This window comes from Momordica charantia, assembly GCF_013281855.1.
Source record: "Momordica charantia cultivar OHB3-1 chromosome 8 unlocalized genomic scaffold, Mcharantia_2.0 BLBB01000008.1, whole genome shotgun sequence".
In the NCBI taxonomy this organism is placed as follows: domain Eukaryota; kingdom Viridiplantae; phylum Streptophyta; class Magnoliopsida; order Cucurbitales; family Cucurbitaceae; genus Momordica; species Momordica charantia.
The window spans coordinates 31,154,296-31,276,191 of record NW_028275166.1 but is presented as its reverse complement, the minus strand read 5'-3'; the positions used below and the strand labels follow the sequence as shown (position 1 = coordinate 31,276,191).

The following is a 121,896-nucleotide window of genomic DNA, read 5'->3' as shown; positions in this document are numbered from 1 at the left end:
GGTAGTTTCACTCATAACACTTATCACTTTCGTTGAAGTTGAAGATTCGATCTCCCATCCTACATTTCCCCAATTTTGATATTAAAAAAATGTTCAAATCATGTACTCTTAAGTTTATTCTATTTGAGTTTCTAACTAAAGTCTATTTTAATCATTGGATTTTTTTAAAAATAACAATTTTAGTCATTTCTTTTATTTTTCCATGTAACATTTGTCCACCCAATACTCGTCTTAACTAATTTAATTTATGTCGCTCTAGCATATGTCTATGTCGGTATGTTAATACACAATATATCTGAATCTACATTTACTAGTTTATTAGTAACAAAATAATGATTAAAAGTGACATGCTTTGAAGGAAAACAAAGACGCTCAAAAAATATCGATCATCCTACCCATCATTAAAGTCCAAATATGTAGAAGTTTAGTCAAAATATGTAGAAGTGTACTATAAAACCTCGTACTAATATGAATGTTGTCTCTCACTTATATATCCATAATCTTCCCTTAGTCAAAAACACAAATTTTCTTTCTAAAGTTCTTATCTAATTTTTCTTCTCTCTCGAATTTTCACTCCTAACTTATCTCCAAGTCCTATCCCCTTACAACTTTTTCCTCTCTAAAATTTTCGCTCAATACCCTCTAAAACATCGTATCTCTTTCAACTTTTTATCTTCCTCTCTAAAATTTTCGTTCGTAACTCTCTAAAACTTCTCCTCTCGCTGACGGTTCATCTCTCCAACTTTATCTTTTTCTCCCCCCACACAATAAATGAAATTTGCATCTAAAGAGATGAATAAGGAACAAAAACAAAACTCCAAAAAGACAAAGAAAGAAAGATTGGTGGAGAACCAATAATAACTACGTACGATTTTTTATTCAAAACATGTGAATAAAACAAGTAATAAATAATATACCAAAATTTCTGTTCAATTTGATCACTCAATCCCATCTCTTCCTCTTTGGTGAGGGCTCATTATAAATAAGTGGAGGCTCTCTCACACCCAAATCACCACGTTTTCCACTTTTTATTCTTCTTTCAAAACTTAGCCATTTTTTTTTCTAATTATCGTTCTTCATTTTCTTGTGTGTTCTTGTTAATGGCTCATATAGTTCCTCTGGCCACTACTCTTGGCCTCACTCGCCCTGGGCCAAGCAATGCCCCCAAGGTTTGTACCACATTTTACAAATTTCTAATGTCCCTTCATGTGTTTTTGGGCTTTCTTTCGCTACCGCCGTTTTTTTTACAACAACACGTGAAAATGAGAATTCGAAACCCACAACTTTTTAGCCGGAGTGACTTTTTTTTTGAAGGTCTTGTTGGACTTTTTTACGGCTTTTTAATGTTGAAAGTCTTGCTTGTCGGGGATGTGAACATAATTGTATGTTGACCGTGGTGGAGAAGATATTGTTGGGTGTTTAAGTAAAGACGACATCTGTATTGAAAATTTTTAAAAAGTAAAATTATGTGTATTGAGAAGACTTAAAATGAACGACATTATATAATATTGTTAAAAATATGGATAAGTTTCTTGTAGTTTTTTCTTTTTAGTTGATAATATATACATAGTATTATAATTGCGGGGTAGAAATTAGAATATTTGACCTATAGAAAAAGTCACAGATGTCTTTATTTGTTTAGTTACATTTTTTTTTATTCTCATGATTGTTCGTCCAAGTACAATAGAGCAGGTTTTGAAAGTGATTTCGAGTCGGTCTCTTTTTTTAGAATCAACTTTCAAAGTATATTTAGAGAGGTGTTTTTAAGTTAATTTGATTTCTTTTCAATTACTTTTAAGTTAGAAAATATGTTACATAAGAAACTTAATTCTTTTCTTAAAAATTAATTTTAGGCTCTTAGAGAAGCTATGTCAAACAAATTTCAAGAAATGGCTAAAATCACTTCCACTAATATCAACTAATATCAAGATTACTTCAATTTTACTATAGACATGTTCTTTAATAGTTTATAAGTAATTTTGGAAAAATTCAAAATCATTTTAAAAGATTCTCCACCAATCACTTTAAATGTGATTTTCCAAGTGGTTTTTGGTTAAGAAAAAAGGAAATTAGTTTTTAAAAGGGTAATTATTTTAAATTTCAAATTTGTCTTTTTAGAACCTCCAATCCGTATAGAAGGAGCAAGATGTCTTACCTACTAAATTGAGCAAATATCATACTCTTTTCACCATAATTATTTAATAAATGGCGTCGAATAGTTTTTCAAATATATGTAATTAATTTGGTGATTTTAAAATCACTTTTGAGCTCAATCATTCAAAAATTAATGTACTATATATATATATATTTATATATAAATTCAAAAATAAAATTTAACTATATGAAAATAATTTTAAAAGGGTTTGTAATCCAACATTAAAATAATTATATAAAAATTACTTTTACAAAATTACTTGTCATTAAATCTCTTTCGCTAAAAGTACTCATTCTAAAATAATTTTTCAAGAAATTCTTTAAAAATCACTAATTAAGTTATTTTTGCACTTTTAAAACATTTTTTTTAGTACAACATGTATGGAGTGGCAATCCAACTCACCACTTCTTAATTAAAAATATATACTAATTACCACTAAGTTATGCTTGTATTAGTACTTTTAAGCAGTTAAAACTAATTTAAATATGCAAAAGTGAACCTAACTCTAGGTAATTGACATATACCTACAATTAAGTGGTTGTAAGTTCGATCATTCACCCTATCTATTACACTGCAGACAAAAATTAACTTGGAATACTTCAATAATTAACTTAAATACTTTTAAGTATTCCAAGAAATTCAAAACCACTTCTAATTATGTATCCAAACACCACAAAAATTCTGAGAACTACTTTCCATCAACTAAAAACCCACTCAAAATCTGAACCAGTCATGCATTCTATCTTCTCAAATTTAGTTTCTATTCTTTGGGGTCCACGTATCGTTTGCCATGAAGTACTAACGGTGCATGCATGCTACCTGTTTGTAAAAATGTCTCAAAGATAAAATTTGATGCAAAACACCTGGATGAGTTGGAATGGAATGGAGACCTACTAGCTGTGGGCGTGACACAGGAAGATGTGGCCAAGGATGAAAACTCCATCTTCGAGAATCCACTTTTGTACAGGTTGGATGCAAGGTTGAATGGGCTGCTGGCTGAAGCTTGTGCAGAGGAAGATTTCTCTGGAAAATCTGGCCAATCTCTTGTTCTAAGAGTTTCTGGTCTTGCCTCTAAGAGGGTTGGTTTATTTGGCCTTGGACAGTCAGCTTCTACTGTTGCAGCCATTCAAGGTCTAGGTGAGGCCATTGCAGCAGCAGCAAAGGCATCTCGAGCAAGTTCAGTTGCTGTATCTCTTGCCTTTTCCGAGAGCCTTGTGCCCGAGTCGAAGCCTAACGTTGCCTCGGCCATTGCAATTGGTACATGTTCTAATCTTTAAGCTATGTTTAGGAGTGCTTTGGCATGACAAAAAAGTACTTCTCACTCACAATCCTCGTATCTAAAAAGTTAGAAGCAATCTAAAGGAAAGTGCTTGTAGAATGGTTTTGTCCCAAGACTTTTAAGAGTATAGAGCTAAATATAAAAGTTATTAGGGCCCGTTTGGTTCTGTCCGACTTACGTTTCTTCCTTGAATCAAGATTTGTTTTTTAAAACTGTTTTTCCGGATTCTCTAATCCAAACAGTAAAAATTCAAAAAACAACGTTTTTATGCTTTCAGAATTTTCAGGTTTTGAATTTTAAAACTTTAAAATGTAGAATTACGTTTTAGGAAAAAAATAATAAAATTTTGATAAATATATTATTTCATGGTATAAACTCATTTCATTTTTGTAATATTTAGTTGGTAACTACTACTAGTTACAAATATATTGCTGAACACGATGAACAACTTTTTAAATTGATATTCAATTTTCAAATTTACTACCAAACACATATCTGAAAATAAAGAATATAACCTTGTTTTCAGATTTCTATTTTCTGCAATTTAGTCTCTCTTCATGGTGTAATGTGTATCTCCTCCTGTTCCGAACATGGAATAGATGAAATAAAAAAAAATAGATTTTTATTCAAGAATTAAATCTTATTGGAACTGTCCATATACAATGTATTATTCGGAACCATATCACATCCCAGATTTGATGAAATAGGATGAATTGAGACGGTATTCTGTAAATACGTAATTATCTTGAATATTTTAACTATTTCTTTATTTTACGATGCTCGGAAGAGAAAAAGAAACATCTTGTTCTTTCTTCAACAATTTCCTCTTTTCTGATCACCTACCCAACTCACCCAGTTCTAGTTATTAAACATTTTTGCTCCAAACACACCACATGCCACATTGATAAGTGTATACTGCACAGTTTTGTTGGTGTATTGGAGAACTAAAATTTTTCTCTACATCACAGGGATTGTACTTGGAGTATTTGACGACAACAGATACAGATCAGAGCCCAAAAGGACTGTACTTCAATCTGCGGATATTCTTGGTCTTGGATTTGGACCTGTACTGGACAAAAAGCTGAAATATGCACAAAGTGTCAGTTCTGCGATAGTTTTTGGAAGAGAACTTGTAAATTCACCTGCAAATATACTTACCCCAGGTTCGCTCCTAAATTTTATGTTCTAAAGTTTGTCATTTACTTTCTTGCTAGTGGACTATGGAACCATCGGCATTTTTCAATTTTCCACTGCCATGAAAGGGAAGTTCTTACATTTTTGTAACATGTCATAGCATTTATTTCATGATTGTAATAATACATGGTGTACTGATTTTGCTAAATTACATCCACATGTTAGGGGAATTGGCACTAGAGGCTTTAAAGATTACCTCAGTGCACAGCGATGTTCTTTCTGCAAACATTTACAATGAAGGGGAAATCATAGAATTGAAGATGGGGTCCTATCTTGGCATTGCTGCAGCAGCCACCGCAAATCCTCCCCACTTTATTCACTTGATTTACAAACCTCCTGGTAGGCCTGCGGCAATCAAATTGGGTTTAGTTGGTAAAGGAATAACCTTTGACAGGTGATTATACACCTACCAAAATGCTTAACTTTCTTTTGCAAATGCTAAACAAAACAAGAATGGACATATATATATATGTTTGAGAGTGTTTTTGACATGGTTAAAAGTACTTATGTCCTGGCTTAGAGCACTTTTCACTCAACCATTATGTCTAGGAGTAACATAAAAGTGTTTTGATAGGATTAGTATTAGGATATCAAGGGTATATTAGTAATTGGATTGGGGATTTGGTTATAAATACAGTAGTCGGTTAAAGATGAAGGTAGGCAATTAGTGAATATAGTTTAAGCTTGAGTAAGAATACTCAAGAGAGGGAGGGTCCAAGTACCTCGAATAACTTGGTAACTATTGTAGTCCTTATTTTTTGTTATATTTCTATTCAGGTTCTATCATGTTTCTGACCCAAAAAACACCTAAAACTAGACTAAGAACCGCCTGAAAAGTTTTTTAAGAGTGTTGAACCAAACATTAAAGTGATTTGTTATTCAACACTTCTATAAAAGTGTTTATAATTAAAGCACTTTTGCTAAAAATACTCCAAGCACACCCTAAGTCAATAAAAGATTTTATTTATAGTATTCATGCAATAGCATATCTCTCATCTTCTGGCTCTGCTGCCGTGATATTTAGTACTTATCTAGTGTTTGATTTATGTTTCCCTTGCACATGCTAGTGATATTATCTGTCTCGTGAGATATGGTTGGTTCTAATTTCAACACACATGGTTGAATAACTCTCTGTTTTCCCCTTTCCATTAGTGGTGGCTACAACCTTAAAACAGGAGCCAACAGTAACATTGAAAATATGAAAAATGATATGGGAGGTGCAGCAGCACTTCTTGGAGCAGCAAAAGCCATTGGTGAAATTAAGCCTCTTGATGTAGAGGTAAACACTAGATTTTTTCACTCCTTTCCATGTCATTAGGAATCTTAATTGTGCTAATAGGTTTAATGGGGGCTTGTTTTCTTGTTTTCTTGTCCCTAAACAGATTCATTTTGTTGTTGCTGCCTGTGAGAACATGATAAGTGCAACTGGCATGAGACCTGGGGATATTGTCACAGCTTCAAATGGAAAGACAATTGAGGTATATCTTCTTTGGTTCATTAACCATCCTCGGCGACTCATTAGTCCAAAGAGACCAGGGTTAATTGAAAGGGAATAAGTTAAAACTCCATAATGGTCACCTACTTTAGGAAGTAATAATTCCTATGTGTTTTCCGGCACCAAATGTTGTAGGGTCAGACGGTTGCCCTATGAGATTAGTCGAGGTGGGCGCAAGCTGGCCTGAACACTCACGGATATCAAAAAGAAAAAATCTTCTTTAATTCATTGACCCAGAAAAAGGATCTTTGGGTTATTATCAATGATAATTTATCATTGTGAAAATTATGTTTTTGTTGAGTTTGGTCCTAAAATAGTTGTCACTTGGATGACAAGAAGTGTGTGGCTGAGCAGAGTTTCACTGTTATATATCTGATTCCAAGGGGATGGGTATAAAAAGTCTTGCTGCATAAACAAAAATATTCTACTTACAATCTTAATATAAAACTCTTGAATGATATAATAGTAACAGTAACAATGGCAATAACAGTGAGTTTAGATTAAATTGGTAAAATTATTTTTAAAATTTTAGTGGTACTTGATTAGATAATTCAAAGTTTTCAAAAATACTTTAAGAAACACTCTTAAAGTGTTTTAGATGAAGCACTTAATTAGTGCCTTTTTTAAATGTATTTTTTTCAAAAGTCATCATTGATAATGAGATCTCGAGAAGCATAAATTGCTCCTGTCAACTTAGCCAACATTGACAGCAGTTAATCTCTATACCTGCTTTGTGTTGTCAAAGTCTAAGAAGAAAATAGGATTTCATTTTAAACAGAATTTTTCTCTCTTCTTTCCCCTTCCATTACAAATCATAGTAAAGTACATATTCAAATTATTATCTTTCACTGTGGCCAATTTTCAGGTTAACAACACTGATGCTGAAGGCAGACTTTGTCTTGCTGATGCTTTGATATACACTTGTAATCAGGGCGTTGACAAGGTAGATATAGAAATAAGTTAGATGTTTGAAAAGATATGTCATTGCTAATAGTTTTGGGAATTGGGTCTAATGCAACATCATCAAATTGCTCTGCAGATTATTGACCTGGCTACTCTAACTGGTGCTTGTATAACTGCTCTTGGGCCTTCAGTTGCAGGTATGATAATCTCAATTTGAAAAATAAGAACATAAAATTGGGTTTCTTGTGAGTTGTTAATAACATTGGATCAAAGGTCAGGTAGAACATAAGAGTTCTAAATAATGCTACATTGTGTGATCAAAATGTTAATGTTAGAGACACTTTGATTGTGAAACCTTTTCTTTCTTCTCCCTCTCTTGGAATGGTGGGTGGTTTCCTGTCAAAGTTAGAACACAAGAATGAATGAGAAAGAGGACAATTACGTATCGAAACCCAACTGAAAAATTGGAGACTACAGAAGAATGGGATTGTTACAAACTTCATTTTTTGTTTCCAGGTGCCTTTACACCCAATGAAGACCTAGCAAAAGAGGTATTTGCTGCAGCAGAGAGCAGTGGTGAGAAAATATGGAGGCTGCCATTGGAGGAAAGTTATTGGGAATCAATGAAGTCAGGGGTGGCTGATATGATCAACACAGGTCCTGGTCAAGGTGGTGCTATTACAGCTGCTCTGTTTTTGAAACAGGTGGATATCATCTTCTTTGTTCACCTTCTAGAAAAGGAAAAGTTTATGTTCGGTTAAATTACAAGTTCTAGTCCATGAACTTTTTCGGGGTTGAGTTTGTCTGATAGGTCTATGTATTTTCAATTGTGTCTAACAGAATCTGAACTTTAAAAGTGTCTGATAGGTTCCTCAACTTCTAATTTTGTGTCCAATAGGTCCCTAATTAATTAGACATTTTTTAAAACTCATGAACGTATATTAAACAGAAAATTGAAATCTTGTGCCTAATAAATCTGTTAAGTTTTAAAAAATATTGAATAAATCAAGGGTCTATTAGACACAAAATTAAAAGTTTGAAGATCTATGAGACACGAAATTGAAAGTTAAGGAATTTATTAGATACCTTTTAAAGTTCTCGGATTATACTCATAACTTAGTTTAGCCTTTATATTTTTACGAAGGAAATAATGTCTTAAGTAGCTCTAGAAACCTACTATGCCTCTGAATATGAGGTTATCCATTAAAACTCTAAAATTTGGAAATATGTTTCTGTAGTTTGTTGATGAGAAGGTCCAATGGATGCACCTTGACATTGCTGGTCCAGTCTGGAACAGCAAGAAGAGTGTTGCAACAGGATTCGGCATCTCGACACTAGTGGAGTGGGTTCTGAAGAATGCTGCTTAAGCATTCGAAACTCGAAGAGGAGGCAGACCTCGACGTTATTGACAGCTTTAAGGTGGATGCCAAGAGTTTTCAAGGGTTGTCAGCATTGTGAGATCAATCTGAATAAAAATTGTGTCAAGTATATGTAGTTTCAATAAAAGACTCCTGTAAAAGATTCTTGGCAATTATTAAGAGCTCTCAACTTTCTTTCATCTCGTGTCTCCTCAGTGTTTACACCTCTCTTTGTCAATTTATCCTAATCTGTTAGTTTAAGTTTTTTGGTTCATTAGTAATTTAACATGTTTAACACTAAAAAAAACTCATTTGAGCAAAAGAGATCGTAAATCGTAAAGGAAAGAACATCCTTCATCTTTTCAACCAACACTTTAGCCAAGGCTTTAGAGGTAGTTGTAGTGAGGGTAATAGGTCTATAAAACACCACTCTGGTAGTTGAATCTCGAATCTCTTTTAGCAGTCACGGGGATGAAAGATCTTATTAACAATAAAGTCGATCGCACCATTCCGAAAAATGTCTTGGAACATCGTGCAAAGAAGTCTAGTAGGAAAGATAATGAATCAAAAGTTGATCAAAGTCGAACAATACCGTATTGATTGCGATGTTCACAAGGGTCAAGTGGTATATGATGTTTATCTAGCTTATAGGTTATAGCAATTCTAATTGTTTATCAACACTTCTCTGCATCCGTGGATTTGAAAATTTGACAAGTCCCAATAAATGGTTATCAATATCAATTAAGGAGGAAATGACATTACAAGAATTCGAACACAGGATCTGTTGCACTGACTTAACACTATGTTAAATCATTATTGAACCCAAAAACTTAAGTTGACGAGTTACAACAAGTTTAATCATTTATCAACACTCCACTAATTACGTAAGCCACTCCACTAATTACGTAAGCCATTCGTTGAAGAAAAAATTGTTTTTTCTCCTTTGAAAAAAGCTTGCAACTACACCCAATATTGATATTGCAACGGCATTCATACTTGGTTTGAAAAATTGCTGCACCTATGAGCATAATCACTAATCCCCATATTGAAATAAAAAGGAAGCAACTAAATTTGTAGTGCCTAACAACAGACAGAAGAAAATACATAAAAACATTTGAACTAGGTAGGAGAGACAGAATGGGCTGTCATCGATTAAATTTGCTGTAATTCATCTGCTTAAACTTTTGAGTTGATTAACGGTCTAATACTAATTATCACTTATAGGACCTTAAGTAAATTTTCAAACTCATGTAACATTAAATTTACCATAATTCATGTGCTTAACTTGTACAGGTCCAAATTGTGGCCGCTGCAGCATTTGGAATGGTGTCCTATTTAATCATCCATTTGGCAGACTATTCTATTATGATAAAAACCGTATCCTCGAAGAAACTACACATTTTCAAAAGCCCACCAGAAAAATAATAAAAAGTTGGTTATTGGATTGTACTGAATAATTATTAAAAAACATATAAAAGGCAGGAAAACCAAGAAAATAAATCATAGCTCAACGATAGAGGTTGTGAGTACCATTCATCAAAGGTTTTCGGTTCGCTAAAATGACTTTTTTTTTTTTTTACTAAGAGAACTTTGACACGTCGGTAAACGCGAAAGTACAAAACTACTCCTATTTTTATGAAAATTGTGAAGTCTGAAATATAAACGATGAGTTATTACTCGTCCAAACCAACAAATGAAGGAGAGTGTTATTAAAACTATATCCAATATTTTATATATCAAAAGACGTTGTACGAGATTTACAAAACTCCCCCTTGACATGAAAATCTGAACAAATCTCGGGCATGTTTTCTTCGAATCTGTTTGGGGTTTTGCCCAAAATTTTGATCCAAAGTTTTGCTTGAATTTTGTGGCAAGTTGGATTGAACATGAAAATTTGGACAAAAACTCGCCCGTGTGTTTGCCCAAGTTTTTTACATAAATCTAAAAACTCAGAACAAAGTTTGCTCGAGTTTTGTGGCAAATTGGATTGAAGACAAAACCTCGCCCAGGTTGTTGCCCAAGTTTTATTGCAAAAATCCCAAAACATAAGCAAGTTTGTGGTCATTTGCACTCGCGTTCGATTCTTGCCGTGGATGATTATCAACCTTTTTTTTTTAGTCAACGAACTCAAGCTGAATTTTCATGAATGCTGACCAAGACTTATGTTCATTTGATTCCAACCAACCCTACCTCGAAAAAAAAAACGAAACCAGATAAAAAGGAAACTTAGGCGAGTTTGCACGATCCGAGATTCATACTCGAGATTTATGGTCATTTAATTTCAACAAACCCAAATTTAAAAGGATCAAGATTTATGCCATCTCTATCGGGATTCAAGTTTGAGATTTATGCCCATTTTTAATTTCAATGAACCAAAAAAAAAATCCGATATTAAAGTAGTATCTTAATCCTCATTCGTAAATCCATCTGACTTTGTCAAAACAACTTCGACTCTCATTTGTTTCCTTTTCCATCTTTTTGAATTGAAAACTCAAAAAATCGAAAGAAAGCACCGAAAAATAGGAGGGGAGAAAGAAAACTGAAAAATAGGAGAAGAGATGGAGAAAGAAAATGAAAAGGGACATAATAGTCTTTTCATCTAGCACGACATTTCATTAGTATGAGTGGGTCAAAAAAAGATGTTTTAGAACAGTAGGTTATTTGATTCCCCAGTATATTTTCCTTCTGCACTGATTATTATTATTTTATTTACAAAATAAAGCAAGAGAACAGATTTTTATTTTGGTAGTTTAAAAGTATCTAATAAATTTTTAAATTTTCATTTCTTTTTATTTTTCTAATAGATGAGGGTGTGGTCAAACATGTCTTATCAAATTGAGATAGACTGATAGGAATAAAGGTGTACCTTTGTTCAAGGAGAGGAGATAATGTGATCATCGACGTAAGGTGTTCTCACAATTTGGTCCGTATAGCAAATGTTTGAAGGAAAGATACCAGTGACACTTTGTTGAAAGAGATGATTATTGGAGTTGTAAGGTGTGTAAAACATTTTAGTCGAAAATATATGTCTTAATCTATATCTATCGAACTTAAGTTTAACTTGATATAAATTGTAGTTTTGAACTTCACAGTTCTACGCAAACATGAAATTAATTATTTTGTATTCATAGGACACCAATCATTCAATGTTTGGTAAGTTACTTCGGGGATTTTAAAAACATATCAAATACAAAGGAAAAAAAAAAGTGAATATAAATATCAACATTTTGATTTTAAAACGAAAGATCAATAGAAATATAGATTAGTTGAATATGTAAATTGGTCGAATATAAAAATGAAGATCAACCTGAACATAGTTTATACATATTTTTGTCATAAAAAATGTCCTTAGCCCATGCTATATCACATAGATGATATTTTTTTGGAAAACGATATAAACTAAGGAATGTATACAGATATGGAAAGTGAAGGGAAGAGCGAGCCCATCTCATTGGTTCAGACAACAATGGCGATGGTGGCAAGCAATTAGACCCAAACCCATCATAGAAATTGGAATTTTATCCCTTTGGCTTTGAATCCTTTAGCGAATCGATGCTCTGACGGTTCACTATAAATAAGTGGAGGCTGACACACCCAAAAATGGCCGCCATTGTTGCATCTTTGGGCACCAACTTCGCGTCTTCTTCTTCTTCTTCTGTCTCGTATTCCCTTCGTTCTTCTTCCTTTATTCTCACCAAACTAACCCATTTCTATCGCCCTTATTCCTCTGCCTCTCTTCGCGTTTCTTTTGCTTTTGCTCCCTTCTGTTCTCGTAGAGGGAAGTTCATGGCTCACTCTCTGGCCCGGGCCAATCTGGGCCTCACAAATCCTGCTCTGAGTGAGCCCCCCCAGGTCAGTAGGACACCAAAATCTGTTCTTGATGGTCTTTGTTTTTTTGGGTTTTCAAGCCTGAATCAGTTGTGGTTTTATTTATTTATTTTTTTTATGGTTTTTGAAATGTGGGTTGCGAGGATCTAGTCTATTTTGATCGATTTGCTTCGGTTTCTTTGTTTGTTATTTTGCGTTATAGATCGTGTTTTATTACAAGTTAAATTTGATCGGTAGTAATTGTTGAAAATGACATCGAATTTGCAAACCAAGTCTGAATCAATTGTGGGCTTTGTATTTTCTTGAACAATGTTTCTTGGAGGCTTTGAAGTGCCCATGTTTGTCGTGAAGTACTTATTGTGTGTTACCTGTTTGTAAAAATGTCTCAAAGATATCTTTTGGGGCAAAAGACATCGATGTCTTGGAATGGAAAGGAGACTTGCTTGCAGTGGGAGTGACGGAGAAAGATGTGGAGAAGGATGAAAACTCCAAGTTTAAGAATCCGATTTTGAACAAGATGGATTCGCGCTTGGGTGGATTGCTGTCTGAAGCCTCTGCGGAGGAAGATTTCACCGGGAAGGCTGGCCAATCAACGGTTCTGAAACTTCTTGGTCTTGGCACTAAGAGGGTTGGTTTGATTGGCCTTGGGCAATCGGCTTTGACTGTATCAGCCTTTCGAGGTTTAGGTGAGGCTGTTGCATCAGCAGCGAAAGCATCTCAAGCTAAGGAAGTTGCTATATCTCTTGCCTCTGCGGGGGAGCACTCTACTGAATCTAAGCCTAACATTGCCTCAGCCATTGCATCCGGTACTTGTCTCATATTAGTATATGAATACGTGGACAGTTTGATGTTGTATTTGACACTAAACTTTTGCTGTTGTTTGAATACATTGCAGGGACTATACTTGGGATATTTGACGACAATAGATATAAATCAGAGTCCAAAAAGTCTGCACTTAAATCTGTGGAAATTATTGGCCTTGGATCTGGACCTGAAGTGGATAAAAAGCTGAAGTATGCCCAAAATGTCAGTTCTGGGGTACTTCTAGGAAGAGAACTTGTAAACTCACCTGCAAATGTACTTACCCCAGGTTCGCTCCTAAATTTTAAGTTCTAAAGTCTGTCTATAGCATTACCTGCTTTTTTCAGTTTTCCATTGGCATGAAATGTAAGTTCTTACATTTTTGTATCTGTACCCTTCAGCAAATATTTGAGTTTTGAACTGATTTAGCATGTCGTAGCATTTATTTCATGATTGATACCATGCATGGTACTGACGTTGTTAAACTACATCCACATGATAGGGGCACTGGCAGAAGAGGCTACAAAGATTGCATCAAGCTACAGCGATGTTCTTTCTGCAACCATTTTAAATGAAGATCAATGCAAAGAATTGAATATGGGCTCCTATCTTGGTGTTGCTGCAGCCTCCACAAATCCTCCCCATTTTATCCACTTGCGTTACAAACCGCCCAGTGGACCTGTATCAGTCAAATTGGGTTTAGTCGGGAAAGGATTGACCTTCGACAGGTAATTATACATCTGTAAAATTGCCAACTCTTATTAGCAGTTGCTGAATGAAACAAGAAATGGATGTATTTATAACTTCGATAAAACAACCTAATTTCGATATAAGGTTTTATTTATGACCGTAAGTCAGGTTGAATGAAACTATGTTTTTTTCTTTCACCAGTGGTGGCTACAACATTAAAACAGGACCCGGATGTTCGATTGAAATTATGAAAACTGACATGGGAGGTTCAGCGGCAGTTCTTGGTGCAGCAAAGGCCATTGGCCAAATCAAGCCTCTTGGAGTGGAGGTTAAACATTCTAGATGTTCACCCCTTTCCATGCCAATAGGATCTTAATCATGCTAATAGGTTTGATGGCTTGTTTTCTTATATTCTTGTTTCCAAACAGGTTCATTTTGTTATTGCTGCCTGTGAGAACATGATAAGTGGAACTGGAATGAGACCTGGGGATATTATCACAGCTTCAAATGGAAAGACGATTGAGGTATATCTGGTTGATTGACCGCAAAAAAAGGATCTCTGGGCTATGCTATTGTGATAATTTCTGTTTGTGTTCAGTTTCAAATTTGTCATTTAGATGACACGAATTGTGTGGCTGAGCTGAATTTCACTGTTATATATTTATGAGCAGAAAAATAAGTCTGGAAGGTTTGTTGTTGTCCCATCCATGTCGAGATTGGGGAAGGTTTTTGTGGTCGGCTTGTTTCTTGGTGGTTACTTTCTGGGATATTTGGCTGGAGAGAAACAATACAATTTTTTGGGGTTGGAGGTTTAAGATCTTATTACATTTAATACTTCTTTGTAGGAATTGGTTTCTAAGGCCTTTTGTAATTTTCAATTAGGTGTTATTATTTTGAATTGGAGCCATTTTCTTCGTGGAGTTTCCTTTTATATATATATATATTTTTTCCATTTTGAAAGCTTTGTTTCTTATAAAAAAAGGGACCAAAAAACAAAACGTATCATCTTAATATGTAACTCGAACTATTTAATAAAGTAATAATAATGATAATGCTAAATGGTAATAATGGTGACCAGCTCTCAAGAAGCATAAAGTGCTGCTGTCAGTTTTCCTAACTTGTCTGAATTAGCTTTTTACTTTTTTGTGGGTACCTGCTTTCTCACTACAAATCATGGTAAAGTACATCTTCAATTTATTAACCTTCATTTTTGCCAATTTTCAGGTTAATAACACTGATGCTGAAGGCAGACTTACTCTTGCTGATGCTTTGGTATATACTTGTAAGCAGGGTGTTGATAAGGTAGATGTATATAATAATTTAATACTTGATATTTGATAATTGATTAATTTTGATTGAATGTCACTGTTGTGGATTCATTAGATGTCTAATGGGTTAAATTACAAGTTTACAGGTTTGTGTCTAATAAGTCCTAAACTTCAAAATGTGTTTAATAGATCTCTGAACTTTCAATTTTGCATCTAATAGTCCTTGACCTATTTGACATTTTAACAGAATCTATAGCTCTATTTGATATGAGATTAAAAGTTTAGGATTATATTAGATACAAAATTTCATGTTTAATAGATTCGTTAATTTAAAAAAATGTTGAATATGTCAGAGACTTATTAGATGCAAAGCTGAAAGTTTAGGAACTTATTAAACACTTTTAAAGTTTAGGGACCTATTAGACATACACTTAATTCATAGACTAAACTTGTAATTTAACCCATCTAATTAATAGATTAATCTGACATGGGACCTCACTCCTTGTGTTTAGGCAAGGGAGAATGCATTATCATATTGCAGGTTGTCATAGTGAATAATTGTGTATCAGTTGATCAAATATCTGTAGTTCTAAAAATAATAAAGAGTGAATTTGCCTTTTTCCAAGTAGTTTGTATCGTTAGAAAATCATAAATGTGATATCGGGTTTGAGTCGGTTAGAACACGTGCATGATCATTTATCAGTTACCTGATAATGTATAAGTAAGATGAAATTGTGTTTCATTTCTTGGCATCACACAATAACCAGATAATGGCATTACTAATAGTTTTGGAAAGTGGTTATTTATCTTCTAATAACATTAAATTGCTTTGCAGGTAATTGACTTAGCTACTCTAACTGGTGCTTGTATAGTTGCTCTCGGGCCTTCAATTGCAGGTACGATAACCTTCAGAGCATCTTATGCTTTATAATTTGTATTCAATCTGAAGATCAGAACATGACATTGGGTTTCTTGTGAGTTCTGAATACTCCAACATTGTGGGGAAACAAAAAGCTCAATGGTTGGATTGGAGACACTTCCGTTGTCAAACCTTTTCTTTTTCCTCTCGCTCTATCGAGACCCCGGATTTAGAATTGGAGACTACAGAAGAGTCTTCTATTAAATAACAAAAGAATTAGACAGTTACAAAATTCTATGGAAATTAAGGAGTCAAACTGTCACACTGAAAACATTTGATTTAAGATGTAATATTACCACTTCTTTAGAAGGTTGATTATTTAGTCAACGATATATATGGTCGTGTTGTTCACAAAACATAAATGTGTATATCGGTCAAATGGAACGCCCTTTTGTTTTCAGGTGTCTTCACGCCCAGTGATGACCTGGCAAAAGAGGTATTTGCTGCTTCAGAAACCAGTGGTGAGAAATTTTGGAGGATGCCATTGGAGGATAGTTATTGGGAGTCAATGAAGTCGAGTGTGGCTGATATGGTCAACACAGGCGGTCGACCGGGTGGTGCTATTACAGCTGCTCTGTTTCTGAAACAGGTAGATATCATCTTCTTTGTTGAACTTCCTGAAAGGGAAAAATTTGATCATCTGGTTGACCTTTCATTTCTTCTTGTGTTTACCAACCAAATAATGTCTTAACTATAGCTTTAGAAACCTACTATGCAACTGAAGATTAGATTATCCTTTAGATAACTTATATTCGGATATATGTTTCTGTAGTTTGTTGATGAGAAGGTCCAATGGATGCACATTGACGTGGCTGGCCCCGTCTTCAACGACAAGAAGCGCACTGCAACGGGGTTCGGTGTCGCCACACTAGTCGAGTGGGTTTTGAAGAACGCTTCTTAAGCAATCAAAGGGTGGTAGAGTGAGACCTCGACTTATATCAACGGCTCTAAGGTGTGGATGCTAAGAGTTCTCATGGGTTGCCAGCATTGTGAGATCAATCTAAATAAAACTTGTGTGAAGCATCGGTTGTTTTGATGCTTTTAGTGGTGATCTTGATCCTTTAGCTGGATTGGTGGATGTTTCATATGATTTACAAACTAGTATCCAAAGTTTTACTTTCCTTTTTACTCTGTTGTGATTCTTTTTCTCATCTTGAGTTGTGTGCCTTGCTTTCTACATTTCTGGTGGAGGATATAAGAGTGGTTTTGGAGTTCCTTTGGAAAAATTTCGGTCGAGGCAAAACGACCAACTTTTACGAGGCTTTTTGATGGTAACAAGTTATAGGAAGATAGTTATGCAAGTGAAGATAGACTGGAACATAATTTTGGTATTCTAGGACCAGAAAGCAAATACATATCCTAACATGAAAAAATGCATTTGACCTATGTATTACCGTTGCGGTATTTTAACATTAATTTACATCAACATGAATATAATATAGCTTTGCTCCTTTGCTAAAAGTTGGACAGTTAATCCCCACTTCACAGTTGTACTAAAAAAAATTAATTTATTATTTCATGATTCATCCTTGGAATCCATAAAAGGAAATAGAGACAAGTTTTTTTACTGGGGTAAGAGTCAGTTTGCTCACATGAATAAAGTTTGAACTGAAAAAAAAATAATATATAACTTTTTTTTTTGTCTACAGAACTTCATAAATAGAGGAAAATAATCCAAATAAAACAGTCTACATAAATTTTGTTTAACAATCAAGCCCCAAAGTTTTAGACAATGATATCAATATGAATGATCGGTTATATATTTCAAGATCAAGGGCTTAATTGTTAAATTTTTAAAATTCATCCCAACTAATTCATTAAAAGAAACATTTTGATTAAAAATATGATATCATTCAACGTATCTATCCAAGATTTCATAAAAGAAGGAAAAATCAACGTGGCGGATGAATAGGAAGCTCCTAAGAACCCCAACGAGAAAATGGGAGTTTTTAAGAGCTTGCTCCCTAGTCACGCTCCGGTCTCAACATGCTGGGCCGAGGAAGTGTCCGATTTCCAAAGTTGAAATCTTCGAGTCATTTGTAACCTCCTGAAAATAAATAGATAACTATTTTTGTATGTATTTTAACAAAAGAAGAGTCTGGCTTCTTTGCTTAAGAAATTGAACCTTAAATTTAGATATGTCTTACAATTTTTACCCTCTATTGATTTCTACTAATTCACCCGTTACTTTAAACAAAAAACGATATAAAAAACTCTCAAGAAAAAAGTCGTTAATTTAATAAAAATCAAGTTTTTCTTAAATTATGTTCGATTAATGCACAAAATCGACTATTCACCTTCAAAGGAATTTTAACTTCTAATAATTCTTACAAAATTGTACTGGTTCAAAGTCAGAACCCACTTCTAAATTCTCTCTTAATTTAAGATATTTTGTTCTAAAAGGAAGAAAGATGATTAGAAGAGAAGAAACAGCAAAATCTTTTTGAGTTTTGAGTATATATTCTCATTCTTTTTAGAATTTAAAAGGAGAGATTCTTAATTTTTAGATGTGTTGTCGACGGCTCTGGAATTTTAATTTCTAATGGCTCTTATAAATATATTTTAAGAAGTGATGCAATTTAAAATTATCGGATGTTTTGAAAGTACATATACTAAAATGACCAAAATGAATGTGTAATGAATCATAGTCGAAAGATTCGGGGAACAAAATAATATTTTAACTTTTTCTTAAAGGAAGAATAATCAAAAGAGAGAATATCAAATATCTATTTAGAGCTGAGTATTTATTCTAATTCTATTTAGAAATCAAAACATAAGACGGATGAAAAGAAAAAAAAAAACATCAAGACATTTAGAGAAAAAGAGAGACAAGGAGTGAGAAAAAGCTAGATAAGAAAAGAAAAAGTAACTTTTTTAAAGAAGAAAAATGCTTTTATGTCTTGTATAAAAAAATTGGAGAAGAAAGAGACAAATATTGACCATCAATGTGGTAAAGCATCAAAGTTACAAATTTTCTTTTAAGAAATTTGATGCATTTTGGTGATATTCTAAAAGCAGAAATCTTTAGAAAAATTATTAGTAATATATTTGAAAGCAAGTTCATCGACTAAATATTTAGTTCAATTTGAAATAATATTAACAATTTATTAACATACTTATTATAAATTTTATAGAATTATTATTTTACAATATAATATAAGTTTTACATTATATTTGTTTTAACAAAATAGAATGTGGTATAACATGAAATAATATATTTTTAAAAAATTTTATCCTTTTTAATATATTCTAAATTTTGAAATTTCAATTCTTAAAGGCATTGAGAATATAAAAATTTCATTATTCACATCACAAAATCTCAAACAAATTTATCAAGCAGATATTCATTAAATCCATTGACGACACACTTGATAAATTTGAAAACAATGAAATCTAGATTGGATATCCAACACGTCCTTAGTGAGATATTCATATTTAACACAAAACTAGAGTATATATCACATGAACTTAACTCAACTGGTTAAGGCACCTACGTCCAGTCAAAATCCTGAGTTCGAATAAAAAAAAAAAAAGATAAAGCGTATTTTTTTAATTTTTTTTATAATCTATTGAAGTTTTTAAAATAACAAATTTTTTTAATGGTCCTATTTTGACCCCTTGAAAGAATGGGGTCAGAAAATGCGTGACCATTAGATTCCAAAGCTGAGAAAAACAAACACAAATACATATTCAGCATTGATTTCAGGAACGTTTTTTACAAATTACAAACTAAAAACACATTTATAATACATTAGTTTTAGCCCTCTATTCAATTTCAAAATAAACACCATGAGTCATATAATATGCCTTCAATTTTTGTCGCAATACATAATGCATCAATCTGCATCATCAGCGCTAAAATCTGGCTCTGGAGGCTTCTGCAATTTTATCAACTCCTGAGCACTCTTGGCGTTGCGATATCGCTGAACGCCCCGGAGAGCATTTGCAGCAAACTTGGAAGCTAAGAAAGTTGCACGAATGCTATAAGAGCCTCCGCTCGTGGCAGTTTGAGATCCCTCGGATTCTTCCGCTGCAGCTTCTTCCTTTTGACGAAGTTCCATAGACTTTCTCTTGGAATACCGACGCCATGCTGCTTGGATGAAGCAAGCAGCCCAGGTCCTCCACTGCTGCGAGTAGAATCGGAAGGTATGTTGCACCTGCCTACTGTGAAGACGCCTGAACTGACTGGCCACGAATTTCAACTCTTCAGCAACGAGGGCGAAAGCCTCGACCTCTGTAATAGCCTTTACTGTCCGTGTAGAGGAAGGAAGGTTCGAACCAGATTTCGGATCCAGAGCCCAGGTCAAAAGCTCTTCACCACAAAAGTCGCCTTCTTTTAGGAAGGTACGGTTGAAAAATCCACTCCGCCCACCATCTGTAGTCACACTCTCAAGCCGACCACGTATAATGAAAAGCATCTCATCAACTGGATCACCTTCACGGACAATGTAAGTGTACTCCGTAAACAAACACGGTTTCAACCGCTCACAGATAGCATCGAGCAGCCTCTCATCCATGCTTTCAAACAGAGGAACCTAAATCATCAGAGAAAATGAGTTTAGTAAAGTACAAAGGGCAGAACAAATCATAGGATGAAAGTAACTTACAAGCCAAAACCTACAATTTTTGAACAAGTTATCATCAACTCTCATATGGAATTTGTCAAAAGAATTAGTCCCACCCTTTGAATTTGTGCCAAATGTTGGCAGATATTGTGAGAATGTTCATATTTAGTGTAAAAATTTACGAGTGCCTAAATAATGAGGAGAATGAAATAGAAAAGGAGCCAAAGCAATAACCTTACCCTCCTTACTAAAGCCAGACAAAGATGGCGCTTAATATCTCTTCTAAGATCCTTCGGTAGAGTTTGTACCAAACTCTGTTCATCCACCCCACGCGTCTCCAACCACTTGTACTGATCATAACGTCGGACCCTCTCCCGAAGTTCCTGCGGCAGCAAGCGGTGATGCATCCACTGCTCAGAATCTCGCCTTTTCACCCTCATTTCCTCAAGCCTTATAGTTAGAGATTGAAGATAAGTCTGTCATAATACCAAAACATCAGTTCTTGAATGTCTACATGATTTTCTTTTGTCCACTCTAGAATATAATATTGTACTTCATCTTTACAGAATCTCAACAGAACACTTACTCCAATCTTTTTTTTTCTTTATTATTATTATTACAGGAAACAAGAAATTTCATTGATATAGAAAGAGCAATAAAAGGACAAAAGTACAGAATTCTCAGAGGAAATAAAAGAAACAACAAAGCCAGGATTAAGAACGATAAGAGGGAGTTATAAATATCTTCCAATTCATACAAATATCTTGTAATAAAAAATCAGGAGAAGTTGGGAAAGAGCACACCATTGAAAAGCTTTCAATCTTTCAATCTGACCACTTCAACACACTCAAGCCAATGTCAAAAACTCCTTGATTCCTTTCCATCCAAATTTTAGAAAAAAATAGCTTTAACCGCATTGCGCAGTTACAAAAATGGTCACGTTGCCAAGGAAGGTCCAATAATAAGGGAAGAATATTCCTTCTTGAGTCTTGTGAAAAGACCCAAAGCAATTTAAAGATCTGGAACAACCCAAACCAACAAGTAGCATAGGAACATTCAAAGAAAATGTGGTTGTGCTTCTCTAAATCCGCAAAGTATAGGTAGCATACTAAAGGCATAAGAACCTAGGATAATCTGGAATCACGAGGTAGAACAAACCCATAGAAGCCCCGACTCAGATGTGTTTCAGATGTGGTAAGCAGGTGCAGGACCTTATTTGCAAAGAAATTTCTGAAGCACAGGTCGAAGAATATTCAAAGAGAGTGGGCCCAAAGAGGAATCGCCATGCTTGTTCTTTCCATCCTTATCGGAGACAATCATTCATAAGTAGCTCTGAACTTCACAACGTTCACGAAAGGCTTTTTTAATTTCCTACTCTCTTTGTGAACCATCCAAAGTGCTCTTTTCTATAAATTCTTGCCACTACATTATGGCAAACTTGCTTCACTCGGGAATATCCATAACCATTTAATAAATAAAGCTTCATTCTTCCTTTTCATCTTCTCAATCCCCAAACCACCACAAAATTTTTCTAATCCTCCTTTCCATTTCTAACACAATCTTTTCTAATCGTAGGCCTTCTTGATGTCAAAATTGAGAATAACCCCTTTACTTTTTCAAAGGAAAGAAAATTTTTTGTTTATAATTGAAAAGTTACAATAGCAGAGTAACTAAACCCAACCTAAGGAGTCTACCTAAATTCCTCATTATTACACTAATAAGTCAACCCCCCAGCTAGAAAATATCTTGTAGAGAATAATTACTAAACAAAGAAGATAGCAAACACCAAGAAGATGCCTCACATTTAGCTACACCCACTCTCTTACGTCACTGGTAAATACCTTAAAAATTCTTTGGTTCGGAATAGTCAATTATAGTCATATTTGTCCATACAAATTTGGTTGTCGCTAAACTAGACGCAAGAAAGAGGTGAAATAATATTATTCTTCATCTCCGTATCCACCACCCATGAAAGATTGAAGTAAATACCAGCCAAAAACTCTACAGGTGTGGGACAAGCAAACAGCATCTCCGTTAATCCACTGCCTCATTAGCTATCAAGTATAGATATCAAGACGGAGTCAGTCTGTTGCCTACCAAAGATAAAAGTCGATTTGAGTAGAAGAGATTGTAAGAGCTTCTTGGTGGAGCCACGTCAAATTCTTTTGTAACTATCCTATCTCTATCTCACTATCTGTGATCATCAAGGATTTGGATGTTTCATGTAACCTAGCTTTTTTTGGGAGGGGGATCTCTCCTCCTCTGCTCCTAGGTTGTCTTGCTCTTTTGTGTAATGGAATGTTTCAAAGGTTTCTTATTAAATTAAAAAGAAAAAAGAGGGAGAGAACGCCCTTGATCCTTTCAACCAACAGCTTTAGCTAACACCTTATTGATAGTTGTTGTGAGGCTAATAGGCCTATCATCTACCACTCGTTAACGATAGAGTTGACCACACACCATCTCGAAAAATTCTTAAAACATTGCTAAAACATTGACCACACGCCATCAATATAGTTGACCACTATTGATTGACAGTCTTCACAAGTATCAAGCACTATATGATTTTTTTTAGATATGGACGTTTGCCATTTCTTCCTGGGGCATCTATTGCAATATGATATACAGTCAATACAAAAAAAGGACGAGATGATACCTCCAACTACAAGATGGTCTAACTCAAAAGTGACGTGGAACATACAACAAATTATCTAAGGAACATGAAGTAATCTTGGATGTAGTTGTCAAGAATGAATCAAAGAGCCAAAGAACGTCCAATCTGTTACTTAAGCTACCATCCTTTTTCTCTGAATTTAGTGATCATAAAGACGACCCTTCCTCCTTTTAAGGGGTGCGACCTTATTTCCAGTTCATCCAAATCTAACATGCCACATTACTAGAGCTTTTAAACAAAGGTCATACACACCCTAGTTTAAGCCCTTGTGCCATATTATAATAAATTTCTTCAATTATTATACAAAGAAAACAAAAGCCCTCCCAAACCTCCAGGCTCCAATACTCCGAACAGCAATATTAACTAGGGATAGAAAAGAAAAAATTTGAACCACAAACCCAGAAGTCATTTAATTCAAACTGTGTTACCTGCATGTTGCCAATTAGAAGTGCAAAGAGGATGAGACCAAGTACAGCCAATGCTATAGAAAATATCACTTCACCCGGATAGGTGCTTGTTTGCAGCCCCTGCCCAAGCGTACTGCCAAGAAATGAAATAGAGATAAAAGCATTAATGTCAAAAACTTGGTCATTAATGCTTATGAACCTTCAAGTGTACTAATAAATTTCACGCTTGGTAAGATCGTGAACAGAAAAAAATTACACCGTGGTCCAAACAATAGCCAATAGCCTAGTTATCAATCGCATCAACTTTGGTGTTCATTTTCTTGCAGATGAACATTTCAATGAGATTCGTAAAAGGAACTGCTCACCAACCTTGATACATAAAGAACAAATTTTTTGTACATGAACATGGGTGCATAATGCATATATACAAGGGTGAAGCGGAAGTTACATGCATATACAGGACAAATTTCCCTGGGAAGGATTTCTATCTGAACAACAGCCTTGTAATATCCATAGCAGGCACAATACACTGGCTTATTTAAATAAGCAATACATACCTTAAGTTTTGTAGGCCCCACCATAGACAGTAACAATATTTGGCTATAAAATCCTTGGATGAGGCAATACCAGAGGACAAGGCCTGTTGAAAGATTCCAAAATCAAACTGATCATTCTCATCAGCAGGTTTGCAATTTGACTGAAGGACACCCAGTCCTGTCTTGTTCCAAGTTGCGTAACCTTCCATGTCCTGGTTACCACAATATAAGAATTCTTTCGTGCAGACCCCATTACAAAACTTCTGCCAACACGTATCATTGCGTTCCACGGCTAATAAATACCATAATGCTCCAACTATCTGCATGTTTTGGTCAAGTAAAAGAAGAAAAAAAAACTCAGTTTGAGATTACATTTATTAATATAGAAAAAAAATATCAGCACACAGAATTAACTTGACATAATGCAGTTGAGGATAACAAGTAAAGAAAATTTCTATATATCTTGTTATCATCGTAGCTTGAAAAGAAATAAAATTTTACATCTAATACTTACAAGCAAAGTAAATAAATGTTACATCCTTCGTTATAAAAAACTTGCTACTGCATTTCAGCTCAGAGATTGACGTACCAAGGCTATTCATAAACCCATGAACATTATCACTAATCCCAAATTCCCAATAGTGAAATAAAAAGGAAGCAATATAATTTGAAGTATAATACTAATCGCCGACGAAAGAAAATAACTAGGCATTTCAACTAAGTAACTACAGTAACTGAATATAATGTATGATTCTAGGTATATAAGTTCGGTTGCTACTCTCTCAGATCTGCATAGTCTTTTGTTCTTACCCAAAAAAAAAAAAAGAAAAATCTTTAGTTGATAAAAATTATAAAATAAAATACTATTTGATTTCACTCATCTCTTTCTGTGATTAATATTCCCATGCATACTTTACGTGGACAACATAATGGAAGCCATTAACTTAAATTGTAAATTTAATTTAATAACCTCAAACATCTAGAGATATACATCGTGTGGATACGTCTACAACTGACGTAAGATAAGAATTCCCCTTCTGTTTGTGTTCTTTGCAAACAGAACGAGGAATCCATAGATCACACATTCCTTCACTGTCAGTTTGCTCTCCGAGGGTGGTCTTTTCTTCTTCAAATCTTTGGATACTCCAGTTGCATGCCTCAGAATGTTGAAGGGTGGATGAATGAAGCCCCGCAGTTCAAAGGAAAAGCTAAAATTTTGTGGAATTGTGCAGCTAGAGCCCTCTTTTGGAATCTTTGGATGGAAAGAAACAATAGAATTTTTTAGGATAAGTCTTCTTCTTTTGGAAACTTTTGTAATACAGTTCAGTTACACACTTCTTGGTGGTGTTATAGGCATAGAAAACTCTTTTGTAATTACAGCCTCTCATCGATTTTGCAAGATTGGAGAGCTTTTCTTCATTAGTTCGTAGGAGGGGGAGCCCTCTCCCCCCTGCCCTTAGGCTGTTTTTTTGTGGCTCTGTGCCTTCTGTCTATAAAATGTTTCTTATCTAAAAAAAAGATAAGAATTCATAATTTCATATGCCCAAGTATACAACATCGCTAGTAGGTAGAAAGCAAAATCAAATATTTTCCTAGGGTCATCAAATGGAAAAGTTGACAGAATGTCTCTGGATGACAGGCTGCATTTTCTATTGCTGTGACACTTGCACATTTGGGGAAAAGAACCTAGATGCAAAGCACATTAGATCCTAGTCCTACCCCTCTTCATACATATCTATACCACACTCAATATCCCAGTGGAATGAGAGAACCATATTAAGAATAAAGAACATAGTGAAAGGGGATAAATGCAAAATCATCCCAAGCATTTATGGAATACATGCTCATGTAAGGCTTCAGGCCAGATGGAACAAGATGATAGGGATTTCGATCAACTCCCAGTCTTCCAGCACTTTATCTTACTTTTTCATAATATTAAGCCTAAATTGACGAAATTAATCTACTTCTCAAAATCAAGTTAGAAAATTATCAAAGTTGAACCAATAAACAGCCTAAAATCCAGCCAACAAAACACGAAAAATTTAAACACAAAAAGGTTGAAGTTGAACTGTAAAAAATTCAATGACACCAACAAAAGCAATAAGCCAAAATGATGTCCAGCCCAACACCAAAATGCCCAAATCCAACGCATAAAAAACCTACTCAAAGATATAGTGACATCCAGCATAAGGATGACACAAATGTTTACCCACCAAAAAAATAAATAAATAAATAACCTCGCCCAAGAGAGGGTATTAATTTTACTACTTTCAAGTTTAAGATTTAATTTGATGAAACTAAAACTTTAGATTTTTTTTTTTTTTAAATCTCTTGTATTTAAGAGTTCCCTGGCAGGAAAGTCTATATTAAGCTGCTTATATCCAGCTACCAGCAATTAACAAACTCCATAAATAAGAATTTTTCTATATAACCTGCAACAAATTTTCATAAATAAAATAAAAATACAGAAGTGTTAACAAACTATGCACCAACTGTGAAGGGAAAAGGAGGACTTACATGACTAGCAAGCATATATAATAACAAATAACATGCAGCACCCGCCCAAGCAGTTTCTGCAAATACGCCTGTTGTCCTTTTCAATTCTGAAGCCAAAGGTAACATTCTAAAAAATCTCGGGATATATTGAAGGAACACGATTAAAAGAAGGGCCTGTTTTGTCACATATACATCTGAACCTTTTGACCTCTGAAGAAATCTCCAAACCACAATCTGCATATAAATAAATGGTTACAAATCCATTGCAGTAAATTCACACAAACTCCCAACATTCACAATCTTACCTAGTCACGGAAGAATGCACATAATTAATGTCAGCTGAAAATCTAATTAAAATTAAAGTATGTCAAAAATACAGAGGCAACAAGTCCTGACCAACTCTCAGCAAGAAACTTCCTTAGATAATTAAGAAAGGTCTAGCAAATAAGAACACCATGCCTCTCACAACATCAGAAGTTAAAAGGGAGAAACTTAAAGTGAATCTTCCTCTATCTATCACTAGTAACAATTATATCAGCCAAAGAAGGAAAAATATAACTGGGACGAGAAAAAAATTAGTTATACCAGAAGTTGGTAAAAGAAGAAATCCCTTCTCTGACTATCATCACTGATACAATCTAGCTAAACTTTCTTAACAATCTTCTTTTTTTATCATTACTTCCCGCAAATCAATTCTAATCATCCTGTCACAAATGACTGATTTAACCAATAATTACAGTGTGCAAATAACGAACTACTTGTGCTCCTCTCTTATCCTCATGTCTCCTTCTACCCATCCACCTTTCCTCTCCCTATCTCTTTTCATTTCCCTTCAAGTATCCTCCAACTTATAAATATGAGTTGAACTAGTGCCAACCTACTCATTCTCTCAAACCGTGAAGATGAAGAAAATTTTTCTTCCTTCTCTCTTTTCTTTTTTTCTTTTTTTTTTATGTTTTTTTTTTGGATTGATAAGTGACAGAAATTTCAGTCCAAAAAAACAAGGAGATATCTTCTTCCAGTCATCAAAAGAGAGGTTATAAAAGGTCCCTGATCAAAATTCATAACAAAAAAAGAGAAATTTTCAAAATATTTGCATGGCTTAGACCAAAGAGAACATTCTCGATGCGTTCTTCACTTCTTCCAAAGGATCTTAGCCTTTCCTATCAGCACCAGCCCAAAATAACTTCTGGAAGAGAGACAAGGACATCCCTATGGAAACACCAGCTCAAATTGAACATTTTGCATAACTGAACCCAGCAATCTGCCACAAAATAACAGCTGATAAAAGGATATTCTATGGTCTCTACACAGCAAACAATTCAGGAAAGCTTGGGGAATGAGGATGTGGTGTGGTGGGTTCTTCACTTGAAGCTTGTCTGGAACGATACCTAGATTCATGATCAACGTCTTACCCTCAGATTCCCTCGATTTATTGCAGCTGCTTAACAGAAAAATCCTTCAGTTTTGTGATTCGATCCGTCCTCATGGAAAATAGTAGCAAGGAGAAACTTACTAGAAGGTGAAATGGAGGTAAGACTTAAAAAGATCTCTCAGAGACTAGTGGATTTAATAATTTAGTTTCTTATCATGGAATGAATAGTTTTGTTAAGAAGAAGCAGTTCACTGATTTAGTGAGAAGTTACATATATAAAATAACAAATTTCCCTAAGTAGAAATAACAAAAAATGCCCATTAATTTGTAATTACAGGAGTTAGGTAATGAAAACCATGAGGAACAATAGAACTTAATTAAAATGAGCGTAAAAAGGTGATGCCCCAAAATTAAACCATACACATTACAGTATTCAAAAATAGAAGAAATATAGGCACCTTTTTAGAAACAAATATACAGATACTTCGTTGTTTTGAATCCAGGAAATAATCCCGGTGCATATTTACTTGGGGAAGCCTAGTAACAATAAATAACAAAAATTAATAGACACTTTCTAGAAAACAAAGACGATGTGGAACCTAGAAATAGAGTTTGCTGGCTTCTGTTACCACTGGTTTTGGAACTTTTTCCCTCAACTCCCAACAGTTGCAGGCACATTTGATGATGTTTTTTTAGAAGAAACAATTTCATCAATAAGATGAAATTAAGAGTACAAAAGGGAGAAAACTCCAATCCAAGGGAGTTACAAAAAACCTCTCCAGTTGGATATCAATGAAGAGAAATTAGTTTTAGTTTTACATATTTTTTATAGATGTAGTTCATTGCTTAAGGGATACGCATGAGCAATACACGAGACTCCCATAAAGATAACTAATGACCAAAAGAACAACACAGCATTTGACAATGCAACATATGAATGATGATTGACAAGGACGGAAGTTTAAATCATTTAAGTAAAGAGGAAAACCTCACAAATGGAAGAAAATGCATATTTAATAACTAATTCAATGTCTATAAACCTGTGGAAGGGGTAGCACAGAAATCAAATCAATGATGAAATACCGCCGCAAGTATCGCTTCGCTATTTGTGCAGGATCAATCACAAGTTCACCTCTCCCAAACACCCGAGATGATGGAGCAATATAAGCTGTCCGGAATTGGAGAGCCATATGAATAAGATAGAAAACATCAATAATTGTCCGCAACGTGGTCACTATAATCGCCAGCTTTCTATCAATACCAAGACAGTTTGAGGTTTTGTTAATGACAGGAACATAAAAGAACAGTGGATCCACAGATACTGCCAAAATACATGATATGACAAAGAGTTTATTCAAAAATAAGAGCAATTTGTCTTGAGGATCAAATATCTTCTTCTTTGACTCTTTAAGATCCTCGGGAAATACAGCTCGAGAAACCCCAAACTTGAGTGATCGACCAATTGATTTAAGTCCTTCGGACCCTTTTCTCATTCCTCTCTTAAACGATCCAGATGGCTTATCATTTCCATGAACTGCACGGTTAAATCCATCTATATTAAAACCACATCTTCTCATTCCACCATCAGAAGGGGATGACAATCTAGAGTCCAAGTCATCCAACCTATAAATAAATAATCAAAACAGTAAAACACAAGTCAGATTTATGTCATATAATGTGTCATATCCAGAAAAAAGTATTCAATCATCACTATATTAGAAGGAATAAAATTGGAGAAACATTTTTTGACATGTTTGTAAACCTACTTCCATTGATATATATGTGTACGTACACACACACACACACACACACACACACACACACACACACACACACATAAAAAATGAGCTTCCATTGAGCAAAATAAAAGAATAAAAAAGCGCTTAAAAAAAACCACAACCTAAGAAGGGAGCCAAAACAATAACTAAAGATATAGCAAGACAAAAAAATACTTCAATCCAAAAAAATAAAACCAAGAGGATAATTACAGAACTCCTTTGAGACATCCAGTAAGAGGCATTAAACTTGGCAAGTGCCCATACCTCTTCTCATGACCATCCAAACCCTCTAAAACTCCTCTGACCTCTCATTCTTCTCAAGCCAAATACTCCATAAAACAACAAATTGGTTGCCTTTGAAATCAATGTCGTTTTTTTCAACAATATACCTTAGTATATTTAAAGATTTTCTTTACAATTTTGTTGTTACTTTTCAATTGTTAATGAGAAGTAGATTTCTTGTTTCAAAAAACTCACACACACAGCATATAACAATAAGGAAAAACTTAAATAGCATTAGTAGCCACGCATTTTAATTCTAGGAACCAAACTGTTGTAAACATGTAAAAATAGACTTTAGATAACAAAATAATAATTGAAAAGAAAAAAGAGAGAGATAACTGAATACAAACTCATCTTGATTATAACAAGAACTATATAAAGTTCCCGAATGTTAGTTCTACAGAGTCTACAGTTAGTGTGCATTGACAATCATGATCGTGGTTGTTAACTACTCCTCCACATCCGGGTTCTTTAAAGACTTGGATGTGCACATTCCAGCATATAGGTACACGACAAAGTAAGCTAACAATGCCTAATAGTGGAATAACTTATATACCATGTTGCAATTGCAGGCTTATTGACAGTTCATCTACGATCCCAAACTTAACAGCCTTATAGAAGAAACAGATACATATCGACCTTAAGTTACGTAGGTACATAATTCATTAAACAGCTACAATATGGGCTAAACTCCAAACCTTTTTTTTTTTTAACAAGATACCAACTTTTCATTGATGAATGAAAAAGGGACAAAGTTGTTCAAAATAAGGAGTGAGCAAAAATAAAAGTGCGAAAAAATAAAATAAAATCCACAAAAACAAAGAGAACCACTAAAGGGGAGTTATAAATGCCTCCCAATTTGAACAAAGCATACTAGGAAAGTAGGAGGAGAAGAGATCGGAAAGAACACACCAACGCGAAGATTTGAACTTGGCTATTGCAAAGCAGAGTAGGCTAAACTCCAAACTTGTAGATTTTTTAACAATTTAAAAGGCTTGCATGACCACAGGGAATACGCTGTTAACCATCTTCACCAATTAGGGGGAAATAGTATAGTATAATAAAGTAAGAACCACTTTACCTCACAAACTTTTCTCGCTGACCACCCATCAGTTGTGACTTGTAACCACAATCAAACATTTTCTTTAAGCATCTGAATTCATGCAGAAAAACATGTTAAGTTGCATATCATTCACATTAGCAAAAAGAATGCAAAACTACAATTTCAAAAACTTATAAGTAATACATGTAAATACAGGCTATCAAAAAAATGATCAATACACTAGAGTGACGAACAAAGTTGGAACAATAATAACATCTAACAAAGGAATTTCCCATGCCAGATATAATAAATTGTCTGCCGTATCTTATTTGATGATAATCAGCAATTCTCCTAAGCACTCCACACCCCCAACCAGTTCGCTTCCAAATTGTACTTCAATTTTCTATAAAGGTAAAACCCACAACTTACAAGTTACACTACAACCGATTAGATCGATACATTTTGCACGCTAGAATAAGTACTTCCATACCCATCACCTCTTTACTACTTTTTATCACACGTAAAAACAAAAGAACTAAGATCTTGACCATGGGACTCTCAACGAACGCTGAAAGACAAACCATTTCCAAATACCCAATTCTAGGCCTCCTGGTTTCCCAGGCCGTTTTATCAAGATAACAAATGATATTCTACATAAGAAGCAACAAAAAATCAGCCAACCCTCCAGAAACTAAAAGCTCAAAAACACAATTAATTCCTTGCTTCTAGTCCGTTCAGATCCCACACCAGCCCTCCCAATGTCATCTGATATTACTGGAACAGTCAATTCAACAAATTCATGCATTTCAAGCAAGCGAAAACAAAATCCCCCATTCCTAAGCTCCACCATCCAATTCACGCAACAGATAGGCTCTAACCAATCGACATACAATTAATCAACCCAGAAACTGAGATTGGATGGCCAGTGTGCGTGTGCGTGTGCGTGAGCTAGTCAACGAAAGAGACTCACCACAACAGAACTCCTCGCCTCAGTCCATGGCGCCACAGAGAGAGAGAAGAGGAAGAAAAACCAGTGGAAGATTATGAAATTGAAGTGGAATCTCAGGTGAAGAACACGGAAAACTAAATCTTCGGCGGAGGTTCAGACGCGAGACGCGGATGAAACCGGAGGAGAACTGAAGAAAAGTGTAAGGAAGCGCCTCTTTTGAAGCCGTCGACGATCATTGACGTCTTGAAGCGGATAATTACTAGATTGCCCCTCCAGGCTGACTGAGTCTAACAATTTTCTTTTTCTTTTTTCCCTTTTTTTCTTTTTTCTCAATCGGCGATAAATATATTGAAATAATTAAAGTACAGCTGTCCAAGTACTGTACTCGGAAAGAAAAAAAATTCCTGTCCAAGTCCAGTTGTTTGACAAAATAAGAAGAAAAAAATGTATTTATAGTTATGTTATATATATAAAAAGGAAAAAAAAAACTAAAGGGGAACTTTATTCAATCCGGCTATTGATGACACAAGAGAAAATACTAGCAAAATAAAAGAAAATGAGTGAATATGCTTTAAGAAAATCAATTTAATATGTATTTCGCTTGTTTCGTTCAATACTTCTTGATTTTACGCATCTCCAATGTCATGACATGTTTTATTATTATTTTTTTTTATTTCTTTTAGGGAAGAAGCATGTTATATTTATTTGTTAGTTTATTGTTCGATCATTTCGTTGCTAGTGATCATTCTCAACAAGAAATATGCATGTACTACAAAAAAATCGCATAGTTATAGCATCGAAATGTCTTTACCTAATCCAAATGAATGCCTAACGTAGCACCAAGAAGTCAATATTTGTAAGAATAAATTAATAAATAAAGAAATTTTATAAATAGTTATATATATATACATATTAGTTATTCAGCGACTTATTTTAAAAGGTTGCTAACCAAATCGACGTTAATTAACATTAAATAATTTGTCAACTTATATTATTTGGAATAGTCAAACAGAATAGACCTCAATAAGAAGAGAATGTAAAATTTTAGATCTTGTCGTTTTTTTATTTGTCGTAGATAATAAAAATAAACAGTAATGACTATTTTAAAAATTTCACGATTAAGTTATATACACGGACATAAAAGATGATTTAGTATTTATCAAGATTTATCTCTTTGGACCAATAAACCTAAGAATTGAAATATATTGAATAATGTCCGAACAATAAATTATTTATATTAATTAAATAGTAGGGATTTTAAGGGAAGGAAATAAATTAATTTTCTTCCACGGCTATAGCATATAACCTTTGTAGCGAAATTAAGGGGATGGGAGGATGGTGTGAAGAATATTATTCTTTTAATTGGTGGAGAATATTCTAATAACTTTGTTATATAAATAAATAAAAGAGAGAGAGAACTTTATTCAAATAACCAAATAAAATCTTAATATGTTTTGAGATCGAAGTAAAGATAATAAAAGAAAAGACTATGACTATTATGTCTTAATTGTTTGACAAATAAATGACATGGACTCGGGTGACTCGAGTACGTGTATTACCACTAATTTTCCGATGTTGGCACATATTGAGATATATTCTCCGTCCAAGAAATTTTGTTTTTCTAAAATACAGGGAATAGGGGATCGAGCTCATGACCCATTGGTTTAAGATATATACCAATTATTGTTCATCTATGTTCGTTCTGACCTTCCCACTCAAACGATGTCACTTACATAACTACATGTTTACATTACATCAACTTACGGATCTAAGTTTTTTTTCCCTTAATACAAACATAAAATATTGAAAGAAATAAAAGCATATTAATAAAATTCCTCTTTATTGGGAGAAATATCTTTCTCTAAAGTCTAAAGAGTCCAAAGGAGGGATGTCCTTTTATTTTTTAGAAGTGATTTCTCTTTGCATCTACTACTGAAACGTTCTTGACTTCATCACAGCTTCACAAGGTGAATGTGAATCATTCGATTGTTTCCTACTTTAACTTTTCATTTATTTTATCGATTATCAGTTGTGTTTCACATTTGTAAAATCCTCTCTCTGTAAATCAGTTTCCAAATCACTTTAGAGTCGATTTCTACATATAAGGGTCGAAGACACTCTTCTAATGTGATGATGATGCTCTCGATCATAGTAGTGGCATATACTGGCTCTACTGGTCCTATTAACTGCATTAACTTTTTAACGTACATCAGTACTGAAGCAAGAGCGAATCAACACTACACCACATTTACATTAATGTCTCCCCAATTTCGAGTCTCGGTCCACCTATTCATTCCGTCAAACAATAGAGAGCATATAGTTTTTTGTTAATCATGGTTTAGGGATGAATTAAAGCTCATGCTATAAAATTGCTCACTTCATGCATGTTCTAGATTGTGGCTATGACTTTCTCTCATAGTACTTCAACCACTAATGCGAACATCCATCTAGTTCACTTCCATAAAAAACTAATGTTCATCTAGTATGCAAGTGCCTTTTGATGGTTTCCATTTCTCTCTATTTTGTGTTAAAATGAGTTTTAAAATATTTAATGACAGAATCGCTACTTATATCGTCCATTTTTATAAACAGTGTGTTTTTAATTTTTGAAATTAATTATTCTACTTTAACAATGAGTTACACAACTTCCAATTCGTATACTAAATGTAAGCATATGTTGGAGTTACATCTAGTTGATATGATGTATTAAAGTGAGTGAACTTTATGAGGTTGACAAAAATTCTCATATTCCCCACCTAAGTTGCTGATGGAAAATATTCATAGAAATACTACATTTATCAATGTATTTATTTATTTATTATCTACTTTTTAAAATCAAAATAACTTTTGAAAAAAAAAAATACAAAAGCTAGTTTTTGTTTATGAAATTTAGCTATCAATTCAAATCCATTCTTAAAAAAAAAAATTTAAATACATACTAAATAAATTATGAAAAAGCTAACATAATTTTAACACGAAAGATTAATTTTAATCCCAAATCTAACTAGATAATCAATTTCAACCATAAATTTTTTATTTTAATAAATTGTACCTTAAACTTTATAAATGTTACAATATTTCTTCTAAACCTTATAAAGTAGTGTAATTTACACAATATGATAGGTTTTAATTTGAGAATTTGTTGAAAAAAGTAATCTAAAACGTGTCAAATGAATTATAAAACACATTTTTTACATGAAAAACGATAGAATTGATACAAAAACGGCATTATAATGATTTTGTTCGGTTGAAATTTGTAAGCTCGAAAAGAGTTATTTATTTGTCAATTTTATCCAAAACATGATTTTTATGAAATTAGTAAATCTTGGGATAGTCTATGTTTTTTGTTGTTAAAATTAGTGAGTAAATTAATAAAAATTGAATAGACGGTAGAAATGGCAACATTCATCTAAATTTAAAGTTTACAGCTAAACTGAAAATTTAGAGTTAACTAATTAAGCTTAATTTAGATGGTCGGTTATCCAACCAACAAAAAACAAAAAGGAAAAAATACGTTCAAATAATCCGACCGACCGGCCAATCATAAGAAATGTACCATACTTTGATTTTTCACGCAATTAATATAAAGTATAAATTGAAATTATCGTGAAAAATTAAAATAAAATAAAATATTTATTTTTCCAAAAAAAACAGAGAGAAAAAAGGAAATTTTTATGAACCGTTGACGACGCAAGCGAGAGAGACTGAAAAAGAAAGCTTCACTCCGGAGTCGTTGCACCGTCGTCTCAACAACCAAACTTCAGAGGTACTTTTTCTCCTTCTCTCCGCAATTCCTTTTTCCAATTGTTTCTTCTGATTTGCCCTAGAATTTGGTCAATTCAAGAAATCGTATGTGTTTTTGGGGGATTGTTGATCTGATCGCTTGTTTGACTCCGCTCGATTGCGGGTAAAGTTACGGGGGAAGGGTAGGTGAGGCATACGTTGAATTGAATTGAATTGAATTGAATTTTAGTGTTTATTCCATCGGGGTTTTCTGCTTCCGTGATAATATGTGAGAATTTGGCAGTCGGAGTTGGGTGTTGGATTGCCGTATGAGAAAAAGGGCCGTTATGATTTTCTTTCCTCATCTAATGGGAGATTCTTATATGTATATTTGTTGGATGATTATGATTGGACAAGAGCCGTTGAAAATCTGTTTGGATTTTGGGGATTGAAATGGGTTTTTGATGACTTCTTGTGCATACCTTGTTTCCTACCTTTTTGACTTCTTTAGTTTCTATGAGGTGAGGGGAGTTTTATCGTATTTGGGTTTTGAGGCACTCTGCATAGAAACATGCAAATGTGGCTCTTCTGCATAAAATTTTTGGTTTCTTAGAAGTAAGATCAGAAACGTTTGATTTTCAATTTTGGATGGTTGGTTTAGAGATTTTTAATGGTTTTGTAACAATAATTTGAGCTACTTCAATGATCAAAACAGGATGATGTGCTCTCAACTGCTTGATTCTAGGTTTTCTAGATCTGGGTCTCTGAAGTTTTGAGATTACACCTGTATACTTAATTCGGTTTGCCAATAAAATGACTATCATTTGATATTTGTTCCTTGTTGTATGTTCTGATCACCACAATTTCCCTCTGGTTTAAAATGCTGCATTTGTTATTTTGACATTTTTCTTAACAGAACTTTGAAACATCACTTCTTCTGACTTTTCAGGAGTTCGTGTGTTTACAGGGATTCTCTTTAGGATTTGTCTTGATTTTGTTCAGTAGCAAAGATGAGTGACAATTTGATGGATAAAGTAAATGCCTTGGGTGAACGCCTAAAGATTAGTGGGACGGAGATGAGCCGAAAGATGAGTGCCGGTGTCAGCTCTATGAGTTTCAAAATGAAGGAACTCTTTCAAGGTCCGAACCAGGGTGATAAGCTTGCTGAGGATGCCACATCAGAAAACCTGGAAGAGCCGGATTGGGCCCTGAATCTTGAAATCTGTGACATGATTAATTCTGAAAAAATCAACAGCATAGAGTTGATTCGGGGGATTAAAAAACGAATAATGATAAAAAACCCCAGGATTCAGTATTTGGCACTGGTGCTGCTGGAGACGTGTGTTAAAAATTGTGAGAAGTCTTTCTCCGAGGTGGCAGCTGAGAGAGTTCTCGATGAGATGGTGAAGTTAATTGAGGATCCACAAACTGTTGTTAATAATCGGAACAAGGCATTAATTTTAATTGAAGCCTGGGGAGAGTCAACTAGTGAGCTTCGCTATTTGCCTGTTTATGAAGAAACGTACAAGGTATCCATATATTTTAGTACCCTCCTTCTTTGCCAAATATCTGGAATTGCTTATAAAAATATTTAAGAGTTTTAACATAATCTCAGTGGATTTATTAGTTCAGAGAGATTTTTTTTTTCTCCCCCTTTTTTTCTTACAAGGAATCTTTCATCCGCTGGCATCACCATTTTCTAAGTTTACACATAGAATGATGGATACTATGCATATATTACGGATATGATTTAAGAAATTTGTGTCAAATTATAGTAATTTAGCAACAAGCTGTGTTTAACGCTTGGACATATGAAGTATGTGGGACAATAAAAAAAATTGCTTTTTGTTATTATATAGAAAAGCTTGCAGGCTGTTTGCAACGCAACCAAAATTGAACAAATTGGAACGAGAAACTGAGAATTTTATGGAGATAGAAAGAACATCTAAAAAAAAATGAAAAACCAAACTTTGATTAAGAAACATGAAATAACAATATGGGCTTACAAAAAACTAGTCTCACAAAAGGAGTCCTTAAAACTAACTAAGGAAATGACTCTATTCCAAAAAAATAAGGCCTAACTAATAATTACAAAATGACTTAGAGATAGTTGCTCAAAGGGAAGAATGGAACCCAACCACATCCCAAATCTCTTCCCAGGATCTCTCCACCCCTCTAAAGATTCTACCATTCCTCCCAAGCAAAATACCCATACAATAGCAAACAAACACGCATGCCACAGAATAAGCCCCTTATCTCGAAAGGGAGGATTCAAAAGAATCTCTTCCATCATGGCACAATAGTCTCTATTTCACATCCCAGAAACCCCAAAGGTCTCCACAAATCGAATCTATAAAGCCTGAATAAGGACAACTTCTCAAGATATGGTCAAAGCCCTCTAATGCATGCTTGCACAGACACCACCACTGCAGGCCCAGGACAAAAGAGGACTGTCTTCTGAACACCATCTAAGGTGTTAACTCTCCCGAGCAAGACTTGTCATGCAAAGAATTTAACTGCCTTGGGTCTTAGCCTTCCATAAGTGGGAGAAAGAAGGAGCATCAGGAGGGGACGAAGGGACACATAAAATTTGGAATAAAGAGATACACGAGAAACCCCTTTAAGGATTGGGGGTCCATAAACGGATGGCCCTCCTCCTCGAACACAACTGATAGTTACACAAGAGGGTAAGAAAGGCTATCACTTCCGCCTTCTCCTTATCCAACAAAGGACGACGAAAACCGAGAGAAATGGAAGGAGAAGAACCCGAGGAAGGTATGACAAAGGCCACCAAATGCAACCTCTTATCAGACAAAACAAAATTTTCGTAACGATTCTAAATTGCATCTCTAACCTCATGCTCCAATTTATAAATGTGGAGTCCCCAAAACAACATTATCTAAAGAGTGGAGCTCCCAAGACAACATTATTCCGAAGACTGGACTTTTGTTCCAAAAGGAGATTTTGAAATTCTCAGTATATGATGTTATTTTATTTTTTAATCTAGTCATCCCCTCAGAATGTATAGATATGGCAATCACTTATATGACGTGAGAGTAGAGGGTATTTGTGGTATATGTCATATGAATTGACTTTGAGTGGTTTGGCTGACTGCACAAATCAGAAGCTAGTACTTCATACTTAAAGTTGTACATGTGAAGTGATTTGGCTACAAATAGGAAATTGTACATGTGGAGTGGTTTGGTTGAGTGCACAAATAAGAAGTTCAGTCTTCGCACTTAAAGTTGTTCATGTGGAAGGGTGCTGTTATTTACTTCAATAATAAAAAATCTGAAATAATCTGGGAAGGAAATTTTTATCTCAACTGGGGTTTTCAGAGAAACTTCTTTTGGATTGGAAAGTAATAGTTTGCAGGCAGAGGAACCTTATGTTGGGTTGCAACATGAATTCCATTAGTGGTGAGAATTTAGAATTTTATACTTGGAAGACAAATATTCAGTTGGAAGAGTAGTGTTTGATGATGCATTTATTTATGGCCGTAATTCAACAGTTAGCCAACACTGTTCAAAGATCATTACAACTTATGATCCCATCGAGTGAATGGGCCGACTCTAAGAGAAGTACCATATAAATTTTGAGTTAGGCATGTATAATTAAATTAAAGTTTTGAATCTTGATAAACAACCGTAAATGAATTTATATGGAAGTGAATCGAGGTAAATGTTTCTAAGACATGTGGAGTAAAATTTAAAAGTTAACCCAAGTTGTTATTGGTAAACGCTTTTAAAGCAATCATTTGGAATTTATTTTGAAATAAACCAAGGAATTCTTGAAGTAAATTCCATTAAGTAGTGGAATGAGAGGTGTATCTTGCAAAATATATAAAGCTTCTAGAACTTTCTGTAATTATTCTCCAAATGTCACTTTTCTTAGTTGGGAGGCTTTCTTTTAATTCCTCCACTAGGTTTTGAGTTGTTTAATTGGGGCTTATGAGCTTTATCCCTAAAGGGAGTTTTTTGTTATTATCTTTGTAACTTCTCAATTATCAATTGAAAAACTTTGCAACATTTGAAATAAATAGACCACCTCCTTTGAACCAGAAGATAATTGAGTGAAGATGGTTTCTGTTTTGGTCTTGGCTCCTCTGGGTTTGGGCACCTTATTTGTATTTTTCTAAATTGCCCGGTTGTATATCTATTATCTTCATAAGGTTTGTCAAAAAGAGGAAAAAGAAAAAGAGTGAAGGTTGATTCCAATTTATTATTATTACTATTTTTTACAAAAACTTTTGCCTCAAACATTGACCACCTCCTTTGAACCCATTAGAGTATTGAGTAAGGTGGATTTCTCAACATATGACAATATTCAAACATAAAATTCATTTGTTTTGGAAGATCAAATGGTGAAACTAAGTGCCTCTTCTATGGATGATGTTAGAATATTATTTAGGACAACATGGGATCTATGGTCTTCTATAAGATCTTGAACTTGAACTCTAAACCATATTGTGAGTCCTCATTGAATTAGGATTGGGAAAGGGAACTGAAGCAATTGTTGCTAAAATCTTCACAGCACGTTTTCTTACCAACCTTTAGATTGGTCAATTATTTGTGATGTTTTTGATATGGATGTTTGTCTCATTTTGTGAGAAGCATAGAATAAAAGGATAGATGAACAGTTCTCCTAAAAGCCGTAATGGATAGAAAATTATAATCTATTCCCATAGGACTAAACTCTAGAGCGCACTGTCTAAACCTACTATTTTTGGATCAGTATCTTGGAGGAATTCCTTACAAATCCACAGGCTCATTTGCATGTTCAAATGGGGGCATCCACATTTTCGTCTGCTTTAGAAAAATTCCCTCCTGGGTTAAGCAAGGCGACTTGAACATGTTACCTTTAGCTCTGATACCAAATACCAGTTGAAGTGGGATGGATCAACATATAATCTCCCAAAGTCACAGTTGACAGGAGGAAGTCCTATCTATTCTTGTGCATCACCTAGGATAGGAGCACACTTTCCAAGCATACTCTCAATAAATCTTTCACGTTGGCATCAGAGCACCCTCGACAAAGGGCCTGATGGCAGGGAAAAAAATCTGCCCCCCACACCGGTCTTGATGCGGTTCATCCTGGTTTGGATTCCTCGTCCCAATCTGAAGTTCCTTCTCCAAAAACTTCCACTCAATCCTTGCTGTTGGTGGAGCATTCTATCGAAGGAATTCATGAAAATTAAAAACATTGGAGTATTCAGAAACTTCTAGACAACTAGAACAATTCACTCTCAACCAACAAAATCCAAACAATCACCAAGAACAAAGGGAAACTGAAGCGCAAAATAGAAATCTTGAAAAGTTTTTTTTTGTTAAAAAAACAAACAAAAAGAACAACCCATTCCTCAGGCAAGAAGACTGCAAGAACAAAGAAGACAGCAAATGGACATTTGCAGAAATGTTATTACTCCTTATGGACATCAAGAAACGCATTTTCTGAGGACAAATGATTCAAGACTCTGTTTGATGCAAATCAACAAAATAGGTGACATGGAGAACGTTATTACAATTAAGAAAACCAAGATACATGATGAAAATTGATCTACCAAGTTTTAATGGATGCTTGATGTTGAACATATTCTTGATTAGATCAAGAATATAGATAACTTCTTCGATCATATGAATACGCTTGAGGAGAGGAGAAGAAGGTAAAATTTGGTGCACTCGAATTAACTGTAGGAGCCTCGGCATGCTGCCCCCAGTTATAGGGGTGAAAGCTAAAAGGCTATTGATTTCGGGTCATAAAAAAACTGTAGTAGCCTCAGAATGGTGGGAAAAATTGTGAGGAAACCGAGGAACATATTGTAAAAGACCAATCCGAACATGGAATCAAATGTAGAAACTAATGAGGGAAAGGTTCCTACCTCTGGACTACGAACAAATGCTTTACTACCAATACTACCATCATTGTCAACCAGGCTCAAGATCTGTGGCAAATTACTCTGAAGAATTTCATCGCTTAAGTGCTAGAAACAGCCTGGCAGAGAGTGAAAACCATCAAATTGCAAGGTATGTGGTGGGCTTAAGACAAGATATTTTGTTCCAAAGTTGATCTTCAACCAATATTAAACCTTCGGGATGCAATTACTTGGGCAACCAAGATTGAGGGTCAGTGTGATCCACCTTTAAACAATTAACAAGGCGCAATAATTGGGATTCCTAGAATACAACATACAAAAATGCCCTCTTCAATCCTCCTAAGAACTTTCAGGTGGCAGTTCTTCCAAATTAAAACAAAAAGAAAACCAACCAATCTAAAACAATTTGGATCCAAAGACTACTGACATTGGAAATACGCCAATCCTTACAATGGACCAACATTTGGTAAGTGTTTTCAATGTGGTCTTTGGGCCTTTGGGGGTATCTCTCGAATGAATGCCCACAACGTCGAACTATGGCAATTTTGGATGATGAAAACAATGAAATTAAGAGGACAATGAAGATCCAGACGAAGATGTGGCTTATATTGAACCAGATGAAGGAGAGTAAGTTTCTTGCATTATTCAGAGTCCTATCCTCAATGCCACACAAGGTGTACTGTCAATGAAAAAGTATACAACGTTATCATTGACAGTGGCAACAATGAAAATATTGTTTTCAAGAAATTGGTGACAGCATTAAACCTCATAATCGATCCTCACCCAAGTCCTAACACTGTTATTTGGATTAAAAAGGGGATGAGGCACATCTCCTCGATTTGTACAGTTCATCTATCCATTGGCAATCCTTACAAGAATCAAATTGTTTGCGACGTCTTGGGTGTGGATGAATGTCACATCCTTCTTGGACGCCCTTGGCAATATCACCTTCAATATATTCATAGTGGTAGAGAGTACACTTATGAATTCTATTGGCTCGCCACAAAGATTGTTCTTCTTCCATAAATCATGGCCAAGGACACAAAAACAGAAAAGAGCTCCAAACATCGGAAAAACCACCCCTTCACAATCTTCAAGGCAAATCTTTTGTCGAGAAAGATGATGAATGCTTTGGGCTGTGATTATTAAAGGAGATATGGATCTTACACCTATAAAAGAACAAGACCCTGATATTTACGTACTCTTGAATGAATTCAAGGAGCTGATGATGACACCTAGCGATTCACCCCCATTGTGTTACATACAGCACCACATTGATTTGGTGCCAAGTTCTACTCTCCCCCATTACACATTGTCGTATTGGCCCCAAAGAATACCAATGATGAAGGCATAAATGATTTGTTTTCCTAGCTAAACTAGCCGTTGGCTTTAAATATGCTGTTAAGAAATAACAAACAACCAACTACTTATGGTAAATAGCCATTGGCTTTAATGGGTTGTTGGCAATTAACCGTGGGCTTTAGGAATTAGTTAAAGTATTGGTTAGATCTCCTCCCTAAAAATAACCCTGCAGTAAATAAACTACTGTTTATGCAGGACAGATTGAGCTTACAGGATTTTGCATGGGCAATCCTTAGTTCTGTATTAGGAAAATATCTGGTATGTTATCCCTTGGTTATGGCAGCATGCTGGACGCAGGAATATGGGTTCCCCATTTTGGCATGTTGTATTGTTACTATTATTTTTTGTTTTATCTTTCATAAACTTGTGTTCTTTTCATACAAAAACTGTGAAGCTGGTTCTTAGTGACCTGTTACTGATTAGTTTTATTTTGAGAGGAAGAAATGTAATTATTTAGTTTTTATTATTTTTGCTGAATTAAGATTGTTTCCACATGCTAAAATGCAGTTTTATTTACACAAGGAAATTTAAGTGAAAGTTTGAGTTTCTAGATATGTTAATTCTCAGTTCAAAGACTCAGATTAGTTGTTATCTCCTTCTCATCAACTCCCCATTCATGAATCCGATTCATCAGATGTATTCTTTAAAAATAAGAAGTCCTAAACATCCTTTTGTTAACTTTTTTTTTCCCTTTTTTTTTTTGGTACTGTCAGGTTGCGCACACCTTAACTAATCTCATGTGTTAACTGCCTATGCTACTACATTTGGTTGCCAATGGAACTCTTACACTATTAAATCTTAACGGTCTTTTTTCTCACCTCTTTGTTTCTTTCTTTTCTAAACACTTCGAACCACAAATATCCTTTTAAAGTTAATTTTCCAGGATCATTGATGTCCACTCATCAATTAACAATAACTTAGCACTAAAACCTGCCACCCTCGAATCTTTAATGCCCATTTTTAATAATATGGAAGCATGGAATTTTCAAATTTTGGACCTTTTCTGCCATGTAAGAAATCTTGGAGATTAGTAATTTGGGACTTTATTTTGGTAGTTTTCTTTTAGATGCTTGCCCTGTGGATTGAGGGGGCAGCAAATGTATTAAATATTATATTTTCTTTTGTTTGCATCTATCAGAGTTTAAAATCAAGAGGCATTCGGTTCCCTGGTCGGGACAATGAGAGTCTTGCACCCATTTTCACTCCTCCTCGCACAATTGCAGCCTCGGAGGCGGAGGCCAGTTACCCTTATCCCGAACAGATTCATCATGATATTCCTGTGCAAACCTTCACAGCTGAAGAAACAAAGGAGGCATTCGATGTTGCAAGGAACAGCATTGAGCTTCTTTCAACAGTTTTATCTTCATCACCCCCTCAGGATACTTCGGAGGTAATGCATCTCTTTAATAGCGTCCTGAGCATGCATGCTCTCTCTTTCTCTCTATATATATATACCTTGAACTTTTAAGCAATACGATACAAATAGATACTTGGAACTGGTCATGATCTGGCATTCATTTAAAATTAGGCGACTAATGCAAGCTGGTATGAAACATGAATTCTCTACATGGTCGAGTACCTAATGATTGGGACTCGTTAAAGATACATGTATGAAGTACAAACACCTCATCTATTTATTGTAATTGGTTGAAGCTTAAAAAATTATTAATTTGGAACTTGTAACTGCCTTTGATATAACCAATACTGCCAATTTGGTCCTAGTGGCTGTCTAAAACTTTTTTTTTTTTTACTTTTTTCTTTAAAATTTAAAATTTGAATTTTGCCACTCTTTAAATTTTAGGTTACAGGTGTTTGAAAATTGAGGTTGGTCAACTGAACTGAGGACTATAGGCAACTTCAAAATCCGAGTTTGAACTCGAGAATCTCTCATTGAGTATCATTATTGGAACAGGGTGTTAGAGAATATTTATTTTCTAGTTCGCTTTGGCTATTTATTAACGTGGGATTTAGGAAATGCTCTGCTTCTCATGATTATCACAATTGCTAGAAATGTTGTGAAATTGGACTTACGAGTAGAGATCAGATTATATGCTTTATTAGTTCATTAGGACTTGGGACTTCTAATTTTTGCATTGATGCTTCAATTTCCCATTAAAAGAGTACCTATGACCCGTGGGATTCTCCTCCTCGTTGTCGAGGTAAGTAATATTGAAATTCGTGATCTCGAGACATCATTAAACCTGGCAGATGTTGAAGCTGATTATTTTTCTATTTGATCGCGATTATAGAATAATCCTACATTGTTCTCTCCCTTTACAGGATGATTTGACCAGCACACTCTTACTACAATGTCGTCAGTCACAATCAACCATCCAAAGAATTATCGAGACGGTTGGGGACAATGAGGCCCTACTTTTTGAGGCATTGAATGTGAATGATGAGATTCAAAAAGTGCTTTCCAAGTATGAAGATCTGAAGAAGCCCTCAACTGTTCCACCTGAACCAGAACCTGCGATGATACCAGTCGCAGTGGAACCCGATGAATCTCCCTCCCATCATACCAAGGAAGACGCCCTGGTTAGAAAATCCACCACCTCTCGCGGTAGATCTCTCGGTGGAAGCAGCGACGACATGATGGATGATCTTGATGAGATGATATTTGGCAAGAAAGGTGGAAGTACATCTGATCGGGGACGCGAACCGAAGAAGAATGATTCATCAAAAGATAATGATCTCATTTCCTTTTGAGCTTGGTTTGAACAGATGATTGTCATCACAATATGTCAATTTAGAAAGATTTATTTGATGTTAAAAGATCTTTATGTAACAGTTCTCCATACACTACATGTTTAGATGTCTGTTGTAACTTCTACATTAACTTTCTGCACATTTCTAAGCTTTTGATGTTTGGATTTGGTAACATATGATGGTGTGTGGGTGTGTATATATACACATGATGAGATTTATCATTTATGAATAATACAAGTTTGTATTCACTTTAGGGTTCGTTTGGAAGTAGGTATTAATTGTTTGTAACTAAAATCTTCATTTGGTAGGATATTTAAGTCTGTTTTTGTGACAACGAGAAAAGACAGAAACTTAGAAAAGGGTAATAAAAGTGAGAAAAATTACTTTGAATTACTACTAATAATTGATTAGAATTAGCAAGTCCTCGTATAATTTGCATTTACATATATCTTCGATTAAAAGGTTGGATATTCAAATTTTTATCATGTATGTTAAACTCAAAAAATTGAAATAAAAATAATCGGTTATAAATTTGATAATTAATAAAACTTTAAAATTGCATCTATTTTACACAGGACAAGTTAATTTGGTAGGCTTCTAGCATTTAACAGTTTTTTTAAGGGTAAAAGAAAGATAATTGCACTATCAACATGCCAATTTTTAATTATATAGCAGAACCGGACAATTAAGGTTAAAATTAAATCATTGAGTAAAAATGAAACAAATCTACACTAATTCAACAATTTACGAGTATAGTGAAAACTAAATAGGTAATTTAACCCAAGAAAAAGAAAAAGAAAAATAGAAATTGAACAAATATTATCACACCCTACCTTAAAGCCTTCTCTCACATGGGCTCCATCTCCATTTTCTCTCTCCTCACTCTTTCAAATTTGTGGGTATAATTGTGCCAGTTTAGTTCAGGTGGTTTGCACCATTGGTAAGTCGAGCCTAATAGAGAAATTAGGTTAAACTAGTCTCAATTATATATAATTTCATTTATATTCTTTTTCTATTTTTAATAGCACAGAATCAATGTCGTGTGACTTTGTCAATTGGATCTCTATTTTTCAGAGGATGTCCACAACCACTCAACACTGTAACTAACATTGTGAGACTCATATTCGAATGAATAAGACGTTTGGTAAGGTTCAAATATATGACCAACCATTCATTTAAAAAATAATATATATATATATATAATTCCCAACAATTTTAACTTGAAAATAAGTGAAAAAAACTGACATTCATTGTTGAGCATTGGCCAATTGGGGATAAATGAATTGGAGCAATTTCACATCAGCGCTAAGCAAACAGAATTTTGGAAGTTGAAGGGCAGCGCCGCGCCATGCGAGGGAGGAACTTGGGATCTTCTTCATCAATGTCCATTTCCATGTCCGCCCACATCCAAAGATCCAACCGATCTCCACTTCTACTCTTCACTCTCTCTCTTCTCGCCATTTCCGTTCTCTTCATCCTCGTATCTCTCTCCCCTTCGAATCCCAATCCGCCCCCTTTCCGCGATCCAATTTCGTCTCACAAACCCCCCGAGACTTCGTTCGTCACCTCACTCGAAGATTTCCTTGCTTACAAGGCTCCAAAATCTCCTCCGCTTCGCGATGACACGGCTCCTGAGGACGGAGATGTTGAAGACGCGCCGAGGAGGCTCGATGAGGCAATTTCTGAGGCAGAAATGGGGCGGGCGGTTGGAGATCCTTATTATCCTTTGGGATCGCCTGTTCGAGTTTATGTTTATGATATGCCGTGGAAGTTTACATACGATTTGCTATGGTTGTTTAGGAATACCTACAGAGAGACCTCTAATCTCACCTCCAATGGCAGCCCCGTGCACCGCCTTATTGAACAGGTACTCGATTGTGTTAGTTTGTATTTTTTCCAATCACTTCACTTTTGGCTTCGAAAATTAACACTATACTGAGTGATTTTCAGTGTTAATTGAGAGAAAACGACGTTGCTGATTGATTGTCAATATTAATTGAGAGGAAATGACAGTGCAGATCTGAACTCACGATGCTCTAATATCAACTCAAAATTTTACTAACCATAGATTAGATTCAATCTTTTATATAGTATTCTTAGCAAGTGGAGTAGTTTGAATCGGATTTCTAACAAAGACTGAAAACGGCGTTTATATCATTTTTTTAGTTGATGTAAATTATGGACTTCCCATTGTTTTAAAAGTTGAATTATTAAAAAAATTTCCGGAAAACGTAAAACGGGTCATGCGTTCTTCTGTCTTAAAGTGGGGTATTATTTTTATGGCATTTTTCATATTTGAAATGCTAATCTTGTTGCTTGTTGATATTCTGAAGGAACGGGCAAAGTCATATAGAAGTAACCTGGTGGCTTATTTCTTGAGTGTGTATAGAAGTAGTTGGAATTTTTTATATACTTAAGTATTTCATTCTGAATTACATTACATGCTTTTATTTGTCGAAACTAAAATGCCGTAAAATGGGTCTGTTTTGTAGCATTCTATTGATTACTGGTTGTGGGCCGATTTAATTGCTCCAGAGTCAGAGAGGCTCTTAAAAGGTGTAGTGAGGGTTCATCGGCAGGAGGAAGCAGACCTCTTTTATATCCCCTTCTTCACAACTATCAGCTTCTTCTTGTTGGAGAAACAACAGTGTAAAGCACTTTACAGGGTGTGAGTGAGCTTCCACGGTTTTTTAGTTATACAGATATTGACAATTGGCATGATGAGGCTCAAAGCAAAGTTTTGAGGCTCAAAGCAAAGTTTTGAGGCTCAATTGTATCATTCTATTTTCCTAGAGCACAATCATTTCGGAATGTTATTTTTGTTCTTTAATACAGTGTTTTGTTTGTGCTCCATAAAGCATTGATATACTTTTACATGTGGATCCAGGAGGCTTTAAAGTGGGTGACAGATCAACCTGCATGGAAACGATCGGAAGGAAGGGATCATATACTTCCAGTCCATCATCCATGGTCTTTTAAGACAGTTAGAAAATCTATGAAGAACGCCATTTGGTTGCTACCAGATATGGACTCTACAGGAAACTGGTAGATATTATTTAACTTGATAGAATGTCTGCATGTTCTGGGAAGCTTGATTAAATGACACGTACTGAAATTTTTAGGTACAAGCCCGGGCAAGTCTATTTGGAAAAGGACCTTATCCTTCCCTATGTTCCAAATGTTGATTTGTGTGACAGCAAATGCTTATCAGATGCGCAATCGGAGAGAAGCAAACTGCTCTTTTTCCGTGGTCGGCTCAAAAGAAATGCTGTAAGTGTAGATATTAGTGGAAATGTTTACCCTTGTTACTACTTTATGCAATTGTTTAAACGTATGGTAAGACACTTCTACTTTTTTTTCTAATATTTCATGCAAAAATATCATATGATAAAACAAACTTTTTACGTGAAAATGTATAAAAATAATCCTATGTATTTTTAAGAAGTGATATTTTAATAAATGTGTCATTGCTGCGTATGTATCTCACTCTCTTTTCCCCCCAAAATTTGAAGTCACACGATATTCGTGTCATACATATCCATGCATCTTTGGTAATATACTAGTATCAAAATTCAAAACATATCAGTTGACACACTGTTCTACGTTTAGGGAGGAAAGATAAGGTCAAAACTTGTTGGAGAGTTAAGTGGTGCAGATGGTGTAGTAATAGAAGAGGGAACAGCTGGAGAAGGAGGGAAAGCAGCAGCTCAGGCTGGAATGCGCAAGTAATTTATACGTTTTATATTTTAATCTCTTCAGCATGTTCTTTTGGTGGTACTTCAATTTTAAGATTGTTCTATCTTCAGGTCTATCTTTTGCTTAAATCCTGCTGGCGACACTCCATCATCTGCTAGATTGTTTGATGCCATTGTCAGCGGTTGCATTCCTGTCATTGTTAGTGATGAATTGGAGCTTCCATTTGAAGGAATACTTGATTACAGAAAGGTATACTGATTTATGAGTGTTTTTATTTTTATTTCTATTTTTTTACCTTGAAGCCAAAAGAGTAACATATTTAATCTTCAATAACATAAATGAGTTTGAGACTATTCCATTACGTTAAGAATACTGTAATAGATATGATCTTTGGTTACAGAAATCAATTTGAACGTGGATTTCCTTGTGCAACCATATGAAAATAGAAAAAAAAAAGGGTTATTAAAAATTCTAAACTTCTCCAAATTATTTGCAAATTATTGTATGCTTTTAAATATAACATTAATAACATTTCTACTTGATACGATAAAATTAATAGAAAAATTTCCTGATCTTTCTATTTTTTAAATGCGTCAAGTTCAGATATTTGAAACCATCAAATGGTTAAAAATAAAGTTTACTGATATTTTGTGCTCTTAGTATGTATACACACGTACAATTTTAATCCAACAGAGTATGAAACAATGTGCATTGTAAGTGTAAAAAAGAAGAGGTTTTCTAGAAATGGATGGATGGGATGAACAGTTAGTTCTTTCCTTTCATCTACAGACTGTACTTGTGATGGACTGCATGATCAATAGCACTTCATCTCATGAACTTGAAGTTGTGAATTATTACCCTCGTAAAATAAAACCTGTACGATAACTTATAGAATCTGTGCCTATAATGCCCTAGAGCTCAAACGGCTTTTTCCTCTTGCAGATTGCGTTATTTGTTTCCTCTAGCGGTGCTCTAAAAGCAGGATGGCTTTTAACATATTTGAGGAGTGTTAGTGCTGCTGATATCAGAAGACTGCAACAAAATCTTGCCAAGGTGTGTAGCTCCAAAATTTAAGCGATTCTAGTAACACTATGCTTGCTTTGTCAAAATGTTTGGCATGAATTCATAAAATTTTATGCTGAGGAGCATGGATCCTTCTAGTTCTTAGTGTGACATCTAGAACCAACGAGACTGACCTAGTGGATAAATCAGGAATAAAGGAACAATAATAGCAATTTGACCCAAGAATACGATTGCATTGTAAGGTCGCAATTGTACATCTTGAATGCTTTGGGTTCCTCAACTGATATGTACTAGTCCTTTGATTGATGATTGATCTTTTTTCCTTAATATATGGTTCTTTCTTTTTGGGGGCCTTTGTGAACTACGAGACGATACACCAACATTGTTAAACTTGCTGAAACTAACACTGGGCTTTTGAATAGCACTGAAAATTTTTTGAATTATTTTCAGGATCATGTAATTTTTATAGCTCTCTCTTGGCATAAATTTTATGCTCCTTACTACTCTTTGCAATCTTTGTGCCAATTGGAATGATTTTCCGCAACATCCATAGCTGGGGGTTTGGCTCTCCCCCATTTAGTAATTTCATAGCTTTCCTCACAAAAACTAATTTCTTCTCTTCTCTCATGGTATTCATCAGTTGTCAAGACATTTCCTCTATTCCAGTCCAGCTCAACCCATGGGTCCAGAAGACTTGGCTTGGAAAATGGTTAGTTTCTCGAACTTCAGCTCTACTTTCATCTTCATCTTGTCATGTTATATCAATTTGTGTGCTGCCAATTATCCAGTCTTGGTCGAATTAAGTCGAATGGGTTTAACAAACCATTTTGACATGTTTCCAAAAACCAACCATTAGCACCTCTAAGCTATTGTATTGATTCATTAGCTCTCTAGCGTTCTAATTCTAAGCAGTGAAGTGTCTGGTTGCTGGTTTAGGAAAAATCCAAACCATTCCGTGAGAATCCACAACTTTCCAGCTGGTCATTGGTTTTGAAAAATTATTCAACGTAACTGTCCCTACATACATGGCTGCTCTTCAAACATAATTTTTAATGTCTCTCTTATATCATCCAATGGTATAAAACCTTTCGCCACGTTGTTTCTGTACCCTCAAATAAGTTTCTCCTAAAGTTTCGGTCTAGTAGATGAATGATGTTATGATTGAATTGGGTATGTCGCGTGACAGATAGCAGGTAAGTTGGTGAATATAAAGCTTCATACGAGGAGATCGCAGCGTGTAGTGAAAGAATCCAGAAGCATTTGTACTTGTGATTGCAGGCGTGCAAATTTTAGTACCTCCACTTCTCCTTCCTTGTGATTTCAACTGATCGCAGAGCCAGTGGTTCCGATTGGGACCAAAGATTACTCCAAAAACTCCAAGGTTTGAGCTTCATAGGGAAGAAAATTTTTATTTTCCTCTCTCTCTTATTTGTTTCGTCGTGGGAATTTGTAGTGAATGACTGATCATTTTTCAATATTTTTTTGCTTTAGAATATCATTTTTTAAAATATTTGCGGAATATTATAGTTTCAAGCTCGTGATCGATGACGGAGTGTATTAGTAATCTAATTATAGTATAACTAAAGAAGAATAGATTAATTTGGTGGTTAGAAAAATGGATTATCGTTATTTATTTATTTTTTATTTATGAGTCATGCTTGTTAATCAATGATTTCGTTGTCGATTTTAAAGCTCTAATCAATTTTTTTTTAAATAAAAAGTAAAAATAGTTTGGTGTATTCCAAAAATAATCTCTATAGCTTATTAAAAATTCAATAATGCAACTTTTTTTTCCTACTTGCATTAATACTTTTGCTATGACGTACCAATGGAAAAAATGATCCCTCATAGCAAATTCATTTTGTGATATTTTAATGTTCTTTTTCCTAAAAGATTTTGTCCACTCCAAGTTTAAGGGTAATTTTGGCATAAAAAAAATCACTTCTGCCAATTTTCAAAAAAAATCCCCCGTCAAAAATTACTATTTCAAAAAGAACTATAGAAGTAACTTTAAAAATGACAAATAAATTTAGTCACTTTCAAATATAGTAATTTTAGGAAGACCAAAATCTGGTCCTGAGACGTTGGCAAGTAGTAGATCAATTACACTTATTCCACCAAATATGTTATATTATATTCTAAAAATTTGCAGTGGACCTCAAATACAAAAGAGAGGGAAGAAAAATAAGTAGTCAACAGTCCAACAAACTAAAGTATAACATTACACTACTTTGTTCAGAGACTGATTAGGATATATAGTATCATATCATAATATGGGAATTGGTGGTCATAGGGGACAAACAAATACACACACAAATGGAAGCATTTCACGATTCATACAACAACTAAGGGACACCATGGCATTTTAAGGTTTGTACCCCGCATAGAGCTCCTCTCATTTAATAAGCGTTTTCACGATCGATTTGACATTGAGTTTCTTCAAGTCCGTATATGACTGTCCACAGCCAACGAACATCACAGGTGCACCAGATATGTAAACCATAGACAATGCAGCTCCAACCTGCAAGAGCGAACCCCATCGGGTTAAATCAACTGAAAAATGATCGATTAGGATTGCCTAATAAACTAGGAATGTGTCCTGAATTTATTTACCTTATCGTCGATGGTATCGAACTTTGTGAGCAAGATACCGTCAATCAATCTGGGATTGGGTGAAGTTGAGAGGTCAGCTAGTTTCTGCAGTAACAGAGAACCAGAGAAATTGAAGATAAGATCTCCTCAAAAATTAATACTGCGCAGATATGTAAGGTTATAACAAATCCAAGGATATAGAAACAAAACCTGATTGAACTTTGAAAGTTGATCAACGGCATCATTCCCGACTAGGGCTTCCCCAACGAACAAGACCAGATCCGGATTGTTAAGGTAGATAAGCTTTGAGAGAGCTCTCATCAGTGGTTCGTTATCCTGAAAGTTGCAACATATTTTGGTAAAAACTAGTAATGACAAGCGGAAATAACAATACTTGACACTCATAATTTTGCCTCCAATATTTAGGAAACTATCATCATAATAAAAATTAAAACTTCTACCGAAAACTGTGCAAGAACACAATCACACTTTAATTTTGGATAATAAGAAAAGTGACCAACCTGCATTCTCCCAGCTGTATCGACAAGAACCACATCTGATCCATTGCGGGATGCCTCCTGGATTGCTTCTTTAGCCACAATTGCAGGATCTTTCTCATAGCCCTTCTCAAATATAGGGATCTGAAAATGATTGTGCATAAATACAGGTGATGAGTTTACTCAAACAACTTCTCAATTAATGGAAAACTAGAAAAATAATGTTTGGTCATATACCTGTAGTCTACGAGCATGAGTTCTAAGCTGCTCAACGGCTCCAGATCTAAATGTATCACAAGCGGCCATCATGACACTAACTTTATGCTGGAGAAGCCAATAAGCCACCTGAATACAAAAGTTGAAGCATTTAATCCACTAATCAAAAGCCATGTCGAAACACGTGGTAAAAAGAAAACTTCTGCAGAAAGTAAATGGCCTGACCTTGGCAAGATTAGTAGATTTTCCAACTCCATTGACCCCAACAAAAACTACCACATAAGGCTTCTTTTGTTCTCTTGCAGCATGCACATCCCTCAGAATATCAATGGAGCGTCTTGGAGTCAATATACGGACAAGAGCTTCTTCCATTGCAGTCTACGACGTGAAATTAAAGCAAAGTTCTTAGACAAACAAAATTATGCTACCAATGAAGTAGGTGAGAGTAAACAATGGACAAGTGGATATTAAAAAATGTACCTGCACTGTTGAAGAAATCCTGGTGAAAGAAGCTAGCTTTTTTCCCTCGAGACTAGCAGCAACTGATTCACAAAGTTTCTCAGCTATCTCCTCAGCCTAAAATCCAGCAAGGAAATATCCTGTTAACTTGCGACCAAAAGTTAAGAACAAGAAATCATAAGATGAATATGGTGTGAAAACATACCACATTCTTTGTCATAAGCCTGTCCTTGAGAGCCTTCAGAGCTGGTTCCAGGTCTGACTTTTCCAAGCTTGCCTTACCTGAAATACTGGAAACAGGAAAACGCCCAAAAAATAAAAAGAGAATTAGATTAATAATCCCACATCAAAGTAATATGCCAAAGCAATCACAAAATAAGTCATGTCATAAACAGCCAGATGGTCTTCCCGGTTGTCAATTTATGCATACAGGTTTGGCACCTCAACATAAAAGCAAAAGGTCCTGCTTTATGGAAAACACAAACCAACAAGATACACTACCCAGACACCACTTTCATCTCCAGAAATCCACAAACACAAACACACTTAGCGCACTCAAAATGTAAGTCACAAGTTTTGAACTCAACTACAAAACCACAATCCAATGCATCCCCCCTCCAGCTAAAACATATAAGTGCCCAGATAACGTGTAATATAAATTTAATAAACCCACATGAAAGAAAAAAGGAGAGGAAATTAAAAACCATTTTAAACACATACCAACAATTAAGAAATATGAAATATGCAGGCGGGGGGATAAAGTGGAACAATAATGGTTAATGAAAAATGTCAGGTTGATGCATTAGAGCATTTGAAGGTCCATGACATAATTTGACCTACTACATAAACCCAAGTTCACCATAATTTTTTTTTTCCTTTTTTTGGTATTTTTAGTAAACTTGTAACAAAAGATGGGGTAATGACAGGTAACAAATAAAAAGTTTACCTCTGGAACATAGATGAAAACCATCCTTTCTTCTTTGCATCAGGCTTACTACCCGTGTTACCTTCCTCATCTTCTTCATCCTCACTGTCACTACTAAAGACCTCTTCTTTGTCCATCATACTTTGGCCTTGATCTGCTGCCAAAACCTCGATGTTGTTGTCCCCATTCTCACCGACAGGATCTGTGAAGTCCAATTTTGCCTCTGCAGGCTTGTCGTCCCAAACTCTATTCTTCTTTGTTAGCTTTTTCTTTGGCTCTTCCTTGGAGCCCTTGTTAACAACAGTATCAGTTTTCTTCCCACCTTTAGACCTAAGCTTCTGAAGTTTATTTACATCGAAAGCCCCAACATTGGAACTTGCATTTTCTTTTCCATTAACAACAGTGGTCAGTTTAGATTCTACAACATGATTCCCATTGGAGTAACCATTCTCCAACTTATGACCTTGAGTGTGCGCATCACCATCATCTGCCAAACCACTGTTGCTTTTTTTCTTGTTTTCTCCAAATCCAGATTTTTGATCCTGCCCTTGCTTCCTAACATTGTTCAATGGCTTCCCTACCTGCTTTGATTTTTTCAACTCATTTGCACGAGCCTCAGCCTCCATCCTTAGTTGCCGAAAGGCTTCATCAAAATCATCATAGACCATCCGCTTTGGATCATAAATCTCTGAAAATTGCTGCTTCACCATTGAAAGCAAATCATCCACGTACAATAAATGAAGGATCCGCTGATACACCGCAACAAATACAAGGCCAAGTTCATTGTGGAAGGTCCACTTGAGGGTGTAAGCAGCACCTGGAGCATCATAATTATATGATGCTGCACCAGAACGTTCCTCCAAAAGACAGGATCTAATTAGAGTGTCAATAGGCGATCCTCTAAGTGCATTTCCAAGCTCTTTACACGTCCATAGAATCAAACCTCCCCTGGTGAATATCAACAATTGCTCTAACATCTTGACCTATTTCAAATACCCTGCAAATAATTGTATCTATTTCAGTAATTCAATGAAACTCCCTTAGTCCTTTTAGTAGATATAACAAGATTCTATTGACAACCTGGAATAGAAATACAACGGATTCCAGAATAATTAATAATTACAGAGGTTAATTGTAGTCATAGTTCATCAAACAAATCACAATTTGCTTCAATCAATTCTCTAACTTGCAACAATAAAAGACACATGACGTACAACATTATCACCCAAAAAAAAAACTTCTATTTTATATGGAACAAGAAGCTTTCATTAAACAGCCCAACAAAACAACCTAAAGTCCAAAGGGACAAGAAATGTTTATAACCAGTCCAATCTTCTCGCTCGGGAATGATAATACTGGCGTTTCTCCTTGAGGGTAAAAGTTTGCAAGTTTTGCAAAACACATCTCTTGTTAGTGCCTTCACAATCCAAATGAAACCATTCCCGCACTGAGTTCATCTTAAAAACTTTTTATGTGAAGTATTTACATGGTCATCTAGTATAGTCTGCTAACCAAGAACAATCTTGGGTTATAAAAACTTAGTAAAAGGGAAAAAAAAATTATTTTCTGATAGAACAAATATTCCTTCCTTTTCCCCCTTTTTCAAAATAAAAAGAAAATAACTTTTCCTCGATGCTGAACATGCAAATTGTGCATGCTCATGGTAACTCCTTTCCAAGACTTTAAAACGCGATGAAGCATGGTGGATGCGGTGCACTGTTGACCGAGGAGTGGGTGCACAAACAAGAGAGAGAAGCGCACCAGTTATAAGGAGACAGGGGCTGAAGCAGGTAAAAGGGTACGAGGTCTGTTGTTACATTCAGAAGCGAACTCTGATGAGAGAAGAGCTATCGTGATTTTCTAAAATTTCGACCAAATCATCTCAGTAAAAAATTATATGGTTCCGAACTTCCGATCCCCAGAAATTCATCGCAAATTGCCTGACATCATAGAGATTTCTTTCTACACGCAAATACTAACGTAATCGAAGGATAAAACAGCTATAATCCAAAAAATATCTGAAAGAAAGAAAGGAATCTGGAACATAGCAACGAAATGGCCAGGGAAAAAAACTTGACAAAATCCCGACATTTCGAAAATTCTCACCAAATCATCACATCAACAAATACTTACCGTTCCCATTCCAACAATATTCCAGGCAACCAATTATACAATCAGAAATCACATAGATTCCACAAAACGTGCAAATAATTACCAAATCGAGGAAGAAATCAAATAATTCCACAATCTCTAGATACAGAGAGATAATTCCAATCTAGGGTACAGATCGTGACAATTCCAATCCAAAAGCGAAATACATGAAATAAATCGATCGGAAAAAACGAGGAGCGTGGAGAAACGAACCTGGAACACAGCCTTCCTCGGAAATCTAAATCAAAAACCAAACTAAAGAAGAAAAAAATTGGATCTAAAGGAAAGATTGAGAAAAAGGAGAGAAAATTTTCCTACAAAAAAGAAAAAAAAAAGTAAGAACAGAGGAATGGAAGTCCTATTTTGTCTCCGCCTTTTATATGAAGCCAGTATTTGCCTATACCGTGTTCGACAAAAATAAATAAATAAATATAAATATAAATAAAAAAGAGGCGCCCGCCAGCTCAGCCAGCCGAAGTTGATCGGCGCAAACAGTAACGGAAACTTAACGGACGGACATCTTATATATTTGGTTAAATATTCATTTTAGTGGTTCATTAGCCGAATGTTTAATATATTTTTAAACTTTAAAAAGTATATGATACAGTCTAATAAGTCTCTAATATATAAGATATTTTCTTTAAAAAAATTTAGAGTTTAGATCTATTAAGTTGTATTCTTGTTGCTTCTGAATGTGTTTAGTAACTCATTTGAAAATTGAATCTAAATTTTAAGAGTGGTTCAAGAATATGAATAATCCGTTTCCCCTTTTCCAATACTAATTGTAGTTTCCAAAATAATATTAAGTTACTAACTATTATACCATGTATTGCAAAAAAAAAAAAAAAACTATTATACTATATAAACTTCACCGGTAAGAGATTAAATTGAAACTTTTTAAACAATATGCCTTAAATTGAAAAAAAAACATACTATTAAATACCAACTATATATATATGCATTAAATTGAAAAAACATCATATCATTAAGGACCAAATATATATATATATATATATATATATATATATATATATTCTTTTTTTAGTACATCAAGTAGGGATAAGAATAAGAATTGGAACTCGTATTATGTTCAAGTTGGCCTCATAATAAGAATTGAAAATTGTTTTCAAATAAATATGTTTTATCTAGAATTAGCCGTCATAGATTGATCACATATTTGAACCATGGTTGCCTACTCAAAATATCATATATCCTACGACTTTCCATTACCAAAATATAATAGAATCAGACAATTCTCTCCAGGTTAAGATTATGCTTTATTGAAGCATAGATGAACTAACCCGAACATTCACAATTAAAAAATAATAATGATGGATGATAATGGAATTTCAATTTCAAGGAAGCCAAGTTTTGTAACCTATGCATATGAAAGATCTTGAATGGCACTTTCAATAAGAGACAATTTCATGCTCTTAAAGCTACTTGATCTTGCCATGAGATCTTCCTTTTTCCTGCTCTGTTTGAGCCACTGCCAACATTCCTACACATCGGTGATATCATCAGGTCACTGTTCTTCCCGTCGTTTTCGCTTCTTAGAAAGCTATTCTTCGGCCCCTCCTCCATTCTCGGTGGTTCGAAACCAGCCTGCAATTCTTCTTCCTCTCTCTGAAGCAAGAAATGGATGTTAAAGGACTGAGAGAAGTAAACTCAAACGTCTTTTTTCTATATAAGAAATGAGAATGAAAGCGATGTTTACCGAGATCTGGTTTAGGTCGAAAACCGGAGTCATGTTTCGGTCGGCAGCAGCTTCGTGTACTCTGTATAGTATCTCTTTATGGTTGAAAATCGGAGAAGAATTGTGCATAGAGACTTCGTTGTCGCTACACATTCTTGGCTTCTGGTTCATGTGAAAAACCAACCGAGATTTTCGAGAGGCAGCTTCCATCCCATCATAGATTCCTCCCCTCTGATTTAAATCTTGAGCCTGAGCCTCAGCAAGGAGTTTCAAAGAAGCTTCCCTTTTTTGAGAACTCTTTTCTTTCTTAGCGTTAGGAGGTCGGATTTCATGGTTTTGTGGTGGCTCGAGACCATGCTTTGGCTGGGAGTTCAGAGATTGGTTCTTCAAGAACTCATATCTATGCCTCAAAAATCTGCAAGTGAAGAGACAATCATGGCTGCTCAGTTTACAACTTTTACAAAGTCCTGTTGGAAATTCACAAATAGAGGGGGAGGAGAAGAATCGTTTTAGACCATACCGAACTTCAGCCAAGAGGGTCGACTTTTTCCGCTTTGCAATCAGCAACTCTTCTTTCATGACTTCTGTTGCCTGAAATGAAAATCTTTCAATTGGTCGAGTTCTATTTTCGATATCTATGAGTGTCTGGATCACATCTATGCCAATGTTATGATAACTAGCACATCCAAGTCAACTTACATGCCCTTAACTAATTTCACCAGAGGATTATGTAACATTTTTTAAGGATCCTAAGTAACAAGCCACCATGATTTGAACACGAGATCATGAAAAGTTGTTTGAACTCATACTAGGGGGAAAAAGAGATCGAAACCTTCTGCAGTGTACAACATAAACTTTGTAGTTAAATACAACCCTTTCTGGAATTAATTCAAACTCCCACATGATAAAAAATAATAAGAGATTAAAAACATCATGGGACAATGAGCTAAAAAACTAACCCTATAACCCTAGAACTAGAACATGTTTGGTATCTCGATTCACACGTAAAGGCAAAAGAGATTGAAAACATCCCAAAATCTATTCAAAATTTTCTCAGCAACCAAACAGAGACAAAAATTCAAACAATAGGAAGGGGCCTGGAGAGATCTCCATCTTGTCTAGAACCAAAATACAGACAAATACAATCTCGTAAATCCCCAGTCAACAAATAACCATATAAAATCAAACACACGATTGAGCAGATTTAAAAAAGATTCATGAATTGAACAAATTACATTCTCCAGGTCCTCGTAATCCTGCAAGAGACGGTGGTGCTTGGTCCCGATCATGGGGGTCTCGAATAGAGCATAGGCGTCGAAATCCATGGCCGCCGGTTTCCGAGCTTTCTTCATCGGAAATGGAAACGGAAGAAGGGGAAAATGGGGCGGCGATCGCAGAAGGACCCAGAAGAGAGAATGGAGAGATTGTTGGATGGTGATGATGGTGTGACCTAGAAGACAACTAAGAAGAGGCCCAAAAGGGAAAAATGAGTGGGCAATTCTCGCAAATTGGGTTTGATGAGAGAGAGAAGAAAAATGGGGATTTGAAGAAATCTGCACCCATTTTCAGTGTTTTGTTTTTGGAATTTGTTGCGCATAAAATTTGGTCCAACTGGGGCCATTGGAGAGAGAGAGAGAGAGAGATTGATGATGCTGTTTCTGTTGCTCTGTGTGTGCGCTATGCCGTTTTGCAGATGATGTTGTCGACTGCCTTCCTTGCTTTTAGCCTTTCTTTCCTCTATTAATCAATTGCAAAAATCTCTCTCTCTCTCTCGATATTTTCTTTAGGTAAGAGGTTCAAATAGTATATCTTTTTAAGATCGGAGGTACCATTTTCTCTCTAAATCATTATCTTCAATAGGTTGGAGGTTCAAACAGTATTATCTTCTTCGGAAGTATAGGTTAGAGGTTTAAACATACATTTTCTCTCTCAATCCATATCATGATTCACTTTTTTTTTTCTTTTTCTTGTCAATGGATATATCTCATTATGTATTTGCTTAGATGTACTATATTTCTAACTATTTGATTGATCGGATTTGGCTACCTGTAAAATTGATGAGATTGATATTGTAATCTTTTTCTTTATGGAATGTCTTTATTTGACACCATGGTGCGGTTCATATGCATGTTGCCACCAAAAGAAAATTGGATATATTTTCTAGACAACCTCTTAACTATTCTATAACGAGAAATAGATTCTTTATGAGTCAATAACATGTTTTGGGTTGGAAAATCTTTGCTATTCTCTTTTGCATTTTCACTGCTTGATCTCGAAGGAGGAGTCTTTCTTTTGAGTTATGAAATCATTTAAGTTGAAAAGTAAGTCGATAATGTCATAAGTTAAACGGGAGGGTGAGGGGAGAGTCCATGAACAATTCAATTTATATGTGGATAATCTAGCTAGAAGTTTTTTCAACTTAATCACGTAGGATGAAATTGTCAAAAATTTGACTTTTTCGAACTTTGTAGGTAACTAACTATAGGCTCGAGAAAAATGTTTGAAAATTAAAATATCAATTACCTTTATCTATAAGTTTAAGGTTAAAATCTCTACTCCGTTCATACGTTTCTAATACTACCTTCTAAATTCTATACATATATATATATATATGTTTAATATGTATGTGTATATATATGAATTTCATAAGCTAAGCTTGAAAGGAGAGGGCGACCGACAAAGGAATTAGGCTTTAAAGAATAAAGGCTGAGACAAAGCACAGCTGACAAAGACATCCACTTCCAACTAAAGTCTAAAGTAGCCTAACATTTAAATATTAAATATTTATTAAATATTTTTTATTCATTCTTTTATTTCTGTTTTTATTTTCTATTTTATCTTTTACTTTTTAATTTTTGGGTCAGATGAAAGATCCAAGCCGATAGATATTTTTGAAAAATTAACAAAAAAATCTATTATAAATATTTAATTAACAAATAATCATTTTACATTTTTTATATTTTATCAAAACTATAGAAATAAACCTGTGGACATTGTCCAATACCCATTCAACTTTGTGAAAATTGAAGAACTAAATTTGTAATTGAACTTTTTATTTTTACATTGAAATCAAATACAAATAGATCCACTTTATTCAAGAATGTCGAATTACTAAAATTAGTCGCTAATCTCCTCCGACGGATCACACCTGAAAGAGAGATAAAAACTGAATAAAGAACACCAAGAACAAAGAGTTCAAGCAAACCCCCCACATAAATAAAAAAAAAAACAGAACACAATAAAAAAAAGGTTATCGCTCCTGTCCTCGTATGTCTCTCATCAGAAAAAAATTGTAAATAGAGCTTGTCGCTCGTTTTTTCAGAGAAGGTGGAAGAAAAAAGAATGGAAATGGGAGGAAGTGGCTTAGGAGTGATAAGGAGGAAGATAGCAAAAAGAGAGAGAAAGTTGATTGAATTTCAAAAAAATTTGTAACGATGTGAGAGAGGAAAGAGGAGAGAGAAAGGGGGGAGAAAATAATAAATTGGAGAAAAAATGAATATTTTCACACAAAATTGATGTCTTACAAAACATAAGAATGAGAATGACTACAATCATCTTATGTGGTATTAAATATTATGAGAGCAACATCGACGATGTAGAACTGCAAACTATGAATCTCGAACCTTCTTTTCTAAGATTCATACAAACAAAAACCATTTTCGAAACCCAAAAATACAAACTAGAATGCAAACAGCAATACATAAATATAATTCTTTTTTTTTTTAAGTCGGAGATTTTGTACTTAAAAAAAAGAAAAGAAAAAAGACAGACATAAGATATATATTATATTCATAATTATTCTATGGTCTATGAACCTCTATCCTTTGAATATCTGCCTGCCCACTCTTCAATTATAAAAGCTCGAAGTAAAGGATGTACTATTATTAAATTAATATTACGACATCAAAATTACAAACTAAATAAAATGATGAATTACTTGAGATTAAACAAAGGAAAGAGAGAAAGAGTATCAAGACTTTTCAGAATAGTGTTGTGGTAAGCCCTTTTCCTATACTCCCTTTTAAGTGATTTTTAGAGTTTTCAAAATCACTTTTAGAAGTACTCGATGCCATTCAAAAAGTCATTCTAAACTCGGCTAACTACTCGAGACTACTCGGGATGGTTACGTTAGGTTATAAAGCTCTACCTATTTTTATCAACACATTAGCAAAACAGTCCCCCACAAGTGAGAACATCATAATCAAAGCCCTTCTTTCTTTTTTGTGCCATTCTCACTGACCTTTATATTCGCCTGATCGAAGAGCGACATTTGCCCGTTGATCGTTCCCCGTCTGTCCAGTATCTACATCAACAGCATTCTGAGCTTTCTTCTTAATCTTCCATTGATGGTGTAACTGCTGCAGCTGCAATGGCTGACAAATTTCTTGCCTTGTGCCTCTTCCCATTCAGATGAGCCTCCATCACCTCTGTAGCTTGAGCACCAACTTTACATATTTTACACCAAAACTTAAACTCCTTATTTCCAGTTTTCTCACATTGAGATGATTTCAGCTCCTTTTCTGCACCTGCAGAGCCACTCATCTTTCTCCGTTTCTTCAGTACTGGCATGGGTGCAGCTTGCGAAACGTTGCTCGCCTTCTGGGCTCTCAACCCTGCTTCTTTGCGCTGGTGCTTCTTGCCCTGAAGGTGTTGATCGAAAGTCCTTTCACTCGAAACGGTAACTCGACAAAGCGCACAGCTCCACTCATCCTTGGGATTTTTCTTCACACCCGAAGGTTGAACGTCGTCAATGTCCAATGCCAATGGCGCCTCGGCCTTCCGCTTTTCCCTAAATAGTTCTGGGTCAGGTTTCTCCTGCAGCAGAATTCTCAAATCCATAAAGAATTGTTTTTGCAAATATCATGAATGGAATACAGTAATTTGAAAGAGAGCTTCACAATATATATAGACGTACACTAGATACAAAGTAATTATAGCAGACTTTTTGTATGTATAAGTAGCGGTGAGCTAGAAATTTTCTGGGGGACAAAATTTTTATATTTAATTTTTCGTACGTCTACATTCTAAAAATATACAAAGACAAATTAGATAAATTTTGAGAACTTTAACGTTTTTATATAATTTTTTTAATCTAAGACGAATCAAGAAGGCTTCTTTGGCTCCAACCCGTGTATATACACCATAACTTTTCGTATCTAGTTCTTAAATATTTGACAACTAAGAGGAATACAACACCAGAGACTTTTTTTTAAAAAGTGTCAAATATCAAAACAATAGATAAATATTTTAAGATGTAGCATAGAGTTCAAATTTTTACAAAAATACTATAATCTAAAATCAAAGTCACACTCTAAAATACATCAAAAAAAGGTTTAAACTTACATTATAACATTTTAAAAAAATGAAAAGTTGTAAAATTTTTGTGACATAATTATATTGCATGACCTCACACCATCCTTAAATACTACTTATATGGCAACCCATGAATAGAAAAAGTTCTAGAAATTTTCCCACATAGATGATAGACCCAACCATTTATTCATTCATATAATCACCTTGATCAAAAAGCATTTAGAGGTTTCTTTAAATTACTAGGAATTTTTAAAATAGTTCTTTTTTTTTTAGAAATAAGTTAGTGCAAAAACAAAACAAAATATGAAATCAAGGACAAAAATAAGATCGAAACCCTAAAAAAACAATACTGTCGATGGTAGAGATAGAAGCTAACCAGTATAATCAGTTCACTTTTTTCAGCCTGTACTTGAAGTTGGCGCTGCGGCTTCTTGTCATCGGCCGTAAACGGCGGAAGCCGCGGCGGAGGCGGCGGCGGGAGTAAGGGTACGGCTACTGCACGAAACCCGCGGCGGTCGGAACTTTTCAGTTGCTCCATATGCTGCCATTCATGCGATCGTACCACCGGCGCCGCGGCGCTGAACGACGTTCCCCATCGCTGCTCACGGAAAGAATAGCCCGCCGCCTGCGCAGCTCCTCGAATCGCCAGCTCTTGTTCGGCCAACATCAGTTCTCTCCTCGCTTCCTCTTTCAGAAATCGCTGCCTCTCAACTTCCACCAGCAATTTCTCTTCCCTCAATCGCATCAACTCGATCTCGCAGTGCATCGCCTCATTGATATCGAACGGCTTCCTCGTTACGTTTTGTCTGAGACAGGGATCTGTCAAAACCGTCGATAAATTGGAGAAAATTGAGGAGAATGAAGAGAAATCTGAAACGGATGCAGAAGTTGGTTGATTACTGAAACCATCAAGATTCTTTCTCCACTACGAATTTAAGTCCTATGACTTTTCGTTTTCCGTAACGGAAAAGAGTGCAGAATCATAACTAAACTAAAAACAAGGTAACAAACATCTGTTTGTTCTGTAAAGTTCAATGTTCTATCCCTAAATTTAAACTTCCAAAGTTGGAATTCAAATTAAATTTCTAATTCAAAGAGTAAAAAACAGGCCGGAGTTCCAATGCATGCATTCAGAAACAGTTTTCAATTCCAAGAGAAAACTAATCTAAAAAGTTAAAAAAAAAAAACTCTCGAAAACGGCGAAAACCGAGGAAACCTCGCCGATTCCTTCGCAAAACTGGTGACAGGCTCATCCAGTTCCAGTTCGTTCTAATCCGCTTGATTTTCCCGGAATCCAAACAGAGTACACACACAGGAGGAAAAGAAAAACTCAATAGCATAATGCAAATATTCAACCACACAAACCTGTAAAGCCTTGCTTGGAGAAGCAGTAGACGGCCGGCGGCAAAGGAGAACCATACTGCCGCGGCGGCGGAGGCGGCGGTCGGAGATCGCTGGCCCGGAACTTAAACTCCATCCGATCACGGCGGAGGAAGAAACGCAGAATGTCAGAATGAAGCCGCCGGTTCCGATTATAGCTTCCGGCGAGCGGCGAGAGGGAGGGGCTAAGAAGATCAGGAGATACGGAAGGAATAGTTAGATTTTGAAAGATTAAAGAGAAAAGGAAAGAAGTGAAGCCACCGCCATTGTTGGCGCGTGAGAGAAATCGGAGTTGGAAAAGGTAAAAAGAGAGTGCAGAAAAAAGCTGGATAATTTCGCATCCATGATAAATGTGAATCTCCGAGACGGAAAGAAAAAAGATTATCCTATTTAGGATGATTTTTTACCTTTTTTTCTCCAAAGATGTATAATTAGAGAAAAAAAATCTAACTTTTACCACTAAAAATGGAAAAAAAAATTACGTTAAGTTTTTTTTACCAAAAGTACTTTAAGTTTTAATAAGAATGGTAAATTTTAAGTTATAATCAACTTTAATTTGAAAAACTTATTAAAAAAATGTATTCTCCAATGCATTTAATGAATAAACAACGCAAGTTTGTTATAAAATTAAACGTCACAGAAGATATAGATATATATATATATATATATATTTTTTTTAGTTCAAAGAGGCTTATTCATTTGTCTTTATTGTACACTAATTAAACTTAAGTTTATGCAAATTTTGATTTTTTTGAAAATTAATGAAAGAGATATTAGGGGTATGAATTTTAATGAAGTTTGAACATGAAAAATATTTACCATATTTATCAAGTTTAAAAGTTTATTGGGATGAATTTGAAAGTTTTAGAGTAAATATTCATATAGGCGGTCAACTTGAATACTATTTAATTTTTCACATGTTTTGTATTTAAATGGAGCTACATAAATGGATAAATAAAAATATGTGTTTTAAAAAATAGAAGCAAGTTTAAAATTTCACACAAATATATCACAGTTTAATTTGAATTCAAACCCAAAAAATGATCATGTTTTTAATAACTAAAAAAATAAAAGAAATGTGATATTTTTTCAAAAATAGAAGTAGTAACTTTTTAAAAATACATATAATATTTTCTAATTCCAATGTATCGTAACTTCCTCTCGTATTTATTTTATTTTATTGTTTTTTTTTTCTTTTTTTAAAAGAATCAATAGCAAGTAGCAGCAATTATAAGATTGTTTTTTTTTCTTTTTATAATTGGAAGTGGAAGCTTTATTATCCGCAGTACAAATTTAATGTATCTTAAAAAGTGTCATAAACTTTTTATTTTTTCAAATATAACATAAATTTGATTTTTCTTAATTTATTTTATTGCCATGTTTGAAAATAAATATCCATTGCATGTTATTCATGTAATTACATCGATAATAATGACGATAATAACTGACAATAATTCATAAAGGAAGCTTAATATTTTAAAAAGGAAAAAAAACAAAAATATTGTAAAAACCAACCATAAAATTTTACATAAAACTTTCCTAAATTCATAGGTATATATGGGTGTGTTTGAAAACAAACGTAGAATGAGTGATTTTGAAATTATAAATTTAAGTATAATCGATTTTCTAAAATCATCATCTAAGTGATACCTTATAAAAATTTACCAAACATGAACAATAGAAAGAGAAGCGATGTGATTTTGGTCATGCCAAAATTACTTCCAAACACACCCTCTAGTATTTTTTATTGGAACATTAAATAAAAAGTTAGGCTTAGAGGAAGGGAATTAAAAAATAACTTGATAAAATAATTTTTTTTGTTTGAATGGTCCTTTTGAATTTACTCTGTTGTGGTCTCTTAACAAAGATTTACTGATCTAGGGTGTTTTTTTCGGGACATTTCTATTTACCTTGACAAATTAAAAATTTGATTTCAAGAAATACAAAATAATTTAAAATTGTTTTTTAAGGTATTATTTAATAGTGATTTTGGAAAATCAATCATTTTAAATCTATTTTTTCAAGATCACTTCTTCTACCATTACTCATAAACACACCATTACTTATATTTCAGCTTTTTAAAAAGAATATATCTTTTATATTTATTGTCGTGAATTCGAATGCCATTGCAAAATATTGTTTTATAAAAAAAAAGTATATTAACCTATCATCATATGTAGATTTGGATTATGTCATTTTTTAAGCTTTCAAATTCCTATCATATTTATTTTATGCTACCTAGATAAATAAATTTGAATTTATAAGGTGAAATATCATGTAAAGGCACATAACAATCTAGTTTAAAATAATAACAAATTTAACATAAATTAAAAGATTTACAAATTATCTTAAAAAGAAAAAAAATCTATAATCATATCTCAATTTTATAAGTGATTGATAGATGTTATAACTAATTTATGTTTTCGGTGATAAGACATTATTATTAATTTACGTTACGTCTATCTTTATAGACATATTAGTGATTGATTCTATCAATGATATATATATTTTTTTCTTTTGTAAAATTACCATATTGTTTAATTTGTATTTCTGGTACTGTAATTATAATTTCTGGTACTATAATTATAATTATGGCAAAACTTTTATCATTACAGTACTAAAAAAATTATTCAATACAATTCCAAACCAAAATTAATTTGAATCTTTGAAATCTGTACGAAGAATTTTTTAATACAAGAAATAAAAATTTAAATTTCCACGAATTTTCAAAATAAATTAATATTATGGAAGCGAGCGGCAGGACTTTATAATAAACTGGAAATCTAAATACAGCGGATAAAACTCAATGGAGGCGTTGAAAAAAAAAAAAAAGCGAACGAAAAAACCTTTGGAGATGTGACGTACCGAAAATGCCCCTGCCCGCTCTATTGCGTGTCTAAGTAATCAAGTTGCTTCTGTGGTTTCAAACAGAAAAATAAAAATAAAAGAAAAATAAAGCCACCTCGGGCTCTGTTGCTCAGTCGGTTGACCTAAAATTCCAAAATTACCCCAAAATTTTTTTATATAATTATTTTTTTAAGGACATATAGAGATTATATTTGGATGACTTTTTTTTACGTTGGAAATATGTGTATTAATTAGTTAAAATTATATTTAGATTGACTTTGTTAAACTTCAAAACAGGGTACCAAAAGAGTCGGCCCAAGTCGATATGTTGCCCGATATGTCGACGTGTCGAGGGGAAAAAATCTTTTTTCCTCCTTGTCGTGTACATGTCAACGAAATGTCGACAAAATATTGTTAGATACTTTTTTTTTTTTCTCTCTTTTGGAGATTCCTCCTCCTCTATTGTCCTCGTTGGAATCTGGAAAGAGGATGTCCTTGAGTTATCTAGATCTGTGATTTCCGTTTGTTTCGACACAGCATAAGCTTTCCTCTGCGTATTGAGATCCGACATTGTTAAGGCAGAGGGACGATGAAATTGATCAAACAAGTAGAGGAAACAAGGAATGAGATTGTGCACCCTGCTGTAGGTGGGTTTCTGATGCACTGTGGTTAAATATTTTATTATTTATTTACTTAATATTGCATTTGTCGTTCCTATGCTTCAAGGTGGATTTAAACTCAGCCAAGCAAATTTTCCTTCTTATTTAAATATTTTATTTTAAAATATTCTTTTCCATGAAGATTTATTTTATTTTAAATTACCACCCACCATTTTTTTTTTCAAAAGATAGTTCACTGACAAATTAATTAATTGTATATCTTTTTTAATCGACATTTTAAACTCTCACTACAATGTAGAGTATTGCAACAGGAGTGCCAAATGATGCATTGGTAGATTTATGGTCAACAAATCATCAACGCTACTTGGAACGGGAAAGTGTAGAAAATTGGGACCAAAGAATTGATGGGGTCGGTCGACGGTGGAGATGATGATCATAATTGATGGAAGAGGAAATGGGAATGGAAATCCAGAGATCCGTAGAAAGGCTTTCAAAATTGGAAAATGCTAAGGTTATCAAAGGTGGGGCATCTTTTGAAAACTAGCAACTTCTCGTGAAACACTTAAAAAAATTTGAAACCATCTAATTGAATATCTCAAAAAATGTCTTTTTCTTTTACGATTATTTCATCATTTTATATATATTTATATTACACCTATCTTGTTCAATCATGTAACTAAACACTGGATTGGATTAGAAATTATCAATAAAACATATAAGCAACATTAAACTTTAATTTACTAATTTAAATAATTTTCACGTATGTAGTGACATTTTCATCACGACAACATTTCCATAAGTATATGGATAAATTATAGGCAATTAAGCTATAATTAAAGTTTTATTTACTAATTTAAAAATTTTGCATAAATATCACAATTTCCATGATTTTTTTCAAAATATCTGTCGACATTGATATTTTAAACCTTGCTTCTAAGATACCATTTTTCAGTCTAAAAGTTTGAAAAACATTTTGACCGTTAACTTTACTGCTTAATATCAATTCATTTAATATCCACTTCATCCAACACACCAATAAATACACACACATTAGCATGTTAATACACCTATTAGTAATTAGGTATATAAGTAATGGCAAAATAGTAGCAATTTTTTTTTTTTGTTTTTGGGAAAAAATAACAATGAAAGAACTTAAAATAATATGAGAACTAAAATAAATATTTTAAAAATACATGAAATAAAATGAAAAAATAAAAGTATATTTTCAAATACATGACTAAAATAAATAAATTAGAATAATAATTTAAAACTTAAATTTATCATAAATATTACAATTTAGCCAAAATTGCCAACACGAATTTAACGATTGTAGCTGATTAGTAGAAGAAATAAATTGAACGGTCAAGGTCAACCCCACTCACACGTCTATGATATAATATTTAAAATAAGAAAACAAAAAAATATTATAGGGGAAGAAATTGAAAATTAAACTATTATACTTAAATAATAATAATAAATGATATAACGAGTGGCAGACGACTATTGGACAGTCAATTTCTCATAAAAACAAAAAGAGAAAAAAAGAACAAATAATAACAACTCCTCACAGTCACAGATCAAACACTTTCTTCGTCTTCCACAACTCTCTCTCAGTTTTCTCTCTGCGATCGAAAATGGCGAACGGATGCGAGATCTGCTGCGAGATTCTCATCGCCATCCTCATTCCTCCCCTCGGAGTCTGCCTAAAACACGGCTGCTGCACGGTAATTCTTATTCTAATTCAAATCTCCTTAATTACTAATTCCTTCCGATGACCTAAAACAGCCGCCGCCGAGATCTGATCTCTAAACCAGACGGCGGCGATCGGAATTAGGTTTCGGCTTCGGCCTAATTTTGAACAGAAATGGAATTATTGTTGTTGCAGGTGGAGTTTTGCCTGTGTTTGATCCTGACTCTGCTCGGTTACGTTCCGGGGATCATCTACGCTCTCTACGCCATCGTGTTCGTCGATCGCGACCAGTTCTTCGACGAGTACAGGCGTCCGCTCTACGCGCCGGTGTCGGCGGTGTAGCACCAGTTTGAATCTCTCCAACTTGAAACTCTTCTTGACTTTTAGATTTTCGAATAAGGTTTTTTTTTCAATTTGGTACTCTGTAGCTTTTGGACTGGATTGGATTGGATCTATCTACTACGTAGATTTGATTCGAGGCTTTAATCTGTGTTTTGGTTAGTTTGGATTAAATTTGTTGCGAGAACTGAGAACTTAGAACTCTCAAGTTCTGTAGATGTCGGCAATGGCGTTCGGTTCTGGGTTACGGATTAGAAATGTATTTGATGTGGATGGAAATGGTCAAGGTGTCAGTTTTTAATGGTATCACAGAAATATATCTATAAGATGGTGTCGACAAGTACAATACAATATTGATGGAGACATAAATATGTATTTTATATTATTAAAATTAGATATAAATCTTTTATATATATATATATATATATATATTTATTGTGGAGATTCAAATGGGTTTTTAATTGGAAATAAGTACTTTGATCCATTTGACAGGATATAATCTTATTATTAGTTCTTTTTTAGATTGGTTGTGCTTATTATTAGTTATTGTTATTTGTTTTAACGTTTACTAATGCATTAGTTGATTGAATTATATTACTGCCAGAATTTTTAGTTTAATTTAATTTTTAACTAAATGAATGTAGGCATGATGAGAGAGCAAATATTCAATCTTGATAATTAATGTCTTATCCATTGAGTTAAAGTGACTAGTTAGATCTCATTATTATAATTTATTAGTAAATGTTAGCGTCTTATTATTTGTATTTATTTATATTCCTATATCAGTGACTTTTTAATTTGATAGAAATTTTTACAATATTTTAGATAAACTATAATTTGGTATATCTATGTTGTATCTGAAATGAAGTAAACCTTTATTTTTTGTTATACTTGCAATTTAAAAAAATTGTTTCTACATTTGCAAGTACCTATTAATTTTTTTGCTATATCTACATAATACAATTTAGTAAAAGTGCTAAATGAAAAACTACTTTAATGTTTCGTTGTGCACATTTGAAAGTGCTTTTCAATTAAGTATTTGGATAAAGAATATTCTACTGGTGCTTTTGACTTTATTCAAAAATATTTTTAGTTCACATTAAACGTGATGATTCAAGTGATTCGAACACTAATAAAAGTGCTTTTCACCATGAGGAGCCCACTCTCAAATATAGCAAATACTAATTCAATACCAAAAGATTTTCCCCCCTCTCGTCTTGTTAAGAATGGAATCTTAGTCTAATATTCAAAAGAAATATTAGGCTATTGTTTGGTTAGATGTAGATTCATAAAAAAAGTGAATTTAGTTGTACCAATCAATTTCAATAAGGTTAGCTTGGACTCGGCGATTAAGACATCAACATATTTTCTTGAAGCCGAAGATTCAAATTTACACCTTCACATCTATTATATTGTACTAAGATAATGTTGTACAATATTTGATTAAAAAGCCTATGTCTTCTCTTTTATGGTCATTGGTCCAAATTTTCTTCAAAATCCCAAAAAGAAAAACACACAAAAGTAACAATAGCATGTAGTCTAAACCAACTAAGCAAAACATTTTTACAATCTAAGGGGCCATATAAGCGACCCACTCCTTATTCAAATATAAAAATTCTAGATTCAAACAGTAAATCTACTGATAGTACAAAGTACTATAGGAAGTTTTTCCATCAAGAATGACATTCTCTGCCATCCTTCAACACCCTTAATAAGCAGTGGTGTATTAGTTGACAGTTAAATATGATTTGAACATCTAAGAGAGGATCAAAACATGTTCTAAACATTTTTAGTTTGGTTGGGGTCAATCAGGACTTACTGTTCTCCATGATTCTTTGTACATGTACTACACATGTTAATTTGGCATGAAAGTAGTGTGGAAGGGTATCCATAATGAACCATATACGAGATGAAACAATTAAATCGAAGGAAAACAATTAAACCAGGACTTAATGTTCTCCAATATTCAACTCAATTAACCAGTTCATTGAATCAAAATCTCAACAATCTAAAATGTCCTTCCTCAACTCAGAAAACCATTTTTTACCATTTTTTTTTATACACTCTCTCAAAACCTACAATTCGTTGCCCAATATGCAAAAACAGCGAAATATAGAGGAAAAGCAACCCATTCAAACAAAACCCAGAAGCAAGAATCTAAATTGAAAAAAGAAAAAGGGTAGAAACGTAATTTTGTTCAAGACCATATGACATCAGCAGAAAGTCTTTGAAAACTTAAAAACCAAGAAAAAAAAAGTAATGGTAGAAAAATGAGTTTCCATTCCCATTTCCCATGGACATACTAAGCCTTCAAAAGGCGCGCATCTTCATCCTGAGGAAACAGAAACACAACCCTTAAACGGTCTCCGCCGATCAAATCTCCATAAGAATGACAGATCCGTCGGAATCAGCGTCGCCGGCGTGGGCCGAGCTGACGCACGAGTGCCTGACCAACATCGTGTCGCGGCTGAGCGTGGAGCAGCGGTGGCGCGGCCCCATGCTCGTCTGCAAGCTCTGGTTCCGCGCCGCCACTTACTCCTCTCTCTTCTCCGAGTTCGACCTCGAACCCCGATTCGACTCGGCGCCCACCGAGTCACCGGCCTGGTGGTCGCCCGAGTTCCAGACCAAAATCGATTCCATGCTCCGATCGGTCCTCGATTGGAGCCATGGATCTCTCTCCCTTATTCGGATCAGACACTGCTCCGATCTCTCCCTTCATCTCGTCCCTCAAAGGTAATTAATTTTTAATTCTATTATAATTCTCTTATCTATTCTTTCTTTTCACTCAGGAAACACAGTTTTTTATATAGCTTGTGAATTTTGATTTGTGATAGTTTTTGATCTATTAGATCTGTAATCGCAATTTACAGTATTCTATACTATCAAAATCATGTCTTCTAAACAATAATTTGTTGAAAATTGTGTCTTTCCTCTCTTCTAGACATGATTTACTTGTAAAACTACCATACTTTTGTTGTTACTATTCGAATTTTCCTACCTTTCTAATCTTTCTAGACGTAATTATATTAAAAAAAAAGTTTCAAAAGTAGGTTCACATAACAAATTCAATGAAATTGTTATGAGAATGATGGGGCTATTTTGATAGTTTTGAAATGTGTTTGATTGTAAATCTTGTATGAACTTTTAGCCCTTCATATGGGTCTGAGTATTACATACTCTAATTTGATTCAGTGGTTCAAAGGGAACTTGGTTCCCTCTGGTTTAGCTATTATTTTGTGTCCTCGATCTTTGCATCTATTTGGTGGGATTAGTTGAGGTGTGTGTAAACGAGTTTGATCGCTCACAAAAGGGAAATTGATGGATTTTAGGTGCCCAAACCTTGAGGTTCTTTCCATCAAGAGCTGCCCCAATGTTACAGATAAATCAATGGCTAAGATTGCTCTTGGTTGCCAAAAGCTCCGGGAAGTCGACATCAGCTACTGTTATGAAATCTCCCACGAATCTTTGGCGTTAATCGGCAGGCATTGTCCAAATATAAAGACTCTAAAACGGAACTTTTTCAACACTCTAGATCCTTCCCAACACACGGGAATTGTCCCCGAAGATTATCTAAATGCCTGCCCTCAAGATGTGGATTCAGAAGCTGCAGCTATTGCAAAGTTCATGCCCAACTTGGAGCACCTTGAACTCTGTTTCTCTAAACTAACAGCTAAAGCCCTTAGTTTGATCTGTGAAGGATGTCCAAACCTCAAGTACTTGGATCTGTTTGGGTGTGTGAACTTGACAAGCCGCAATATAGCGAATGCTACTACAAGTCTGGAGAATTTGGAGATTAGGAAACCAAATTTCTATATACCGAGGTCGGTCTTTCACACAGAGAGGTATGGTCATTGGAGGCTGTATGACGAGAGGTTCCAAACGGATGTTTTCCGAATTTGATCGAGGTAACTGTCAGATGCAGGGTTTATGTACCACTGCACTTAAGAACCAAGATCAGAGTTGTTCTTCTAAGTTGTACAGTTCTTCCCCATAATTTGGCTGTTTATGTTTCATAACAGATCTGTTAGTTGTGTTTGAACTTGTATGGTGGATTGATGTTGTACCAGATTTGTATAACTTATAATTAACAGCTTGTGTGTTTCAGGTTCAACCTTGTATATATCTTTGTGTTATTGTTTCCAAATTTGTGGGAACCTTTTCCTTTTTTTCCTCTGAACCTCTAGTTATGCCTTTCCATCCACATCGTTGGTCTATAGATTTTGAGTTATGAAGTTTTGGTTAAAGATACTTTTTAAATTTTTATAACACTCCACACGATTTAATAACGACCTAGTTTTTGTTTCCAGTTTTCAATTTTGAAAAACATAAGTAACAATAACGTTACTAAATGAGTCTTTTATTTTTTAGTACAAGATTCGAACTCGTAACCTTTTGATCAAAGACAATTGTTAGTGTCAATTAACACTGAACTAAGTTCATGTTGGCATAACTAAATGAGTTATTAAATCCTAGTTGTTCATTAAAAATACTTTTTTTTATCAGTGGGAGGGTAGGTCGGCCTCAATAAATTTTTATTTAGCTCTGGTAACTTTTTTAGTCCAATGAATGAATAAATCTTAGAATTTAAAATATGATGAAGTCAATTTATCCCAAAATTTTTACTTTCTATATGTAATAATCCTCGACTAATTTCTGATTGTACAGGATCAAAATTAACGGGCAGACTAATAACGTAGCTTAGAAAAAAGTTACCGGAGAAGAGTTTTACAAACCTGAACTGGCTAGCTTAAAATCAATGAATAAGGTCGTCAAGAACATCTGGTTTGAGCTCCCGGAGTCTCGGAATGTTGCTTATTTGATTAGCCAACTCACCGGCGACACGGTCCACGTACAGCACGTACACTCCATTTCTGCTTTCCAAGAGTTCTAAAGCTTTCTTTGCGTGGAGAATGGATATCACCAATTCTTCCAAGAGAACTGCAAGTTGAATTTATAAATTCAAATTGTGATATAATAAGGACCCAACATCCCAAATGGGTGCTTATTTTCAAGAATCGTACTCCACTCGCCATTAATTTTGAAAGGAAGAAGTAATTGAACGAAGGAAGAACAGACAATAGTGTGGTAGTTTAAAGTAAGGAAGAACAATGCTTACGATTGTCGAAGTTTTTGTCCCCTGACCACATTGGTAAGTAGTCCGATAACAGAAACTCAACAAGTTGAATCCTGCTCACCATAAAACGATGTTAAGCCATGGTGCAATGAGGACACAAATCCATTAGAGGCTTGCCAATCAAAATCTTTCAGACTACATAACCTACAAAATAGATACAAGTTATATTAATTTAATTAAATACAACTTATAAGTTCAGAATGTGTAAATCATTTTTCTATAAAATCCATTAGAAAGTTATTTATACTTAGATTTTCCTACTACTACCTACGTTATACAAACAGCACCATTAACTGACTATGCCTTCGAAAGCAGCAACATTGAGATAAATTTGAACCACATACGAGCGCCCGGTAGCAGAACAAATTTAAAACATTTTGCCGAGTACTTACATTATGAACAAGCATTCATGTAAACTGGGAAAATTGTCATCGAATGGATCCATGAAGAGAAAACTCTCTCCCACTGCAGAAATTCTTTGTGACACGGAAATGATTGCACGTTGTCCAATGTAGGGCTCACGTCCAAGCTCGCGGAATAACTGCTGTGTATAGAACCGGACATCGGAGTCAGAGTCTCCCGAGTCTGAAGCAAGAAGGTACGAACAGAGAAGAATGAATATACCAAATGGCACAATAATTGGGAAAAAGAATGTACGCCAAATTCATGTTCGCGTCATTGAAACATTCTGAATGGTGAATATAATATGAAGTGATCCTATGAGAAGAGGTTTAGTTACAGTATCAAGTAATAAAGAAGTAAACCGAATTTACCATCTTTCAGGGGAGAGCACATCCTTCTAATTAAACGCATTATCAAGCTGCTAATAATGCCTTCAATAGGTTCCAGGCTCCTTTTCCTAGGTAGAAGATCCTTCAATGAAGCTTCAGGAAAACAATAAATAAATATATAAGAAAAAGGGTCATAATGCACACTGAAGAGCGAATAATTAATAACTTTGAATAAGTTGTATTGGTTCGAGTAAATCATTTATTTGAGCTGAAAATATAATTTTCTGATTCACCAAGTCGTTAATTAGTTATTTTTTATTCAAAAAAATCTATCAGATCCATCAAACTTCATCAAAATCTATCAAAGGGTTTGACCACTGTACTCCTTTATATGATTAATTAACCAAACATTGATGCGGCAATCAAACGAATCATCACCTAGAATGAAATCAACAGCTTGATGAGCCCAATTTTTAAAGTTGGCCTCCCCTACCTGTACAGAATAAAATCAAGAAAACGAAGCATTGTGTTAAAATCAATCTGGAAACAAAATACAAGTAGTATGAGAATAATGAGAACAACTGCTCTAATTCTTACAAATAGAAAAACTAGAATAACAAAAATAAATCCGATAACAGAAATGCCATTATCATACTGGAGAAAAAGTGTCGCAAAGCTCTACAAGAAAATCAACCGAAGCTCGGAGATGCTCAACTTCATCAACTTCATTGAAGTCTGAAATTAGAACAGAAAAGAGCAAAATAAAGTTGAGCGAGACAGACAGACTCATGTATGTTCCTCCGCAACTGAATTTCCCATTATATAGTTTAAAACAGAACAATATTTTACATGAAGCAGATGACCTTTTCTGTCAGGACCTGCCTCAAATAAGGTGGGATTCGTGATTTAATCAAGGGTGGAAATTTTTTGTTCTACGATTTACATTTAGGGATGGACATGGAGCATTCCATGTCTGATCCCCAAAATTTTCAAATTACTTTATATATATGCTTTGATGCATTAATAAAATCGACTACCGATGTCATCAATGTAATGGCGTTTAAAAGAACATATTTTAGGAGAAGCAACGTCTCTGGCAAGTAATAGTGTACCTAAAAGTCGCTTCCGATTAATTGAACTGTCTGATTTTCTCCTCCGTTCCCTATAACGCACTGTTTCAGCATTTTTTTTTTCAAACGATGTCAAATTTTGGATAAAAACAAGCAAGCGAAGAAGAAATGGGCGAGGAAAATACCTTGTCTGAGAAATCTCCGGCGTAATACGTCATTAAACCTGTTATCAGTACAATCTTCGAGCTGCTTAGGGTTAAATTTCCCCAGATTATCAAAGAAAAAACACTTGCAAGTGGCATTTTGAGAAAACAAATCTCCATGCGAAGGATCTAAAACAAAAACATCATAACGAATCACGATAATTTTCAGAGACAGAGAGAAGGAAGATAAGGAGATTCTTACACACAGACCTTCAGCTTGTTTGAGATCTTCTCTAAGCCTAATAAGCTCTTGCTTCCTCTCCTTAGCCTAAAACTCCCGCTGATCTTCCATTAGACTTCGCCGATAGAAGACGAAAATAGCAGAAACCAGAAAAACAAAAAAGAACATGCATATATATAGCGAGACCTTTCGCTTCCATCGGAGAGCGTCGGAATCGGAGGGAGGATTCGAGACAGTATGCTGCTGCTTCTGAATGACCTTGGATCGGAGAAGAGAAATGGCTATGGCAAGCTTGAGAGACTGATCATCGATTGGCGCCGGAATTTGGCTCCCTCCATCGGCGACGGACATTTCCGGTGAAAGAACACGAAATGACGCGCGTTAGTGAAGAATTCCGTATTTATAGGGCCGCTTCCAAGTTCTGACGGTAAAACGCCGTTTTGAAGTTCCCGCCTTTTTTATAAAATAATTTTGGATTTTTTCTTTTTGAAGTTTTAAAAAATAACTGAAACATGTTAAAGAAAAAAATAATATGTTAGATCTAATTTTGCAGATCCTCCGAAATTTTGTTTGTAGGTAGCCTGATTCTCTAAAATATTTGTGAATATATTTCTTTTATCAAATAATTGTAAATTACATTACAACATTTTCTTTTAAGAAAAAGCGGACCATGCATTTTTTTTTAAAGATTCATTAACCGACAATAGTAATTAATTATTTTATTTTGTCCCATCATCAAATTTATATAGATTTTAACGAGTTAAGATACTAAAAAGTCGTGAATTCGATTTTCCACTCCACATGTGGTTACGGTAAACTATGGTAATTATTAATCAACATTTTGGTCATGAGAATACTTCACTACTAATGTTGTACTAAAAAAATAATCAAGATTTTGTATTGATAATTTATTTAAATATTTATTGGAGTAAACGATAATAATTGTTGACCAATAGAATTTGAGTAAAGTAAATTAGAATAATCAGATAGAATTTGAGTAAAGCAACTCTTTCTTTTTTCCTGAATACAAACAAAAAAAATCATGACGAAATAAATTAAATAAAAACTGCATATTTGGTGACAACACTATTGATCTAGGGTGAGTGGTCCTCGAGCCAGATTTGTAAACATCTATTTCTCCAAGCATGCAAGTGAATCAAAATTACAAGTGCATGGAGTGAAGAGAAAACCTGAGTCAAAATTACAAGTGCATGGAGTGAAGAGAAAACCATCGATAATCGATAGAACCACGCCCGCGGCAAATATATTTCAAATTTTATTTAAGTCATAATTAAATTTTTTTTATATATATATTTTTTGTTGGTGCCATTTCTATAGCTAAAGACACAAGAATAGAAGGTTGAAGATCTGTAACATTAAATGTAGGCAAATAAATAAATAATTCATGTGAAAGTGTCCACTAAGTAAAAGATGAGTTTAAGCTCGCGGTTAAAATATACATATATATACATATTATTTATTTATTTAAAATTTAGATTGATTTATAAGTGGTGTTTAAAATGTCAAGCAACATTGATGTCAGAGGGTTCGACACCTCAACGAAGGGTAAAATATCGTCTTATTAAGAAAATATTGTCGACAAAGGGTAAAATATAGATGTCAAGAAATATTGATAAAATGTCAACAACATCAAGAATGGGGCGGGATAGAGTACGTATTGCCCGTCCGCATTTAGGTGACAAGGACAATGTCCCTCACTGCCGCCTCACGGAAGCTCGCCCTGTTATGGGCGTCCCCGCGGAGAAAATAACATCTCCATTCCCTACCCAGAAAAACTGATGCTACAAAAGTTCAAGTTTTCAAAAGGATTAGTAACAACAACTCTGATTTCTAAGCATTCCACTAAATAAATAAGATGAACAACAGTCTGATTCATAAGATTAAACAAAACATTATACATTAACCTCTCTGATTTCTCTATGATAAAGAAGACTAAGGTTGTTGCGACTAACCGTTCTATTTTAGGCACAAGCTCGACGCTTTCCGAGCTTAAACACCAGCCGAAACTTCATTTATGGCGGGATTGTCCTTTTTCTTGGGGGGTTCTTGAGCCTTCTGTAGAACAGCCTTGTTAGGAACTAGAACAATAAATATATTCCTGTCTCTGAAGTTCTTGGCCTCTTCAGTTGCAAGCTGTGGTATCATAAAATATTGAGCGGGTCATGGGAGAACAGAGATTAATATACGATAGATTGTCTTTGTTTAACATATTAACCAGAGGAAAAAAGATGGCATCAAATTTTCATTCATCAAATAAACTAGCATTTCAGAGAGATTATCGAATCCAAATAAGAAAAAACTTCACAAATACAAACAAGCATTTTTCAAAAACCTTTCAATTAAACTACCATGAATTGGCTTAATGCTCATTGGAGCAAGTGAAAACACAGAAGTACTCTTGAGAAATGAGTTCGATTTTCCAACATCTAATATCACAGGAACAAGTAGATTATTTTGTGAGATTAGTCGAGATTCACGTAAGTTAGCCGAGCATTCACAATTATTTTAAACAAGTGTTCTATAAAAGTCTTCAGAAACTGTTTGCCATAACCATTTCTGGAACAACTACCAAGTGCTTATCACGGGGTAATGAGATCAAACATAAAAATAGTTCAAACAATTGCCTAAAATTACCATTTCAAATTTCAAACTCTGAAAAGTTTTGTAGCATGTTATTGAGTATACTACCATGATGGGCAATATGTTTTGCTCTAACACATATGACATCAAAAAGAAAGTCAGGATGAAATCATCGTTTCGAAAAGTCAGCATATTCCATTTCGGGGATGCTTCTTTTGTAATTTCATTCATCAATGAAATGATCGTTTCTTACCCAAAAAAAAAAGTTTTGCTCTAATATTTGCCATAATGGACAAAAACTGCTCTAAGTCAGGAGATCGATCATGGCACAAAATTGATAGAAAATAAGAATACCTCCCCAATCTCATCCTGGAAACGTCTGATGAGCTCAATTGCTATATTTCTGAACTCATTCTCACGACCTTTCAAGTTCACTATAACTTTAACCTGCAATATTTTGTTAATATATTTCAGAAAGTGATTCGGACAAACCATAAAAATCATATTTGAATACATGGACAGACAATATATATATATATATATATACATATATATACACACACATAGATATAGTTAAATAAAAAATAAAACCTTGTCCCCATCCTTCAAAAACCTCCTTGCAGCTTTCAAACGAACAGAGTAATCATGTTGGTCAATGTTATAACTGTGCAATAATAATATCAACAAACAGGTTGAGATTGAGGAAAGGATAATGTACAAAAATGTTTCTGAAATAGGTAACATAAATTAAAAAGCAAAGGAACCAAAGCCTCTCTTAGCTTGTTGATTGGTCGGTAGATTATCGATCATAGAAGTCACAAGTACGAGTGGCTTTAGGTGAATAAGAAGAAGAGAAAGGAAGCCTTCGAAAAAATAAATATGAACAAATGAAGGAATGTGTTACCCCATTTTAAGCTCTTTCAAATCCATGCGAGTTGCTAACATTCAAAAGCACACTTTATCAGTATCTTTCCTCAAATCTGAAAGATTTGGGAACCAAAGAAAACATGCAGACTCTATTAAGAAAGAGATTCACCAGCACTTTTCTTCTGCTGTCCTCTTTTCTTCTTTTGCAATTCATACCTATATTTACTGAGAAACAAGAGACGGAAGAATAGCTCAGCATAAAGGTACCAACAATTCAGTAAGGAAAAACCACATGGGCTTTTAATTCACCCAGTGGAAGAATAACGATCATCATATTTTTCATTCTTTCTCCATTATACCACATTTCGGTCTTCTTAGCATTGTCATATATTACCTTTTAGGTAACATTTAATTAAAAATAAAGTATTAATTGAATCATTACCAGAAGAAGCTTATTATATGAATTTGCATAATCATTAAAACTAATCACATTGGCATTGGATTGCAGCAAATGAAACCTTTTCCACAAGCACAACAAGGAAAGGGAGGACACCAGAGAGAGAAAATGGCATACTTGTAATCCATTATTCTGACAACTGGAGGATCTGCATCGGGTGATAATACAACCTGCATGAAATAGAAACGAATTAGCAAACTCCTAGACAAAGCAACACAAATATCTAACTTCCATAAAAAAAAATATTAGTCCAACTTTCTTTATCCAGCTTAAGAAGTACAAATTGCACGGATATGAAATGAGCTTCATAAATTCCACAAGCCAAACTTGAGTATGCAAGACAACTAACTTGTTGATTTCTGAAAGAGTATTTTGTTAAGAACTCGCATGAAGAATGAAGTTTCTTCCTTCATATCTAAATAACAACACATCGCCCAGCTTTCGTCCATGTAAATTTTCAGTCGATAAGATTTGTGTTGAAGAATAGAAGGTTCTTTTGACGATTTATGGAGAAAAGTACAATTATATATAGGAGCAAACAGTAAAATTGGCCTACCTAATGCATAACTCTCAAATGAAAATCATTCACCATGCAATAATTCTTCGAGTTTTTGATGGAAGACTTGTAACTTATAAGTTATAATATAATTCTTTGATTATAATACTATTATAAGCTTTCAATTATATGCTCATTTTTTCTACACAGAACAATTGTATTGAAGATAAAAACCAAAAACTGAGTGACATTAAGCAAACAAAATCCAGAATTCAGACGACCAAGAAAGATTAACAATGCAATTTGTCATTGTCAGACCATAAAAATTTGGAGCAAGGTTCCTTGGAATTCCCTGACAAAGAATAGAAAACTGTTTCAACAAAAAATTGAACAGGAAGACGTACCAAATCAAGTTCAGCGTCTTCAGCCATTTGAATGGCCTGGGCCTTTGACACGATTCCAACCTATTCATTTCAAGAACAACTTCCAAATTACGGCGCCTGGCATACAGGTGTTGCATTGTAGCAAAAGAAACCCAAAAAACTCGTTTATCCCAAACACAACCCATCCAGACAAAACAAACAAACAATAATTAAAAACACCTACCATGTTCTGTTGTGCATCAATAAGTCTCACATTATTTGACCTATACCAATCAATCGCAAATAAGAACTCCAAATCAAAAACAAGCTTCATACACCATACACGTAACTCGTGCAAGTACACATACAGAACCATAAGGCACGCACCTGATGGCGGAAACATCGAGACCAAAATCATCGTCGGAGCGCTTAGAATCCGCAGGTCCTGAAGATCGAGGAGCACCGCCGAATCGAGCAAATACAGAGCGACGAATTGGAGAGGAGACGATAAGACGCAGAGAATTGGAGTTGTGAAGGCGGAATCCGAAGGCATTGGATTCAGAGGAGGAGAGAGGGAGAGGGGAAATTGAGGTTCGGAAGGGAGGAGCGGCGGCGGCGGAGGAGGAAGAGGAGGCGGCGGCGGAGGAGGTGGTGGCGGAGGATTGGGATAAGAGAGGTTTGAAAGGGAATCTGCTGGTGAGCCCAGCCATAGCTTTGAGCTGTTGAAGGGGCAGTGGAATGGTGGAAGTTTGGCCAAAATTTTTCAAGAAATTGAAAAAGAAAATTAAAAATCTTATCCACAATAATTTTGGACTGTGGAGTGGACTCTATTATTATTAATTTTTTTTTTCGGAAAAATCATTTTAGTTGCCTTTTGTTATAGCTCATTTTCTACTTCCTTATCATCATTATAACGAGAATAGAAATAAATGCTTTTTTAAACACTGTTGACAAATTATCAATACGCCAAAATAAAAGTTCTAAAATTATTTATTGAAGTTTCTCATTTTTATAATTGTTCATGTTTCTTAATTTCATTTTATTTTTAAAAATGTGTTTAGACATAAACAACCTCCAAAAGCCTTCCATATATCTTTTGCAAGACTATAAAATGTATCACCACCTCCAAATTTTATATTTTCTAACAATTTGTTTATGTCATTTTTGCATGAAATTACAAATTATCTCTTCTTATTTTATCTCTCATTTTCTCTAATCTTTCATCTTCCTCTTAATTCTCTCTTTCTTTCTTCTTCATTCTTCCATTTCCCTGCGGATCCTTTTCCTCTGGTTGTGATTTAATTTTTTTTTTCACTATCACATTTTGTTGCCCTCCTCTCTCTCCCTCTCTCTTTCTTCCATTTTTTTCTACAACGCATCTCATTTGATTTTTTGTTTTCCTTTATTTTGGATTTTTTTGTTTTGATTTTGAAGGTGTGCACTTCTCTCTCTTCCCTCCCTCCCTTATTTTTCATTCATCCCCTCTCAATCTTGACTCCATTTTTGGACCTTAAAATTCAAAAAACAAAATAATAAATACACAGCACAAAACAACGGGGTCACACCTAAAACAGAGGTAAAAACTCAACAAAGAACACCAAGAATAACGAGTTCACGTAAACCCCCCAAATAAAAAAGAAAAAAACAGAACACACAAAAAAAAGCTCTCGCTCCCGTTCTCGCCCCTCTCGCTCCCGCTCTCCCCCCCTCTCACTCCCCTGCTCTCGCCCCTCTCGCTCTCGCTCCCGACGTATGTCTCTCATTAGAAAAAAATCATAAATGGAGCCGTTTGTTGCTGGTGTTTTCCGAGAATGTGAAGAAAAAAGAATGGGAATGGGAAGAGGCGGCGTAAAGAAGATAGAGAAAGTTGGTGTTGGATTTTTCAAGAAAGAGAGAATTTGTAGCCAAATAGAGAGAAAAGAGGAGAGCCAAAGGGAGGAGAAAGTAATAAATCGAAGAAAAAATGAAAAATTGATGTTAGCAAATGTTTACTAAACAGAGGAGAGGGGTCACATTTCATAATGGACCTTTGAAAAAGACTATTTATCTTCTTTACTCATTTTTTACCTAGTACAACAAATATGGGAGATAAAAATCTAACCTCTCATCTCAAGGAAAAAAGTTATATACTTCGAGTTATACTCATGTTATTATTTGATGCTCGAGGACTGGTTTGTCTTACCGATCTTTCATTACAAATCTGTGAAACAAAACATGACTTATTATCGATAGATATATGAAATTAGATTTGTGATTATAAATGGGTGGTTGAATAAAGATAACAAGCTATAAATGTACACAAGATTTTTAGCTATACAGGTGAGGAGCGGAGCTTTGGAAGTTACTTTATTTATTTGATCCAAATCTAATGAAAGATGGGTTAAATTACAAATTTAAATAGGTCGGTAACACAAATTTGTAATTTAACCTATTTAATTTATGACTTATTAAGATCGATAATAAGTCATTTAAATTTAAATAGGTCATTTTATTTATTTTATCGATAATAAGTCATTTAAATTAAATAGGTTAAATTACAAATTTGGTTTTTTTAGTTCATACTTGATATCAATTGGGTCCTTCTGGTTTTAAATATTTTAATCTAATTCTCATGGTTTCGAGTTACTTTCAATTGTGTTAGAACCTGACAAATTATCTCTAAACTATTATTTACCCACCTAACATCAACTCAGTCTTAACCCTGGTATTATCCACTAACAAAGTCAACCAAATAAATAACATTAACTCATTACCTATGTAATTAAATAAACTAAATTGTTATATTTTCAATGGGGTAACAACACAAAACAATTACTAAGATACGACTAATTCACAAAAACCAAACTGAAACTCTTTAGACAATAGAGACCCTAAATTAGTACCAAAGTTCCAAACAAATTCATAACTTAACCAATTAAATAACCCAAAAATAACAGAAAAGAAAATAAATTACCCCAACTCATACAAATGGAAGAATTTCTACTTCCATTTTCATTGACATTCTTTTTGGAAGCCTTTGGAACTTTCTGCATTTCCTTTCCATATATATGATGTGTGTGTATATATATATAAATAAATAAATAATCAAATTTACATTTATGATGGAGGAAGCAAATACAAGTGGCATTTTTTGGAAGTATGATTTGTTAGCTTGGTTGGTGAGGGGTTATGAAAGTGGTGTTGTAGTTGTAGTTGTAGTTGAAGCTGTAATGATGGGGAAGAAGATTTAGAGTTGTGTTTTCCAAAGCTTGTTTCATTTGTATGAGATGTGTCCTAAGACTGTACTCTTCTACCTGTCTCACAATACACAAGTAAAACATCAAAATCTAAATATACACATTGTAAAGGAAACCATGCCAAATGTTTTTTGCATTGATGAGGAATCGAGCTTTTCATTAAGAGAAATGAAAAACGGCAAACTACACAAAGAGCATTCAGAAAAAACAGTCCAACGAAAGGAGGTCCAACTAATGAAGGAGACTCCAATCCAAAAGAATAATACCGAGTTGATAATTACAGAAAAAATTAGAAACCAACATCGAAGTATTAAACCTGATGGAGAGGAGTTTTTTGGAGGATAAATAATATGGGTTGTTTGGCAATTGTTTCCAAAGACAGTTTTCTTGTTTTGTTTTCAAAGCAGCTTATTTTTTGAATGATTGGTAAAAATAAAGAATATTCTAAAACGATAGGTCGTCTATGAACAAAATTATGAGAAAACAACTATAGGAAGAACAGTGATTTAAAGAGAGAGGAAAAATCGCCCGTTGATGCTAAGAATACAGAGAAAAGTCAGCACACTTCAAATCTCGAGAGAACTGTTTTCATAACATTTCCAAACAGCCCTGAGTCGTTACTTTGGTCATATATAAAGATAAACACAGATGAGATATCTTCTGAAGTTATGAGATTCCAAATGCATAATAATGATTACTTTCACAAGTTATCAAGAAAATTGCTTTAAAAACTATTTTAAAAACCAAAAACTGTTTTCGAGGAATAATTGCCAAACAACACTTTGTTCCTTGAACTCGATATCCACTCTATTTATGGCTTTTGATAAACATGCTTGATAAAGGATATTGGTTGATGAATTTCCATTCAATAAAACTTTCACGACAATTACGCATGAGTAATTTGAAAACATGGTTCTGACTAAAAAAAAAAAAAATTGTTGCCTTTCATCAACCAAAAAAGTTTCATATATTAGCTTTCAAAGAGGTGAATTATTTATCAGGTGTGAGTCCATACGTTATTTCACAATGAATTCCTATTCTCATGCAAAATTATAATTCAGATTAAGATTTTTGCTTGTGCAGTAATTTCAAGTGATACTTGTGTTGTGACATTTGGCCATCCTAATTGAAAGAGCAGGAAAATATTGTTCTCACCTGCACTGCCGTTGTTGAAGCCAGCAGTGATTCACATTCATCTATCATTGCCTTCTCTCGTGAAGCGAGGACCGCAAGTTCCGAAACCAACCCATTCATTCTCTCCACCTACGACACCGAATAGCTATTGTTAGAAACTCAAAGTCCCAGACAGTGGTATTTATTTGAAACTCAAACTGTTAATCTGCACGGCTCTAAAACATGCTCAAACCAAAGGACCAAAGAGGAATCTACAATAACTCATTCTCACAAAGCACATCAACTGAAGGAAATCATTAGATGACTGAAACGAATCAGATGAAGTTTTCCTTGATGACAAACATATGCTGATATCTAGGGCCTAAGATATGTTGTGTATGTGTAGCAAGTGTTTGAACAACATATGAGTAAAGAAGGGTGTAACTGGTCCGGTTCACATAGGATTTTAGCCAAAACCGAAGCCCAACCAACTTATCAATTTAAGATGAACTGAAATTTAGTGCCCCAACCTAACTAAAACCAACCGAAATCGATCAAAACCAAACTGATGATTATTTTCCATTTTTAAATTCTAAGGAAACTGAACAGACTAATATTTGTTATCACTCGAACCAACTTCACTTGATAGGTTTTGTTTATACTTTTAAAGTTTTTTTCAGTTTTGGTTGGCACCCCTAATACGAGGTTCGTCTCAAGGGAAATTTGTTAAAATACATGCATTTCCTCCCAATGATTCATTTCCAATGATGCCTCAATTTGCTGATCGCAACAGATAATCAGAATCCAACAGGCTGCCTACTGCTTCAGTAGTCCAGTAGCAGGACATGACTGGTAAGACGTATCAAAATGATGAATGATGATAAGTACCAATCAACATTTTCTGAAGGATTCATATGGCAAAACAATCATGAACTCTACAGTCTCTGAAGGTTTTGTTTAGTCAAGTTAACGTGACAGTTAAATATTATAGTTTTCTTCCAAATTTCATATCTACAAGGATTATTAATTTTCCTGAGACCCATTTATAAATTGATAATCCAATAAAAAGTGTCATATTACCAAATAAGTAAACGGATCAAGAGATGAACTAAATAAATTATCATTTACAACTTAGAAGAATCGGTTAAAACCTCACCTTTGAAAGCAAGGAGCATATGGAGGATGCCATTACTTGCATCACGTCAAGAGCTGAGCAGATAGCACCTTTCAATGATTCAACATCTGCCTGCAGAAGTAGAAATCTACTAAAGAGGCCGAAACGAATTCGATAATCAAATATTTCAAATGTGACAAACTTTTACAACCTAACATACCGTTACCCCTGCAGTTACTGGAATTCGGAGAGTGCTGGCCTCTAGATCTAACAATGCACCCGACATCGAATTGATATGGTCTCCCTCAAGTGTGTCCCATTCATCAAGGTAGGACATCTGGATTTTTATTATTAATCAGTAACATTATATTTCGACAAAAAAAAAAGAAGTTTGTTTTAGATAGGAAAAAAGAGGAGGTAAAGAAAGTTAAAAGGAGAGCTGAATGTCCTCTTACAACATAAAGCTACGGAGATTACAAAAAGGAAAAAAAAAACAAACAAACAAGAAAGAAATCCTCAAAACCAATGAATCGAGAACGAAAAAGGTTACATGAGACTTCAAAAGATTGACCCATATAAAAGCATTGAAATAAATAATATCCAAAACTTCTTGTTTATCTCTTTATGTAATACTAAATATCTTACTACTTTTTTAGTACCGGTACCATCTTCACTTTGGAGATTCTGTAAAGCTATTAGATTGTTGACTAGGGTTCCTGCTACTTAATTCCCCAGTTCATATTCATATGGCAAAGAAACATCCCCAAAAGTTATGCCCTTATTATCGGCAACTTGGCTCACTAGTCACTACAGGTTCCATTCTGCTTGTAATTGGTTCTCAACAATTTAGCATTATTTTCATCACCGTAGGTAAAATTAAAGATATGTCTTCAGCTATTTTCAAAAAAAAAAAAAAAAAGACATGTCTTCAAAATTCTTATTATTAAGTGTTGTAGATAGACAATGTACTAAAATAACTGGGTGTTCACTCAAGCTTCACGTGATCATAAACCCAACAGTACCTTAGCAATTTCAATATTTCATTAAGAAGTTAAGGATTTCCAATCTCAACAATGTAAAAGACAATGGATAAATTGCCACGACTTAAAGGCCAACATAATAGATAGCTTTGTCTTCATATCAGATATGCTGTACATAGATTAAAACTGCCACTGTGCCTATGTACATGTACGGTCCAACGAAAGGAAAAAGAAATTTTATACTAAACAGTTAAGAAATTATCTAGACAAACCAAAGGTCAAAAGGTCATTTTTGTATCATAGCATACAAGTTAAAGAAAGGACCTACTTGATCGTTCATGATTTTATTCAGCTTAAGCTCTAGCTTCACCAGATGGAGATCAATCCTATCTCTGGTTACCGAATCCCAAATACGAAGCATAGCTATCCAGACATTATATAGCATTCTCTGTGCCACCAAACAAAGAAAAAGGTAAAAATGTTAAAATTTGTCGTCTACAGGGAAGTTATGGCAACACTGACAACTAAGAATGAGACACAAAGCAACAACTCACACGGAGATCCACAAAAAGTTATGTAGCTTGAATTTTATTTGTAACAAATATCATAAGATAGACAAGTTACATACAGGACACTTCAATTTCAAAACTAGTTTAACCACTCATTCTTTTCCTTAAAGATTTTCTTACATCAAACGGAGAAAAAATAACTGCCTTATACAAACAAAATATTACTCGAAGGAGTCATATCAATGGAAGTAGAAGTGACAAGTATTTTGGTCACTAACACAAGCTAAACGGTCTTTAATTCTACTTAAATGGACATTGTAATGATATAACATTGATTTTAAAGTCGTACAAATTCTCCAAAAAGGATAAATGGAAATCATAAATAGAGGGTAAAATACATCATATACTAGCCAAACAATATGAAGTTATTTTGTGTAAGTGCTATAGAAATATTATAAGCATCAAAACCTCCAACAGACAAACGAATCTCTCATTTCATCAATAAGATGAAGAAGAACCAAGTAATTGGTTGCTAAAATAGCTAAAGAATGTCCCTGCGTGCCAGTGAGATATCTATACAAGTAGAAAATTTTTAGCACAATATGACCGTCACATTGTGATGATAGCAACTGTAACTCACGCAAAAAACTTCGATCAGATAGATAAGAAAGAAGAGGTTATTAAATTCTACAAATATTAAATGCACACCTCTGCATCTGCTTTCTGCATGTCAAGTAATGCTTCTGCTCGTGCATTAGAAAATCTCCATTGCATATATCTATTATATAATAGCCGCAGCTGGTGAGCATCTTCAATATAATTAGCACCTTTTTTACCCTTAAAATCTGCAATGAAACTGAGCACCGAAGTTGAACTGTTGGATTGACTGGAACTAGTCTGCCGGGTTCGAGATGGACTGACACCCCTAGTAGGAGTTGATGGTCTTGACCGGGCTGGACTTGATCCTCTGGAAACAGAGGGTAATGGCACTGAGATTCTAACGGGTGAAGGTAGAAGACGGGATCCAGATGTTGGCAAAGACTGAGATCTGACAGCAGGAGTTGATTTTATCCTATCTGATAAGACATTAGAAACAAGCCTTGGAATTCCTGATCCCTGCGATGAACAATCGTCAACTGAATTTGTTGCAATTTCCGTTCTAAGACCATCATCAAGTGAAAAATTCTTCGTAGAATCATTATTAGATTTCTGCAAAGGTTTGTTCATTGAATCAGATGCAGTTCTCCTCAATGAAGACAACCCAGTTTCTGTTCTAAGACCATCATCAAGTGAAAGAATCCTCGTAGAATCATTATTAGATTTCTGCAAAGGTTTGCCTATTGAATCAGATGCAGTTCTCCTCGATGAAGACAACCCAATTTCCGTTCTAAGACCATCATCAAGTGAAAGAATCCTCTTAGAATCATTATTAGATTTCTGCAAAGGTTTGTTCATTGAATCAGATGCAGTTCTCCTCGATGAAGACAGCCCAATTTCCGTTCTAAGACCATCATCAAGTGAAAGAATCCTCGTAGAATCATTATTAGATTTCTGCAAAGGTTTGTTCATTGAATCAGATGCAGTTCTCCTTGATGAAGACAACCCAATTTCCGTTGTAAGACCATCATCAGGTGAAAGAATCCTCATAGAATCATTACTAGATTTCTGCAAAAGTTTGTTCATTGAATCAGACGCAGTTCTCCTCAATGAAGACAATCCAATTCCTGGAAGTGGTCCAGCACTCCGAATTATTTTATCAGTAAGATCCACGCTTCGACTTAAGACATTTAACGACACCTTCCCACAAATTCTACTTGGCCATCTATGCTGATCTATAAGCCGGGTATGCAACCCATCCATTGGCTTAGAATTCTCCAACTGGTCAGTCACATTCTTCCCTTTAAGAGGACTCCTCTTTCTCTCCGGTGTAGGTTTCCTTGAGACCATAGGTGTTTCAACCAGCTTGTGAGTGACATTAGAAAATGGCCTCAATGTTCGATCAGCAGATGGAGAAGCAGGGACTGGTTTTTCCTTCTTACTGACAGGAATAGAAATTGAGTCAGACTGGAAAGAGACACTTAAACTCCGCATGGTCGAAGGCCATAAACCTTCAGCCAATCGACCGCCAGCTGTCCTTCTTGAAGACAATCTTAAATCAGTGGACAAGTCGTTGGCCGGAGTTGATGGACTCGATGGGGAAGGGGGCGTGGAGGGCCGCTTCCTCTCAGCCGATTGGGCTCTCTTCTGAACCAATTGGGAGGAAGTAGACACGGTTCTGGAGTCATTCGGCGATGCACAGCGCCGGGGCGAGGAACGCGCTGAGGGAGTTGGTGACTTATATCTAGAACTAACTTCCCTCGTCCGAGAGCGCCGGGTGGCGAGTACATTGTTTCTCTCAGCCGGAACCAGTGGAGGTCTTGGGGTCTCCCCTGTTGCTGAATGCTTCCTTATTGAATCTGATTCAAATACATCCATCCACACAATCAAAATCAGACCACATCGATAAAAATCTTCATATCAGAACACATCTGGCAGTCATGGATTTCTTCATTCATCCCGCAATCAACAAAACAGCACCAACTGCAAAAAGGGGAGAAAGTTCTCTGCATCATTTCTGTCACTGCTGCACACCCAAAAAGTGAAAACGGTACAGATGCTACAGATCATGAAAGCAACGAGTAAACCCCACAAACAAAAAGAAAGGAAAAGCATACATCTTTTACAGACCCCAGATCCAGCTGAACAAAAATTTAGCAATTACAGCAAAATAACGCAAATGGGTGCTTTCTCTTCAAGCGAACCCCAAACCGAACGAGATCGGGCAACAAAAAGGAGGTCAAGAACACGTTATAGAACATCTGCCACTATAATACAATTAGTAGCGGAAAACAGAGAAAACTGCCACAACGTGAACAAGCAGTTACCAATACCATAGGAGGTTTAATTGTGGTGGTAAACCACATTTAGCAATTAGCGGTTATGGGCTAGGGGTCCCCTTGGACTTTGAGGCAGACCGTGGCAAGTGGGGTTATAGTCTCTCCAGTGGTGGGAGTGTAGGATAAGACTAAGAGGGAGTTCAGTGTAAAAGACTAAAAAATAGTGTTTTTCCCATTAGTTTTCTCACGGGAAGGCCAATGTCAGATGGGCTGGAAATAGGTTTCACTCAACCGCTACTGCCTACTCATCTTCTTCTCTCTACACTCCTTTTCACGATGAAAAGACAGCAACTTCAAAACTGGCAGTGGCAGAACATTAAAATAAACCTCACTCTCTCTTTCTCTCACTTCAAACTTGATATTAAAACTGAGTAAAAACAAGGTTGTAACTACTTTACCTTTATGAATAATCAATTTTACTGAATAATTATTTTTTCTTTTTTTTTTGAAATCATAGACTTCTAACAAATTTTATTGAAATTACAGCCTAGAAGTCTATGATTCTGATTTTGAAAATCAAAGTAAAAGAGAAAAAAAAAAGTTTCAAAAATCTCTCAAACACATCAAACTTTTCTAAAATATATGATGGACATCAATCTCGGGGTTCAATAAATAAATACTTAGGAGTTATCTATTTGTCCTTGTGTCCAAAGTTTACAGACAATTCAGCAGATAAAAATTAAATAATGAAATTTGTTTGTATTCACGAAGTTTTACTTGGTATGATTATTTGAAAAGGCAGAGCTTGGAGGTACTGATGTTCTTGGGGGAATGGAGGCCCACGTGCAGAAGAAATATTGCATCCCCATTCCCCAAGACCATGAATTCTACAAAAATTTCCAAACAAAATCCGAGAAGGATAATAGCAACGCAGAAAAATTAGTTACATAGGGTTTAGAAAAGAGCTCTAACAAGAATGAAATCTGAAGCCGATTTAGAAACATTTTACGGGACAGTCTCAAAAGTAATTCTGATAGAGAAAACAAGATATGAGGGGTAGTCTGTAATTTGAAATTAACAGGTTGTCTTTGATAATGGAGACAAGTTCTGGTTTCCCACTGTTCATGACGATCTCTCTGCGGAAAAGTTAAAAAGAAATCTCAGGGAGACCTGAAGTGAGAGACAGAGTTCGTCTGACTCCAAAAACATTCAGAATCTCTTCACTAAAAAACAATGAAATCGACGGTGAGTACCATTTACCTACCGTCTCAATTAAAAACTTCTCTCCCTGTCTTTTTCCTTATTCGATGATCCACAAAAAGAGGACGAAGCAGATTAAGCAGCAATCCTCTTCGATAAGAAAATGAATCAAAGATGAGAAGAAAGAAAAAAAAAATCCCCAAATTACGACAAAATTGCCGCCTCTTTTAACCAAAAAGCATTTCCATAAATTTTCATCCAAACATCAATTGATTCACTCAGAATTTCCAGGCAAACAACAGAATCAAACTCGAGAAAGAGCTAGGGCGAGAATTTTCTCACCTCTATCAACTGTCAGAGCAGCCAATCGAGAGATAAAAAAAGCTCCAAACTCTTCTTCCACTGCACAACAATCCACCAAGAAAATGCCGACAAAAATCCAATCACTTCGATCTCGTGAAGAGTGATGAATCGCCGGAGAGACAGCGGCTGACGGAAGACTCGCCGGCGGGCAAATCGGCGGTAAAATTCCTAGGGCGAGAGATTTTTTCGATTTGGCCACTGATCGACGGAGAGTGAAGATATAGATCAAGGAAATTAATCTTTGATGAAATTTATTGGAAAGAAATGAACTAGAATCGCCGCCGATCGGCGACGGTAAAAGAAAAAAAAACGAATAATAAATAATTGAAAAGCGGAAAAACAAACGGTTTCGGTTAGGAATTTTTGACGCGGTAGGGACCGCCGGCGGTCGTTGTTTTGGCGCCACCAACTTTCTCGAGGCAAGGTTGGTATTATAATAATGATCAATTATAATTATTAGCATTATTATAAGTATGTTTAAATATCTTTTTTTTTTTAGTTTATCTTCGTCTTATTTCTTGAATTTTCAAATTTTTTTAATTTACTTTGTAAACGTTAAAAAATAAATTTCCCTTTTTCATTGTTTTAATGGCATATGGTGTAACTAGTTTAACTGATTAAGATATTTAAATCTAATTTAATACTTATATTCTTAGTCTGACCAATACTTAATAGTTAAATTTTAATGATTTGTTCGATAACATTCTCTTTTATTATTTGGTTTATCATTTTCAAATTTAATAAAAACATTATTTTATCGTAAGACAACCTACAAAATTTGATTTTTATCTCTTTCAATTAAAGTTTATCAAACATTCTTTGTCATCGAGTGAGAAGTAACATAAATTCAACTTGATAAGTTACTTATAATTATTAACTGCTTTTATTAACGCCTTGTTTGATATATATTTCTTTTCTTTTCTTTTAAATGATGTATCGCCATTTCTGTGTATTTTTGTTACATTCTATAAAAACATAATTGAAAAATTAGACTAATTTTGAAAAGAATAATAATTTTTTATAACTACTTTTATTTTCCTTAGTTTTCAAAAAGTTCCCTTATATTTTGAAAATGTTTTTAATAAATCGATATCAAAAAAAAGAAGTGCATAGTGTTCCAGGCTCTAATTTAAAAAACAGATGACAAAAAGCGAATAAAAAACGAATGACCATTAAATGGGACCAACTACGTTAATACAAATTTTCAAATTTTGACTTAAATTTTGAAGACCACTTTAATATAACCCTACAACAAATACAACAAAACAAGGAATCACATAAATAAAAGTAGTATTTATAGATTTAAATTTTTAAAAACAAAAAAAAAAACAAATTGTTATGAAATAGGACCTAAACTATGTTAAATTTAACTAAGAATCTTGAACCATGATTAAATTTTTCTAAGAACTAGGAATCAAATTGACAAAAATATTACAGCATGAGACTCAAAAGGTAATTCAATTTGTTAAATACCAAAATTAACACAAAATGAAAAATACTTGTAAAAATATCAACATCAAAATGGTAGATAGGCAATGATGAAGGGATGGAGAAGATAACTGATAAATGGAGGTCATGAGTAGTGATTAGTTTGTTTTCTAAGTAATGGAGGAAAATAGTAAAATGTAATTTTCACAAAAAGAAACAAAAATTATAATATTATTTTAGTTTCCATATTTTAAATTTTAATTCATTTTAGTCCCTGTAATCTTAAAAGGAATCATTTTGGTCCCTCAATTTAATTTTTAATTTTCTTTTATCACAATTTCAACGACACACTATACTCAATATATATATTTTTCATTTAACAATGACTTTTTATTAAAGAATTTTCATGAGGAGAATTTATATATTTTTTACCAATGAGGACTAAAATGGTTACTTTTTAGAAGTAATGAGACCAAAACGAACATTTTAAAATATATAAACTAAAATAAACATTTTTTTAAGTACATTGGCTAAAAAGTTAAAAATATATGGACGAAAATAATATTTTAACAAAAAAAAATCATTTATTTGTCTTTTAATTTTTCTTAATTTTGGAATAATATTAGTTTGAAACTTTGAAACAAGTGGGTAAAAAAAATTTTCCTAATCGTCTACAAAAAGGAGCATGACAAAGCACCGTGGAACTGCATAATTGATGTTCCCGAATGCCATTGGTAGGCCCCACACACTATTTTTTTTCTTTTTCTTTTTTTTTTTTTTTTGTTCCAAAGTGAGAGAAAGAAAGTGAAAAAGAAAAATAATTTACAGCTTTGAGGAAAAGCACTTGGCAGAAAAAAAAAAAAATATATATATATATATATATAATAATTAAATTGTTTCTTAAACTTTCTTTTTTCTTTTACTTTATCTCGAGGTTTGATCTGGAGCCAACTTTTGACTTTATAAAGTCTAAAATTATAAACTATGAGTTACGAGTTTGCCGATGTGCTTTTGAAATTTATCTATGGTATAAGATTCATATTTTTATAACTTATAAATTCATCGATCAAGTATATATAAATTACATTACATAATCTACGATTAAAAAAATTTTAAATACTATTTTAGTATTTGTTCATCTAGCCTTGTATTTTAAACTTTCCTTCGTCTCAATTGATGTACTTTCAAAAAGTTTGTTTATTCCATGTACTTGAAAAGTGATCATTTTGGTGCTTTTTACAAATTTTTAATATAAATTTTATACACAATGAAATCCCTAACACAAAGCTATAACTACATTTCAAGAAATTAATTGAGTATATATAGAGAATTGTGATAAAAATGAGATAAAAAAAATAAATGAGCCAAAACTGTCACTTTTTTAAATTACAGGAACAAAAATGAACGTTTTAAAAATGTAGAGACAATTAATAAAAAATAAAATTACAAGGATTAAAATAGATATTTTAAAAATAAACAACTAAAAATATCAAAATTGTAATTAAATATTTTTAAAATTCATGTTGGCTTATTAGTAATTTTTATAATTTTGTAACCCACTAATTCTAAAAACTTTTAACACATATTTTGGTTATTGAAATTTGACTAAAATTTCAAAAGTGCTCCTGAAAAAAGATAAAAAACAATCTTAATTTCCAAAATTTAGCAACCAAAGGTAAAGTTGTTGACCTAAATTACCAACAATCTTTTTTCACTTAAAAAACACATTAATTTAAAAAAAAAAAAAAACAATAACAAAAACAAATTGGAAACAGCATTAAAAATTCATGATAAGTTGTTACTTATCATGTCCCTTCAAAGTGTTTGAAGATGTTGTTGTGTTCCTCTAATTAATGGAAGAAGACACATGATTTGGTTTCTTCAAAGAGAAAGTCCACAAGATTTTAAGACCCTTACCCTACAATTCTTGAGATTTTGACTATTTTTTTTATTGATTTTCAAAGAAGGACCCTAGTTTATTTTTATATTTTAAAATTATATATAATTTTATTCTTAATGTTCGGGTTATTTTCAAGTTTGTACTTTTTCCTTGTTAATATAAGGTTTTCAATATTTATAGGATTCCTTTGGCTGGAATCCATTTTTGGACGGGATGTTCATTCAACTTGTTGAAGTTTGATATCACATCAATATTTATCTCAAAATCAATTAGCAATAAGAAGAATAGTTTATGTATATTATAAACATTTGTTATCTCACTTATCTTTTCAACGTAGAATCCTTACCAAATGTTACCATTACGGAGGAGGAGTTTGAACCCTTGATCTACGTAGAAGATTTTTAATCTTTTAAAAATTTCAACCTTGGTTCTATTGGTTTGGTGGTAGCTAGAACGCACCATCACCTACAACCCTTTCTCAGATGTTCCACGAACGAAAAAAAGTCTTCCATAAGGTTGGCCTATAAAAAGTGACTCGCATATCTTGTAAAATAGGTAAACCTAAGTTTCTACATATTTGATTTTGAACAAAGGTTCAAATATAGTTTGGAGACTCCCCAAGAAATGGGTCAAAAGAGGAGAAAGATGGGAGGACATGGGAATGGATCACATAAATTCCAAACTATTAGGGGTGTTAAGTTTATCAATAAGTATTCCCTTTTTTTTTTCTTTTTTGTCTCAACTGGTTAAGCCATCTATTTACTTTTTTTTTTTTTGTAAGATTTTTCTTTTTGGTAAGAATGAGCATACTAAAGATATTAAATATCTTCAACCAACAAAAGTCTGATTAATTTTGGTTAATAAATATATTTCATTGCCATCAACCAACAAAGGTCCAATTAATTTAAACTTTTGATTCAAGACTCCCAATTTTGTTCTCTCTTATTACTTATTTTAATATTTTTGGTGATGAGTATGTATTTATTAAAAGTTACAACATACAAGCATATGTCACAATCAAAACTTACTTGACTGACTTTTTCTATTGGCTAAATTATTCTTTGATTATTGGGTAGGTTTTGATTTAGTCTTTTTTTTTTTTCCTTTTCTTATTTGGCCTTCAAACTCTGTTTTTCCATCAAATTTAATAACCATATTCCTAACATGGTCAAGTGTAGCAATATTCAATTACTAATAAAGCTTTGAAAATTTGATGAGAACAGGCAAACTGAAACAAATGATGCTAACTAAGTGTCATTTTGTTATGTTTTTCATTTTCGATTTTTTAGAAATACATGAGCTAGGTAGTCGTTGACATTTATAGTTTCTCATTTTTAAGAAATGGTTTTGAAATTATATACAAATACAACGTTATGACTATATTTCAATAAATTTAATGCGTAAAGTGTCATGATAATATTTATGATAGACATAAATGAGATAACAATGAAAATTCAAAGACCAAAACAATCACTTTCTAGAAGTACTATAATCAAAATAGACATTTTGAAAGTGCAGATACTAAAATGAATAAAAATCGAACATAGATAGATCAAAATAGACGTCTAGAGACCAAAATGAACGAGACCCGAAATTAAAAGAATCAAAATGATTAAATCATTATATTATTATTGGCAACATATGCAAAAATATGTGGGTAATAATAACAAAGCCATAAAACATCTCACGCTCTGCCCTCTACATAAAGCCAATATATACATATAGGAATCCACTTTCGGTGCAATGTATCTCAAAATCCACATGCCCTTCCAAAACCATCTTTATTCTTCTTCTTCTATATAAATTATAAAGCCCTTTCAAACTAATAAATCAATTTATTCAAAATAAGAATAATAAACATTAGTTTTGCCACATGCCCATGACTTAGACATAACCTATGAAATGGAACTTTCATCTCACATTGTGGGCCCATCACAATCTTTATGGGGTACCAATTATTTTGTTTTCCATTTTTGGTCCATTGCTTCTTCTTCTTGTTTTTTTTTAATCATCAACTAACATGCTTAGTTTTTTCTTTTTTTCTTTGAGTATAAAATAAAGAAAAAGAACCTGCTTAGCTGATTGGTAGAATCATCTATAATAATAGGGAACATAAATTTTAGATTTAAGTATTTAAGTAGTTCTACTTTATGTTTGATTGGAGGCTGTTCCTTGGGTTTATGGAAGTTTTTAATCCTAGGTAATTAGTTCTCTTTTCTGGACAATTATTTGGAGATGGTGAAAGTTTATCAGTGAGGGCAATCGTCATAGTCAGCCAGAGAGCAATCCCAAGAAAACCAGCTACCTAGCCTTTCCCCGTCGCTAGCTTGATGAGGTTTGATGTTGATAACAAAAAGCGAAATGATAGGAGGGTTCAAAGATACCAATGTTGATGTTGGTCGAGAAAGCTTCGATGGTCAAGTTGGTACTTTGAGAGAGAGATTTTGGCTTAATAATAGGCAATAAAGAATATGGAGTGGTGCATTGTTGTTTACAACGTTGAGTCAAGTTAGGGGCTTGGTATGGTTGTCCGGAACTTCTTCAAGTTTTGTGTTCAATTGTGGGAATCAATCTAAATTAGGATAGTTAACTGACAATTTTCTTACTTGTTAAATGAGGAGTGTTTGGTTTAATTAACAAACATAGCCTAATCAAGCTATTTGTTTGTTTGATTGCGTAAACATGTCAGATGTGAGGCTAAAACATACTTTCATGTCCAAACCATATCTCAGGACATACATGAATAGAGTAGACACATGTCTTTGGAAGGTTTTCTATGTAAGTTACGATCATACAGCTTGAACGTCCCACAATCAACACATAGTGTCTCTAGAAGAGTTGGCTCGACCACGACATGATAGCCATGCTAAATAGATGGGTGAAAATTAAAAAAAGAACCGAATATTCCTAAAATTTTCTCATTACTTAGTTAAAGAAATGGTCATCCCAGATCTTACAAAACCTATGGCTGGTGATGAAAGGAAATCTAGAGTTTGATTATATATTTGTGAATGGAAGTCACTCATGCCTAAAGACAATTTTATATGCAAGCAAGAGCCAAAGACAAATCACTCAAAAATCACAAATAAGTGGCATTTGTTTTTATTAGAGTGGTCCAAGTCTCATCACATCATCATTTTTTTTTTCAATTTTGTATAGAAATTAGTATATTATGTGAAATTTAAATTAATATAATTAGATATGGTTCAAAAACAATAAGATCATCTTCAATTATTAACTATCATGTTTTTGAAATTGAAAAACAAAATAGGAACATGACATTTGAAATGCCTTCTGGTAGCACTTCTTTTGGTAGTTTTCTTTTGATTAGGTAAAATATAGTGTCCTATAATAATACCTTTCAAAGGGCCAACTAGATTTTTGAAATATTGGATGGAAATGAGGTGAATATTTAAAATTATATATAAAAAAGGCTCACGTAAAAAAAAAAAAATATATTATATATATATAATAAATAAATAAATATCATATCATATCTGTTATTTTACTTCAACTTTTTTATTGAATACAACAAATGACATTGAAAATATTTTAAACATGAAATTTAAAAAATGGTATGTGATACATCAAAGGGAGAATAACAATGAATAGATTGAGATTTTTTTTAAGAGTTTGGTCTACTCTGATTTTACCACTTCAAATTCCATTTTTTCTTTTTTGTTTTTTATTTTTCATTGAAAAAAGAAATATAAACATATTTGGTGACACTGTGTCTTATTTATTTTTCTCTAAAATTTTAAATTAAAAAATAAAGTTTTATATGAAAATTATTTTTTTAAAATTAAATATTCAAATATTTTATGTTGTATTTATTTTTTTAATAAATAAATAGGAATTACTAATTTCCAAGATAGGTGGTTATCATGGGATTCGAGTTCATTCCTTCCTAATTAACCCTAGTCCATTTTGACCAATGAACCACCCATAATGGTTACAAGAAATTTGTTTCTTAAAAATGAGAAACCGAACATAAAAACAGTTACCAAACCCTTATGTTTCTTAACTTTTGAAAAATAAGAAACAAAAATGCTACCAAACGAGTTCTAATTCACCAACCTGAGCACAATTCAATTAATTAAGGTATATATGAGTAAGATTGAAGGTTTAAATCATCATCTCCACATGTTCGTAGTAAAAAAACAAAGAGAAAGGGGAAGATTCCAATTCTAGAATTTGTAAGCCCAACTATCGATTTATTGACAAAGCCATTGTATTTGAGAGAACACACATTTATTAAGAAAAAAGGCAATCTGCCCATTTTCAGTCCTAGTTACCATGAAGCCTAATCATTAGGGGGGTCCCTTTCTTAAATAAGTTAATATAAAATGAGAGTAAAATGATGATGGAAGGCAAAAGCTAACCCTACAAGAATAGTTCTTTTAAAAAACAAAAATAAATAAATTAAAGAAAATTACAAATTTAGAGTCGTATTGTGTTTCTTAAACTTTAAAGAGGGGTAATAAGTCTCTTAACTTTAATTTTTTTGTCTAATAAACCTCTAATTTATTAGATTTTTTTAGATTCACAAATTTATTCAACACAAAATTAAAAGACTAGAGTTATCTTAGACTCAAAATTCAATTTCTATCGGACTATTAGGCATAAAAATGTCAAATATGTCAAGAACCTATTAAACAAGAAATTTAAAGTTTAGAAACCCCTATCAAACATTTTTTTTTTTTAATTCAAGAACCTAATTAAATACAAACTCAAAGTTTAACGACCGATAGACAAGTCTTTAAACTAATGTTTTTCCATGATTCCTCTCTTTTCGAGCTTTCACATCTACTAATGAAAGTTAAGTTTCTCATAAAAACCAAGTTCCCAGGGTGAGGAGTAAAGAGTTCCATTCAAGATAAAATCCTATTGCTAATATTGACAATAATATTTTTGTTATAATATAGCAATATAAAAATTAGTACATACCGATAATATTATGCAGAATCTGCAAGAGTGTTGTTCCCGTATGATCCAAAAGCAAATCTGTTGAGAGAGATAAGAATGTATAAAATATTGGAGTGGAGACTTGAGCTTTCACTGAATGCTCCCTCTGCTGCATGCATATAATAAAATATACAAATGATATTTTACTTCCAACCTGAAGTAACATAGAAAATAAGTCATATTACTCATGTGCAGGGTATTAAATTTCTATCGACATTTGTATAGGACTAAGAGTTTGACATTAACACAAGGGATGAATCAACGTCTCCATAATATCACCAAAAAAATAGACAAAATATAAACATATCAACAAAATATCACTAATATGGATATAATATTAATATTAATTGATTTAAAATTATTTAAGAAAAATATTTATTTGTTTTTTTCAAATATATGTTATGATTTTTGGCTTTTCATTTTTTCAAAAATATCCATCAAAATTGACATTTTATCCTCCGTAAATTGAGACCTCGATATTTTAATTTAAACTTTATTCATGGTCTTGTGATTACTTGAGAACATAAAAAATGAGGTGTATATTTTTTTTTTCCTTTTGGATCCGAACAAACTTCTTGAAACAGAAAATTATGTGGTGAGATAATTTTTTAAATTATTTGTGGGATTGTAATGGTCGTGAGTTTTCTCTAATAGTAATAATTAAACGTCGGAAAAAAAAGTCATATTTTAACTTGTATTTGGCCGGGTGAGTCAATTTAACCTAAACTTTTAACTTCATCTAATTGAATCTTAAACTTCAAATGTAGTAAAATTTATACCGGCAAATTAGATGGTTGTTTTAGACTTGTAACTAGCTATGAGTGTTACTACAACTAAGGAGGTTATTTTATTAGTTGTTCTTTTAGTCATGTTAGATGCATTTTAGTTGTATTTTTTATGGTTGAATTTGGAAATTTTTGTGGTTTGATTTAGAGTATTTTATTGGTTAAATTTTGTATAATTTATTAGCTGTGGTATTTACCTAATTTAGTTTTGAGAATTAAAACAAATTTCAAGATTCAATATAATGGAGTGGAAAGTTTAATGAGCAAAGTATAAAGGTAAAAAATAAAATATTTCTTAATTTCTTTCAAGTATATAAGTACAACTTGATTTAAAATTTGTGATATTTAAATAAAAATGTAAAAAGCAATAAATAACAATATAAGAAACAAAAGATGTATTTCAAAATAATTTTTTAAAATTAAAAAGAAAAAACTGTATTAAGTCACTTATTCTTCCTAGTATTTATTGCCCATCAAGGAAAAAGGTCAAATTCATCAATATTTTTGACACATGTTGCCATTGCTTAAAGAGAAAAAGTAGTGATTATAAAATACTATAATTTACTTCTTTCCAATCAAGAAATGTACATCAAAATAGCTGTCACTTATGAGAAGCAGAGCAACAAATTATCCTAGGAACTTCCAAATCTACTCAATTCTAATTCCTAAATCTTAAACCCTATAAATATGCCGTTATTTGATAAATATTCTATAAATTAAAACAAAACAAAAAAACAAGTTTTTGTTTCCATTTTCAAAATGATTTTTTGGTTAACTTGTAAAAATATATGTTATTTTATTTAATATTAATGCTCATAGTTTTATAGTTTTTAAAGACAAAATAACCTCAATTAAAAGGTAGATGAAGAGAATAAGAGAGAGAAAAAACCTGAAAAACACAGGTCAATTTGATAACCACTTTGTTTTGAGAAATTTTAATAAGTAGCAAAATTGGTTGCAACGCTAAAAAAAGTGGATTGCCATATTTCAACATTCAATATTGCAGCTATTGTTTTCCCTATTTCCCTAGCGCGTAGATCTTAAGCATGGTCATTAGAAGGAAAACAAAACAAAAATAAAAAAGGAAGAAAATAAAAAACTTGAGAATTATTGCAACTATTTTAGAATAATGAAATTTATTGTAGGCATTCTTTGATAATCATTTTGCTTCTTTAAACAATTTTGCTAGTGTGTATTCACATTTCTTAAAAACAAATTTAAATTCTTAACTTAATTTCAAAAACAAAAACAAAATTTTTAAAACTACTGTTTTTAGTTTTCAAATTTAACTTAGATTTTGAAAATGTTCTCGAGAATTACACAGCAAAACAAAGAAATACATAGCTCAAAATAGTGTTTACAAACTTAATTTTCAAAAACAGAAAACTAAAAACAAAATGGTTATCAAATAGGGTCGTACTAATTCTAGACAATCGTAGAGAATGAAAGTATAGCTACTTGAAAATTAAAATTTACCTGGACCAAGTAGAGTCCGCTAAATCAGTCTGAATGGCCCGAGCAGCTTGTTTAATTGTCGCATATTTACGAAATAGAAAGATGTAAAACTCCACCTCAAATCGAACAAAATGATGTAGAAGCAGATCCTTGTTTGTAATTGGATGCTCCTTGAAGGTGAAAACTATGGCTGCTTCCAAAGAGCATGCAAGTTTTCAATATGGGTATGCACAAATACAACTTATCACTTAAAATGGCTTTTCCTTAATGATTAATGTTCTTTCTAAAAAAGCATAAAAGCACAATCTGAGAGATAATGACAAAAATAAGAGTTTTTTCTATACTTAAAGACTTTTAAATATTTTGTTTCAATTTCTCTATCTTTCAAATACTTTATTTTAGTTCCTAAACTTTTAGACTAAAATATTATTGTAATCTATACTATTAATTTCTAATTAAAATCGATACTTGTCCACTCATCTACGAACAAAAACATATGCCTATGTCAAATTTCTATAAAATAATTGATTCAAATGGTATTTGAGCGAAATTAAGAAGCTAAAGGTATGAAAATTCAGAGATGAAAAAAGAATTTAAACCTTTTCTAAAACAACTATATTTGGGCCCAAAAAGAAAACTTCAAAAATGTTAACACTTCATATCAAGAAACTATTTAACTGCATTTACGTACATTTATAGTTAGGTTGAGAGTAAAACCTGGTTGACTTAGATGGGCTTGTGGGAATTAACGTGCAGAGATTCACCAGATTTATAGTCACAGGCTCCTCTCCTTTACTGGCAGGAGAATCAAATCAGCTCTAGTACATCACGGATCCGGAACTCTGAGCCTTGCCCAAAACCATCTCAAGGTCGCCATGGTAAAGATTGAAATTCTTAGCCACGGCAAAGCCTGCGTACATGCCATCGACTGCTGCACTTACAATTCCTCCCGCGTAGCCTGCCCCTTCACCAACCGGGTAGAGTCCTCTAAGAGATGTGCTTTCGTATGTCTCGGGGTTGCGTGGGATTTGAACAGGGGAACTTGTTCTCGTCTGGAAGCAAAAAAAAATTTAGAGAAAAAGTGATTTTAGCTGATTAAAAGTATAAAATTGCACACGTCAAGTCTGAACTCATTTCCTCTAAGCTATTTACTATTTACATTGGCCCTTATTGACCACTCAGTCAACCCATGATGGTGGTTTCTTCCCCCCAATTAGTATTTATAACCACTTGCGGGGCATTGTGAAAATTTTCTAGCCCACAATTGAAAGGAGTGTTGAAGTGTTGATAAATTATTATATTTATCGTAATCCATCCGCTTAAGCTTTTGAGTTTAGTGGTGATCTAACACGTTCTAATTGCCACTTCCGAATCATTTAGACCATTAGAAAACATTACATTCTTCATTTCAAAGAATGAGAAAAAGGGGTTAGAAACCCTTTGGAACCAAACATTCTTATATAAAAAGGAAAAACTACCTCCACTCCATGTAGAAGGGCGTCACTTGAGAGAAAACCTGGTAACTGAACGTCCAAAATTTGGAAAGAAAAAGGTCGGTCAGTTTGGATATAATTAAGAAATGCATGCTGTCAAAAAAGATATTAATAGAGGACCTCTTGATCAAATGCTAGGATAGATTGTTGTAAAGCTTCTGTAATATGATCAGGGAATAACTCGTGGAGATTTGAGGCCTTCACTCCTAACCGATAACTTGATGGTGGCACGGATGTTACTGAGAAAAACAATGAAAGAAAGGAAAGAAAGAAAACAAACATATCAATCTGAAAGGGAAGTAGTTGGTAAAATGAAGTTTAGTGCAGAAAATCCTGCTGATAGTACGGAGATGACCATGTAGGTTTTTTTAATAGCCAACATGAGTACGGCTCAACTGGTCATTTGAATTTTTATCCCCGATTTAAATTGTAAAACTCTCAAACAAAACTTGACCCTGCTTATAACTATTTTGTTTTTGTTGTTTTTTTCTGTTTTTGAAAATTAAGCTTTTAAAAACTACTTTCATTCATTCATGTATTTCTTTGTTTCTATCTACATTTTAGAAAGGTTTTCAAAATCTATGCTAAATTTTTAAAACTTAAGAAAGGTAGCTTTCAAAAACTTGCTTTTGTTTTTTAAATTTAGCTAAGAATATTTTTAAGAAAGGTGAAAAAAATATCAAAGAAATGGATGAGTTTGATAACTAAAAAATAGTTATCAAATAAGACCTTAGTTTTTTTATCTTTTATAAAACTTTTCAATGTTTAACTCAACATTAAGAATTTTCAAACTTGAACATAACTCAACTAATTAAAATATATATCTTTGACTAAAAGGGTGTGGGTTCTGATCACATAAAAAAAAAAAAAAAACTGAAGTTTCAGAGCAACCAAAGACTTGACATACCTCTTAACGTTCTGTCCATAAAATTCGTAGCTGTCTGTACAGGCAAAACAAAATTTCCACCTCCCATGACGGCTGCTCTTCGCTCAAGCTCTCTCTGACAAGAAAATAGTAGAATACCATTAAGAGACATCGTTTATGAAAGTCGGTAAGTTGAATACAATCACTTAACGAATGTTAATGCCCTGAAGTTATTTTAGGAAAAGATAAAGTTATTATAATCGCATGATGATTGATGGAGATATATTTGAATGGAAATGATTACATGAGCACAACTATGTCTTGCTCCTTCCCTAGACGTTGAAGATTCTTATCTCTCATTCCCATATTTATTGTACCAAAAAAAATTATTCCTAAAAGTTTTTGCAGGGAAAAGAAAGTGAAAGTTTATTAGGTTGCCGAAAAGATAAAATATTATTTAGGACGAAGAGAGAAGACCGAAACGCCACCTGAAATTGAACCCCAGCGAGAGGCCCCTGGAAACTCAGATCATTAAAATCCTTAGTTGAAACAGTGACGACAAGAGCAGCATTTGCCCATCTTGATGAACGTCGAGAGAATGACATTCCATTAATACAAAGTTCTAAGGGGTCTGTACTTGTGAGGACAACCTAGAAATGACGTACCAAGTTACTATTAACAGATATAAAACAATGGTAAAATTCATTAAGAAACAATTATGGATTTATGCCAGATGCCAATTTCTCGATGAGGCTGCACTTAAACGTACTAAAACTCTGCTTTTATGAGGTATAAGAAAATAGAGAGTAAATAATATCAGTTTTCTTACATAAAGACATTAATCAATGCAGATTTACTGACATTAGAGAGTAACTGAATTTTGAGTTCTTATAGCGTCAGTTTTCTAACAGAACTGTACACACTAGTCGATGCCAAATTCACCCAATTGTGGTATAATATAATCCGAGACCATAAGAGATCGAACTAGAGCCAATCTGTAAAATATGCCTTCTTGATCAGTTCAATCAATTGAGAGACATACCTGGCCACCAGGACACATGCAAAATGAATAGCAACTGCGACTTGCAGCTAGAGAATTGGACGATGGATCCTGCGTGTCTATGTTAACATACTTGGCAACTTTGTAATCTGCCACAGGTACTTTCCCACGTCCTTTCTCTACCTCATTGGCCAAGCCAGAATACTACATTTGAATATACAAGCATACGTTTATATCTAAAGCAAGGTGAAACATATATGAAAGCTAAGATGAGAAAAACAATCAATTTTGAACAAAGCGATAATGCCAACCTGTATGCTGTTTATTAATTCTTGAGGATGCTCGATCCTTAGACCAACCTAAGCCATGAAGGACAACAATGTGAGAATCTATAAAAGAGATCCTGTTAACGGGCAACAAATCTGGCATAACAAATTGAATCCAGGTGCGTACATCAAGCATTATTTTAGCATCCACGCATTCAACATTTTTTTTCTGGTCTAAGAGAACATTCATAGATGCAATATCCTTGTTAACGGGCAACAAATCTGGCACAACAAATTGAATCCAGGTGCGTACATCAAGCATTATTTTAGCATCCACGCATTCAACATTTTTTTTTGGGTCTAAGAGAACATTCATAGATGCAATATCCTTGTTAAAGAAACCAAGTTATTCACAAAACAAGAGGGATCAAGTCTAAACTTACGGCGAACTCTTTGGGAACCAGGGAAACATTATGAGACGTAAGCATTTGATATACATCACGTGCAGAATGACCAACAGCTAGGATAATGGCATCATATTCAAGTTTCTGGTTAGTGAGCTTTAACATGTCTCTTGAATCAGAAACTTTAACACCCACTATATGTCCGTTCTCTTCAATAAGGTCATCAACCCTAGTCCCGAACTTGATAGTGACCTAGAATCAAGTCGTAAAAATTAAGGGGGGAAAGCTGAAGAAATGTGGAAGCTAGCAAAAGATATTTAATCTTACATACATACATGATACAAACCCAAGGATGGGAATAAGGTAGATACTCACACCCAACATTTGTAAGTGTTGCCGAATGCTCCTAAGTAATGGAATCAACTTGTCTGTTCCAAGGTGAGGCTTTCCATCTAGTAAAATATTCTTTGGGGCCCCAAAATAAACTAAAGATTTCATAACCTAGAATCAAGAATGAAAAAACAAAATTTGGTTTTCCAGGGATATATTAGATAAAGTAGATAATCTTGTTGGAAATTGGAATAGATTGTAAATAGAAGTAGCAGGTTTTCTTTTCGTGATGTTGATTGGAGATGACATAACGTTCAAACACAAAAGATTATATTTTTCAAACCGGAAAAGCATCCAAGGCCAAGATTTGTAGCCACGCAAACAGTTTGGAAATTTTGATAAATAAGTACAGGTGTAGATAATATGCGGAATGGAACAGAGATGGTGCTGCTCTCTGCAATTCTTAGTTTAAAATTCATAGGTAAAAACTGAGAACAAAATGCTGGTTTTTCAACACAACTAAGGAAGTATGAATTAGAACAAGGCACCATGGAGAAACTACATAATAACATTCAGAAAGTCACAAGATTTGGGTGCCTCGTTATAAAAGCAAATCTAACAATGAAGGAGATGGTGGTTTAGGGACTTGGCGTACAAAACAGGAAAAAAAAATATCATAGCCAAGACTTTGGAAACTGATGTTCATTTCTTCTACTCTACATGGAAGAAGAAAAACTACACCAAAAAGTAGTATTCATCAAACGAAACAAATTTGAAGAACATGAGTATGTCCATACAATTTTGAAGCAAAAGCATCATTCTTTTTATCAGAGAAAGAATAACTATTTTAGTGTCATAGATAAACACATAGATTGATGAGGGGAAAAAAGGTCTAACCGCTTGGACGCTGCCACTGTTTCTACCAATTCTAGTGACCAACTTCCCGTCACTCCAGGTACCTGCACCACCCTGCCATGCATAAGTTCTAAATGAATAACTCAAAGATAAAGAACTGAAGAGCCAAGAAACATGATATCTTGGAGAAAAGGAGAACACAATCAAATGACCATAGGACAATATGCCAATGAGAAAAACATAAAATGTGCCCAATTGACTGAGCTTATAGACTTAGTCAAGAATACCACAAATTAATAAATAAATAAATTGATATGCACACAACAGTGAGAATTCAATCATTGACTATCACATAGTTTCCTTTAGATAACAATTGTTTCATGGACTATTGTGTAGTGTAGCCCGAGTTAAAGAAGTTGCAAAATAAATATTTTCAATTAGCATAGAGAGGAGATAACCCACGGTTACAAAAGGTTCGGACAATCTGCAACACAGTCACAAAAACAGTATGCTCCTAGATAACAAAAAACAATCTCTGGACAATCCGCAACACAGTTACAAGAACAATATGCTCCTATGAAACAAGAAACACTCTCTCTGCTCCTAGGGGAAATCTACTGTTTCTTTCTGACACAAAAAGTTCGTCCAAATCAACTTACTTCAGCTTTGACTATCAAGTAGTTCAGTTCCCAAAAAGAATATTCCCTGGATTTTAAGTTTATCTGAAGAAATATTGAACAAAGAAATAGTATTTAATCTATGGCATATTTGTGACGCAACCATGCTATTCTAACATTTTCTTGCCAAGTGGTGATCCAAGTACAGTCAGCATTTTATTATTCCGCTGTTTTCTTCCTATTCTGTGACAAGATAGATTTCCAATTGGAGTGCTAATACAAAGCTTTTTTCTGTAAATATTCTACTTTGCAGCTTTAAAATTGGCACTCTTTTTTGCAATCTCCAGTTTCTTAAGGGACTCGACTGTCTATTTCCCGCATTTTAGATGTAAATCTTCTCATTTACTTAGTAAAAAAACTTCATTAATATTCCAGAAAATCTATCTTAAAAGAAAAATCAGCTTGCAGGGTATACAGCTAATTTCCTTATCGTTTAAGAGGAAAAGGGGGAATAGAAAGAACTGTATTCTGGGGGGTGGAGGAGGAAAAACAAAATTGGACGTTGAATTTGAGACTAAAGGGAACAATTTTTAAAGGGAAGCCACGACAGGAGGACATTGGTAGTTCGAGAACAACTTTTCTTCAAGATGGAGTTCAAAATGCTCCATAAAACTCATACTTTATGGAAGTTCCAGTTCTTCATTTGGAAATCTTTTTAACCATACTTTGTCTGGCAAAAGTGGACTAAAAGGAAGCAGTTCCTTGAAATTAAATCTTTGATATTGTTTCTAATTTCAGGGAAATAGATTATATATATACATAACAGTAATTATGGGGTGCAACACATATTTGGGACCAGAGGAGAAGTAGCACTGGAAGAACATATAACTGTGGTCGAGAGCAATGTCTTCGAATAAAGCAATAATGCAATGCATGTATAACTTAAAACCAAATAAGTCTGTGGAAGGAGTAATTAAAGAAGTAAAATTAATAACCTCCCCAAAGCAAAAATTGCTATCCAGTTCCAGAATCCGACGAGCTACCAATGCACCAATATCACGCCCTCTTTGTTCCACCGGTTGACCTCTTTCAATCAAGGTAACATCAGCCCCAAACTCTGCAAGGACAACAGAGGCGAAAAGGCCAGATGGCCCACTGCCAACAACGGCAATTCTTGGTTTTCTATTTGAAGTTCGCAAGTGAGGACCAGAGTGACCGTTAAGTCCATTTTCTCCCACCACTTCGTGATTACTTTTGAGATCATGAACGATACTGATTACATCATTGGAAACCTTTTCTTTTGCAATATGTTCCATCAATCCAACTTTAGGCTCCAAGTCCGAAATGAAATCCCGAACACGAGGTTCCAGAATCAGTAACTTATGTACATCCATTTCCACGGTATACACAAACTTGGGTTCTTTCAACATCTGAAAGCATCGGTGAGGCAATTTAGTATAAGAAAATAATCCAGCAACTGCTTGATAATCAATTAATACTTCTAACAAATAGGCAACAATAAGAAATCTATAAACGTCCAAAATCAGCAGAATATCATCAGACGGACCTTTCTGGCGTCAAAAGATTTACGAATAACCGAAAAGGCTTCCCGTGGCAGCATTGAGGCGACCTGGAAAATTCACACGCAGTATTGTCAAAACATATGCACTCAGCTTCCATTCCCAATAGTCAAGAAAGAAAACATCAACGAAGCCGCCTAAATTACCGGAAACTCAAGCACTTTGGCAATCTCTTGCATCAGAGCATCCGAGAGACCATGAAAATCCTTGCCATGATCCTTCTCCACGGGAACTCCGAGCTTGAACAGCCTCCAAATGCCTTCGAACTTGTTCTTGACTGTAGTGAGGACTTCTTTGTGTTTCAACTTGAGCTTCTTCTTTTCCGATGGATACCTCTTCTTGCCGGTTCGTTTAGCGCAGGAAACTCGGAATGGTGGAAGACGAGGAGAAGAGAGTCTCAGAGTTACAGAGAATAGTGTAGAATTAGGGCATCCGAGGGCGAGCTTGGGTGGAAGAAGAGCCATGGCGGATGGCGGAGGGAGTGAGAGTAAGCCCACGGTGAACGAATGCAGTAGACTGCAGCTTCAGAATTCAGATGACCAAAAATCCGATCCGTTGGTATTATTTTAATACTTTAAACAAATATTCAACTTTTTTTTTCCTTTCCTGAATTATCCTAATTTTTAATAATTTGGTCCTACATTATCCTAATTTCTAATTAATTTGGCCCTAAATCATCCTAATGTCTAATTTGTTCCCCAATTAATAGGAGTTGTAGATTTATTACTACTAAAATCTCATATGAAAAAAGTTTAATTTAATTGGTTAAGGTACACATCTTTAATCAAAAGATGGTGACTCCCCCATTTATTAAACAAGAAAAAATACATGGTCATAAAATATGGATTAAGTGGAACATAACTAGTTGGGGAGTAGGGTCGTAAAAATATATGTTTATTCTATATTTTAGACCTTGGATTTTCTTCCGAGGTTGAAAATATAAAATTTTAAATTGAAATTATGTATGGATGATATAAACGGCCTAAATGATGATTATATAATAGTAAACAACAAGAGTTGTTAATATGATCATAGTTCTAAATGCTATATACTCGTTCTTTTAGTGAGATAAATGTTATCTACTTCTTCTTATTTGAGTTGGAAGGTTCCAAATCTTAATTCCCCCTATTCATTGTACTGCAAAATATGCCTCACATCTTTATAATGATATTTTCATTGGCCTAAACATGCTTCAATTTTTTACTAAACTAGACGGTAACAAGTTATGTCTCTTCTTTATTGGGATATTATCATCCAGAAGTAGCCCTTTTTTCTTTTATTTTTATACAGTAAGGATTGAATTTGCGTGTCAGATATGAACTTTACAATTATTTTTTTAAATTATTAAAACTTAGTTCCAAAATATTTGATGCGAACTATAAGGAGAGTTTAAACCCCAATTTCAAGAGAAAAATAAATGTGTTTATTTCCGAGGTATTGAAATTTAATTATATATAGTTAATATCACATATAATGACTTATTTTACAATCATTTAGAAAGTAGCAGGACAACATAGTTGAATTGGAATATTAAATCAATTCATCTAATATTGATAGATATTTTTATAAATTAAGGTTTATTGAATGTTATTTTCGTCATTTAATGAGTAATTAAATTAATAAAACATAGTGGAACGAGACAAACAAAATAGTCAAACCCTCCCTATTTCTACAATGTCATATTTCTAAAATGTTATAGTATCGTTCATTACAGATATAACTCATAACAAATCATAACGTTGCTTTTAATTTCGACAAAATGACCTCATACAAATTAAGATACTTCATATATATACTCATAATCTTATTATTCTATAGCTAACATGGGACTTTAATCGCATTACCAGAGGATAAAATAGAGTTATATTTGGGAGTAATTTTATCATGGCAAAAGTTGATAATTGATATTAATCGAGGTATTTTAGTCATGCCATAAGGACTTGTAATTTAACCCGGTAGTTTTTTATTTTCCAAATCATTAGAACTCACATTGCTAGAATATCTAGCAACAATCACCACAGTAATGATAAATGGGAACAAGAATACAAGTCAATTTACAACTTAATTATGAAGCTAATTCATATTAGTTTGAGGCCAATTTAAAAAGTCTTCCTATCAAAATCCTCAACTCAAATATAGTACTTGTAGCAATACAGAAGCACATGGTGTTCAATCACCTGTACAAAGGAAAAAGGCATGGAGTTATGAATATCTAATCCTAATCCTACAGATGGTTTACTTTCTTTTCCATCATTTTCAATTCCATCAAACAGATAGAAAAGTGATTTAAAAAGTACAGCAGCAAGATTGATGGCTGAACATCAAGTACAAAGCGAATTTTCTGTCCTTACCAATTTCCAGAATCAGCATCACGAGATTGGTAGAACTCGTCTGGCCGGACAATGTTAATCTCCTCGAACTCGTTATCATCTACACAAAGAGAGGGAAAAGGTTCAGCATTTTATATTTTGAATCCAAATCCAACAACAACGATGATCATAACCATAAAGACTTGTTCTTTCTGCAGAAAGTAAAGAAGAAACTAGATGGTAAGTCCACTCCAAACAATAATTTTTAGTCCCTTATCAGAACAAAGGCTTTTAGAAAGGAGTGCTAGAAGTTCACAAAAACCTTTTCGCAACGTTAGAGCCACAACTGCATCGTTTTCAACCTGGAAATACAAAGCAAAGTTGCAGCTGTTGAATTCCTTCACCATGATATTTCCAGAATATGCGATAGTTAATGACCAAATGTAACAAAATATATGAATTCAAACCTACCTTCTGATCAGCCAGTGTCTTTGTATCTTCCAATACTTCCCCACTCCCCACCAGGATCAAGCGTTGATCAACTAATGGTTGATCAATAAGGGTTGCCAATTTTTGCTTGATATCTAAAGTCGTCTCAATTGGATCACACTGGATAAAGTAGGTAGTCTTATGGCGCTTGATTCGGATATACATGGCCTATACATAAATATGGTATAAGAAACATACATTACTGGATAGTGACATTCAATTGGAAATTGAAAATCAGTTGAAGACGTTAATACTCAGGTCCATATGGTATAACATTTTATGAAAAGAACCAGATTATTTATTTTGGTTTGATATGATGTAATAAAAAACTTAAGCTATACTAAACAAATAAAATAACATGCATAAAGCTTACCAGATGCAAACAAACGTAGAACTGACCCCATAACTGAACAGATGTAGAAGAATGAAGTAAGGGAAAATATGGATGTATCAAAGCCAAGAGAAGAGGCAAACCAAAGAAACATCATGAATTTCTTAACTGGATTCTCTACACCCTTGGATTTTCCTATGCATCAAGTCACTTCCAACAACCAATCACCACCAAGTAGCTGTTTCCTATCCCTTGAATTTGAGAACACTGGAAAGTTTCTAAAAACCGAATTTCTGGGATACAATGACAGATAAATTAATATTGGTCAGAAAAAAAAAGGGTTGGCCAATTTTAGAATTTTAAAATCACAGCTTTCTAATATCCTTTTTGGGTCAAACTTTTGACTCTTACTAGATTTGATTTATCGGCATTTAATCAGACAACCCAAAGGCCAAAGAAGATGAGAAGTGTCCTCTCACCAAAGGAAGGATATTACAGAACACGTCTAGTCTAAATTGATCAAAGAAGTTGAGTGATAACAAAGATCACGGCATAAAGTACTACAACTAGAGGATGTGAACTGTATATGATCACAAAGATCTCAGAAGTGCATGTACTTCTATTTAAAGAAAATTCTGAAGGATGTCTGATCTTTCTAGAAAGTAAGACTCCTGGTTAACTGGAGGAAAGCAAATCCTGCTTCGAAAGAATTTCCGCCCCTCATACTGATTAAGTATATGTATATTTGTCAAGGTGACTTATTAGAAACATTGTAATAGATGGTCTTCACCATATTACCGTGTATATTGCTGGCAGTGAGTTTCTTGTTGGCCCATTAGACTGGCCTCTCTAACACCAAGCGTTAAAGGCTTTGTTCCTCTATTTGGTTCTAGCTTACACAACATGTACACATCATACTTGTGAAGTTGTGCAAATAATTTCACTAAATTTTTATCTTTTGTTTAGAAGAAAAAGAGAACTACGTTGATGCTAAGAAGCACGGATATGGACATGAGACATGATACATACACGATGACACATCATTTTCTAAAAATCTAAGATACGGACATGGCAAGAACATGTTTATTAAAATATAAAATTTTCTTAAGCATTTGGATCAATTTCTTTTATGCTTAAAAAACAAGTTTAATGTACTATGCTCTCGAATTTATTATTTTTGTCCTATATTACTATTTATGTCTAAATCTTATGCTTAACCCGTGTTTGAGATGTGCCTAACAAGTGTCGGATCCATATTCACTTTGTACAACTAGTGTGTGATATACATCTATTGAGATCATAAGTGTCTGATATGTGTTCAAAAAGTGCCAGAGTGTCCAACACGAACATGTTACCCAAACTGAAGTGTCTGTGCTCCTTAGCATTGATGGTAAAAAACATATGGATACAGTAGTACATGGTCACAAGGTAAAATTCCACAATAAGATAACAATAACCGCTACTCATTCAAGGTAAAAATTCACAATAAGATAACAAAAACCGCTACTCATTAGCACAGGCCCATTAAGAAAATATATGTATACTTCAGGTGAGAACAACAATTTTATGACGGGCCTTCTCTCAGTTCACAGTACTTAACCAGCTTAATCAGATAAATTATAATAAAAGTATGTAGCGAGGTTAAGGTCTGAATCACTCAAATGCAGATACGGACAGGGATAGAGAGAAATGTAAGCACTCACCATTGTTGACTATAAACGATGACTAATGGATCAACACTCCGATAAATCCTGCCTCCACTGCCGTTGTCTGGAACTGACAAACATTCATCCAACTCGTCACATTGCAAGTTAGATAAGAGAACATCTATGTCTTGTAGGAGGAATTACAAACAATATACACGATCCATAAGGAAAGCAACCATGTATGCAGAACATAATGCCAGTAACAATTCAAATACAGAACTTGAATTTCGCTCATTCACTGACCATCCTCATCAATTCGCTGCATTTGCTTAAAGCTCAGAGTTGGGAAATTCATGCAAGTAATGATTGATACAAAATAAATTCCCTGAAATCGATTGTGCGCTAACGAATTATACAGTTAATCACCAACATGAGTGTAGATGATAACAGATTCTCCAATTTTGCTTCGGAAAAAGGTGAAATCTACGAATTATCGGGACTTTGATTTGGCTAATTGGGACTGTATTGCTTTGAATTCTAACCTGGAAATTGGCGAGACGTCTCTGCTTGGGAAAGTTCGTTCAGTCCATCGCGATGAAATGGAAAGAACGTCCGCACTTTGGACGACTTTGTTGTCAGCGTTTGGAAACTGGGTTAGACTAATCCCACCGCGGTTAGATCCACAGTTTTTTCTTTTTCTTTTTCTTTATTATTTGTTTTCTATTTAAACTTGTTTATTATTGATTAATATTAAATAAATTGTTATGAGTATTATTATTTCAACAAAAATATTGCTAACGATAAAATAGTAATCAAACAAAATAAACTTTATTATTATTTTAATTAAAAATAACATTAACACGTGTGTTACGAGCTCTCGCTAAAAAATGAGTATTATATTAATTATTATATATACATTTGATTCAAAATAGTAACAATATCTCTATATACCAAAGCGAGCGTAGATTGGCATATATTTCAAATTAAGATGTTGTAAGTTCGGCTATCCATCCGCACATGTTGTACTAAAAAAACATCTATAAATGATAATTACTAGGCCAATGACTTTTTTAGTGTGGCTGATGAGTAGACGATCGTGGAAAATCTAAAACTTATAACTGCATTGTTATGATCTCCTATATTATTTAAGCATCTTTCTTACGGAGATAATTGTTCGTATTCGGTATGGGTTGCATAAATGAAAAAAACCACAAACCATAACTTTTTACAATCAGATCAGTCTATCTAAAGGATTCAAAATAATTATAATTTTCTTATATAGTTTGGTTTTATTCCATACTTAGATATTGGTTATGACTCGAGTTTGATGAGTACAATTTCTTTGTTTTTCCAACGTACTAAATGATTCAAAATTGGTCGAAACAAACCTATGACGTGTCAATTTTATAAGTGTATTCAATTTTGGTAGCTAACCTTAAAAAATAACTCAACGGGATAAAAACACAAAATACCTTATTTAAACATTAAAATTTTGATTCAACAATACATTTCAAGAATCATCCCTCAAAAAATGGATCGATTTGAGATTAAATTTATGAAAATGAAAATTTCGTTTCAACGAGACATTTCAAGCATTATCCCTCCATAAATGGAACGATTTGGGATTAAATTCCTGGGAGTGAAAATTACGAAACTTTTAAACTGTTGAAAAAGTTTTCTAAAAAACTAGAATATGCTAGCACGGGTCCGCGAGGCAAAATAAAATATATTAATTGATTTTTTATGTTAAAATAAAAAGTACAATTGTTATTTTTCTAAAAAATAAAAAGAGGAAAATTGTTATTTAATAAAAATTAACGGCGTGGAGAAATTGAGAAAATAAAATATCTTCAAAATTAGTCAGCGTAGAGGTTTAAGAGGGGTTTCATCGTTCATCCGCTTTCTTCTTCAATGCCGTAATTTTATCTTCAAAAAATGACATCCACGGCCTCCTTCTTTCCAACTCTTCAAGCTCCGATTTATGGCGGCAATGCATGGAGGAAGCCCACCAAACGATGCAACTGCGAAAGAAGAACCCACTTATCATTCACCTCAACCTTCAACTCCCTCTCCAATTCCCCTCTTTCTTCTGTTTCTTTCCCCACAAACTCCGACTCCACTGCCGAACCAGTGCGGCTTCAACCTCTAGCAGATTCGGTTCAGGAAAATTTCACGGAAACCCTCGATAATTCCATGAATTTGCAGGTTCCCACGAGGGAATCTTGCCAAAGAATCTTCATCCAGGACCCGCCATGGATAGCCTCCTTGTTCCTGAAGGGGCTGTACAAAAGCGTCCAAAAGGAAGTGAAATTGGAATTCAAGGAAATTGAGAAGAGGAAGTATAATTTGCTGAGGAGGAGGCAGATTAAGGCGGAGACGGAGGCGTGGGAGAGGATGGTGGAGGAGTACAAGGAGTTAGAGAGAGAAATGTGCGAGAAGAAGTTGGCTCCGAATTTGCCATACGTGAAGACATTGTTCTTGGGGTGGTTTGAGCCGTTGAAGCAGGCTATAGAGAAGGAGCAAAATACGCAGCGGAGTAAGAAGCAGAAGGCGGCATTTGCGCCTCATATAGAGCTATTGTCTGCGGATAAAATGGCAGTTATTGTCATGTACAAGATGATGGGATTGCTGATGGTGGCGCAGCAGGATGGCTGTGTTCAAGTCGTTCAGGCTGCGGTTCAGATTGGTGGTGCTATAGAGCAGGAGGTGAGCATTAAAGATATTGTGCTTTTTTTTTTTTTTGTTTTCTTGAACAAAGCAAATTTCAAATTATGAAATTACTTACCCCCTTCGAACTTATAAAATTGTTGCAAATAAACACTATCGTTATTATCCAACTCATCTAGAGCAATTCTAAGCTATGAGTGTTCTTGCAATTATTCTTCAGACTTATGAAATGGTTACATTTAAATCCAACCATGAATACAGTCATAATGGGAGAGTGATTTTCTTAACTTCAGGGATAATTTCTCAAACTGAATTGCTCGAGTTGAATGTTCTATAATATGACTGTAACATAACTTCAGCATACTATCTCGGTGGTATTCAAACTATAAGAAATTATTTTGTAATTATAACCTCTTAAAGATGGGAAGCTTTATAGGTTCCGTTCTCTTTTGGGCGTGTCCTCTCTACCCCAGCCCTTAGGCTGTCTTCCTCATGTTTGGTTGAATATACAGTGCTTCTTTTTTTTTTTTAATAAATAATAATAAAGTTTCCTTATTTTCTTCTCCATATTAATATCCAGAAAATGCCACTCTCTCTCTTCCCAAAGCGAGGACAAGCTAAATTTTTTTTAGAGTTGAATTCTGTTTGCCTAATTATTCATCATGTATTCTACGAGCAGACTGCAGATGTATCAATCACAGTGTTTTAATTCTGAGGTCCCTGGATATTGATATAGGTTCAGTTTAGTTACATACCAAATAATAATTTTGATTTTTCTCTAATTTGACCGTCTTATATTCAGTAATGAATTTAACGTTGATTTAACGTGTTATGGAGCAAAAGTTTGGAAACGCATCCTTCGAGCTTTCTTATGGACTTATTGAAACGAAAGAAACCATAGACTCTTCACAGAAAAAGAGCTCCCTTTCACTAGACTCTTTGACAATATCATTTTTCTTGCTAAGTCTCGGTGTAAAGCATCTAAAGTATTTGCCTCGTACACTATGGTTTCTCTTTTGACCAATTGGAGAAGTTTCATGTAACTCCTTTGGTTTATGGGTGTTTATCCCCTTTATTGTAATTTCACTAATGAATGAAATTGTTTCTTAACCAAAAAAAAAAATGTTATGGAGCAAAAGTTTGAGTTTAATCACCGTAATTTTAGTTTTGTTCTATTGAGTTCTTGAGAAATATTGTTGCTTTTTTCTCGGTACTTAGCCAACATCATTAAATAATTGTGCTGAGGGCTTGACTCTCTTTCTCAAATTTAACCCAGGTTAGAATTCAGAGCTTTCTGGAGAAGGCTAGGAGTAATCAGAGAACAAAGATTCCAGCTGATGCTCAGTGTTTGAGCAAGGAGAAAGAGATATTGAGGAAACGAGTTAATGGTCTAATTAGGAGGAGGAGACTGAAAGAGGTGCAAAAGTTGTTGAAAAAAGAAGAATTTAAGGCTTGGGGTCGAGACACCCAGGCTAAGGTTTGTGGCTTCCATCTATTATCCTATATGTTTTGACATAATGAAATAATTACAATATTTTAAGGCATTTCTCTGCCTGATCAAACTTTGCAGCTAGGAAGTCGTCTCATTGAGTTGTTAATTGAATCAGCTTTCATCCAACCTCCAGTTAGCCAGTCAGCTGACTGTCCACCTGATATTCGACCTGCATTTTGGCATAGGTTTAAACCTGTTACAAAAACTCCAGGGTGAGCTTTATTCTCCTGTTCATTTTCTGTTTCTTACAGACTGACAGCCAAACCACAAAATAGGGTCCATTTAACCAACCTCCATAGACTTGGTCATTAGATTATGCTCAGTAGGTAACGTTTTAAAGCACTGAGTGTTGGTTTTCTGGTGCTGGTGCTTGTCATTCTTCTTTTTACTTTTCCCCCTTTTTTGAAGTGGGTGAGCTGGGTGGA

The 121,896-nt window shown here is 34.2% G+C and overlaps 16 protein-coding genes across 38 annotated transcripts in view; 7 read left to right on the top strand and 9 right to left on the bottom strand.

Annotated features, from left to right (window-relative positions):
- Positions 1-1,001: 1,001 nt before the first annotated feature.
- Positions 1,002-8,584, top strand: LOC111024709 (leucine aminopeptidase 2, chloroplastic). Its single transcript, XM_022302469.2, has 10 exons — positions 1,002-1,169; positions 2,998-3,412; positions 4,403-4,597; positions 4,794-5,022; positions 5,781-5,907; positions 6,011-6,106; positions 6,989-7,066; positions 7,163-7,223; positions 7,543-7,730; positions 8,265-8,584. Exons 1-10 carry the CDS (start codon positions 1,101-1,103, stop codon positions 8,391-8,393), a joined length of 1,587 nt encoding a protein of 528 aa, XP_022158161.1. The 5' UTR covers positions 1,002-1,100; the 3' UTR covers positions 8,394-8,584.
- Positions 8,585-11,814: 3,230 nt separating this feature from the next.
- LOC111024703 (leucine aminopeptidase 1) lies at positions 11,815-17,018 on the top strand. Its single transcript, XM_022302458.2, has 10 exons — positions 11,815-12,236; positions 12,604-13,018; positions 13,108-13,302; positions 13,516-13,741; positions 13,905-14,031; positions 14,132-14,227; positions 14,928-15,005; positions 15,807-15,867; positions 16,292-16,479; positions 16,663-17,018. The coding sequence occupies exons 1-10, from the start codon at positions 11,985-11,987 to the stop codon at positions 16,789-16,791; spliced, it is 1,767 nt and encodes a 588-aa protein (XP_022158150.1). The 5' UTR covers positions 11,815-11,984; the 3' UTR covers positions 16,792-17,018.
- A 2,536-nt stretch (positions 17,019-19,554) lies between these two features.
- Positions 19,555-32,223, bottom strand: CNGC5 (cyclic nucleotide gated channel 5). The gene is made up of 8 exons (XM_022302483.2): positions 32,013-32,223; positions 31,082-31,153; positions 28,981-29,563; positions 26,587-26,799; positions 24,091-24,389; positions 23,555-23,666; positions 20,695-20,931; positions 19,555-20,425 (listed from the first exon to the last, which is right to left on the bottom strand). The coding sequence occupies exons 2-8, from the start codon at positions 31,138-31,140 to the stop codon at positions 19,727-19,729; spliced, it is 2,202 nt and encodes a 733-aa protein (XP_022158175.1). The 5' UTR covers positions 31,141-31,153; positions 32,013-32,223; the 3' UTR covers positions 19,555-19,726.
- Positions 32,224-35,610: 3,387 nt separating this feature from the next.
- Positions 35,611-45,910, top strand: LOC111024706 (Target of Myb protein 1). 4 transcript variants are annotated; one of them, XM_022302464.2, is made up of 4 exons: positions 35,611-35,757; positions 36,682-37,243; positions 44,087-44,338; positions 45,229-45,910. In XM_022302464.2, the coding sequence occupies exons 2-4, from the start codon at positions 36,725-36,727 to the stop codon at positions 45,655-45,657; spliced, it is 1,200 nt and encodes a 399-aa protein (XP_022158156.1). In that variant the 5' UTR covers positions 35,611-35,757; positions 36,682-36,724; the 3' UTR covers positions 45,658-45,910. The 4 variants fall into 4 exon arrangements, with proteins under 4 accessions (XP_022158156.1, XP_022158153.1, XP_022158155.1 ...); XM_022302461.2 differs by having other exon boundaries at positions 36,664-37,243; XM_022302463.2 differs by lacking the exon at positions 35,611-35,757 and adding an exon at positions 35,768-35,917 and having other exon boundaries at positions 36,664-37,243.
- Positions 45,911-46,909: 999 nt separating this feature from the next.
- LOC111024720 (Exostosin family protein) lies at positions 46,910-51,921 on the top strand. The gene is made up of 9 exons (XM_022302494.2): positions 46,910-47,524; positions 48,150-48,323; positions 48,545-48,702; positions 48,780-48,927; positions 49,267-49,382; positions 49,464-49,602; positions 50,296-50,406; positions 51,017-51,085; positions 51,563-51,921. Exons 1-9 carry the CDS (start codon positions 47,006-47,008, stop codon positions 51,692-51,694), a joined length of 1,566 nt encoding a protein of 521 aa, XP_022158186.1. The 5' UTR covers positions 46,910-47,005; the 3' UTR covers positions 51,695-51,921.
- A 644-nt stretch (positions 51,922-52,565) lies between these two features.
- On the bottom strand, positions 52,566-57,587 carry LOC111024702 (signal recognition particle receptor alpha subunit family protein). The gene is made up of 10 exons (XM_022302457.2): positions 57,430-57,587; positions 55,087-56,062; positions 54,346-54,430; positions 54,162-54,257; positions 53,907-54,059; positions 53,703-53,810; positions 53,490-53,609; positions 53,179-53,304; positions 52,990-53,073; positions 52,566-52,897 (listed from the first exon to the last, which is right to left on the bottom strand). The coding sequence occupies exons 2-10, from the start codon at positions 56,040-56,042 to the stop codon at positions 52,772-52,774; spliced, it is 1,854 nt and encodes a 617-aa protein (XP_022158149.1). The 5' UTR covers positions 56,043-56,062; positions 57,430-57,587; the 3' UTR covers positions 52,566-52,771.
- An 817-nt stretch (positions 57,588-58,404) lies between these two features.
- LOC111024696 (ribosomal RNA small subunit methyltransferase G) lies at positions 58,405-60,689 on the bottom strand. The gene is made up of 4 exons (XM_022302445.2): positions 60,148-60,689; positions 59,433-59,503; positions 58,934-59,327; positions 58,405-58,842 (listed from the first exon to the last, which is right to left on the bottom strand). Exons 1-4 carry the CDS (start codon positions 60,262-60,264, stop codon positions 58,642-58,644), a joined length of 783 nt encoding a protein of 260 aa, XP_022158137.1. The 5' UTR covers positions 60,265-60,689; the 3' UTR covers positions 58,405-58,641.
- A 1,136-nt stretch (positions 60,690-61,825) lies between these two features.
- LOC111024695 (uncharacterized) lies at positions 61,826-65,920 on the bottom strand. 4 transcript variants are annotated; one of them, XR_015792638.1, is made up of 4 exons: positions 65,591-65,920; positions 64,602-65,095; positions 63,153-63,727; positions 61,826-62,060 (listed from the first exon to the last, which is right to left on the bottom strand). XR_015792638.1 is itself a non-coding variant. In XM_022302444.2 (3 exons), the coding sequence occupies exons 1-3, from the start codon at positions 65,700-65,702 to the stop codon at positions 63,245-63,247; spliced, it is 1,089 nt and encodes a 362-aa protein (XP_022158136.1). In that variant the 5' UTR covers positions 65,703-65,919; the 3' UTR covers positions 62,780-63,244. The 4 variants fall into 4 exon arrangements, 3 of the variants coding, with proteins under 3 accessions (XP_022158136.1, XP_087983262.1, XP_087983261.1); XM_022302444.2 differs by lacking the exon at positions 61,826-62,060 and having other exon boundaries at positions 62,780-63,727; positions 65,591-65,919; XM_088127136.1 differs by lacking the exon at positions 61,826-62,060 and having other exon boundaries at positions 62,780-63,727; positions 64,602-65,031; positions 65,591-65,917.
- Positions 65,921-70,627: 4,707 nt separating this feature from the next.
- On the top strand, positions 70,628-71,543 carry LOC111024708 (PMP3 family protein At2g24040). The gene is made up of 2 exons (XM_022302468.2): positions 70,628-70,796; positions 70,958-71,543. The coding sequence occupies exons 1-2, from the start codon at positions 70,707-70,709 to the stop codon at positions 71,102-71,104; spliced, it is 237 nt and encodes a 78-aa protein (XP_022158160.1). The 5' UTR covers positions 70,628-70,706; the 3' UTR covers positions 71,105-71,543.
- Positions 71,544-73,349: 1,806 nt separating this feature from the next.
- SKIP1 (SKP1 interacting partner 1) lies at positions 73,350-75,212 on the top strand. Its single transcript, XM_022302484.2, has 2 exons — positions 73,350-73,834; positions 74,431-75,212. Exons 1-2 carry the CDS (start codon positions 73,491-73,493, stop codon positions 74,999-75,001), a joined length of 915 nt encoding a protein of 304 aa, XP_022158176.1. The 5' UTR covers positions 73,350-73,490; the 3' UTR covers positions 75,002-75,212.
- A 145-nt stretch (positions 75,213-75,357) lies between these two features.
- Positions 75,358-78,801, bottom strand: MPS1 (multipolar spindle 1). 2 transcript variants are annotated; one of them, XM_022302485.2, is made up of 10 exons: positions 78,607-78,801; positions 78,450-78,507; positions 78,222-78,368; positions 78,079-78,138; positions 77,622-77,701; positions 77,405-77,459; positions 77,009-77,119; positions 76,628-76,820; positions 76,218-76,288; positions 75,358-76,039 (listed from the first exon to the last, which is right to left on the bottom strand). In XM_022302485.2, the coding sequence occupies exons 1-10, from the start codon at positions 78,769-78,771 to the stop codon at positions 75,855-75,857; spliced, it is 1,125 nt and encodes a 374-aa protein (XP_022158177.1). In that variant the 5' UTR covers positions 78,772-78,801; the 3' UTR covers positions 75,358-75,854. The 2 variants fall into 2 exon arrangements, 1 of the variants encoding a protein (XP_022158177.1); XR_015792885.1 differs by having other exon boundaries at positions 75,898-76,039; positions 76,218-76,379.
- A 1,181-nt stretch (positions 78,802-79,982) lies between these two features.
- On the bottom strand, positions 79,983-83,975 carry LOC111024717 (Translation initiation factor 3 protein). Of its 2 annotated transcripts, XM_022302487.2 has the most exons (10): positions 83,591-83,975; positions 83,448-83,487; positions 83,246-83,305; positions 82,463-82,515; positions 82,058-82,113; positions 81,926-81,959; positions 81,613-81,685; positions 81,376-81,468; positions 80,394-80,574; positions 79,983-80,222 (listed from the first exon to the last, which is right to left on the bottom strand). In XM_022302487.2, the coding sequence occupies exons 1-9, from the start codon at positions 83,911-83,913 to the stop codon at positions 80,431-80,433; spliced, it is 876 nt and encodes a 291-aa protein (XP_022158179.1). In that variant the 5' UTR covers positions 83,914-83,975; the 3' UTR covers positions 79,983-80,222; positions 80,394-80,430. The 2 variants fall into 2 exon arrangements, with proteins under 2 accessions (XP_022158179.1, XP_022158178.1); XM_022302486.2 differs by having other exon boundaries at positions 79,983-80,574.
- A 2,190-nt stretch (positions 83,976-86,165) lies between these two features.
- Positions 86,166-94,739, bottom strand: LOC111024710 (AUGMIN subunit 8). Of its 6 annotated transcripts, none has more exons than XM_022302472.2 (7): positions 94,574-94,739; positions 90,864-92,778; positions 89,975-90,094; positions 88,887-89,003; positions 88,709-88,798; positions 87,595-87,702; positions 86,166-86,496 (listed from the first exon to the last, which is right to left on the bottom strand). In XM_022302472.2, the coding sequence occupies exons 2-7, from the start codon at positions 92,628-92,630 to the stop codon at positions 86,350-86,352; spliced, it is 2,349 nt and encodes a 782-aa protein (XP_022158164.1). In that variant the 5' UTR covers positions 92,631-92,778; positions 94,574-94,739; the 3' UTR covers positions 86,166-86,349. The 6 variants fall into 6 exon arrangements, 5 of the variants coding, with proteins under 5 accessions (XP_022158164.1, XP_022158162.1, XP_087984232.1 ...); XM_022302470.2 differs by having other exon boundaries at positions 90,864-92,735; positions 94,574-94,728; XM_088128106.1 differs by lacking the exon at positions 94,574-94,739 and adding an exon at positions 92,870-93,468.
- An 8,053-nt stretch (positions 94,740-102,792) lies between these two features.
- On the bottom strand, positions 102,793-113,089 carry PDE327 (FAD/NAD(P)-binding oxidoreductase family protein). Of its 5 annotated transcripts, none has more exons than XM_022302488.2 (15): positions 112,684-113,089; positions 112,525-112,587; positions 111,953-112,387; positions 110,383-110,454; positions 109,531-109,656; positions 109,195-109,407; positions 108,797-108,844; positions 108,528-108,689; positions 107,974-108,135; positions 107,528-107,621; positions 106,741-106,859; positions 106,606-106,650; positions 105,845-106,179; positions 105,149-105,317; positions 102,793-103,041 (listed from the first exon to the last, which is right to left on the bottom strand). In XM_022302488.2, the coding sequence occupies exons 1-13, from the start codon at positions 112,999-113,001 to the stop codon at positions 105,946-105,948; spliced, it is 2,091 nt and encodes a 696-aa protein (XP_022158180.1). In that variant the 5' UTR covers positions 113,002-113,089; the 3' UTR covers positions 102,793-103,041; positions 105,149-105,317; positions 105,845-105,945. The 5 variants fall into 5 exon arrangements, with proteins under 5 accessions (XP_022158180.1, XP_022158183.1, XP_022158181.1 ...); XM_022302491.2 differs by having other exon boundaries at positions 102,793-102,926; XM_022302489.2 differs by having other exon boundaries at positions 102,903-103,041; positions 105,819-106,179.
- Positions 113,090-114,540: 1,451 nt separating this feature from the next.
- On the bottom strand, positions 114,541-117,998 carry LOC111024713 (Ubiquitin-like superfamily protein). 5 transcript variants are annotated; one of them, XM_022302479.2, is made up of 7 exons: positions 117,855-117,998; positions 117,370-117,442; positions 115,836-115,959; positions 115,709-115,741; positions 115,318-115,503; positions 115,169-115,208; positions 114,541-114,967 (listed from the first exon to the last, which is right to left on the bottom strand). In XM_022302479.2, the coding sequence occupies exons 5-7, from the start codon at positions 115,498-115,500 to the stop codon at positions 114,885-114,887; spliced, it is 306 nt and encodes a 101-aa protein (XP_022158171.1). In that variant the 5' UTR covers positions 115,501-115,503; positions 115,709-115,741; positions 115,836-115,959; positions 117,370-117,442; positions 117,855-117,998; the 3' UTR covers positions 114,541-114,884. The 5 variants fall into 5 exon arrangements, with proteins under 5 accessions (XP_022158171.1, XP_022158173.1, XP_022158170.1 ...); XM_022302481.2 differs by lacking the exon at positions 115,709-115,741; XM_022302478.2 differs by lacking the exons at positions 115,709-115,741; positions 115,836-115,959 and having other exon boundaries at positions 114,541-114,714; positions 114,889-114,967.
- A 1,189-nt stretch (positions 117,999-119,187) lies between these two features.
- The window catches only part of SCA3 (DNA/RNA polymerases superfamily protein), a 15,752-nt gene continuing 13,043 nt past the window's right edge, over positions 119,188-121,896 (top strand). Inside the window, exons 1-3 of one of the 2 annotated variants that reach the window (XM_022302460.2) lie at positions 119,188-120,018; positions 121,256-121,456; positions 121,550-121,683. In XM_022302460.2, the coding sequence (XP_022158152.1) occupies positions 119,248-120,018; positions 121,256-121,456; positions 121,550-121,683 (1,106 nt within the window). In that variant the 5' untranslated portion in view covers positions 119,188-119,247. The remainder of the gene's footprint in view (positions 120,019-121,255; positions 121,457-121,549; positions 121,684-121,896) is intronic. The other variant, XM_022302459.2, reaches the window with a different exon arrangement.

Coding starts and splice junctions, on each gene's coding strand:
- LOC111024709 (XM_022302469.2), top strand. CDS start 1,101: ATGGCTCATATAGTTCCTCTGGCCACTACTCTTGGCCTCACTCGCCCT. Junction 1,170..2,997: donor GGCCAAGCAATGCCCCCAAG/GTTTGTACCACA, acceptor AATGTCTCAAAG/ATAAAATTTGATGCAAAACA. Junction 7,731..8,264: donor CTGCTCTGTTTTTGAAACAG/GTGGATATCATC, acceptor ATGTTTCTGTAG/TTTGTTGATGAGAAGGTCCA.
- CNGC5 (XM_022302483.2), bottom strand. CDS start 31,140: ATGTTTGATTGTGGTTACAAGTCACAACTGATGGGTGGTCAGCGAGAA. Junction 29,564..31,081: donor CAGCGAGAAAAGTTTGTGAG/GTAAAGTGGTTC, acceptor ATTTATTTATAG/GTTGGATGACTTGGACTCTA. Junction 23,667..24,090: donor TGGGGCCTACAAAACTTAAG/GTATGTATTGCT, acceptor ATTTCTTGGCAG/TACGCTTGGGCAGGGGCTGC.
- MPS1 (XM_022302485.2), bottom strand. CDS start 78,771: ATGTCCGTCGCCGATGGAGGGAGCCAAATTCCGGCGCCAATCGATGAT. Junction 76,289..76,627: donor CATGAATGCTTGTTCATAAT/GTAAGTACTCGG, acceptor TATGGTGAGCAG/GATTCAACTTGTTGAGTTTC. Junction 76,040..76,217: donor GGACAAAAACTTCGACAATC/GTAAGCATTGTT, acceptor TTCAACTTGCAG/TTCTCTTGGAAGAATTGGTG.
- LOC111024696 (XM_022302445.2), bottom strand. CDS start 60,264: ATGAAGAAAGCTCGGAAACCGGCGGCCATGGATTTCGACGCCTATGCT. Junction 59,504..60,147: donor ATTACGAGGACCTGGAGAAT/GTAATTTGTTCA, acceptor TTTTCATTTCAG/GCAACAGAAGTCATGAAAGA. Junction 59,328..59,432: donor ACCCTCTTGGCTGAAGTTCG/GTATGGTCTAAA, acceptor CTTCACTTGCAG/ATTTTTGAGGCATAGATATG.
- LOC111024695 (XM_022302444.2), bottom strand. CDS start 65,702: ATGGAGTTTAAGTTCCGGGCCAGCGATCTCCGACCGCCGCCTCCGCCG. Junction 65,096..65,590: donor CTCCAAGCAAGGCTTTACAG/GTTTGTGTGGTT, acceptor CATCCGTTTCAG/ATTTCTCTTCATTCTCCTCA. Junction 63,728..64,601: donor AAAGTGAACTGATTATACTG/GTTAGCTTCTAT, acceptor ATTCTGCTGCAG/GAGAAACCTGACCCAGAACT.
- LOC111024702 (XM_022302457.2), bottom strand. CDS start 56,042: ATGTTAGAGCAATTGTTGATATTCACCAGGGGAGGTTTGATTCTATGG. Junction 53,610..53,702: donor CTCATGCTCGTAGACTACAG/GTATATGACCAA, acceptor AATCATTTTCAG/ATCCCTATATTTGAGAAGGG. Junction 53,074..53,178: donor AACTTTCAAAGTTCAATCAG/GTTTTGTTTCTA, acceptor CTGTTACTGCAG/AAACTAGCTGACCTCTCAAC.
- LOC111024717 (XM_022302486.2), bottom strand. CDS start 83,913: ATGGCTGGGCTCACCAGCAGATTCCCTTTCAAACCTCTCTTATCCCAA. Junction 83,306..83,447: donor TTGATGCACAACAGAACATG/GTAGGTGTTTTT, acceptor TGAAATGAATAG/GTTGGAATCGTGTCAAAGGC. Junction 81,686..81,925: donor TTGAAAGAGCTTAAAATGGG/GTAACACATTCC, acceptor ATTATTGCACAG/TTATAACATTGACCAACATG.
- LOC111024703 (XM_022302458.2), top strand. CDS start 11,985: ATGGCCGCCATTGTTGCATCTTTGGGCACCAACTTCGCGTCTTCTTCT. Junction 14,228..14,927: donor CAAATGGAAAGACGATTGAG/GTATATCTGGTT, acceptor GCCAATTTTCAG/GTTAATAACACTGATGCTGA. Junction 15,868..16,291: donor TCTCGGGCCTTCAATTGCAG/GTACGATAACCT, acceptor TTTTGTTTTCAG/GTGTCTTCACGCCCAGTGAT.
- LOC111024710 (XM_022302472.2), bottom strand. CDS start 92,630: ATGGATGTATTTGAATCAGATTCAATAAGGAAGCATTCAGCAACAGGG. Junction 87,703..88,708: donor TATGCTCCTTGCTTTCAAAG/GTGAGGTTTTAA, acceptor TCGGTGTCGTAG/GTGGAGAGAATGAATGGGTT. Junction 86,497..87,594: donor CTTCAACAACGGCAGTGCAG/GTGAGAACAATA, acceptor ATTGTGAGACAG/GTAGAAGAGTACAGTCTTAG.
- LOC111024708 (XM_022302468.2), top strand. CDS start 70,707: ATGGCGAACGGATGCGAGATCTGCTGCGAGATTCTCATCGCCATCCTC. Junction 70,797..70,957: donor TAAAACACGGCTGCTGCACG/GTAATTCTTATT, acceptor TTGTTGTTGCAG/GTGGAGTTTTGCCTGTGTTT.
- LOC111024713 (XM_088126858.1), bottom strand. Junction 115,209..115,317: donor AGACACTGGCTGATCAGAAG/GTAGGTTTGAAT, acceptor TTGTATTTCCAG/GTTGAAAACGATGCAGTTGT. Junction 114,968..115,168: donor GGCTCTAACGTTGCGAAAAG/GTTTTTGTGAAC, acceptor CTCTTTGTGTAG/ATGATAACGAGTTCGAGGAG.
- LOC111024720 (XM_022302494.2), top strand. CDS start 47,006: ATGCGAGGGAGGAACTTGGGATCTTCTTCATCAATGTCCATTTCCATG. Junction 48,324..48,544: donor AGTGTAAAGCACTTTACAGG/GTGTGAGTGAGC, acceptor ATGTGGATCCAG/GAGGCTTTAAAGTGGGTGAC. Junction 49,603..50,295: donor GAATACTTGATTACAGAAAG/GTATACTGATTT, acceptor TTCCTCTTGCAG/ATTGCGTTATTTGTTTCCTC.
- SKIP1 (XM_022302484.2), top strand. CDS start 73,491: ATGACAGATCCGTCGGAATCAGCGTCGCCGGCGTGGGCCGAGCTGACG. Junction 73,835..74,430: donor CTTCATCTCGTCCCTCAAAG/GTAATTAATTTT, acceptor GATGGATTTTAG/GTGCCCAAACCTTGAGGTTC.
- PDE327 (XM_022302488.2), bottom strand. CDS start 113,001: ATGGCTCTTCTTCCACCCAAGCTCGCCCTCGGATGCCCTAATTCTACA. Junction 109,657..110,382: donor ACAGTGGCAGCGTCCAAGCG/GTTAGACCTTTT, acceptor TCTTGATTCTAG/GTTATGAAATCTTTAGTTTA. Junction 106,180..106,605: donor CCCTTCTACATGGAGTGGAG/GTAGTTTTTCCT, acceptor TTTTGCTTCCAG/ACGAGAACAAGTTCCCCTGT.
- LOC111024706 (XM_022302464.2), top strand. CDS start 36,725: ATGAGTGACAATTTGATGGATAAAGTAAATGCCTTGGGTGAACGCCTA. Junction 37,244..44,086: donor TTTATGAAGAAACGTACAAG/GTATCCATATAT, acceptor TGCATCTATCAG/AGTTTAAAATCAAGAGGCAT. Junction 44,339..45,228: donor CCCCTCAGGATACTTCGGAG/GTAATGCATCTC, acceptor CTCCCTTTACAG/GATGATTTGACCAGCACACT.